This window comes from Mesocricetus auratus, unplaced genomic scaffold (genome assembly GCF_017639785.1).
Source record: "Mesocricetus auratus isolate SY011 unplaced genomic scaffold, BCM_Maur_2.0 Super-Scaffold_100707, whole genome shotgun sequence".
Classification (NCBI taxonomy): Eukaryota; Metazoa; Chordata; class Mammalia; order Rodentia; family Cricetidae; genus Mesocricetus; species Mesocricetus auratus.
In genome coordinates this window covers 828,197-972,375 of record NW_024429269.1, presented here as the reverse complement: position 1 = coordinate 972,375, position 144,179 = coordinate 828,197, and positions in this window count along the sequence as shown.

Below are 144,179 nucleotides of genomic sequence, written 5' to 3'. Positions count from 1 at the left end.
ATTGATACAAGCTCTAGATGCACGCTTTTGTATTTAAAGATTTTAAAACAATTAGGTATGTGCACATGAACACAGGTGCTCACCATGGGGGCCAGAGGAGATGGAGTTACAGGCAGTTATGAACTATCTGACATGTGTGCTAGAAACTCAAGTTGGGTGTGGTGAGGAGAGTGTAGACAAACCAATAAAGCTAATAGATCTTGCGGGATAATCTTTTTGTACACTGTGAATATGTGCCCTTCAGATTGGTTTAATAAAAAGCTGAATGGCCAGTAGCTGGGCAGGATTTTCAGGCACAGAGGATTCTGGGAAGAAGAAGGGCAGAGATGCCAGGAACACAGAGCAAGCAGGATGACCACTACAAAGTAAAAGCAACCAAAGCAAGTAAAACAATAAGGGTTAATTTAAGTTATAAGAGCTAGTTAGAAACAAGCCTAAACAATCAGCCAAACTTTCGTAATTAATAATAAATCTCCATTCATTTTTTGTGAGCTGGCTGCCCAAAGAAAAATCCATTTACAAATAAAGATTTGGCAAGAATATTGGGTAAAAGAAAAATGTACAAAATTCATGATAGACAAGATAACAACACAGAAAATGCTGATTATAAATGGTTGAGTCATAGAAATTGGGGGTCACAGGCAAACGAGGGCAGTAAACAAACACATCTGCTGACTCTGAGGCAATAGTTTGTGACGGGTTTGGTGAGTATGTGCCAATAGGAAAAGAGGGCTGGTGAGATGGCTCACTGGTTAAGAGTACATAGTGCAAACTGGGCAACGGTGCAAGCCGGGCAATGGTGGCACACGCCTTTAATCCCAGCACTCGGGAGGCAGAGGCAGGTGGATCTCTGTGAGTTCAAGGCCAGCCTGGACAGGTTCCAAAACTCACAGAGAAACCCTGCCAGGAAAAACAGCAACAACAAAAACACGGAGGAGAAGAAGAAGAAGAAGAAGAAGAAGAAGAAGAAGAAGAAGAAGAAGAAGAAGAAGAAGAAGAAGAGGAAGAGGAAGAGGAAGAGGAAGAGGAAGAGGAAGAGGAAGAGGAAGAGGAAGAGGAAGAGGAAGAGGAAGAGGAGGAGGAGGAGGAAGAAGAAGAAGGAGAAAGAGAGAGAGAGAAAGAGAGAGAGAGAAAGAGAGAGAGAGAGAGAGAGAGAGAGAGAGAGAGAGAGAATATAGTGCCATTAGTGCCTTTGCAAAGGATCCACGTTCAGTTCTAAGTACTCACGTCTCTTGGGGATGTTCATAATTCCTTGCACCTCTAGCTTCAGGGCATCAGATCCCCTCCTCTGGTACCTACATATATTGTGCACATGTGCAGCATTCAGTCACACAGACCCAATCACATAAATAAAAAAATCTTTAAGAACAAATGAATCAAATAGAGTTGAAAAAGGGGAGTTCAGTTAATAACGCACACAATTATTTTTTAAATGATAATAATAGAGAACTCTCCCAGAAGACATTTTGAAAGTATCAATAAAACTAAAAGTTTATAGTTTGGCACTCAGGAGGCAGAGACAGGAGATCTCTGAGTTCAAGCCAGCCTGGTCTATAGAGTGGATTCCAGGACACACAATGCTACATAGTGAGAAATGCTAAAAGAAGGTAAAGAAAAACAAAGCAAATTAAAAGTTTATGATAGAAACACACATCTTAAATTGTAGCATTGTGAAGCCTAAGGACCAACCAAAAGTGGCATTTACAAATTTTTCCAGAACTACAATGAAGCTGGGAGCCAGTGAGGTGACTCCAAGGACAATGGCTTCTGCTGGCAGCTGAACCTGACAGTCTGTGCAATCCCAAAAACACACGTGTTAAAAGAAGAAAACCAACTCCTGCCTACTGTCCTCTGGCTCCACACGTGCTCTAAGATGTTGTTTTGCCTCTAAAGAAATGAGAATCCAGTTGACACCAGACTTAAATCACAGCACCAAAGGCAGATGGCAGTGGAGAAATATTTTCAAAATGTTGAAAGAAATCATCTTGAAGCCTAGAATTTTATATCAACAGCAACATCCTTTTTTATATAAGCATGTAATAAAGCTATTTTATGTACACACAGCCTTGCTGCAAATATCTCTTTGGAAACACTCCTCAGAAAGCATTCCAGCCAGGAACACAGTCAATTCTGCAGTGTTACGTAACATAAATGAAGAACCATAGATGTATCCAATTCCAAATACCACCTGGAATTAAAATTCTAGATTATATATACATTTGACATGCACAAATTCTAATGGCAAAGTTATATAGTCAGAGTTAATGTATACATTCTGATTGATAGAGCTTATACTAATAATTAAGAGAGATATTAACAACCTGTGTTGTTTACCATATTACAGATAAATGTAGAGATAAACTCATTAAGTTAAAGAAAAATACTTATGGTTTTATAGCCTCTCAAAGAATTAAAAATAAAAGGTAATTCTTAATCTTTATTTTTAAGATTTATTTATTCTTATTTTATGTATGTTTGTCTGCATGTGTGTATGTGTATGTACCACTTGCACACAGTACCTGTAAAGGTCAGAAGAGGGTGTTAGATCCAATTGGGACAGGAGTGTGGGTCCTGAGAACCAGATCGGGTCCTCTGCACGAGCAACAAATATAAAGATAAAGCAAAATCTTCATCTTTATAAAATCCTAAAACAAGCATTACATGAAATGTTTCAATGCAATTTTTGGAATTTTATGAACACATCTCTTTTAAGGTCTAAAGTAGAGTGTGCACTTTCTCCACTATTATTGCTTGAAACAGGATTCACTAGAAAATGTTGAAGATAAGAAAGGAAATTAAAATTATCCCTATTTTTTGGCCATCTCTATTGAAAAACTGACAGGCGCTGTTAGAATACGCATGAGACCGTAGTCAGACTCCTTCAGTACTAAGTCAATAGCACCAATTGAAAATGAATTACAGCTGGGTATGGGGGTACATACCTTTAATCTCAGAACTTAGGAAACAAAAACAGGCAGATCTCTGTGAGTTCAAGGTCAGTGCAGTCTTGGTCTACATAGTGAATTCCAGGACAGCCAGCTCTATGTAAACAGACACTATCAAAGGAAAGAAAGAAATAAGAAAGGTTAGAAAGAAAGAGAAAGAGAAAGAGAGGGGGAATAAAGAAATGAAAGAAAAAAGAAGGAAGAAAGAAGAAAATAAATTAGAAAAATAGGTATCATTCTCAACACATTTAGTAAAGTATCTAGTAGGACTATGATAACTCAGGAAATAAAAGCAAGAATTGATAATGGAACCATATAAAATTTAAAAGCTTCTGTACAACAAAGTAAACAGTCAGCAGTGAAGTGGCAACCTAAGAATAGGAGATTATCTTGGCTGTATCCATGTAATATAGGACTGATATCTAGAATTTGTAAAGAAAGAAAAAAGTTAACTCCAAACAATGTATTACTCAGTCAATTACTGAGATGAGCTGGGCATGGTGGCATGCAGCTGGAATGCCAGCAGTGAGGAAGCTGAGGCAGGAGGACCTAAGTTTGAGGTTAGTCTGGATTACATAACCAACTTGAGGCCAGTCTGGGCAACGTAACAAGACCATGTCATAATCAACAAGTGTTTAAAAGCTTCAACAGACATTTCTCAAAAGAAATACAAGTGGTCAATAAATATATTTAAAAATGCTTAACTACTTTAGTCATTAGGAAGATGAAAACCAAATGCAGATTGAGAAAAACAAAGAACTGAGGAAGATGTGGGGAAGAAAGAACCTTTATATACGGTGGATGTCTTAGCTACTGTTTTATTGCTGTGAAGAGACACCATGGCCAAGGCAACTCTTACAAAGGAAACCACTGAACTGGAGCCTTGCTTACAATTTTAGACAGTGAGTCCATTATCATCATGATGGGAAACAGGCAGGCATGGTGCAGAAGCAGTAGCTGAGGGCTTTCCATACTGATCTCCAGGCAGGAGGCACACACAGAGAGAGTGACACTGTGCCTGGTGTAGGCTTTTGAAACCTCAAAGCCCGCTCTCAATGACACACCTCCTCCAACAAGATCACACCTCCTAATCCTTCTCAAACAGTTCTACTCCCTGGTAATTAAACATTAAAATATATGCGCCTATAGGGGCTATTCTTATTCAAACCACTATAGTAGATAAGATGGTAAATTATTCTAGCCACTATGGAAATCAGTATGTAAGAGCCTTACAAAAATAAATACAGACCTACTATATGATCTAGCTATACCTTCCTGGACATATACTTGAAAGAAATGGGTTTTCATAGAGTTGAGAAACCTGCATGCACATGCTTATTGTAGTGCTAATCATAATAGCTAAGATAGAGAATCTGCTTAGGGACTTAGTAACAAATAAATGGGCAAAGACATGTGAGATATACATATCATGGAGTAGTTTGGGGGCTATAATGTAGAATGGAAACATGTTGTCGATAGGACAGTGAGTGCAACTGAAAGTCCCTGTGTTAAGTAAACTAAGCTGAATGTAGAGGAGAGACAAACAGGGAAGGCACGGGGGAACAATGATATGGGCAAGGAGGGGAGAACTAGGAGAAAGCAGTAAGAAAGGGGAATTTGAACAACACCTGGTATATGCATGTGTGGAAATGCCACAGAGAAATGTGTTAACATGTACAGGAAATATGAGTTAATAATCTAATGAGAATGCAAACATACAACTGTTGATACTACAAGAGAAAGTAATACAAGTTGCCAAGTAGTAAAAGAAGAAACATAAATGGCTTGTAAAATAAGAAAGCCTTTAGCAACAAGCATTCATAAAGTTTATTTCACCTATGAAGCTAGAAAAGAGGATATGGGGAAGCCAAGCCCATCCTGGCAATCTTAGCACTCTGGAGGTTGAAGAAGAAAGTTGACCATGGCTCAAAGCCAGTGTAGGCTAAGTGATGAGTTCCAGGACATTCTGGGCTATATCACAAGACCCTGTTTCAAAATAACAGCAATAAAAAGATGCGGAGAAATTGAATATTTCAGATAATGATGATGAAATTATGAATTGTTTAAAAACAAAACAAAACAATGACCTAACAAAATAAAAGTCCCTCTGTAAAACCATGGCAGTGTCTCAAGGAAACCCATGAGACTACAGTATTCTAGGTTGCAACAATTCCGTAACAAGAATTTATTGCAACACCCCAAGACAGAAGCTATAGCTCTGGACACAGGGACTTGCAGAGTTCTGAATAATTACAAAATGTTTAAAATAAGCTAGTAGCCAACTGCCAGCAATGATGACATGGGTTATGGAAATGATGGAGGGTACCACAAACACTCCTTTTCATTACTTTTATCATGCCAGCTTGAGGAAGGAGGGTTTTTTTTTAAGCTCATGCTTAAGGGTACAGTCCAACATGGCAGGGAAGGCATGGGATCAGGAGCAGGAGATGGATGTATTGTATCCGCAGTCAGGAGCAGGAGATGGATGGTTACATTGTATACGCAGTCAGGAAACAGAGGGAAAAATACAAATAGTGAATTGATACACAGCTTGCTTTCACCTTTTTCAGTTCAACCCGGGTCTCTCACCCGAATGATGGTTCTACCCACATTCAGGATGGGTCGACCTTGGTTAAACCTCTTTAAGAGATACTCTCATACACATACCCAGAGGTGTGTCTCTTGGGTGATTCCAAATTGACAATCGGGGTGAACCATAATACCATTGAAAGTTAAATTCTATTAAAAGTGCTTAAAACATAAAAATATTCTATAGTTATTCAGAGAAAGAAAGCACATTAGAGCCGGGTGTTGATGGCGCATGCCTTTAATCCCAGCACTCAGGAGGCAGAGGCAGGCGAATCTCTGTGAGTTCGAGGCCAGTCTGGTTTACAGAGTGAGTTCCAGGTCAGTCTCCAAAACAATACTGAGAAACCCTGTCTAGAAAAACAAAAAAAGAAAAAAGAAAGAAAGAAAGCACATTAGAATATTCTGTCTTATGAAACTGCAAAAAAAAAAAGAAAAAAGAAAAAGAAGACAACAGCAAAGCCTAAAAGGATATCTGCCAAAACATTAAAATATTTCTATTACAGAAGGAACCTTATAAATGATTTTATTTCAACTTCATACTTTCCATTACATTGCAAATTTGCTACATGAACATATGCTTTTTTTATGATATAAATATGTAATATGTTAATTTTATAAATTATATTGGAGACATTGAAATATAAATTTATTGTCTACTTCCTCCAATATATTCATATTTAAATATATTCAAGAAAATGTAGTATGAGGAATCATTAATAATTTATACATATGGTGAGCTTGGTGAAGTATAAGGATTTCACTGGGATTCTATTTTCGTTCTTGTCTACTAATTGGCACAGGTGTTCTTGCTGGAACCAACAGTCCTGAACCCCAGCAATGAATCCAGTGGCCCAAACTCTGAGAGTTGTTCAAGCTAACTGAGTTGCTCATCATAATTATACTGGGAAGACGGTGCTGGGAACACTGGATTTCCATATGTCAAGACATAAATTCATACTTAATTCATTCTGGAAAGTTCAGTGTAGTTATCAAAAACCTATTGGTGGGGAGGGGCAAGTCTGTAAAAACAACCAAAGAATCTGGTTCATCTACTCATTCCTTGTCTCCAGTGTTTTTTAAAAATTGTTTATTAAACATGTATAAGATGTCACATGGAGAGGGAGTGAAAACATAAAGAAAAGACAATCTTCATCCAATGGAAGCTTTACATCTTGAATGTGTGATGATTATATATATGTGTGTGTATGCACATGTAAAATTTGTATATATACATATAAAATATATGTACACATATGTATATATACACATATATACTATATACATACAAATAAATACATTTTGGTCCTCTGCCCTCCATACCCAAGAGTATCCCAACAGCAGATTCAACCAATGTAGGAGTTACTAAAAACTAAGAAATAATTTTTAAAAGTAGGGACTGGGGATGTATCTCAGTTGGCAGAGCGCTTGACTAGCAGGCATGAAGTCCTGGAATAATTCCTAATGTTGAATAAACTGGGCACAGTGGTACACACCTGTCATCCCAGCACACAAAGGCAGAGGCAGAGGTATCAGAGATTCCAGGTCATCTTCACATACCTAGTGGTCTGAGGCCAGTGCAGGCTACATGAGATTATCTAGATGGAAACATATAAAGAATGTAGGGTAACAGCAATTTACATGGCATTAGATGGAATGAACAATCTAGAGGCGATACCAAGTACGTGGGAGCATAAAGGGGAGGCCACATACAAGTGATAAAGTACCTTCTCAGACAAGGGATGAACATCTGCAGGCCTTAGTACCCATGGGAAGGGTTTGGCAGCCGACCCCCTGAGGACGCAGGACAACTTCAGTAAGGGATGAGCTTCACACGCGTGAGAACGAATGCAGTGAGACCTGTGCACACAAACAAGACCGAACCTTCAGCGGAGGCACAGGGTCTCTCTGGGACACCTGGAGAAAATGACACTCATTTCACAGCTGCCTTTCTTCATGCTGGCAATGTCATCTGAACCTTCTTTCCCTGCCCTGTTTCTGAATGCCTCCATCAATGATCCCATCTCTACACCCATTTAGTCCATTTTTTCTGTAAATTGTTTAACATATGTCTTTAATAAGAAGCAAAATTTTTCTTTTATAATCCTTTAAAACACAATTTACTACTTACAGAAAAAGTAATGGGCTATATATTCCGGGATTTGTAAAGTCTGGAGGAGTAAAATATATAATGACATATCAAAACAGAGTATTGGTGCATTTAATACACTTGACAACACCTATTTTAAGAATCTTGGGAATTTCAACATCTTGCCACCGTTCACTCATTTTCTATGTCATTGAGTTGAATGCCCCAGCATATTGCCCGTCTCCATATGTTTACTGTGCATTGAACATCAGGTCTAAAAGTGCAACAGAGAACAAAGGGAATGGGCAGGTATAAATCGGGGAGATGTTGGGTCAGTTTGACTCAAATAGGAATAAAGTTTTGAGGGGGGAAAGGCTGTGGCATTGGGTTTTGAATGTGGGGGACCCAGGGAGATCGAACTCAGACAGATCTGAGGCCTCCACTTCCTGGTCCCAGCCTCCCTTCATACATTCTAGTCTCAGTGACCTTCACTATGCTCTCCTCACTGTAATGGGCTGAACTCTTTTGAACAGGAGCCAAAAGAAATGCTTCCTTTAAGCCGGGCGGTGGTGGTGCACGCCTTTAATCCCAGCACTCGGGAGGCAGAGGCAGGCGGATCTCTGTGAGTTCGAGGCTGGGCTGGACCAACAGCCTCCAAAACAAAACAGAGAAACCCTGTCTCGTAAAACCAAAAAAAAAAAAAAAAGAAAGAAAGAAAGAAATGCTTCCTTTAGTTATTTCTGCTGGGCATTTGGTCACTGAGGAGAGAAGTAGCTCGCTCAGAGGGAAGCTTATAGTGATACAGTCAAATTTTAAGGAAAGACAGACAACTGTGGAAGTCATAGGACTTGATGATCAGAGCTGGGGCGATGGCTCAGTTGATAACATGCTTCCCAGACAAGCATTATTTACTTAAATCTGGATCCTCAGCATACACACAAAAGCTGGGTGAGACAGCATGCATCTGTAATCCCAGTGTTGCTGGAGCAGCAGGGGAGGGAGGATGGACTGGAGAGATGGGGGTGGATTGGAGAAGGTGGATACCTGGACCTCCTCGGCCAACCAGCCTACCTAGCCCAATAGATAAAAGACCCTGTCTCCAAAAGTAAGTTGGAGAGTCGTCAGGAAAGACATTGGAACATTGATCTCTGACCTTCCAAAAGCAGGACATATGGATCACACACACTTTTACAAACGTGTGCACATACCCACATGAAGATATACATACCCTCCCCGCCAAACACACACACTAGAGGGAATGAAGCGAGAGGTGCTATGTATGGTTTGACTGTCATGCCGCACACATATTCACTTGTGGACAGCTTGGTTCCTGACGATGAAGCTATTGTGATAGGCACTGGCGATGCAGGAGGAGGGGTTAGCTGCAGCAGCCAGCAAATGGAAGCATGTCCTTCAGACCATATCTTGCCCTAGCACCTTCTTAACTTTGCTTGCCCATTGCCCCGAGGTGAATGGCCTCCTCCACGACTCAGCCCACAGCAATGGAACCACTCTGCCATGAATCAAAACCTTTGGAACTACAAGTGCAAACAAACCACTCCTCCTTTAAGCTGTTTTGGTTTCTGTCTTTTTAAATTTATTTCTATTTTGTGTATGGGCTTTTTCTGCATGTTTGTCTGTGTGCCTCATGCATTCAGTGCCTGAGAAGACAAGAAAAGGCCTTCAGATCCCCTGGGACTGGAATTACTGGAGACAGTTGTTAACAGCCATGTGGGTTCTAGGAATTGAACCCAGCTCCTCTGGAAGACCAACCAGTGCTCTTAACCACTAAGCCATGCTTCCAGATACTTTTAAGCTGTTTTAGGAGGTTTATGTCACAAAGAAAGAAAAAAATGACTGGCAAGAGAATTGGAAATACTTCTCTTATTCTAATGTAGAAGTATACTGTGTCCCATCTCAAGCACAAATATGAGCAGTTCTTTGCGATGCCACACTTCAGTGACCATTGAAAGACAGAAGCAAGTCAGCTAATGGGTTGAAGGTAGGTAGAGAGCAGAAACAAGTGGGTAGAGACCTTGCAAGCTAAGGCTAAAGATGACCCACATAGGATATGTTGTATTGGAACTAGAATAATAAGCAGAGCCCAGTTCTAAGACCTGGCCCAAGAGCTGAAGAGCTAGCAAGGCAGAGAAGCACACCTCCCATGCTTTCCCGCTGTCAGGCTGTTTCCACTGACCGGCCTAGCACGGAACCCTGAAGGCCCATGAGCTCAACTGTTAACTAACACATCCTCGGTTTTAACGCACAGTGTACTACTGGGCTAGAACTGGAATAGGCAGTCAGAGATGTGTAATAATACTTATCACACACTGAAATGACCTCCCAAGAATTGCTGGGTTTATTTTCCCCCTTGTATTCCTATGGCTCAGCGACAATCAAGCAATGCAGATATGGTTTTTAATATTGAAACAAAACAAGAACAAAGCAGTTGGGATGGGGAGGGAAAGGAGGAGGTTTAAGAACACTGCTAGTTTATAAAGATCTGGAAATCTAAACTTTTGCTTTTTTTTCAGGTTCAACAATCAGGAGCTAAAATAATCTGAGTTCCCATATTCCTGATGAGGGTCCTTCTGGAAGCCCTGGGTGGGCATTCTCCCCGTATCACTTATTGCTTGTCTCGTGGTATCTGAACTGGGATCATAAAACCTAGGGAAGGCGGCCAGTTTTTAATATCCAAACCACCAAGTCTAAATCGGGGTTTGTGAGCCTCCAAGGCTTCATTAGAGGGGAGGATAATATCGGCTTAGACCTCACCTCAACCCAGGAGACATCTGAATTCTGATTTATGGTCTAAGCTGCACCGACATAAGCGATCAAGAAGTCTCATGTTCCATTGCTTTTCAAAAGCGTGAAGTAATAGGAAAGGACCAAACTTTGCTCTGCTGCTGACAGAATCACCCATGGGGTCATGGAGGTAGCTGGAGGTCAAAAGAATAGTTCAGGACAAGCTGTATTTTCTTCTCAGATTCGTCACTGAATGACTAAGTGGTCTCACATTTAGATTCCTCCAACTTTCTAAGAGTCTCGGGTGAGAAAGAACGATGTTCCCTGTATTTTGAAGACATGCTTTGTGCTCCTCAACAGAGGGGTGCCCAAGGCCAAGGGGATATGCCTGCCTCAAAGCAGGGAACAGGACACAGGAATGATAGGAACTGGGCATGACATATGTCATGCAAGCTCTTTGGAGGTGACTATCCCTTTCAAAAACTACATTTGTTTTTTTAAGGCTCATTTTAGAAGTTCTGTATTGGGGGAAATTAATAAGACTCCTTGATAAAAGTCAATGTGTTTGAGTGTAAGCAAGATCTTACAGTGTAAAAACTATTTTCACATACACAATCTAATTTTACCAGCTTTCCCGCAAGGAGGCTTCCTCTTTACAGAAGCACATTCAGGCTTAGGGATGACAAGGACATGAATAAAGGGTGCCTTGAGTCCACATCCTGGCTTATGTGGTCTGGTTGACACTGAATACAGCAAACCAAGCCTGAGGATGCCTTTCTAGGATATCAACACAGCATAGTTATGTGGGATTAGGGTTCTGCAAGTCGTTAAGAAAACACAACTCAACCCTATTATTGCACCTGTAAGAAATGCAAAGGCAGATTTTGCATAGCTGGGAAGACGGCTCAGTTGGTAAGTGCCTGGATTTGACATTCAACACCCACGTGAAGGCTTTGTCCTCCACAGTTGTAATCACAGCACTGGGGTGAGGATGGGCCTGGAGACAGGGTGGTCCCTGACCAACCAGATTAACCTGGTAGACATGTAAGCCCCAGGTCTCCAGGAAAGACTCCACCTCAAAGAGTAAGGTGGGGTTGGAGAAACAGCTCAGCCATTAAGAACACTTGTGTACCTATGTGGATGAAAGTTCAAACCCCATCTCATACAGAACAAACCAGACATCCTGTGAATGCTCATAACAGCTCCCAATGACTTGATGCCCCATTTTGGCCTCCACATGTGGCATGTACAGGTACACACATTGGCACTTACATGTGGACACACACACACACACACACACACACACGCGTTAATTAAGTTAATTAATTCTTTAAAAATCCTAAGGTGAGCCACCCCTGAGGAATGACACCTCAGGTTTTCCTTTGACTTCCTCACATGTGTATGCATGTTACACTGATGTACACACATCGGCATGCACGCACATATAAAAACACACATACATACGAGATTTTACTGGCACCAAGTCACTACACAGTACATAAGAGAAGAATATAGTCATTTGGAGAACTGTCGACTATATTTCCTTGATTTTTGTTTTGTTTGGTTTTTGAGGCAGGGGTTTCTCTGTGTAGCCCTGGCTGTCCTGAACCAGGATGACTTTGAACTCAGAGATTCACCTGCCTCTGCTTCTTGAAAGTTGGTATTAAAGGCATGCACCACCACTGAGCCACTGGTCCAGAATTTTCATACCGTTCTACTTTTATCATTTATTTCACAGTCTTAGAACTGAGGCCCAAGGAGACAATGTGTCCAGCTTGGATCCCACGCACCATTTTTTTCCAATCACTTTCAGTGACGTGCCTTGGGGTAAAGGTCCCACTGATTTTGTAATGTCAAAGAAAGTGAGTTGTCCTACATAAGCCTTGTCCCTTAGGCATCAGTTGGCCTTCTAGAGGATGGATTCTGTGGATCCTTCTTTAGTATTCAATCCAATTCAATTTCAGAATGAGCACGTGCAGCAAACGGAAATCTTTACCACATTTGGAACCTCTCATTCCTGGCATGGCCTTCCATCCTGTGGCTCCCAAAGTGTTTAAGATGCAATGACCCCACAATTTTCTGCTGTTTAGAACCATCTTGGGACCTGGTCCAGCTGAAACCCTCATCTGTGGAAAGAAACAAGAAAAGTTGATTTTGCCAGCAGTGCACACGACTTTGCAAACAAGTGGGCTTCTTTTTCAGATCAATTAAATTTGTGTTCAATAAAAATCGCACCAGAGATGAAAGGCCTGGGAAAGGGAGTTATTGATGACATGTTGGTGACACCTGGGGCGAGGCTTTCCTTGTTGAACTTGATTAAAAATCATTTCCAAATCTGAAGGTCCACAGAGCCGTGTCATTTGCCACCGTCCCCATCTGCCTGCTCCCCTCCCTGTCCACCACCTCTCCAGCCTTACTGGAGATGCTTTGCAAGGGTCAGCGTATTTAACTCTAAGACTGCCTGTGCCTGGCATGGGCCAGGGCACCACCGCTAAAAGTGATAATTGATCAATGTTTTTCTTTTTCTTGTCAAGTTAAGGGGAAAAAAAGTCAGGACACTTGATTTAACTAACATTGTAGTGGGATGAGGTCTTCAAGCTAAATGTTATTTTTCAGCTTGGAAAACCGTATTGGCTTTCTCATCTCATAGATGCTACTTAACCTCCTAGAGCCTCCATTTGTCAGTTGTAAAATGGAGATACTGGTGTTTGTGTCATCCAGCACTGCTCATAAGACAATAATCTCACAACCACAGATAGAATGTTGCAGCCACCCACATCAGCTTCAGATAACCTAACGGTCAAACATGAGCTTATAATATCCCCAGATTATTCACACTTTCCAGAAAACATGTAGAAATAAGAATTTCAAAAAATGTTGTAGATTTGGTTGTATTGGGAGGGGATTAATATGCATGTCTGTGACAATGGCCTCACTCTGTCAGTCTCTGATATAAACCCTCATAGTGAATGTGGTGGCACACCCACAGCAGCCCAGAACTTAGGCTGAGATAGAAGGATGGGGAGTTTTAGGATAGCCTGGGCAACATAAGGGGTTCAAAGCTAGTCTGGCCTCTATAGTTGTCTCAAAACAACGAAGGAAACGGAAACACCACTGAAACCAAAACCAAAAGCAAACAAAATATTCAAAGGCAAAAGTAGAAGAGATGTGTTGGAATCCTCACTCTGCCCATCTGTGTAACTCCAAGGAAGTGTCTACTTGAGTCTCCACCCAGTTTCCTTATCTGGAAAATGTATGTGATGATTCCTTCCTTAAAGGGCAAGCCACAGTTTCATGCCAGGTCAACACAGGGCTGCAATCGTTTTCATTCATGGTTGTCAGCACTGGGGGGAGGCTCGGTTTACTCATCAAAAATCACAGTAAAGAGACAGGAGACATTAACGTGACCCAGGTTCCTTTAAAAACAAAAACAGGTGCTTCCTCAGACCGTCAACACTCATGAAAACTGGATTGTTTCCCAGGTACATTCTCCTGAAAAGTCCCATTATGCACTTGCCTTGGTCATATGTTGCACTTCCATTGATCGTCTGTGATCGTCACCTTCATGCTATTGGATGGTCCTACAGGAAAGATAGGCACTGGCATTTACCTTCTGTTCTATGTGAGGCACTGTGTTAGTTACTTTAGCATATGTCAATTATGTCCCTTGCTTCTTCTGAACACTCTATGAAGGAGTAATGAACTAGGCCACCATGTTTAACACCCAAGGTCTGAGGAAACTGAGGCATGCAGATAGTAAATGAACTGCTGATAGGAAAGAGCAAAGCTTTCAAATGGAGGAGGGCAAGCAGCTTTCAAAGTCTAGGCTTGCCGCTGTAACACACTGTAAGGCAGTGTGTTAGGAGAAGCAAAGATATGAAAGTTCTAGTAAGAATAATTCTGCTCTCTGACTTACTAGTCCCTTTTTAGCTAGTATCTTCCAACTTCTTGAGAAAAATAAAAATCAGAATATCTTTTAGGTGACTGTGAGAAATATCCTTGGCTGCATGGGACAGCTGCTCATTTTTCTTGAACATGCTATCTGGAAAATGCTGCCTACTTTTCCCCTTCCTTCCTTCCTTCCTTCCTTCCTTCCTTCCTTCCTTTCTTCTTTCCTCCATTCCTTACTTATTTCTGAAATTACTTCCTCACTCCCTTCCTCTTTTCTCTCCTTTTCCCTTACTAACCTCCCCCTCTCCTAATTTGTTTCATGATATCTTTCCTCCCTCCCTCCCTGACTCCTAGCCTCCTTTCTTCCTTCCTAATTAGCTCCCCTACTTCTTCCCATCCTCCCTCTCCCCTCCCCCTTCTCTCCCTTCCTTCCTTCCTTCCTTCCTCCCTCCCTTCCTTCTTTCCTTCCTTCCTTCCTTGCCCCCTCTCCCTGACTTCCTCCTTCTTTCCTTCCTCCATCTTCTCTCTCCTTCCCTCCCTTCATTTTCTTCCCTCTTTTCTCCCCACTTTCTCTTTTATATCTTTCTTCTTTCCCATTTAAATGGCACCATAAACCTAATACATACATTATACAAAGAGAAAACCAGAAGCATATTTGTGAGAACACATTCCTATTGACCAGGGGGAAGACACCATGCTTTCCTAAACTATCAAAGCTTCTACTGATGGAGTGTGAAACCTTCAGCCCAGCACGGCGCCAGGTTCATCCTGTAAACATATGCTCACAAGCACACATGTCAGATGCACCCTCCAGGGTATGAGTCTGTCCAAAACTTGTAAGAGAAAGAACATTCACGAGAAGCATGTATAGTTGTCTCATTTAAATGTTTACCCCTTCCAAGGAATCTTTCAAGATAGGGACTCTTATTGTCATTTTACATATTATACAAAATCTAATAAACCTCCCCTTACAAAAGTCTCAATAAGCAGGACTAATTTGAATTGTGTCTTCGGATGGTTTAAAATGAACACACCTAGAATGTCAGTTGCCTTCCCTATCAACCTGACAGAGCTCCTGGCTGAAGCTGCCTGAGGGAGAGCACACTCACTTGAGACATGCAGCTGCAGAAGGCTCAGACGGAGAAGGCAAAGTGCAGAGAGAGACTCAGTCCCTGGAGTAAGAAGGGGAGGCAGCTACTGTTCACACAAGCATGGACAAGGAGACACACAGAATCAGCCAGAGCCAGAGGCCAGGGTAGCCATCAAAGCCACACCAATCCCTCCATGCTTGACGGCCTCCCAGGACAGCCTTACCAATAGAGGACCACATGGTCTGTGGGGACATCTCACATTAAGCCACAGTACCTGTCACATGCCTGCGATGAACACATGGCCTCCTCTCTCACAACTGAACCACAGGTAGGGTTAGTCCCTCTATCTTTAACCCTCCAAAGATTAGGTTTGGGCAGGCTGAGTAATAGTTTTAAAGCTACGCACCTAGTTAGAATTGGGGACAGTTTTAACCTAGGCCTATAGGACTCTAACTGCATGACTTTCAAGGTCCCAGTGAGTCCCCTGCCAGAGAGCAGCCACACCAGGGTTAGCACATATGGACCAGCAGTGGGTGTGAGACCAGGTCAACCCTTAGGGTTCGCCTTTTTGGAATTTGTGTCAACCAAGAAGAAAATGGAGACTGCGGTTGGTATGGTATGTTTGGAAAAATAAGCTTTTAGAATTGAAGAGAGGAAGGAGGAGGAGGAGGAGGAGGAGGAGGAGGAGGAGGAGGAGGAGGAGAAGAAGAAGAAGAAGAAGAAGAAGAAGAAGAAGAAGAAGAAGAAGAAGAAGAAGAAGAAGAAGAAGAAGAAGAAGAAGAAGAAGAAATCACCAATGGACAAAGGAGAAAAATGGAAGGTTTCCATGGTACAGCTGGGATGGTTTAGACACAGTCAAGATGAGCAGAAAAACAAGCAGTTACAGCTATAGGAATTTATCCCCTGGAAGCTCTCTGAAATAAAAGAACAGGAACAAAAGAAAGGACCCACAGAGGACGGAGGGTCAGCTCTTTGACAGGCACTGAAGGGTCTCTCAGATGGGAAAGGTACTTCTGGAAGTAACTTTTAAATGATATCTTTAAAGCAAATGAAGAAAAAGAATTCAAAATTGAATTACAGTATAATAAAGCCAGCAGATCACAGCCACATCTGCCTCAGTTGTGCCCATACCTGTGGTTGTTATTCCAGATTCAGGGTTTCTGGGTTTCGGTTGACTTGGATGACAGAGCCCTGGCAGCCCTACACAGCACTATGGGAGCCTAGGTAGAATTCCCAAAGCTGCTGCCAGCCTTGAGGTGTCTGGCTGATGCTAAACTATTTTTGTGAGAGAAAACAGATGAATAGAAGCAAAAGGATATAGAAGCATGGGGCAGGTGGCAGGAAAGATGTCCGAATGACGGAAAAGAGAGGAAGTGTGTAAAGTGCATCTGTACGTACATATGGCTGAAACTGGAGTTGGGTTAGAAATTACTCCGAAGCTAATTAGTGCTCAGAGAGAATCCCTTTGTCACAGGCTTGATCTAAGCACTTTATCTCCGTGAACAATGGGGGCCTGGCTGTGCTGCCTTAGGCTAGATGGCCTGAGCCATCTGGGGCTGTTTTCCAGCACCTGAACCCAGGGGGAGCCTCTCTGCATGGGACCCACACCCCCATGGAAACGCCTCTGCTGCCCCAGGCCCCTGCCAGTCAGGAGCCTGGATCTTAGCACCAGGAACAAGACGTCCCTGGAAATAACCTGAAGTCACTATCTTAGATGCTTTCCTCTCTTTGCCTTTTCCCTTCTTCATATTCTTCTTCCTTTATTTTTAAAGCTGTGAAACTGTAGCGGTTATTACAGCGTTGGTCTTTGAGGGAGGGAAAAAAGAAATTACTGCAGGGTGGGACTGCTTACAACTGAGCTGAACAAAGACAGGGCAAGCAGCTGCAGATGAGAAATACAGAGAAGAAAGAGCAGGGAGGCAAATTTTGTTTCGGCTCACGGTGTTGGAGGATTCAGTCCATGGTGGGTTGGCCCCATTGTTTTGGGGCAAATAGTGAGGGAGAGCATGGTGGCCAAAGTTTGTGGCAGGGGAAACTGTTCATTTCATGGCCACCAGGAAATAAAGAGAGAAAGAAAGGAACATAGTCCCACAGTCTTCTTCCAGGGTGTGTCCACAATGATTTAACTTCCTCCCACTGGGCCCACCCCTTAGTACCCGTACCTACCTCAATAGTACTGTGGTCTGGTGACTAAACCTCAACACCTGGGCTTTAGGAGACATGCAGTCAAAGCCAAGCAAGCAGTGAGCATTTGCTTGCTACTCGTCCCTTTCTGTGAACTAGGTACTTGGCACACGTTAACTATCTTTCTCTCCTCAGTGCTGGGAGTCCGGTCCTCTTTTACGTTTACCTCGAAGGCCAGTTATGTAGCATAACTGCCTGCAGCCAACCAACTTGTAAGACTGAAGTTGAATTCACATCAAGAATTCTAGGCTGATTTTCTTAATCAATATAGTTTGTAACTGTCCTCTAAACATCTATTCTTATACCCACAGAAAGTGTAGCTCTCAGCCCCTTTTCAAAGACACTTCCTTTTGCCATAGACAAAGACCCACAAAAGTCTGTAACTGGTCAAAAGCAGAGCACAAGCTACCATGGGGTTCCCAGTTGTTATATCTACAATGCAACCCCTACATGTAAGGCTCAGAGAACATCAGCAATGAAGGTGTGGGAAGATGATGAGACCCAAAAGACCAGAATACTTTTATATGTGACAGAGACACCTCATTCATGAAAAGTCAACAATATGGATGCCTGAACAAGACCTGCATAATGACCATGCCAATCAGCACGCCAGTGGGGATGGGAAAAATTTATAAGGACACACCCCTGGGTGAAGAGTTGCGGGCACTGGCATCTGAAAGTTGGAGAATAAGTTTTTCCTGGGACAATACCACCAATAGGTTATCTAGTCCCAAATAGTCAGCCCTAAACATAAGTACACAGAAGGAACACCAAATGGTCTCAGTTGGATATCTATATCCATATATATACCCATATATATAGTTATGCAATACTAATAATTATAGAAGAGGTAATTGATCTAAGAGGGAGTAGGGGAGTGAGGGGAGAGGGAAGGAGAAAATGATAAGTGCAGTTTATTAATTATGGAATCTCAAAAAAATTAAAATCCATATTCAAAAATCATGTGGCTAGAAAGATGGCTTAAGCAGGTAAGACAGCAAGCTTCCTAGACAAGCATGAGGACCTGAATTCAAATCCCCAACACCCACACATGCCTGCAACCCCAGCACTATGTGGTGCAGAGACAGGAGGATCACTGGGACTTAATAGCCACTAGCTCAGCACCAGGCTCTGTGAGAGATCCTGGGATGAGGATGTCTCCCTCTGGCTGCTGCATGGAGGCACAGGTACACACACCTGCACACTTGTGTGTGCATGCAGCACACATACACTCACACATATACACACAAAGAATTCTTCCTTGCGTCTTTTAAGAGATATTTTTAGAAGAAATTAATATGTGAGAAAAGACTTTGTACTTTGGTTTAATTTTAATTATGTGCATAACATAGAATCTCAAATAGTACCTCCAGGCTTCAGATGAAACCCAATGCTTCTCCCTTAAGACAGCTCCAATTCCCACACCCCACAAGCAGCTATTCCCAATTATTTAGTTGTTGCTGTTACGCACCTTGTATTTCAAGATGAAAAGTCTGCATAGCTTTTCTCAACTTTTCAGTTTCGTGGGTTTCCAATTCTGGAATGTAAAAGGTTTTATGTGCAATAGTTTCCTAGCCTCAACATATAATGATTAAGCGATATGCAGTCAAATCAATATGTGAAGATATTCACAAAGTCATGTAGACTGGTCACATTCTACTTCCGGTAACAATGCTCCTCGCCTCCTTCTTGGAGTTCATTTCTGTCCCATTTTATTTGTTCAGCTTTCCATGAATCATTTACAAATTAAGTCTCTATTCTCTACCTGACTTATAAATGTCCACTTAATATAATCAAACATATCCATTATGTTCATATTTAATTTTTCATGAAAATATCCTACTTAATATAACATATTTGTTAACTCTGAGAACTTCACGTGTGCATATAAAATATTTTGGTCATACACACATGCTCTTTTCCTAGTCCTCCCAGATCCACCTTCCACCTACTTCTCCCAACTTCATCTTCTCCTTTTTTTATAACCTTTTGGAAATATCTTGATACTGGGCTACTTCCTGCTTCTCTCTAGGAAAATCTTTCTAGATATTCTTCCCAGACACAGTTTGGATAAATCTCTTCACATGATGCCAAGACCTCTTTAATTCTACACTTTCTGGACCTTGCATTCTTTGTTATTTATCCTGGAAGCAGGACTCAAACAGCTTTCTAAGAGGGAGATTGACAAATACAACTCCTCTGAAAAGGTACACAGTCTACCATTAAAAATAAATTCCAGGTTGCAAATGACTTTACCTAAAAAAAAGTCTTAGAACTATTTTCTGCCTTTATATTCTCTTCAGATTGTGCTAATGTTGTATTTCTAGTGTTTAACCAACATTAATTATTTCCATTATCTTATCTTAATTTCTAATAGTTGTGTTTTAATCTATAAACACACGCACATTTAATATATCCCCACTTTATGGTGAACTATTTCTTTTGAAGAACAATCCTTTTATTGCGTGTTGATATTTTCTTCTGTTTTCTGCCTTGCCTCAGCTTCCTCTGGACAACATTTTTCTTTTTGCAGATTCTTTTCTACCTTGTTTTTAATGACTTTATCATCACTTGAATTAGACTTCAGAGATGGCTGGGTGACATAAATTCAGTGAGTTCATTTCATCTTGTTCAATTAAGAGTTCAGCAGTGGCATTTCAAATCAGTGAGGAAACCTATATAACTCAGTAAGTGTCATGGAGGTAGTTATGAAACAAATTTGGATTGCTATGTAACATTTATCAAAAATAAATGTTTTAGTATGAAAAACTAAAAAATTCAAACACGTATTATTTCAGTCTCATGATTGGGAAGATAGTTTAAGGATGCTATGTAATAGAAAACACAGAAAGGGGAGTTAGTAGATTGGAACTTTAAAACTATAAAATTTCTAAATGACAAATTAAAACAACATACAAGCAATTAGACATTTGCTTCTAATATGTACAATCAACATGGGATTCGTAAACTCAAAACACAAGAAACTGCAATGAATGGCACAGAAAAAGAACCAGTTAGACTTGGAGCAGAGGAGTATAGCCTAACAGTCCCACAACCAGCGAGTCTGAGAAACAGGGAGGACTCTAAGAGAGATATGCATGGTACCCTGGAGAAGGGGAATGGGACAGGATTGGGAGCATGGGGGGAGGGTGGGGGGAGTGGGGATAAAAAGAGGGGGAGAACAGGAGGGGAGAGGAGGACATGAGGAAGCAGGAAGTTTGAGGGAGCCATTATAGGTTTGAGGAGAGATCTGGCACTAGTGAGATTTACAGAGATCTACAAGGATGACACCAACTGGAAATCAGCCCTTCCCTGATAATGAGATTGATGATTACTTTATATGCCATCCTAGAGCCTTCATCCAGTGACTGATGGAAGCAGAGGCAGACACCCACAGCTAAACATGGAACTGGACTCCTGGAATCCAGTTACAGAGGGGAGGAGTGATGAGCAAAGGGGTCAAGATGGGGCTGGTGAAACCCACAGAGACAGCTGACCTGAACAAGGGGGATCTCATAGATCCCAGAGTGATGGCTGAGAGGCCAGCATGGCCTCTGAACATGGGTATCAGTAAGGAGGCCTCAGCATTCTATAGGGCCTCAGGTAGTAGATCAGTATTTATCCCTGGTGTACAAATGGACTTTGGAAGCCCATTCCACATGGAGAGATACTCTCTCAACCTAAACACTGCCCCTGATGATATGACAGACTTTGGAGATCCCCCATGGATAGCCTCACCTTTCCTGGGCAGGGCAGGGGGAATGGGGTGGGAGGCTGGGGACCTGGGGGGGCGGGAGAGGAGGTGAGGGAGATGGAGCTGGGATTAACATGTGAAGCAAGCTTGTTTCTAATTTAAATTAAAAAAGAACCAGATTCTAAAATAGGCAAAAAAATGACAGAGTGGCTCATAAAAAGAAACTATAAATGATAAATGAATGATTACAGATATTACAACCCATACTTTCGTATTGACACACATAGTTTTGTCCTAAGGGCTGGTAATTTTTGCCTGAAGGGCAATGTCAACAGCTGACACAACACAAGATAATGAGTATCTTCAGGCAAATGCATTTGGCTCAGCTTCCTGCAGAGCAAAATGCCAGTCTGTCTTGTAATGGAAACTTAGCATAACAATCTATTGAACTTTAAAGGTTTAATTCCAATTTTCGGAAATTTTGTGTGTGCTAAGATTTTCATTGCAAAATTATTAATGGAGATATTGGTTATAATAGTAAAGCATGAGTAATTGCAAGGTGATAAGACATAGTCTTTTTCTTTCCTTATTAATTTTTTTGGTGGTGTTGGTGGCGAAACTCAGGGCATTGTACATGCTTGGCAGGCATTTCTAGCCCTAAGATCTTCCCAGACCACTAATCTTTCTTCTTCTTTATTATTATTATTTTTTATGTGCATTGGTGTTTTGCCTTCATGTATGTCTGTGTGAGGGTGTCAGATCTGGGAGTTATAGACAATTGTGAGTTGTCATGTGGGTGTAGGGAATTGAATCTGGTTGTTCTGCAAGAATAGTCAGTGATCTTAACTGCTGAGCCATCTCTCCAGCGTAGTCTTTAGTCTTTTAAGAACAATATTGTAATTGAACACTTTTTTGCCATAGGAATATTGGTTATACAGTGTAAATGAAATTAATAGAACTACTTTTTTTCTATGAAGCACAAAACCACTCTGTTGGGAATAAAAGTGCCCATGTGCACTGCGAAAATGTGTTGTCTGTTGTTACTACTGTGACAAAACACCCCACAGAAACATCTTATGGAGGGAGGGAGGATTTGTTTCCGCTCACAGTTTTGGAAACCAGCAGTCCACCACAACAGGGAAAACACAGTGGAAAGAGCAGACAGAGGAGCTCTTCAGATACTGAAGGCTCACAAACCAGCAAACTCAGACCTGAAGAGGGACTGGGCTACAGCCCTCAAAGACCCTGCTCTGGAAGCCTACATCCACCAGCAAGGCCATATTTCTCAACCATTACCCTCACTCAAAAGAGAGCCAGGGGCTGTGAATCAAGCACTTAAACACATGAGCTCCAACAGAGGACATTGCTAGAATGTTCTAGAAAGAAGCTCATGGAACTCCACAGATAGGTTCTCGCTGGATTAAGGGATGCTTATCTTTCTTTAATTTATCATTGCTTTTGGAATTTCTCTAAAATGTGCATATTTCTCTCTTAATTAGCAGAGAAACAACATTTTTTATTAAAAATATAATTTCTCTAAAATAGCACAACAGTATAAAATACTTAGGAATAAGCTGAAGAAGAAATATAAAGAACGTTTGTGAACAAATTTTAGAGGAAGGATACATGAAAGATTTAGGTCAGGATTCCATTGAGAAATACATGACTATATGGGAAGTCACAGTTTTTAAAATGATCCTTTATAGCACATTCTTTTGTCTATTCATATTGAAATGGTTTTTATTTCTTGTTTTTCAATGAAATCCCTGGGAACATTGAGATGTGGGAAGAATTCACAAACTCAGTGGGAAATGTGTATGTATATTGTCTTTTTAGAGAACTTCTTCAAAAACTTAATAAAAGCTCCAAACTTAGACTGGCATGATACACAGGCTTCTAATCCTAACTGTTGGCAGCCTGACGGACAAGAGATATGAGTTCAAGGTCATTCTTAACTACATAGCAAGTTTTTAGGCCAGTCTGTGATACATGAGTACCTGTGTATTTGTTGTTTTATTTTGCTGGGATAAACCACTATGCTCGAGATAACTTAGAGAAGGAAGGGTTTATTTGAGCTTACATTTCCAGAGGATAAGAGTCTACCACCATCATAGTGGGTGAGCATGGCAGCAGGCAGATCTGGTGGCAGAAACAGCAAACTGAGAGTTCCCATCTTGAACCAGAAGCAGGAAACCAAGAAAGCGAACTGGGAATGGTATGTGGTATTTGAAGCCTCAAAACATGTCTCCAAAAGCCACACTTCCTCCATAAGCCTTCCTAAGCAGCACTGACAACTGGGTACCAAGTACTCAGGTACCCAAGAATATCAGGGATGTCTTATTCAAGCTGCCACTTCCCACTTCCCCATAGTTAGTACATCATAAGGCAAAAGTGCATTTAGTCTAATATTGAGGAAGATTAACCTACACAGGACAGGGATGTCATAAGATATTTTATTAGGGAGAAATAACTTACATGAGAAGCCAAGAACCCAAGGTCAGTGCTCAGCTGCTCCCCGAGACCCAACCGGAACCTCAAGAGAGAGGGAATCCCCTTCCTATCAGCTCTTTATCCCCTACACCTTCTATGTACCTGTGACCACGCCCAAACGGGTATGGTCAGTGCTACATGTACCTAAGATCTCTCCCCACAATTCCCTTTTTAGTCTAAAGAAAAGGGGCATGGTCAGCGCTACAGGTACGTAAGATCTCTCCCTACAGTCTAACTTCTAAAGTTCCCATAGTCTTCCTGTCTCAACACTGTCCAAAGTCTCTTCTGAGACTTAAGATAATCTCTTAACTGTAATCCATTGAAAAACCAAAATGCAAATTACATATTTCCAACATACAATGGCACAGAATATACATTATTATTCCAAAAGGCATTAATGGGGCATACTAAGGAAATACTAGATAAAAGTATGTCCAAAACCCAGTAGGGCTTATTCCTTACCTTGTAGTTCCATGACTGGTGTCAAAGAGTTTAGGTGGCTCTACCCTTGCAGTTTTGACTTCTGCCTCTTTCTTGGGCTGTTTCCACTTCCTGTGTTCAGTTCTCCCTGGAAGATATCACATGGCCCTGGTATCGTCAACATTTTGGGTTCTCCAACAAAACCCAGGGTGCATTTCCATAGCTTTGCACAGTGGTTTCTCAAGGCCTTTTGCCCTCTCTCTCAGGGCTTTTCTCCTCTCAGGGATTCCTCCACACATTGCATGGTCCCAGTGACTCTCTGAAACCATGGAAGAAGATTCCAAGATCCCTTTACTCTTCTATCCTTCATGACTCTAAGGCCAGCACCACAAGGATGACACTGCCAAGTCTGACTGCCACCTGGGGAGGGAGCCTGATCCTCTTGAACCACATTAGTGGTACATTTTGCTTGTTGGTTTTAAGGAGCAGAAAAGGTTTTTTTCTTTCACAATTTGGAAGCCTAGTAGGGTGGGATATGCCCCTTCCCTTCATTCCAATTCAGAGAAGGCCTCCCTCAGCCTGGTAATGCCCCGATTACCTGATAGAGTCAGGCAAATACCACCCCCATTCCCCGATTACCTGATAGAGTCAGGCAAATACCACTGTGTTTGGTGGGGCTGTGAAACCAAGTCCTCCTGCAGGGCACACTGATCCCATTCATAGTGATAGAAAGTGAACCATCCTCACCTACCTTTGGTCACTGGCAATGCAATCCCACATCCAAAAAGGTTAGGGCCTGGTGGGAAGCTGGTGGATCCTGTGGAGTTAGGTTATACCTGAATGGTCCAGACTAGGACAGCATGTTTACTATCCAAAATGATAGTGCAAAAATTTGCACCTAGAGTCATCCAGCTCATCCACCCAAACCAACTCATCTTGGTATTACCAGAACACAAGCACCCTAAGGTAGCAAACCTCCAAATTCTAATTTCCCTTTTCCCAAGAATTCCAATACCAAAACACCAGGAATTGGTGACCTCAAAGATAAAGGTACAAGAGGCAGCAGAAGCCACCCCCACAGTGTTTGGGATGTGAGAAAGAGTGTATCAGTTCCTTAGCCATTCGCAACCAGATATAGGTCAAGACTGCTGACTGTGTCTAGTCTCCAAGCCCCCATATTATGTTGGAATTGGAACTAATCAAATAAGCTCTACTTCCAACCCTAACAACTGTAAATGGGACCAACCTAAGCTCACCCTGGGGAACCTCCAAGGGAAGGTTATCTTGTCACCAAGATACCTCTTAGATAGTTCTCCCTATGCAAATTCCTGCAGCCATACATAGCAGACTAACCCCAGAAATGGCGGCCGAATGTATTTCCAGGATCCCGAGACTACTTGGCTTGCTTGTACTAATGGCTTAACCAAGTGTGCTTCTTCTGAATTGTTTGCACTGGAGGAGACCCCACTCTTTTCATCCTCTTGTGTGTCATAACCCAGGGGTTCAACTTTAACAGAGAAGGGGACAGGGCCCACTTAAATCTAGATATTGGGCTTTTCTCTGAGCGGTGACCCATCCCTATTCTTATGGAGATAGGTGTCTCAGGCTCCATTGCAGTCACGACTTCAGCCCTAGTTGTGAGTCTTTTTTTTTTTAGAAGTTTTTTTTTATTATTTTAATTTTAAATAGCTTGTTTTTCATGTCAATCCCAGTTCCCTCCCCCTCCCCTTCTCCCGCACCCCCCCACCATACCCCCATCCTCCCACCCTATTGCCAATTCCTTCCACATAGGGGATATCTAGAGTCTGTCATTTCACTCAGGGCAGGGTCCAGGCACTCCCCTAAGAGTCCAGGCAGAGAGAGCATCCCTCTTTGTGTTATGGACACACGATGTCTGTATTCCAGGGATAAACACTGATCCACTGCTCAGGGCCCCATAGGTTGCCCAGGCCTCCTCACTGACTCTCACATTCAGGGGGTCTGGATTGGTCCCATGCTGGCCTCCCAGCTGTCGATCTGGGTCCAAGAGCTCTCTCCCCTGTTCAGATCAGCTGTCTCTGCTGGTTTTACCAGCCCATTCTTTGCCAATTTGCTCATCGCTCCTCTCTCTGTTGCTGGGTTCCTTGGGTTCAGTTCAGTGTTTAACTGTGGGTGTTTGCTTCTGCTTCCATCAGTCACTGGATGAAGGCTGCAGGATGGTTATAGACATCAAGTTCATTATCAGGAATGGGCATTCGAGGTGGTCTCTCCACTATTGCTTAGCTTGCCAATTGGTGTCATTCCTTTAGATCACTAGAGGTCACAATGGTGCCTGATCTGTGTTCTAACCTATGATTCCCTTTTCCCCTATCCTATCCCCCCCAGTCAACCTTCCTGTTCCTCCACGACCTACTCTCTCTTCCACTTCTCCCCCTCTCTATTTCCCAGCTCCCACCCCCCCACTCCTCGCCGTGTTCCCCATCTGTTCAGAGGATCTTGCCTCATTTCTCTTCTCTTGGGTACCATGCATATCTTTTAGGTTCTTTCCTGTTTCCCAGACTCTCTGTCAGTGGAAGTGCAGACTGGCCCTATCCTGATCTAGTTGTGAGTCTTAAACACTTTAAGGAACTCCATGCTCAAGGAGACACAGACCTGGGTATCTAGAAGATTCTGCTTCTAGTCTGGAAACCCAATTAGATTCCTTAGCCAAGGTTGTTCTTCAAAATCACAGAGGACTGGACCTCTTTTTTATGAGACAAGGAGGTCTTTCTATGCTCTGGGGGAAACTTGCTGCTTTTACACCCACCAGTCAGGGGTAATTTGAGAAAGTTTAGCCATGGTCAAAAAATAACCTTCAGGAAGGAAAAAAAGATGTCAAGAATCTAACAACTGGGTCCAATCCTGATCCCTCTGGTTAACTATTCTACTCATGGCCATGGCTGGACCACTAATTCTTTTGCTCCTAACTCGCCATAGGACCCTGCTAGTTCACCTACCTATTTAGCTATGTAAAACAGAGGCTAAATTCTGCTAAACCACTGGTGCCAAGGAGACAATTTAATCCCCTGCTTCGAGATGAGCCCCTGATTTGATTCATGTCAGTAGAACCAGTGAGGAATGTAACAGGCCCCCAGACCCTAGTAGACCCCAAGATCTTACCATTACTGACACCATATTGGAGGCACCATTCTGACCTTGGAATCCAAAATGGGAACAAAGACCTAATCCATCAGAGACCAACTCCATAGCTCCAGGATCTGGGAAAGTGCCTAAATGTACTAACCTTGCTTTGTGGCTTCTGTAGCTTTGCTTCTCACTGACAGTTCTTGCTAACTGAAGTGTGTCACCCAAGATGTGACTTTTGTGCATAAAAAGCAAAGAACAGTGAGGCTCAGAGCTCCATGGTTTAGGCTAGTTCCCTGCATAGCCTGCTGGCCAGTGAATACAAACTTCCTATTGACTTTAAGAGTCCAAATGTTCCTTTAATCCTAGCACTTGGGGGGCAGAGACACGTGAATCTCTGTGAATTTGAGAACTGTCAGGTCTACAAAGCAGTTCCAAGACAGAGAAACCCTGTCTCGGACAACAAAACAAACAAAAAAAAGAGTTCAAATGTTCTCCGAAGGAGTTACCTCACAACACAACATTCACTTTCAAAAATGCATATCAAACAAAAACAAATTGTTCTCCTTCAGAGGTTAGGATTTTTACGATTAAGTGGAAGACTCTTAACTATTGACATTTTTCACAAAAAAAAAATCTATGCGGGGCCAGAGAGATGCCTCAGCAATTAAGAGCATGTGTTGCTGTTGCAGAGGAACCAGGTTTTGATCCCAGCTCCACATGGTGGTTTACAACCATCTATAACTCCAGTTACAGGGCCTCTGATATCCTCTTCTGACCTCCATGGGCACCAGGCATATATGTAGGCAAATACATGTACGAGATAAAATAAAACTTTTTTTTTAAGTGTTCTCCTACGGAGAGGGAATCCCAGCAGCAACTATGGATATCGCAAAGGAGTATCAGTCACCAAGGCTTTAGAAGAACAGATGTCTTCTTAATGTTCCATGCTTACTATCTGCTAGTGAATGATCCATATTTAGTACTACTAGTCCAGGTTTGCGCATTTTGTACCACGACTAGGGTCAGGTATTACAAACTACAGAGTGGTATATGGTACAAAACCGACCAAATAGAGTAACTTTCTCTATTTGGAACTAGGAAGCAGCCATATTTGCAGACACCCTGCAAGTCATGAGACAATTGTTTGCACTGTGGAGAGAAATTCAGAATGGTCCCTACCAGTGGCAGCTCCTTGGAAAGACCTGGTGATGTAGAAGTTACTGCCTAAAGACCAAGATGACATCTCTCTATTGACTTGAAGAAGACAGTATAGAGTTAGTTCAAGAACAAGAACATAAACTTAAAATAAAAATAAATAAGTGAATGAGATGCTTCGAAGGGACACTATTTCTTAGGCACATGTGCTAAAGTGGTAGGAACTGAGGTCGATGGAGATGCAGAGTTGAAACTGCAGATTTAAACACAGGAATAACGTTCCCTTGGTCAGGATCAAGGCATGACACTTACAACGAAGGGTGGGGGTATAGTACTGACTGGTCACTAGGCTCTCACTTCCTCCATCGGGGAGAAAATGCCCAAGAGGAAAAGAAAGAGCGAGAGAAAGATCTTCTAACGGTATGTTATTCAGCTTTTATGCAGAAATGATGCTTCATAGCTATGAAAAGAAAATTCTAACCCTGGAATCTTACAAATTTTACAAAGAAAGGAAGGAAGCAAGCAGGAAGGAGAGGAGTAAGGAAGAAATCAGGCAGGAGGAAAAGAAACAGGGGAGGGAGGAAAGGAAGGAAGGAGGCATGGAAATGTAATGCATGCAGCCTGTGCTTGGGCTACAATGCATACAGCAGTCTTTTCTTTTGTGCAGAGAGCAATAGGTGCCCTGCTGACACATGGTCTGTGAGTTCTCAGCTAACAGTCATCCCGGGCCAGGATGACTCACCTGGAAAAGTGAGTTTATAGCTAAAGGGGTATTGGTGGCACCCACAGCCTACTCCCTACCTACTCCCCTGCCTCATTCCTGGGAATCAGAAAGCCAAGCTGCAGGCTTGTGCAGTGAATCCATCCCTATCTTTAGAAAGGGTCAGGTGGGTCCTGGCTTCCTTTCTTCAGAATCCCTGCCACACCCACACTGTCTCTGGTAACCTGAAAACACTCCTTAGAACCCCGGTCACACTGTGGTCTATCTGTCTGTCTGTCCATGGCATGAATAACTTTTCTAATGAACTCCTCACTCCCCAAAAATCTGTCTCAGTGTCCCTCTTGAACCCTCCCCACCAGACAAAAACCTTTAGGAAACGAGCAATTTACCACATGCTAGGAATCGATAGCAGATTGCCTCAGATAGATTAACTCATACTGACATTTTACCAAAACAAACAAAAACCCTGTAAGTTTGGTCATTTTTGTCTTTTCTATTGCTTAGGTGAGAAATGGCATCCACTGCTATGCCTAAGTTCACACTGCTTCCAAAGTGTGACATGGGACTTAAGCTGGGCCTATGTGACTTTGGAAGCAGGGTTCATTTTATTTCATGATGATGCAGAGTTATGAGGCCAGAGATGAGACTGTAGCCTAGGGTTATGTGGAAACACAGGACTTCACACAGGAAGCAAGATCGGACCTGAGCCTTGTAAAGGAGTCTGATATAATCAGGTAACAACCAATGAGGAATTCATTAGATATGGTGCCTCAACAGAACTTTATAACTTTGGTCAATTTGATTGGATATGAAAAAGGATGCAAAATGAATATCCACCTCCAGAAGTTATAATGATGAACAACAAAATAAACTCAAAGTAGAAAGCCATCATTAATGGAAGATGAGAAACTAATGGAGATGCTCACTCCCTCGAGCAAACAAACAATAAACAAAAATAATCGATAAAGCCAAAAGTCTATCCTTTGAAATAAAAAAATAAAACGGGACGGCAAGGTGAAACTTCAAGAGAATAATAAGGTCTTAGGTAAACGATGTTATAAGTTGCAAAAGAAACAGTCATCATAACGTATTAATATTTAAATTTACATAAATGGGCAAATCCATAGAAAAGTTTACCCAACAAGTACCTTAAGAGGAAATAAAGTGTTTGAAAAACTACACTTATTAAAAACATTTAGGCAATTATTTAAAAAGAAATTACCCACACTAAAAGTACTAAGCCTGCTGGGTTATTTTATAGGAAATTTTTACAAAACATTCAGGGAACACATATGGAGAGGCCATTCTGTCACTACAGGGATAATGCAGAGAAATAGTTCTCATTTTCATTCTTTAAGAACAGCATGATTCTCATTACATATTCTTGTTTGCTTGTTTGTTTTGTGGTGAGTGTTTTTGTTTTTGTTTTTTTTGTGACAGGGTTTCTCTGGGTAGCCCTGGCTGTCCTGGAGCTCTCTGGCCTCGAACTCACAGAGATCTGCCTGCCTCTCTGCCTGCCTCTCTGCCTCCCGGAGTGCTGGGATTCAAGGCGTGTGCCACCACTGCCAGGCTCTATACTCGGTTTAACATGTTTGGAGAAGGAACTATTTCATGTATGACTAGAAACACAGACCTCTCAGGTGGTGGATTTGAGAAATAAATTCAACAGTACAGGTAGACAACTTGTGTGAAACCAATTAGGGCTTAATATAAAAAAGCAAGCAGTTGCAGTGATTTAAGAAACCAGGGTTAGCAAGGTGGTTGAGCAGGCAAAGGCACTTGCTGCCAAGCCTGACAACTAAGTTCTGTTCTGGATCCTACATGATGGAAGAATAGAAATGACTCACAGTCATCCTCGGTTCCCTACACATGGGCACACACATATATGCACGAATGCACGTATACATGCAAAAATAAATAACCTTAAATAAATCACTACATAAGGAAGTTTTAAAATTATATCATCTAAAGATAGATACTAAAAATGTACCCAATGAGATCCAATACCAACATATCATAGACTCTCAGGGAACTAAAATAGAATTTCTTGTAAGCAGATAAATGATTTAACATTTTTAAAGCTCTAGAACAAACATCACCCTAACTTAGAAAGCACTAGAGTTATTTTCTTTAAGATCAATATCTTACTTATGTGTAATATTGAATAAGCTAGCATAGCCTATGTACTGAGGCATATTAAATAAATTACAGAGATTGAAGAGGGAACAAAAACTTACCATTACAGATTGTATTAAATAGTACTAAATAATCTTAGCACTTTTTAAATGACAGAATTGGTTAAAACTAGCTAGTATCTAGGTCAGTGGTTCCCAACCTTCCTAATGCTGTGACCCTTTAATATAGTTCCTCATGTCATGGTGACCCCCCAAGCATAAAATTATTTTCACTGATACTGTAATTTTGCTACTGTTAGGAATCATAACATAAATATCTGTGCTTTCTAATGGTCTTAGGTGATCCCTATGAAAGGGTCATTTGACACCCCCCAAAAAGGGTTCATGATTCACAGGTTGACAACCACTGATATTGATGGTTGAACATATTTTTGTATGTGTTTGTATATATTAATCTAAATCCAAAAGTTACTTGCATTTCTTGACAGTGAGAGCAAACTAGAAAGTATAAGTAAACAGAAAGTAGCTTTTACAATAGCTTCAGAGAGTATAAATAATCAAGGACTAAGACTAAATAACTGTGCAAAATGAGAGATGCTACAAAATAAACAGACTCAGAATGTTTTCCTACACCAAGAGGTTAGCCACAGAAATTACTGCTCCAAGCTGAAGTGTGGATTCAAAACAACCCCAAAAAGCATGACAAGATCGGATTGTAAGGGAGTGGGGGACTTAATAAGATGATGAAATGTATGTTTTAAAAATAAAAAAGCAGAGGGAGACAAACAATATGGATGCTTCTGAGTGAGGATTCTCAGGAGTGAGCATATGCCGTATTGAGACACCAGGACTTATTACAAACCTCTGATCATGAATGCAGTGTGGTGTTATCACAGGAATAGATAAATCGATTACAGAATAGACTAGAAGAACTAGAAATGGATTAGGAAAGAAAGCTGTGGGATGTTTTGTCAATAAAGAGAACTAAGGCTTGTTGAATAGCACTGAGGTCATATGAAGAACCAGTAAGTCAGTGAGAAAAGCACCATGTGACACAAAAGTGAGTGAAAAATATGAATGGGAATTCCAGAACAGAATGTCACTGAACCTCATTAAAGTTCATCATTAGTGATCTAGGGGATGCCAACCAACGCCACCAGGAGAGATCATTAAACATATACTTAGCTGAAAATGCCAAAACCAGTGCCAGAGGGAATGTAAAGTCACACAGTCTCCATACGCTGCTGTGAGAGTTAGCTGACAAATGCATTGTGGGAAAATTGTTTCTATGTGTCTTATAACCAATAACTTTATTCCCCAGCACACCCAAGAGAAAGTCTTGCATATTTACAACATAAACCATATATACTGTTCACAATAACAAAAACTTGAGCTAATTACAAACTCTCTCAACAGGAGGGTAGGTGAATAAATGGTGGTTTGTTCCCACAATGAAGAGCACATTATATGCCTAGAGGTATAAATTACTATAAACAATAGTATAAGTTTCAAAAAAGGCTTCCAAAATTACATTTAGTGTGGTATCATTTCATAAATCACAACCAACAAAAGCTGTACATCTGTGAAGAGATGAACACCACACAAGGATTCTTATGAAGATGCCAGAAAAGGAAAGCCAACGCATAAGCAACAAGGGAGATACGATACCAAGTGGTACACAACCACTTGGGAAGAGACACAGGACTCATTGACTGTATGTGGGTCATATTTCACATCCTGACTTTAATTCATACTTACAGTTTCAGAGATGTTTATTGTAGGATGGAAGCAAATAAACACTGGGCACCAAAGGGATCAATGTTGAGAGGGTATCATAAACTAAAGATGATTATTAGTCTATTTAATCACAAATATGTAAGAACTAGGAAGCTTTATAGGTCTGTGAAATAGCTATAGCCATGAACTTTGAGATGATGGAATGGTTCTGCATCTGAAAAAGTAGCCACTTGCCCACACTAACCACTCACAATGTGACTAGTATGACCAAGAATGCACATTTTCAACTGTGTTTCATGTGAATTCCTTAACTTGGATGTCTAAACAGATGCATAGGATGGACTTCTAATAGGGTAAGAGCATAGTAACATTCAAGGACCAGTAAGAAAATTGGCCTGGCTTAAGTAATGGGAAGTCTCCCAAATATAAAGTTGACCAAAAGCGTAAGGTATTAATCTTGTAGAAAATCCAGAGCACCATTCCAAACAGTGTAGCATTTTCTTTTCTTTCTTCCTACTTTCTTTCTATCAAGAGGAAGTGAAAGCTTTCCAGTACATACACCCAAACTTCCTTCTATCCATTTACCCACCATTTATTCCCATCCATCCGTCCGTCCATCCACCCATCCATTTATCCACCCAACTACTCATCTATCCACCCATCCAGGCACCCACCCATCAACCCATCTACTCATCCATCCATCTACCCATCCATTTATCTACCCACCCACTCACACACTCGTCCATCCATCCATCCATCCATCCACCCACCCACCCATCTATTTATATCCACCCACAAACTCATCCATCCATTATTTATCCATTTATTCATCCGTGTATCCATGTATCCATTCACCCATCCATCCATCCATCCATCCATCCACCCATCCATCCCCATCTACCTTCCCATCATTTAATATTATCCCATTTCAGTAAACAGGCCAGAGTCTTGACAAGCAAACCTGTTTATTATTATCATTATTATTGTTGTTGTTGTTATTTGGGCAGTGACTGCACATTTGAATGCATTTGCCTCCTTTTGTTAATGGTGTCATTCAATCACCGTTTAGTAGCTTCCAAGTGAGCTTAGAAGTGCCAAGGGAATTGCTCACTCCAACCAGGAAATGTGGGGTTTTTAGTTCAAACAGGATTTGAGGGAAGCTGGTAAGCAACAGCTGAGAAGATGAAAGATCAGATCAACGCCTTCCTTTGAAGTACAGACTCCTCAGACTGTGAGAATAACAGTCTTCATTACCGCCAGAACTCCAAGTGGCTGCTCCTGCCACATGCTTTAGGATGTATCATAAAATCCATAAACATATCAACAAGATGCTTTCAAGTGACACAAAACAGCTAGAGTGCCCTATTTGCAGGGACACTGCTGTTTAAAGGCAATTGCTGGATTGCTTCCCATCTGGGACCAAGGCAAGTGCCTTCCGATCTCTCTCTCTCTCTCTCTCTCTCTCTCTCTCTCTCTCTCTCTCTCTCTCTCTCTCTCTCTCTCTCTCTCTCTCTCTCCCTCCCCTTCTTGCTTGCTCCCTCTCACCCAGCCTCAAGTAGAAACTCAGATTTTTAATGTTTCGTGTCTGCCTTCCTTTGAGGGCCAGAAAGAGAAAATGAAGCTTTTCTTGGCTTCTCAACTCTCCTCAGAGATTCAGAGACAAAAAGATTGCTTTGGGAAAATAATAATGCCAAATGAGCATTAAAATAATAAATGGGTTTTCTGGAAATTAGGTTCTCAGAGGTCATGCAATTAAAAGTTAGGAGGAAAACACACCTCAGGCTTGATTGAAGGAGACAACGGAGAGCCAGGGCAAATATTTCCACCACACTTAAAGTTCCATTCAGGCTTTTAAGTGTGGGAGCAAGTTGATTAATCTATTTGCATACTCGCAGGATTTGATAACAAGCCAGAATGCGGCATAATTTCATAGGCTCTGATTATTAACAATAATGTAGAGTGTGATTATAGCGCCAAGTATCCAGAGGTCGCAGCAGGCCACCAGGAGGACATGAGTCAGCAAGGCAATGTTATTTGAAAATTGACCAACATTGGCTCTTTCCCACCTGAGATGAATAGATGCCTGTCATTCCCCTGACTGTGGATCTATCAGACTCTGTCATCTCAGTCAAAATTAGGGAGCTTATTCTGACAGACCATCTTCATGTGGACTGCAAGTTAAGTACAGGATCCCTGGCAACAGAGTGAGTGTATTCATGGTTCTGTCAGTGAGATTCTTTACAATATTAGTGACTTTTCCCATCACTGCAGCAAAATGCCTGAGAAAAGCAACTTATGGAAGGAAGGGTTTGTCTTGGCTCACAGTCTGAGGGGCCTAGTCCATCACAGCAGGGAAGGCACAACTGCAGGGGCATGGAGTAGATAGATAGTCACAGTGTTTGCAGTGGAAGCAGACAGAGATGAGTTTTCCCACCATGATGAGCTCAATCTAGAGTCTCTCACAGAGGTTTACCTGCCTAGGGAATGATGTTACCCCCAATGAACTGAGTCTTCCTACAACAATCTACAATCAAGGCAACTCCCTATAAGACCACAGGCCAAGCTTATCTAGAAAATTCTTTGTTAATATTCTCTTCCCAGGTCATGCCTTTGGGAGCCAAATTCTGTCAGTTCCTCAATAAGCATCTCAGCTCTGATTTATCATTATGTTCCCTAGTCCTAGCCCCTCTTACATTATATGTAGACTACTGTCATTTGCCTATAACTGGCCATCTGATTCCTTCTTCCCATCCATTAGATATTTCTTCACATAGTAACCCCCTATAGACATGGCATTAGAAGGTGGAAACTTTTAGAAGTCATTGGGTCATTAGGGTGGAGCCTACACCATGGGATAAGTCTAGTGTCCTTATAAAAAGACCCATGAGAGATTTCTCATCCCTCCTATCATGTGGGAACCAAGTAGGGGTCATTATTTGCCCAGCAGGAAACAAGCCCCCATAAGGCACAGAATAGTTTGGTCCTTGGTCTTAGACTTCCCAGATCCATAATTGTGAGGAATGAACTTCTGTTTATGAATTGCTGGATAGAAACACAAAGTCATATGAGCCAATTTGTGTTTAGACAAAATATCATATAAATACATGGTATGAGCCAGTTAAAACATGGCTAACATTGGATATCTGGGGAAGGAACACTACAAATCAGCACAAGATGGCTGACACTGGGTGTTCAAATGACCCAAAAGCAAATGGTGATATAATCTGCTATACATGCAGAATGCCATTTTTGAGGTCAGAGGCATGACCCTTGGCCAGCCTACCTATGTGTTTGCCTGTAGGCCCATGCCCTAGCCTCCTTGTGGCCTTGCACCAGGCTATATGTGTGTTTATGCCCATCTGTGTACAGCCTGGTTGTGAAGGTGCATACCTGTGCCCCTGATTAGTGTCCTGTGTGATGGCAAATGAAGTGTGTTTTATCCTCCAGTCGCTCTCCAGTTGTTAGCCTTCCAGCCACCTGAGACCCTCCTACATCCCTGGCTTTGGAGTTTCGACCTCCCAACTATTCATTAATACCTACTTTAAGTATTTGGTCATAATAGCCCTGATAGATGAAAATAACCTATAAATACATTAACTTCATCCCATTTATATCATCCCAAAACTGTCAGTGGCTCACAGGAGGATAATGTCTTGATGATTTTGTGAATCAAGTGGGATGTTTTCAACTATGAGAAATAAAAATTCAGCTGTTCCTGAGCAAGGAAATTCCAGGTTCACATAAGAGGAAACCCAGACCCAGGATGAGGTGGGTGTCTCAGAGATACTAGGGTTCTAGTTCTTTTTTTTTAATGTTATCTTATTTTATGCACATTGGCGTTTTGCCTTCATGTGTGTCTGTGTGCGGGTGTTAATTTTCCCTGGAACTGGAGTTACTGACAGCTGTGAGCTGCTATGTGGGTGCTTGGAATTGAACCAGGGTCCTCTGGAAGAGCAGTCAGTGCTCTTAACCTGGAGCCGTCTCTCCAGCCCCCTGGCTCTAGTTCTTTCTATCTCTCCATTCCTGGTTAAAACTCTTGGTTATTAACAATGTTGATTAGCAAACTAAAGTTTCTGAGAGATTTTTTAAGAACGTGTGGTTAAAATATTAATCATTTTATAACAAATGTATGCATTGTAATATACATATATGAAATAAGTTAATGTGTGACCAATAAAATTATAAGTAGGAAATAGTTTATTAATAATTAATCAATTATTAAACTGTTAGAATTTGTATTTCTGAGTCAAGTTTATCTCTGGTTATTGTTCTTTCTACACAACTGTTATTGCCTTCTTTTTAGAAAATGTTGATGCAAGCTAAACCCTTCATTTTGTATATCAGACTAATGAGTCCCAGATGAGTCTAGACACTAGACACTAGTGATTTATACAAGATCACACAGTAACTGTCATGGAGTAGAAAGAGATCTAGAATTCAGTTTGAGAACTGTTTCTTTCATGTAACCAGGCATTTGAATGTAGATAGTCAAAAAACATTTGGAATATCAATGTCTTCATGTGTGAGGTGAGGACTACGTTGCCTCCATCTCCGTGTTCTTATGGCTGCGGTCATAATTAATCTATAATTTATACAGATGCATTTTTATTGCATGTGGGGCACTAGGGTTACCCTCTGGACTACTACCCCAGTGATCAATGTCTTCCCTCATCCTGGCTTCCAAGCTCTTCCTTCTGTTGGTCCAGTCAGTTATGGCACCTTATCAGCTGTATGCCATTTCATACCTGTGTGGCTGTACTGTTTTCAAGATAGATAATGTACCTTACACTTTCTCCACAGCTCCAAGCACAATGAGCTGTATGTAAAAAGTGCCTGGAAAGCAGTGAATTGAATTTTTTTCTAAAGCCACTTGAAAAATGGTGTTCAGTATATAGAAAGCAAAAATTTTAGAAAGGCACTAATTCCTAAGACAGAACTCTAGACTATACAGCACACCAAAACAGATTTATTCAGGCAAAGGAGTTTCTAAGAAAATGAGATAAATTTTTAAACACTTTTTATTATATATTTAAATTAGAAACAAGCTTGCTTCCCATGTCAGTCCCAGTTCCCTGTCTCTCCCTTCCACGCCCACTCCCCCACTCCCCCCCGCACCAGCCGCCAGCAGCCTCCACCCCCCCACCCAATCCCCACTCCATTCCCCGGGGAGGATAAGGCCCTCCATGGGGGATCTCCATAGTCTGTCATTTCATTCTGGGGAGGGCCCAGGCCCCCCACAAGTGTCCAGATTGAAAGAGCATCCCTCATTGTGGGTTGGGCACCCAAAGTCCATTTTAGTGCCAGAGATAAATACTGATCTACTACCCAGAGCCCCATAGATTGCCTAGGTCTCCTCACTGACACCCACATTCAGGGGCTCTGCATCAGTCCCATGCTGGCCTCTCAGCCATCAGTCTGGGGTCCAAGAGAAAATGAGATAATCTATAAGTTTAACCTTTGGAGGGAAGGCATAAGAGTGGAGGGGGATTTTTTTTTGTTCTCTATGAAAATTTCTAATTGTATTTTATGAGAAGTCTTTGCAACGTGAACCCTCTATATATAGCTCCAAAATACTTTAAGCAAATATGCATGAGCATGTATATGTTCTATAAAAGACTCGTGTTGAAAGCTATAAATCCCAGGAGGACTGGAAAATATTGAGTTTTCTTGCTTCCTTGGGAAAACATGAGAAAATGTCTATTTACCTCAATTAGGGAACTGAAAACAGACCAAAGAAACAATTTTGCCCAAGTCTCTCATCAAGAACTGGTGAGTTTATTGTGATTATTTACAGGGACATGGGTGACACACAGGTGGCTGCATCACTAAAATCTGCTCCTACTATGGATGGCTCATGAGAACTGCATTCCCAGAAGTCCCTGCACAATTTACAGGCATCTCAGCAATCCTCCCTCTTTATGAAATCTTTGGAGGGGTCTTGTAAACCTTGCAAGCCTAGCAGCTTTCTGAGACCTGTAAGTTTTGTTTGCTTTGTGAGCCTTCTACGTTTCCTTCCAGTTTGGGGAAAATAGTGCAAAACAATAACAAAGGGGCCAGAGGAATAAAAGGATTTGAAGAGAATATAAAATCAATGTTTATGGACCTGGGGACACAGGTCTATGGTACAGTATTCACCAGTATTGCCAGGCTGGGTCTAAAAACACTATTTAGTCCATCTAAGTGTTGCTCTTACGCATGTATGAGTCACATTGTGTTTGGTCAGGATCCATGATCCCAAACACCCGAAGTCTATCTTGTCCCTCTTGGCACTTAGAAATGATCTAAAGATATATGAATAAAGAACAGTACTACTCTAGTTACTACTTTATCTGAACAGCAATATACTGCCTTTGTGTGGGTAGAGTGGAGATCACCTACCTTCTTCAAGGTCAAGGGGACTATCAGTTTTTTTTGTTTTTTTTTACTTCTAGATGACATGCAATTCAGCTTGGTCTCCACGACCACCAGATTCCTGGAGTTCCCAACAGTGCATAGAACTTGGAATCAGAGAGCAAACCTATTTCTAACATGCCCTAGAAGAACACAAGAGCCTATAGCAGTGATTCTCAACTGGTGGGATCTATGGGGGATCTAATGTCGTGTCACAGAGGTTGCCTGGGATCACTGGAAAACACAGATATTTCCACTGTGATTCATAACAGAAGCAAAATTACAGTAAGAAGCAGCAATGAAAATAGTTTTATGGCCGGGGGTCACCATAACACAAGGAACTGTATTAAAGGGTCACAGCAATAGGAAGGTTGAGAACCACTGTCCTATCTGCTCATGCTTCAAAATGACCAGCCAGTGTATCCAAGTAAGCTTCAACCCATTCTGTCTCTTGCAGTGAATGGTTCTAGTGCCAAAAGAGTCTGAAAGATCCTACCTCCTATATAAGGTGAAGGGAGCTGAGTTCAGCACCCAACATTTTACTGAAATCTGGAAACCGGCACTGAGGATCCTGGGATATCTTTAAAATAGTTACCAAAAAATGTGTCAAGCTAATACAGTATTAACAAAAGACAACACGTTGGTTCAATTTCAGGTTGACTGGCTACATTCAGTGTACGTTTGGTAAGAAAGCTTTAGCGGGAGATGGATCTCAGAAGGAAAGACTGTACAGGCGAAGATACTTAGCCTTAGAGTACCACAGCACAGAAACTGATGGTCACACAGCCAATCAGTGAGCATGCTCAGCCTCCAACCAGGTGTCCTGCTCCTCAGGGTGAGGTTAATAAAGCCAAAAGCAGGCTCTCCTGTTGCATCTGGGGATGTTTATGTTACTCGGCTTCTGAGATATCTCAGCTTACAGTGTTGTGTCAGCCTTCAGACATAGGACATGAAAATGGATTTGTGCAAGTGGTAACCCTGAGATTCCAAGCCTTAGCACCTTTTAAAATGAGCCAGTGACACAGTGCCAGGTAAGATGCAACCTCTGCGAATGAATTAATTAGACTTTTCAAAAAGAGCAAGTAGACACGCTGTGGTGTTTTATTACAGTTTTCTAAGTGGTAATGGAAAAAAATCACTTGATTTCAAATTCTTTTCCCCGAGGTGTAGAAAAAAATGAGGAAGACAGACAGACACACTCACATGCACATACATACTGTGAAAATGAATTGTTACCCTTGTTTGAGAATTTGTGTACTCAGAGTTCCCCAAACTTACTTTGGGAAGTTGAGAGGGATAATAACATTGAGTGGGGAGAGTTCTAGCCATGCCATAGTCGGGAAATGTAAAGTATCATTGGACTGTGCTGTGCTTCCAAAGGCCCGTGGATCAGAGGGTTGAATCGCACTTGCAGAAGGCAATGAACTTGACCCTAGGACTTCCTTCTGGGTAGCCTACCACCTCTTTTTCCATAAGAAGTTCAACCTTGGAAATGTGTGGTGGCTGATCTTGATTGTCAGTTTGATTGGACCGGGAGTCACTTACATTCGTTAGGCACACTTTTGGGTGTGTCTGCCAGAAGACTTTCAGAGATGACTGGCACATAGGACAGCACCTGAGGGAGATAGCCTGAATGTAGTCTTGGGGAACCAATGGAACAAAAAGAAGAGTCGGAGAAAACTCATTAGCTCAGGCTTGCTCTTTGTCCTTCTGTTTCCTGGCTGCCATGAGGTGAGTCGCTTTGCTCCACTACAGGTTCCCAAGAATGCATCCTAATAATCAAGGACCAAAACCTCTGAAACCGTGAGTCAAGAGGAACCTTCTTTTATTTCCTTGTCACAGTAGCCAAAAGGGAGCTAAGAAAGTCAGACCCAAATCTATATATCACATATACCATATATGTATGACCTGAAGGCAATTTCATTTTGTATTTTTAGCACATTGAACCCTGTCACATGAGGTCAGGTGTGGAAGTCTCCACTTGTGGCATCAAATTTTGGAGTATTTCAGGTTTTAAGATCTCAGATGAAGGATGCTAAGTCTTATATCAAGCCTCACAGGTGGGGAAGACAGTCTATCTTTCAGGGGATGAAAGAGTCAGAAATTAGGGCATGGTAGACTGTGTCATGGTGGTCAGGGCAGTATCCTAAAGTGTGTAAGGAATGAGGAAGACAGGATCATAGACGCATGAAGGCATATCCACACAGTCCCAGCCCACAATGTGCTGGGAAACACAGTCAGAGAGGAAAGCACTGGGTACCACCTCACCCAGTCTCTCTCTCTCAGTGCTGCATGCCCCTTCACTTGGACCCCAGAGGGAAGTTAATGTGGGTCCAGAGTCAGAGTCACAATTTGAGTCTTGACTTCATCATGTGACTTTGGACAAGTTATTTACTACTCTCTCTGTGCTTCCCTGACCTCGTGGAGGTGATGATGATAGCCACCTCTTAGTTTTCTCACAAGGACTCAAGATGTCTAGACACAAAGGACCCTTATAATGGAGTGAGAAGTGTTCCTCTATAGGCACAGGTGCTCCTCCACTTACGACAGGGTTACATCCACAATAGAAGATGTCATAATTTGGAAAATCATTAATACACATAGCCTACGGGGCACCAAAGTTAACATGGTACATTTTCAACTATCTGCTATGTCTGCAAGTCAGGTGTCACCAGAACATGTTACATACCAACACCTCAGGGAAAGATAAAAATGCAACATTCAGTTTCTATGGGATGCAAACACTTTTGCACCATTGTGAAGCTGACAATGTCCAAAGGTAACGATAGAAAGTCAAGGGCCGTGTGCATCTGCTTTGGACTGACTGAAGAATTTGTAGAACCTGGCAGACGAGAAGGTCGGTATAAACATTTGTAAGGACTGTACTGGATAGGGAGATTTCAAGGGCACCTCATAGGGCCAAGTCATATGAGTGCACTGTGGTCACATGAACACACACACACACACACACACACACACAGACAAGAAGCCCACATAACACCCCACCCCTCTTTTGCATGGGGGGGGGAGAAGGAAGAAACAGCAGCTCGGATCAGTTGAGCACACCAAAGACACTGCAAAGAAAAAAACAAAACAAAACCTTCTGGAAGTGATTGCATTTATCTGAAAGTAATTAGGTAAAATTTTACTGTGGGCACAAGAGAGAGCTTAGGAGCTAAATCCAGCTCAATTGCTTAGGAAAAAATGTTCTGTTCTGCACAACTGAGTTTGTGACTGCACATTTCATCCCCATGAGCAAAAGCGAGGAAAACGTTCTGTCTTTCTGATTTTCAATCCTGCAATCCTCCTCCCCTGACCTTATGCTCTCACTGTACCTCGCCTCTGCTGCACCCCCAACTGTGTCATGGTAGTGAGCAACGCCCCTCTTTTTGAATCATAAAGCAGACCCAACATCTCTCCCTGTAGTCTAGATCAGCAATGGGCGCTACATGGCATTCAAGAATGGTGGCCTTGAGGTCATCGTTAAACCTCATGCATAAAGAGATCATGATGGTACCAAACTTCATGAAAATGAGAGATGGAAATCAGCTTGCCTTTCCTAGGGACTGGAGCTACATCCACCTTGTAGGGGTTTGTAATGCATAAATGAAGTAACATTTGTAAAGTACCAGAGACTGTTGGCCTCAAGTTCATCGCAGGAATCTTTCCAGGTCACTCTCTTTTGCCTTATTCTTTGAGACAGGGTCTCTCAATCAAACCCAGAGCTCACAGACATAGCTAGTCTAGCTAGCCACTTGGTTCCAGGGATAGACTTACACCTCTCAAGGCGAGAGTATAGGTTGGTTACCATGTCTACCTAGGATTTATGTGGCTCTAGGAATCTGAACTCTAGTTCCCTCACTTGCTTTAACCACCAAGCCCTATATTTCCATTTTAAATAACAGCATAAAAGGCTGGCATGGTGGTGAATAATCATAATCCCTGCAGTCAGGAGACTGAGACAGGAAGAGCCAAGTTCAAGGCTAGCCTGGGTTGTATATTGAGGCTTTGTTTCAAAATAATGGCAAGGATAATAATTAATAAGAACAAAATGGCTGCTCAGGAATACATCATTCCTTTGTAACAGTTATTCCTTTGATTCTAAGATTTCTGATTCTGTAAGATACCTACACTTGTGGAGGTGCATACAGACACCTCTTAGTAAATGAATGTATACTCACCCAGCTTGGCAAGGCTCAGTTGGGGGTATACTAGAAGGTTTTTCCCCAGTAAAACTGATGTGCTTTGGAAGAAGGTCCTGGAAAGATATCAGAAAGCCCATTGTCAAGGGCATTCCACAATTACCTCAGATTTTGGAGACTGTCCTTAACCATCAGTTCTTTTTTAAAATCTCAAGTGATTCCATTGTTCTGGCAAAGTCAGGGCCCTGCACAGCGTTGAACTCCCTGCTTCTCAAAGTGTGGTCTTGGACTCTCAGAGTCACCATTTCCCTGGACGTGCCTGTTGGAAACGCAGGGTCTCTGGCCTGGCTGACATCTTCGAAATCAGAAAGAATCAGCCATGAAACTTGGCCCATGACACAGTGTCTGCCTCTCAGGTTGATATTATGAGGCTCCACAGAGCCCATACACATCAAGAAGTATCCTGGCTGGCAATCAGGAACTTCTCTCTCTGGCCTCAGTTTCCCCTCTGGCAAAACAGAATGCTAGGCTAGACAATCCCAGCTTCGTTCTGAGTAGACACATGTGGCTTCCATCCAACACAGCTTCAGCTTCATATGCGCCTCGGTCCCTCCCCCATCCCCAGCTGGGATCCCCAGGGTGTCCTGCTGAGGAGTCCAACCCAGGAGCGACTGAATCTGGCAAGGGCTAAAAATTAATTCCCTTCAAATCAATAATTTGCAATTAAGCATGGAAGACACTAAAGCCAAGGGGGGCAGGCTTCTGGAAAGAGGACAGCTGAGCACTCCCGGCCTTTGGAAAGGGGGTGGGGCAAGCCCTAGCTCCAAGCAAACAAATGAACATTCAGTTCCATTGTTCAGGAGAAAGCAAGCACGGGGACTAAGTGGTACTTGAAGAGTGAGAAAAAAAGATCAAGAGCTCGTATCAGCAGGAGTCAATGCCAGGAGCTGATTTGCTTTCCACTGGGCTCTTAGCTTATGCTCTTCCTGTGGCTCAGCGTCCCAACACACTACTCCCGGGTGCTCAGATCAGGGCTTCACAGTGTGCTGGCTGCAGACAGTACCCAGCGCGTGAAAGAATTGGAACCCTGCCTGGGTTCCCTCCCCATCCTCAGCAGCAAGTGTCAGACCAGCCTGGGTGAACGCCAGGCGGGCAGTGCCAATGTGCAGTGCAGAGGATAGACGCAGGCAGCCCCACAGAGCCAGGATTGCGCTGTGGTTGATGCTACACAGTGATAGCTTCAATCCAGGGCTCAGAGCCATCCTGTCGGTCTCTAGAGATGAGCGGAGAAATGCTGAAATTCTTGAAACAAAACTGAAGTGTGCTTAATTTGAGAAGTAAATGAGTGTTGTGCAGGGCTGTGGGTGGGGGGCGAGGGTGAAAATGGGGTATGGGTGGGGTGCAGATAGGTATAAAAAACAGTCAAGAAAGCAAGAGGTGCCGCAGGAAATTCAATGCATGGGGATTGGGGAAACAAAACCCAGATCTTTTGCATTTCCCTGAAACCACAATAAAATGAAGATGGGATGCCACTTTTTTCCTCCCATAAAAATTAACAAATGGTTCATCTGTGAGTTGGTGAGGACAGGAATGATAAGACACAGAAATAATATTTATTAAGATCTAGTAGGGGGCTGGGAGATGACTTGCCTTGCAAGCATCGGGGCCTAAGTTTGATCCCCAGAACCCAAGTAAAAAGCTGGGCTGGTGGCATTTGCTCATAACCCCAGCACTGGAAAGACAGACACAGGCAAGTCACTGGGACACGCAGACCAGCCAGTCTAGACCACTGCACAAGCTTCCGGCCAATGGAAGATCCTACGTCAAAAACAAGAGTGAATAGTGCCCGAGGAGCAACACGTGAGGCTGGCAGGAGGCTGACCCAGACTCCTACACTCACAAATGCACACACACACACACACACACACACACACACACACACACACACGTCCCCACTGTTACCAGGGTTGAGGGTTCTACAGGAAGGAGCATTTCCTCTAGTCCTCCTTGCACTTGAAGACTAATTTGAGCATTACCCTTCTTCCCAAGGCAAGAATCTTTTTTTAGGTGATTGCTTGCTCAACTCCAAAATACAAACCAGGGCCTGCTCTTTAAAAAACATTCGTTTAAACACGGATATAAACAACAACAAAAAAACAAGCAAGCAAACAAACAACCCTGTGAGACAGAGCCTCTATTTCAAATCTAGTTAGGAAAGCGAAAGTCACAAGGAAAAAAGAAAACGGCTTAATACAGCAAGTGTGGAGCAGCCAGGACAGCAAAGGAAGGAAGCTAGAGTTAGATGCGGTCCCAGGAGCCATGAACATGGAAGGAACCCTGGAAGAAAGTGGGGGTTGAAAGGCGTGAAAAGCGGGAAGGTTACTCCAACATCGGATGGCAGAGTGGACCTGTTGACTGTATGAAGACCGTCATGCACACTTTTCAATGATGTTATGACAATCGTAAACAGAAATAGAACTGTTGGCTCTGCAGACCTGTGTTTCAAGACTTTTCGGTTGTGAAAGGAATTCTAACCCTAGAATATTCTTTAGCAGGAAATAGAAATACCCAGTCACTCATGAGTTACCTACTCACTTGTTTGCCCTGGATGGAACATGGGAAGGTATCTACACTAGCTTGGCACGTTGCTGAGATATCGGCCTTCTCCAGAAGACATGAACCAGGCTCTTACTATGTGATACAGAGCCCTAGGCTGAGTCTTTGCCCAACGATGATCTCCTAGATCATGGCTACTGCTTTTACGGTTTCCCCAAAGGATTTGCTGAGAAAGCTCCTAGGCATTTTCGTCTAATTAACTGGGGTTGTTTCTTTCCCTGCTCATGGAACCCTGAGGCACCATGACTCACCTTCACATCTGCCCAAATCCAAAGACAGTGGTGTCATAATAGGGAAGAAGAAAGAGAGAGGGGCAAAAGCCACAACACTCTACGTTACAGTCTCACATTTCTTTTCTGAGTTGGGTGGAAAAGAAGATAGGTAAGACCTCTCTAGTTTACTGCCACGTCCCTCTAGAAAAGGAGAGACATTCCGTCTTCAAGGAGAAAGCCTGCTAAGAATCTCTTATACTCCAGAACATTCTATTCTAGAGGAAAGGTTGTCACAGGACACATGAATGTTGTCTTAGCATCCCTACAGTCATGATATGAGATGTTCCAGGTTCAAAGAACGTCTTCTTTCCTTCTCTCACTTTCTCCTCTGGGAAACTCTGGTTTTCTACCTCCTCTCCCCAATGGACACACAGCCCCCATGCTCACCTCCAAAACTCTTTCTTTCTTGACTTGTTTCTGCTTAGACTCCCGTTGTTCCATCACAGGTGTGAAATCTAAGACTCATATTTGAATGTTGACATGAAAACAGAAGCATTCACAAATAAGTTTATTATTGAGACTGTGTGGCCCTGACTAAACTAGGAAAAAGAATTGATAAAAGAGACTTAAGCTGGTTAGTGGAATCCCATATCAGGGCTTTCTGGAGAACTTACTAGTGGTACAGGTCAAAGCAGAATCCCAGTATTTCTGCATATACCAACAAAACATAATGTGACTGCTTCCTAACACAGTTCCTTAATGAGATCCAGCCTCTATGATGTCCAATACTCACCTCAAATAATCAACTCCCAGGACATCAAGGAAAATGAGGGTTCTATGCAAATCTTGTTCCCACTACTACCAGGACCCCTTCTGTGACGGAAATCACAAAAACACAGACACGCAGACACACACACACAAACAAATATGCACACTCGCACATGCACGCATACACACACACACACACACACACACACACACACACACCAGCTTCACACAAATTAGATTGAGATGTTTCTGGAAAAACAATCCCTGGTTCTGTTTCCATGGAAGCAATCTCATGTCCCCAGTGGCAACAAATGGCAGGCAGCCGGCGTTAAGGGAGCTCCTGGGGCCGCTGTGGGGCTTCTCCTCTTTGCCAAGCCAGCAGAGTGGGCTATGGGAGAGTGGGAGGCAGGGCTGAGCCTCACCAACAACTCAAACCTCCAGGGAGACAGTGAACCCCAGCTGTGCCCCCTCTTTTGGGGCAAATGTACATCTGGGCATTCTGGGCACAGCTCCAGCCAATCAGCCAGGCTGATCCCCCTTCAGCTTACCACAAAAGGCTGCTCTCTCAGAGCAGATGGCTGTGCTGAGCCCGAGCCTAAGCCAAGATGGAGGCCACCCATGGGGCTTGAGCTGCAAAAACATTTGCTGCTCAGAGCAGATACCCCCTGACTTGCAGGATGCCCCTATCATCCCTCGGCTTCCAGAGTGCCCTAAATGTGGTCCATGCTCTGCTGGTGATACACTGTGTGAGTATCTCACAGAGGAGCATCCCTTAAGAAGTTTTGGTTACATAGTGACTATGCCTATATTAGAAAAACCATGAAGTATGATTCCATGGGTAATTACAACACAGATTAAAACTTAAAGAGGTATTAATGAAATTTCTTCTTTTCTTAAAATTAAATAAATGATAGAGTAGATATTTATAGATACAGACAAAAAATGGAAATATGCCCAAATAGGGCCAATGACATGGTTTCACCATAAAAGTGCTTGCCACCAAATCTGACTGCCTGAGTTCAATCCCCAAGACACACATGGCTAAAGTAAAGAACCTATTTCTGGAAGTTGTCCTAAGACTCCCCCATGTGCTCTATTGTTAGTACACACACACACACACACACACACACACACACACATACACACACACATACACACACAGAGAGAGAGAGAGAATAATAAAGAGAAACCAGTTTTAAAAGAATGAAAAACAGTGAAGAAATAAAATTTGAGAAATCTGTTAAAGCTCTCAGGATCTTCCTTTAGGGCCACACAACTGTCTAAGCAAGAAGAGAAGTTCTGGAGGTGCAAGACAGAAGCTCATGACAGGGAGGAGACCCCACCAAACAAATTCTTCCTTGGGAATAATCAGGGTGCTAAGTTCCCCTTGCCAGTCTTACACAGCCCTCAGTATGATTCTCAGGATTCATACTGAGAGGTCCTTGGAAGCTCCACCAGCGTAGATGCACACCCAGCTAACCTCCAGTTCTAACCGGGGCCACCTACCTAAGTCAGTGTCTGACTTTTCTGTTGCTGTGATAAAAACAACATAAGAAAAAGCAACTTATAGAAGACCGGGTTTATGTGACTTACAGCTCTGGAGAGCTGAAAGTCCATATATCAGAGGGGAGAGCTCACATCTTAAACCACAAACAGGAAGCAGAGATTACACCCTGGAAACAGTACATGGCTTTTGATATCTCAAAATCTGCTCCCAGTGACATATTTTCTCTAGCAAGACCACACTTCCTAAACCAACACAAACAGTATCACCCACTGGAGATGAAGTATTCAGATGCCCACGAATGTGGGACACATCTCATTCAAACCTCTACATTCCACTCCCTAACCCCCATAGTCTCATAGCTATATCATAATGCAAAATGCATTTAGTACATTCTAAAGTCCCCATAGTCTATCACAGTATCAACATTATTTTAAAGTCAGAAATTTCCTCTGAGACTCAAGGCAATCTCTTAACTGTAACCCCTTGTAAAATCAAAATGCAAATTACATACTTCCCATGTACAGTGGCACAGAACATACATTAATATTCTAAAGGGGAGGAATGGGTGACAGTGAGGAAATACTGAACCAAGGCAAGACCAAAACCCATCAGGGCAAACTCCAGGTCCTGAAAGCTGCAAGTCAAAGGACTCATATGCCTCCACCCCTCTAACTTGCTTCCTGCCTCTCTTGGGCTGGTTCCACACTCTGTGTGCAGCTCTCCTTGGAAGACATCTCATGGCTCTGGTACCTCCAGCATCTTGGGGTTGGTGTCTGGGACAACTCAGGCTTCACTGCTGCAGCTTCGCACAGTGGCCTCTTGGGACCTCTTGCCCTCTCAGGGCTTCATGTGGGGACTCCCCTGCCACATGCCTGATCTCAACGGCCCTCTGAAACCACAGAAGAAGATTCTACAACCCCTTCACTCCTGTACCCTTCACGGCTCTAAAGCCAGACCTTTGTGTGTGACACCGCCAAGGTCAGCTCCCAGGTTGACAGAGAGCCTTCCACTACTTGAATCACATTTACAACAGCTTCTGTGTGTCCTTTCTAGGAGCAGAAAATGCCTTAGACCTTTTCCTTTCACAGGTCGGATGCTTAGTGGCTTGGGGTCTTTGCTTTATTACAGTGCAGACCTGGCCTCTCCTTAACCTTAACAACTGCAGCCTTCCATCCGGCACACGCCTTGACCCTTAACCTTGCTAGGTCCCTTTTCCTCTCCAAGCTGTAGGTTTTGTGTTTCTTTCTGACCTAGTTGTTCTTTTTCGCTGCTCTTTTTCATTGTGGATCATGAAAGTGATGACTGACAACCACAGAGCAGAGTCAACATTAAGCTGTCTTGAAATCTCCTCTACCAAAGAAATTACTCCATTACTCTTAAATTTAGTCTCAGGCAAGTTCTTAGGAAAAGGGCAGAAAGCAACCACATCCTTTGCCAAAGTCAGGCCCAGCTCCCAATAGTGTTCCCTCTGACACCTCTTAAACTGGGCCTTCCTGACCCACACTGCTCTCAGTACTGTGGTCTTCCAAGTTCCCACTAGCATGGTACATGAAGCCCTTCTAACAGCAACAAAACTGCTTTTCTAGTCTGAAGTCCTGAAGTCTCCCATATTCCTCCAAGAATATCGTATGGCCAGGTTCTTCGCAGCAATATCCCACTTCTGATACCAAGTTCTGTCTCAGTTACTTTTCTATTGCTGTGACAAAACAACATGACCAAAGCAACTTAGAGAAGAAACAAGATGCACTGGAGGCATGCATCCTTCATCAAGGCCACGCCTCCTAAACCTACCCAAACAGTGTCACCAACTGGTAGCCAAGTATTCAGATGCTCCAGAATATGAGGAACACCCCATTCAAACCACCACAGCCAGTGATCCTGACAAGCCAGACTGCACAAAACACAGGTCCCTGTTGGGCGCTCCCTTGGAGCTAGCTCTATGCAGCCAGTGACCAGCTCCTCTACCTCACACATCACTTCCAAACAGAAATCATCTCCTAGCCATGGCCACACTCCCCAAGGCCTCAACACACCCCAAACACACTGTGACAACAAAAGTAGAAAAGAAACAGATGCCTGTATCCCTCTGTCTGCCTCTACCCGGTGTCATGTAGTTCAAGACAAAACAGGGGGGCCTAATCGTCCACTTTAGTTTCTCTCAAGGCTGAATTTCAGCATGCCAGGGTTCCAGTGATGCACTCCTTATGATTTTTATACTGTCAGTCTCTGTGTGTTCTTACACAGCACAGAGACAGCAAGTTCTCTGGTGCCTCTTCTCCTCCTTCTTGTTTTACAATTTTGGTTTTTTGTTTGTTTGTTTGTTCGTTTGTTTTTTGAGACAAGGTTCCTCTGTGTAGCCATAGCCTTCCTGAAACTCACTCTGTAGACCAGGCTGGCCTCGAACTCACAAAGATCTGCCTGCCTCTGCCTCCAAATGCTGGGATTAAACGTGTACACAACAAACCACCCAGCCAGTGCCTCATCTCACAAGGACACATGTACCCTCATGAGGGCCCCACCTCACAGGCTCAGATAACCATTTCCCAAAGGTTTCAGCTCCAGACACCATCACAATCTGGCGGGGATGGGGGGACAGCACATGAGTGTGAGAGAGGCTACAGCTTCAGTATATGTGCTTTGGGAAAACGCAAATCAAGTCATAGCCAGTGCCTTCCCTGAACATACACAGCCAATAGGAGAGAAAGCAAAGAACTGGACCACCAAGGCCTCCTACATATATTAACAATAAAATCAAAACCACTGGTAATGTGACACGCTGACTATGGAGATTTACTACAGATCCACAGAGTCGCTGTCACTCTTCCCACCGTACACAGCACCCAGGCTGAAACTCCAAGTCTAAATGACCAGGAACTTGAGTGACGGGAACAGCTCTCAGAAGGCAAGTCTCTGAGACTCCAGCTCTTGTTCTATTAAATTGCCTCAGCTGCCTCCCTTCTGTGTTCTCTCTCTCAAGCTCCACTGTGTTTTCTGCTGCCTGCTCAGACCCCTCCCTACTTCCTCTGTGCATGTATTCAGAGGGATCCCCAGAGACCCCATCAACCTGAATCCCTGGAAAAGGCCACTTCCTCCTAACACACCCTGAACATCTGTGAAAACAGTTTCTCCTCAAGCCCACAAATGAACCTCGTAATAAAAACTCACCGTCCAATATAGCCTTAACAAATGTCTTGATGGCATTTTAACTACTGGAGGGACCTGGTGATGGTTCTTCCCTAATTGTTCTGGTAAGGTGCCTGCCTCTGTTGGAGAGGGTGTCTACGGGACAGTGAAACTTTATTTTTCCAGGTCGGACAATTTCTTTGGTCTTCAGCTCTCTAGATTAGACTATGTTGCTGCAATAGATGCTCTGATATCAAGTGGTTAGGTTTACTTCTCACCGTGTATCAGCAGTCTACCCCAGGTTCGGGGGACTTGCCAGGCAGCTAGCCTTGTGGGGTTGACAAAACATCCCAACAGCTTCCATCTGATGACTTCTGTGATTGCCCAAGTTTAGAACAGATCATGGAGAATTGTACAGCAGCTCAAAGCACACTGGCCAAAGCAAGTTGCGGGCCCCCTGTGTTCTGGTGACAGGGGAGATGGAGCCCTAAGAGAAGCCCTCCAGGCTTTCTTTCTGTTTACCTAGTTAGGGGGACAGGGCGCTGCCAGCTAAGGGGCTTAGGAGAAAGAGCTCTGGCTTAGGAGATGGGGTGTGAGAGCTTGAGGGCTTGGGACATTGTAGAAGCCACCCCACCTAAGTGACAGGGTAAGAAGAGCACCACTAGTGCAGACCTCACAATGCTTGCAGTGGACAGTTTACATATCAGTGAGTGCACTGCTCTGCTTTCAAAAGCTACTCTTTCGAGTCTTGTGGCTATGTGCAAGGCAAGGAATAAAACAGGAAGAGAACCTAAAAACCAAGTCAGTTTAGGCACTGAGTCCCTATTCCAGTTCTCCCATCCTCCATAAAATTATTTAAGCGAACCAACTTTACTGTAGTGCTGGGATCTTTTTTTAAGACTAGTGGAAGTGATTTTTATTTTACAGTATGTGTTTGTTTTGCCTTTTGACCTGGCATCTTGCTTTGCAGACCAAGCTGGGTCTAACTTGCAGTGATCTTCCTGCTTCTACCTCCCAAGGGCTGGGGTTGCAGGTAGAAGCCACCACGCATGGCTGAGAAGGACTTCTAATCTCTCCTTAGTGCTTGGCGTCTCTCCTTCTCTTCGCTCCTTCTTTCGAGCTCTTAGCACACTCAAGTCTCCTAGCCTTCAAAGGGCCTTTCTCCAACCTTAAGGTCCTTCATTGCCTCTCCACTGCCCACACACTGAACGTTCATACAGGCTTTACTTTATTCCCCATAAAACTTCCTGCAGACAAGACCACACGCATGCCCAGTCCCCATTCTTCTCTTCTTTCACCATCCACGGCACTCTTCATTTAGCCTATGCTCCCATCATCAATGAAGAAGAATACTGGAAAGCTCACAGGTCTTATTCCTTCTATTTCCACCAGTCTCGCTTCTCTGTCTCCCTGCTGACAGGACTGCTTTCATTTTCACCAGCATTGTTTCTGCTCAGGTTCCATCGGTTGCTTGTATACAACATCTCTGCTTCATTGGCTCGACTACAGATGCTTTCCTCACACAGCCCCTGGACTCACTCCTTCCCCGCTCATGTCCTACTGACCCCACCTGTTACTGGCTCCGGTCCCTGCCTCGCCCACCTCTCTCATCATCTCCCCTCCATCCTCTGCTCCTGCTCTGGCCCAAGGGCCCAGTTCTCTCCAGTGTGTGTTATTCCCTTAGCAGCTTGACAGGTCCTTCTTCATTCAGCTATAATATCTACTTCTGAGGCTTCTAAGAAGAAAATTAATGTATCAATTGAAAGAAAGTCAAGCACCTGGTTATATACTAAATATCGTTCCTTTCCCTGCTCAATGCACTGTCTAGCTGTCTTCCCTAGACTGGCCATCATGCACCTCTGCAGCACTTCAGTTTCTGCGTGGTTTCAAACTCTGGGCCTTATATCCCTGTCAGACTCTCAAACCACTTCTTCATCCCCTATTGGAATGGGTGCTTTGCTGTCCCCCAGATGTGTCTCCCACTGGATTCAGGTGCATTGTCTCCTCTGCCAGGAATCTGTTTCTTCTTTTCATTGCCTGGAAAATGAACCCGCAAACAAATTATCTTTTCTGTATCTGCACATATCAAGTAAGCATTAAATCCCTTTGGCAAGGATTTCCCTACCCGACACTTCTAGCTCAGAATCTCTAGTCAACTTCTCCACACTAGATCTACCTTTATCTCTTCTGGTCAGTTAGTGGCATGACACAGGTAGTGTGACTTTGTCAACTGGATCACCATCAGAAAGACAGATAACATAGAACCATATTCCATCCAGGACAAACAAGGGGTGTCTACCAGAAGGTGAGCATGCTCTAGCCTAATTCTTCCAGATTCCCCTCCCCACTAACTCATTTCTGGTTTGCATGCCACTCCATCCCAGCATTCCAGAAGAAATGATGTCATTTATGGAGGAATGACGGGTGCCCATCGCTAGTGAATGCAATGGCGTTCAGCCATAATGTGCAGCATGCTGATTACGCACTGTCACAAAATTTGTTCTTGTTTGTTTTTTTCAAGTTGGGGGTCTCACTGTATAGCCTGGAACTCACTATGTAGATAGGCTAGCCTTGAACTCACAGAGCTCTGCTTGCCTCTACCTCTACTTCTAAAAAGGTTGAAGTCATATTGCATGACTAAAAACATCCAAAATAAAGTGATTTAAGATTAAAAACAAAACAACTCCAAGGCAGATTATCTTATTGCTCATAGGGCACTAAGATAGCACTTAGTGCAGAAACCATGGACATGAACCCTGCATGTTTAAAACTGCCACAATGAAAGCCGGGCGTTGGTGGCGCACGCCTTTAATCCCAGCACTCGGGAGGCAGAGGCGGGCGGATCTCTGTGAGTTCGAGGCCGGGCTGGACCGACAGCCTCCAAAACAATACAGAGAAATCCTGTCTCGTAAAAACAAAACAAAACAAAAAAACAAAACAAAAAACAAAAACTGCCACAATGAAATGCATTAGTTTGTATGCAAACGTAAACCGTTAACTTGAGGCACTAGAGAGGTGGCTAATAGCATTGGCTTATCTTCTAAAGGACCTGGATATGAGTCCCAGCACCCATATGGCCGTTCACAATCATCTGTAATTCCAGTTCCAGAGGATCTGGCACCCTCTGGACCTTTCAGGCACTGGACACACTTGTGGTACACAAATATACATAAAGGCAAAACACCCATAATCTTACAATAAAATAATAAAATACGCACTAAAAATAACTTGTAAAAGATATTAATTGCAAAAATAACATTTTTAAAAAGAAGAAAATGGCCTGCTGCAATGAACTGGCCCCTTTACCTAAACGTAGCATCATCTCTGGAGTCTATGCTTCCAGGATCTATTTTGTAGACACTTACAGATACTTTCTGATGAAAACAGGGCCGTGCTAAGCAAACCACTTTGCGAAGCAGTGTTCACACTAGCATTAGGAGTGCTCTCACTGGTGGAGAAAATCAACTTTAAACAGGCAACGCCGAAGGAGAGGCCAGGCATCTTATTGAGCAAGCAGGAGCTGGCTTGTCTCCTCCCTTCTCTCTTAGTTCTCCCCCATGCACGAACTTTCCTTAATAATTCAGAGGTCTCTCTGCACCGCAGTCTCTGAGCTCAGGTCTAAACGCATTTTTTTTCTCACTACAATCTTTCCAAGGTACACCTTCGTGCCAATTTTCAAAGGAGTGTTACTTGGGTAACTTTTAGTTGATAGATGATTCCACTATTATGTGGCTTAGAGGTAATTAGCTTAGTAAAATATATTGCCCTATGAAGGGTGGGGGCTCAGTTTGTGGGTTTTCTATTCTCTGTTAGTTCAGCTCTTTTCAAAAATGATGAGGGACATACGGGTGTCCTTGTACGAAGCCCCTGCTCCGTATGGCCCTCCAGTCTCACTTTCTCACTGGTAGAACCATCCTGCTGTGAGGGCTTCTCACTGGATGAATTCCTAATGCGTGATGTAAAAGCTTCTCATTGGCTAGGGCTCAGTGTCTGCTTTCTCCAAACAGTCCAGAGCCTAAAGAGTCTGCCCTCTCCTTTCCGTGCCAGAAGGTTCTGACCTTGAAAGAGAAATGGTTGAAGTCCTCTAAAGTGTCCAGCACCGCACTGATTATTTCTCCAGAAGGGGGTGTGGCCTGGGCAGAGAGCCAGAGTGGGGAGTGATAATGCTAGGTGATAGGCCTATCTCTAACTCTCTGACACACCCTTTCCTCCACCACCTACACTTCCCAAATAATTCATAAGAAGAGCCAATAAAACCTCCCTAAAGTGGCACTGGCTGGAGCCAATAAACTTTCCTTTTGTCTTAAAACCCCCAGTATTTCAAAGGTTACTATCTTATCTCTATCCACCTACAAAGGTATAGGTATTATGTCTATCTACCATCTCAGGGCACAATCACACGTGGTTTTTTTCCCCCATTATGGAATCTCTACGGATTTTTTCCTTGATATTCTGGAGAGATGAGCTACGAGGATGCAGTCGTAGCAGCTGTTGGGGAAATATTGCCTCCTCTTTGTTCTGAATGCTGTTTAAACATTGGCAGGGGGCCTCATTAAAGATGAATCGTTGAATTAGCAAGTAGCATTGTAGCTTGAGGAGGCAGCATGTGCTCCTGTGGTGAAAACAGATTTGCACAAAGGAGGGAGGGTTAGGGGCTGTGGGGGTGGAAGGTGGACAGAGGATGAAAACACAGACACAGAGCAATGTCAAGTACTTTTCAGTGCTCCCTAGCCTGCCCACCACAGTAGGGAAGCACAAGCCATACAGAAAAATGTCCCCAGCAGAGTCCCTGTTTTCTGGGGGCTTAAATGTGCAAGGAGAACCCCTTCATTAGAGGGCAAGTTGGGTTATTAATAACCCTTTTTCTTCCACAGACTGTGCTCAATGAGTGCCCTGTGGCCTCCGGTGATGGAAGCCTTGGGTACCAATAGCCCTTGGGCTTTGGAATGCCATCAGCCTTATTTAGCCACTAACTCTGATCTCACTTCATGCCTTCTGTCACAGAGGCAGCAAAGAGGCACGAACGTTTGCTTGCTTTAAATGTCTTTTCGCAAGTCCTTTCTCATATTCATTCATGTGATTTGGGGTCTAGGGAGATAAAGCAGGCACGGGACCAGGGACCCCTGTGGAATTGAATGGCCCCATTCGGGAGGTATCAGCATGTCTCCTGGGGCTGCATCTTATCACTCAAGTCGGCTGTATTGAGGGTGTGTGCCTGCTCGTGACCCTATTCTTTCTCCTGAGCTCTGATGCGACCAGATTGGGGAAAGAAAGAGAAGAGCCAGCCGAGAGAGGAAAGAATCTGCTGTGATGGAGTCTACTACATGCCAGACACTGTGCTAGGTGAGGACCCAAGTCATATTCATTATCCCCAGCAACAACCCCAGAGGAGTCTTATTCCCATTTCACACGTAAAGAAACCAAGTCTCAGAGAGAAAAGCGTGCCCCAAGTGGCATCGCTGATAAACAGCCCAGACGGAATTCAACCCGCACCTATCTGACTGCAGACCTGAGTCCTGGATCTGCTAACCTTCATGCACATTGGCATACATGGTAGGAGAAAGGATTTGTGTGTGAGAGTCAACAGTCTAAAGTGGGATCCTAAAAGCGTTTTTTCTCCAATTAACTCTTCCTCCAGGGATCTGGCAACATTCCTGGCATGATTCCCCATCAGGAAGTCATCTCCTTTCTTTACTTTAATTCTTGCCCTCCCAGCTCCTGAGGTCACCACCTTTTGGGGCACAAAGGAGGAAAGAGTCAACATCCTAACAACCAGGGCTTGGAGTCACCGAGTCACTGCCTCTTGAGCTGTTCTGCCTGTGAAGGTCATGCTTGCTGCCTGAGGGCTCAAAGCAAGTCTGTCAGCCTGCTCCCGTCCGAGCAGCCTCCCCCGTTCTGTCTTCCCTCGAGAAACCTATGCACTTTGTTTATATACAACTGGGTTACGAACAGCTCCATGGGCGATTTACACCAACCACTGGGTTGAGAATGGTGGACGGAATTCTGCCCTCAGGTAGCGGTCACGTTGTCACACCCCCTTCTCTCAGCATGGGTTTGGGAACAGACACCTTGGGTACAACAAGGATCTCATTATGACAATAGGAACACAGCTATGAGGTAGCTCACACGATTGGTTTTCATCCAGTCTCTTGAGTGATCAGAATAGAGCTAGGGTTGCTGGACTGACAGACAGCAGAGACGCATGAACCAAATGACATTGTGATTCATTCCCAAGCATACACAGGATTGGCTTGTGCTTCTGTGCATGTGTGTTTATGTATGTGTGTGAGATACAAATCATATTAGTTATCCCCAGTAGCAACCCCAGAGGAGTTTAATTCCCATTTTACAAGTAAAGAAACCAAGTCTCAGAGAGGATAGCATGCCCTAAATGACATTGCTGATAAACAGCCCAGACAGAATTCAAACCACATCTGTCTGACTGCAGATCTGAGTTCTGGCTCTGCTAACCTTCATGTATATTGGCATACATGGTAGGAAAAAGGATTTGTGTGTGCGAGTCAACAGTCTAAAGTACAAACCTAAAAGGCTTTCTCTCGGATTAACTCTCCCCCAGGGCTTTGAAGAATTCCTGGATCCTCTCAACACTGTTTCTTTTTTGTTGTGATGTCAGATAGCTCATCTGAGTGACACAATGTACTCTCTTGATCAAAGTTGGCAGGATTCAGTCACCTTTGTCTTTCTGAGCTGTGTGACCTTGGCCAGACCCACAAGCCTCAGTCTCATTTTTTTGACATCTTTAAAATGGGAATATCAACGGTCAATTCTTGATCAGATCAAGAAATGACTAGGATGTTAGTGAAGCATAGCTATGGGGTATTTCAAGAGAAGGTTAACTGACAGAGTTGAGGGAGGGACCTGCCATGAATGTGGGCAGCATCAGGCTGAGGTACTGGGTGAAATAAAGGGGGAAAGGAGAAAGCCAGCATTCCTCTTTCTCTTCTCTTGATCTGCTCAGATGTGAGCAACCACCCTCCTGCCATCATGCCTTCCCTGCCATGCCAGGCTGTTTCCCCTGAAACACGAGCACAAACAGCCTTTCCTGCCGTAAGTTGCTTCAAGCCGGGAAACAGGCTACAGCACCAAAGAAAGCCCACTGATCCACGTGGAGACCTCACAACTCAAGAGTGAGAATGGGTCTGAGATGACCGGTGTGCAAACACGGAATCTCTTACTGTCCTCGCCGTGATAAAGTACCTGACAGAAGCCACGAAAGGGAGGACCTGTTCTGGCTCACGGTACGAGAGCTAGGGTCCACCATGGTGAGAACTCAGAAGCTGGCTCCGTGGCGGTAGAAGTGGGGGACATCAATCTGCTTATTACATGGTGCCAGTCAGGGAGCAGAGAACTTGGGCTAGCACCGGAGCAGGCCACAGCCTCCATGGCCACCCCACATATCTTGTTTGAGTACTTGGTTCCTAACTGGTGGTGCTGTTTTGGGAGGTTGTAGAAACATTAGGAGGCAGGGCATGCTTGAAAGATATTGACAAGCCAGAATGTCAACAGAGAGGGCAACAATCAGGAAGCACTACATATGTGCATATGCACACATATTCATGTATGTGCAGGTACATACATGAAAAATGCATGTGGAGGTCCAAGGACAACCCTGGGTGCCATTACTTAAGTGCCATACATGTTTTTCTTTTTTCATTTCTCTGTCTCTCTGTCTGTCTCTGTCTGTCTGTCTGTCTGTCTGTCTGTCTGTCTGTCTGTCTCTCTCTCTCTCTCGCTCTCTCTCTTTCTGACCTGGAACTCTCTGAGTAGGCTAGGCTGACCAGCCAGCGAGGCAGGCCCAGGGAATCGCCCACCCCCAACTCTCAAGTGTTGGGAATGCTCAGAAAACTCTTTACTCGCCGAGCAACCTCCCCAAACCCCAAGACACATTTTTAAGACTAAAATACATACTTGGAAATTTGACTGTGGTTACAGAGTAGAAATAGGTGATCATTTATTTGCTGCAGGCTAGCTGGTTAGCAGAAGTCGGCAAACATGAAAATGGTCCTCAGTGGAGAACTACTTACTAAACGTGGACCTTGTCCTCTGGTCTCTTCACCTGAAAGCCCTTTGTCTCACCACTGTGTCCAGTTCACTGACTGTTACTTTGAATTGGCTGTGTTTCAACTCGTGCTTGCCCATCTCTTAATTTGTATCAAATACACCGGATTAATGCCTCCTCCACAGGGAGAAAGGAGAAGAAAAGAGCCAGGAGCCTAGAGAGGAGGACCTATAGAGCATCCCTTTTCTTCAAAGGTTGAATACTGCTTAGCTTCATAACCCCAAATGTATGGGGCTGCTACCCTCATCATAGCACACAGAAGGGCCAGCTGGAGCATCCTGGGGCCACACCCATTCCAGCTGCGTGCTTGTTGTTCTGATGAAGGCTGTGTTTCTCATAAACTGACACTGCACGATATCTCCAAACAGACAGACCCTCAGTTAAGGAGGTTTTGTTTCTGACTGTACCACGTGCCTGCCATTCCTGTACTTTCTCAGGTTGGGTTATATAAAAAAAATGTACCAAAAAAAGTACTAGAAACTATTGATTTCTGTTGTGCTAAAGCCCCTGACATCGCAGTGCGATGAAGATATTGCTGTGGACCCTGCGAGCCTCTTCCTGCTTCTCTTCTACTTATGAGGGTCTCTGCGGAAGGTATTAAGGATATTGTAGCTCCCACTCTCTGACTGTGGGATATCAGCAGGGTCTCTCCTGTGTAAAGAGTAATTATCAGCACTGCTGTTACCTCTAGTAAGTGTGTAATTACATGCTCAGTTCTGTGGGCTCTAGGCTGTGCAATTTTAAATTATACAATAATGTCAAATTCTCTCCTGCTCTCTCACGCTTTCTCTCTCTCTCTCTCTCTCTCTCTCTCTCTCTCTCTCTCTCTCTCTCTCTCTCTCTCTCTTTCTCTCTCTCTCTCAAATTGAAACAGGAGGTGGGTTTTTTGTTTTTATTTTTGTTTTTAAACAGAAGGAAGGGAGAAAGTGAGAGCCCCTCCTGACCAGCAAACTTGACAGAAGGAAGGTCACGCTGCCTCTTCATGCCTGGATTTCAACTTGAAGGAGGCTTTGAAACCAAGATGTACTTGGCAGATAGGAAAGGGGAAGAAACGGAGGCAGAAGGGGAGAGCAAAATGAAAACTGTGGGTGGAGGAGGGGGCTCTGAGAGTTCAGAAGAAGGAAGGAAGGTGAGAGTTGGGATGGGGGTGTGGACTGGTAGTGGGGGTGATACAATTCTCAGTAAGGATGAAAGAGCGTGGGCTGGGGTAATCATTCATTCCTAGTCAGGAGGTAGAGCCTGCCTCGGTGTGAGCTATGGGGGGGTGTGCAGGGTAACAGCTCTCAGCTGAGGAAATTAGCCTCAATGTGGTGAACAACTAGCATACAGAGAGCATGGAAAGGGTGGGGTCAGGGAGCTGTCAACCCACCTGCCACCCTGCCACCTGCAGCACTGTGGATGCCCCTCCCAGGGTGGGTGTGTTCCCTTGCTCTGCATAGTGTCTCGCCCACCCCGAACCTATCCCCATCCCGCTCCCCCTCCTGCTTCGGGTGGGTATTCACAGGGATCAAGGACTTCTTCAAGCTCTAGAACCATCCATAGAGTGCTCTTGACCCAGCCCTTGACTTACAGATGTTTGTTTCCCATTCTACTCAGCCCTCCAGCTGTTGGTTCTTCAAGAAGCCTTTAAACTACTGCCCTGAACCTCCCTTTCCCTACCATATCCTGTATCCTCCATTCCCTGCTGTACCCTGAGTAGCCCATTTCCTACAGCACCCTGGAACCTCCATTCCCTGCTGTACCCTGAGTAACTCATTTCCTATCATATCCTGTATCCTCCATTCTTTCCTCCCCCCACCCCAAAGGAAGTTATCCACACTCCAACTCTTGTTCCACAGCGGCACTGCCCCATCGCTGAAGCCTTATATGAGGAGGTCCCTGAATATTCCCTTCTTCCCCTGTCACTCAAGACCTAACCATTACAGGGTTTCAAGGATAACAACAGGATCTTGAGTGCATACATGCGCGACTCCTTTCTCAAACCAGAGAGACAAGGCCAAAGTCACAAAGCTGTTTAGTAACGTACTCACCAGATCACACGTCTTCATGTCTGCAGTCTACCATGCTGTTTGGAGACATTGGAATTCGAAAATGACAATAATTCAAGCAACTAAAAGAGGTTGACCTGCTATCAAAATTCCAATGTTTATCATAATCGTAAAAATCACAGCTTCTAACATCTATTGGATCCTCCCAGTAACCTCTGAGGGTAGTTACTAGAATATCTCACCCACACACATACACAGAGTTGGGAAAACTGGAGTACTGAAAGAAAAAGTAACTTACCCTGCCTCCTCAGTAGAGGCAGGATTTGAACTCAGAACTGCCTGACTACTGTGCCTCCATGTTGAACTTCTCTGCTCAGTGTTTCCCACAGGATACATCCGTCAGTGTTGCTGATGCCTTAGGACAAGTTCATGGCCCTGGGTGATCATCCTTCTCCTGTCTGTCCTGCTTTCTTCAACCACCAAACAGAGTTGAGCATTTCTCTCCTGCACAGTGTCAGATTGCATTTCAGTTTAAGGCAGTGGCCGCTAAACCCTCCTAAATGACAAGGTCTCATTCATCAGCATGGCTAAGGTAAGGCACAGCCTGCCACAAGCCCTCACAGACGTCCCCCTCACAGCTCATCTATAAACCTTCATCCGAGACAAGAAGACTGCCTCAGGAGACCACCAGCAAAAACGGCTCTGGTTCTATGCCGAGTTTCTGAATTCACTCATCACGTTTTGTGGTTCTTTGGGTCCCCACGGTTTCTGTGGAATGTGCTCGAGGTGGGCAACCAGAGCAGGGCAAGTATCAGTTGAGGGCTGTAAATAACCTCCTGTGTTTGAATAGAGGGTTTCATTTCGTGGTATTTTTACTTGTATTATTCCAGCCCATTCCCCTCCAACCCCGAGGAGAGAAGTCTGCTGTTCCTATTCATCTCTCTACTCATGCCCCCACCACAATCTTTAACAGAGAAGAGAAACCAAAATATTTAGTGACTTGATCCGAATCCAAAACGGAATGAAAGCCCGGGCCCCAGAACCTCTGCAAGTGTGGAATATGAGAAATAGTCACCATGGACCTGTGAGGGGAGTTCTGTAGCTTCTTGGGTCTTACCATTTCCATTGTGTACACTGATGGAAAATGATTGATGTGTGGGAGAGGAGACTGATCGTACCCCGCCCCCCGTGGTGAAGATGATGTAATAGACCCCAAGCCCCAAGACAAAGCCTTTTCTACCATTTCCATTGCTCCAACACAGCCTTTAGTCAAGGTCTGGCTTTGAGGACCTCCTGTCATTTTCAGTCCAGGTGAACTTGCCTCCTCTTTCTGTCCCCTGCCACGTCTCTAACTCCAACTCTGTGATATCATGCTTGCTATGCCTTCACAGCCAGAGTCAATCAGTGATCACGTCACATCTAAAATAGGGATAATGAGCTATCTATGCTCATTTAGAATTGTACTGGAGACATGGAAGTAACACCAGAGGGCTGGGAAAACATGTCTGCCCTCAAGAAAGTAGGAGATCCCATGACCACCAGAGAAGAGCATGCATAGTCTTTGGAGACCGAGATATATAATAATCTCATCTCCATCCATGCCCTTCAGGAAGGTGATGACCCCTCGCTGCAGACCTGAGCCTCTAGTCAGGAATCCAGATCCCGAAAGAGTAAAGGGAACCAATAAAGAGACTAGGCAGACCTGAATCAGCAACTCTTCCTCCTGGAGGCATATGTGCTAACAAGTATAGTGACATGCAAATAGACCCTCCATGGGTGCTTGTGATAAATATAAATGCCTGGACTCTACAGGGGCTCTCTCAAAGAGCTCCCTGGTTCTCAGCCCTCCACTGAGATTGCCTTTAGAGATTGCTGGCTGCTCTACTTTTTTTTCCTCCAATGAAGACACCGGAAGTCCAGAGATGTTCAGTCATTTGGCAAGGTCACACAGCTAATTAGCCACTTAGAGCTGGAATGAAAACCCAAGTCTCTTGACTCTTAATCCACTTCTCTTCCCACAATATACTTCTAATTTTTCTTTTGAAAGAGGTTTCAATTAGAAAAGACGTGATCTACGACCAGTCCCAGGATGACCAGTGGATTTTTCTCCTCAACACTGATGGGAGTTTCTGTTCTGAGACTTGTTCACTCTTTAATCTATGATCCTTGTGTTTTATTTTATAAAATTGTGGGGAAGACTTGTTCCAATTACTAATAGGATTGCTTTTCAATACCATTTCAGGGTGCTTTTAGATCCATGGCATTCATGACAGTTTTGTTTTCTCATCTCTAAAAAGATGGAGCAGAGGTGCCGCCATGCACGTTCACCTAGCACATTAACCATGTAGCTGTTGTGTGACTTTCCTGGGAGGACCCAAGCAAACAAACAATTCACCCACCCAAAGGTCACTGGCAACAGACCAAAGAAATGGTTTAATCTTAGACCAGCCTAATGCATCACACCAAGTGATGTGAAACTCTACCTTGCTAGCTCATGTTTTCAGACCTGACGATTACTTTTCTCAGAAATAAGCATTTGGCCACAGCATCTTTCCCTTTGGGGCCTCTCAGTCTCTGTAGAAGAGCTCAGAGGAGCTGCCTTAGGAGCAGTGGCTTCCTTGGTGCCTGTAAACCAACAGAGAGGGCCATCTATTACCAAAGCACATGAAGACATTCAAAGATGGGTCTCAGCCTTGGATCAATATCCTGTCCTGTAGGGATAGTAGACCATGGATGATATGACAGGAAAAGAGGGAATAATGGGATAGAGGTTTAAGTTGGGAGACACATAAGAGGTCAGGGCAGAAGATCGTTGGGGGAAAGGGATAATTAACACTAAGAATGTTTGGGGGGAAAAAGCCACATGAAAACCTATTTTATAAAGTCAGAGGTCCACCCTCCAAAAAAAGAAACCAACAGTGCTGGGAGAGATACCTACTCTCAAATTATTATCAGGGGTGTTCTGAAGGGCCCCCAAACAATATAGCTATTGGCATTACTCTTAGTTGTCCAACCAGACCTTAACAGTAAGACTATGTGGCTCAAGACACCACATACTTAGGCCACAGAGCACAGAGAAAAAAGTTGGTACTGACCAGGAAGCTCCCTCAACACTACTTAGCTTTCATAATACCAGAAGATGGTGTCTTCAACAGCTTTGTTGAGCTGTGAACTCTATGATCTGCAATAATGATCAGTGTGGCAAAATACATCCATGAGTGTAATCGTAACACAAATGGGATGTAACCGACCACTCTGTGATTAGGTTTACAGCCTGCTACATAGGGGGAAACACATGCCTAATACTATTAATCAGTCTAAGAACTCACGAAAGGGAGCTCACAGGCCCCAGAGATAAACCTATACTATTATTATGCTAAAGGGTCATAGTATCAAACTGTCATCTAAGTTCTTAGCTTAGCTCTCATCAAAGAACTTTCTTTTGTGCTGTGGACAGAAGTTAATGCAAAAACTCACAACTGGTCCAAGTCAGTGTCAGTGGAGTGTTCACACACACAAACAGGGCATCTACTTCAAACCTCTTCTTCCCAAGACTCGGTGGCCATCAAAGAAGAGGGAGCAGAAGGACTGTAAGGGAAAGAGGATGGGGAGAAGTGTTTTCTGGACATGACAGGATGGCTACTCTCATGTATTTCCCAGGAGTTGTGGTTGCCAGAGCAAAAGCTATGGGAGATCAAGCCAGCAAATATTCCAGCATGGAGTGGAGAAGAGCTCTGAAGTCCCCACCTCTAACAGAGGAGATACTGACCCTTGATGGCTTCTGAAGGAGAGTCAATTTCTTTAAGGGTATGTCCCCTGGTAGATCAATCATACTCCAGTGGATAGCCAGACAACTGTGAGTATTTAGACTTCATAAATTGAAATCAGTGAGTTATAAAGGAAAAAAAATAAGATCATCAAGTGGGGTGAATATGATCAAAATAATATCACATGCATGTTTAAACAATTCAAAGTTAATAAAATCTTATACCAGAAAAGGACAAGCCTTTTTAGATGTGAACTTCAGCAGGCACATATCAGTAAGTTAGGTCACTGATGTGTTCATTTCTATCAGGTTGCCTTCTACTGTCTTACCAAATCCCACAAGAAACTGAAGAGCAGCATGCTGAAAGACAATTCATGTTCTTCTTTTTTAAGATTTAGTGTGTGTGTGTGTGTGTGTGTGTGTGTGTGTTCTACGAGAGGATATGCACAGAGTATGTACACATAATACAGGTGTCCATGGAGACCAGAAGAAACTATATCCTCTAACTACAGTAAAAGGTAGTCATGAGTCACACAACACATGTGCTGGGAGCTGAGCTCAGGTCTTCCAGAAGATCACTGTGTGCTCTTAACCTCTGAGCTATCTGTCTAGTCCCAAGTCAGATTCTTGGCTACATGCTCCATGGGAACAGTATGTCCCCATCTGTTGTGCAACATGGTCCTAAGCAGACAAGAACAAATGTCTATTTACTCCAGATAAACAACTAACAACAGACCAAAATGTGTGTACCACCAAAGTCCACCTTGGTGAACCAATGAGTTTTACTGGGGTTCCCTACAGGAACGTGGGTGAGGTGTAACTTACAGGAGCACACATGACTCAAAGCAGCTGCATCACAAAAGCCCGCCCCAGAGTGAGTGACACAATGTTCAGGAGCTCCAGAGATTGTAGATTGTAGTATCCTTTCCCAGGAGCTCAGATGGTCTCAGACTTTCAGTTTGCCTGAGGGTGACTCGCAACAATCTTTATTACTTACATACTCCTGGGGAAGGAGGAGCCTAATGTATCTGTTCCATTTCAGGATCTTCCTGGAGTTATCTTGATTTGTTTCTCCTCCCCCTAGATCATCTTGTTGTTTTACTTCCTTGTAAACACCTAGCCCTAAAATAGCCTGTTGTTTCACTTCCCTTTACATCAGTGGTTCTCAACCTTCCTAATGCTGCAAACTTTTAACACAGTTCCTCGTGTAGTGCTGATCCCCCAACCATAAAATTATTTCCATTGCCGCTTCATAACTGTAATTTTGCTACTGTTATGAATCATAATGCAAATATCTGGTATACAGGATATTTGATCCCTATGAAAGGGCTGTTTGACCACAAGGGGTCATCACCCACAAGTTGAGAACTGCTGTTTTACATCCTAGGTCTTAAGAATTTTCCTTGGAGATGGAAGATTTTAACCTTGGAGGAAACTGTTACAAAGCACCAACAGATCTTTGTCTTCAAACGAGTGCCCATTGTGGCACTGCCTACATCAAGAACACTCAAAGTTTACTTAAGGATATGAAGTCGCTGAAATACCTAGTGGCTTGGCGCCATAGGCCTCATATCTTGGGACAGTGTTCTGGATTAAGTTTGAGCTTAAAGGCTCTTGAGATCTGATTAGAGTTAGACATTGAGGATTTGCTCCACGTCTCCATTCCATCAGTCCAGCACTTTCTACTGGAGTGTGTTCTGGGGGAAAGAACACAGTTCAGTGAGATTTTACTGGGAAACTTCCTTGGGATGCAAACTGATTTTATTCACATGCTTTTAAGCTTATTTGGTAAATACTTATTCATCTATTGCTATGTTCCAGGGATTGTTCTAAGTGACGGGCAGACTTTGCTACAGCATCTACAAGTGTCTGAGAAAGACGTGCAAGTGCACACAACTTGAGATACACGGGGGAAGAAAACCATTAAAGGAAAGAGAAGTATCCTGACCAGATTTCCTTCTACGTAGAGCATCACTGGGGGGATGTGGGTCACTGAGAGTAGACCTTGAGGCTCAGAGATGTCACACTTCCTGTTTATGCTGGACCTCTGAGTGTGAATGACCAGCTAGCCTTCTGTTTCTGCCACCATCCCTCCTCTGCCTACTGTCATGTCCTCCCTCCTATGATAGACTTACATGTGCCACCATGCCCATTCCAAGCTACTGGGTATCTCTGCCCTACTTGAGACTGAATCTCTTCTGAGACTGGATCTAACCAATTGGTTGGACTGGCTGACCAACAGACTCAAGAGACTGCCTGTCTCTGCCTCTCTAGCACCAGGGTGTCTCTGCCACCACGCTCAGTTTATATATGGGTGCTGAGGATCCGAACTTGGGTTTCTGTGCTTGCATGGCAGGCACTTTGCCCACTGAGCCCTTGTAAATTAAACCTTGCCATAGTATTTATGTAGAGACAAAATCATCTCAGGGGTTTCGACAGGGATATGAGTCTTGGAGCATATCCCCAGCTGACTGTTGGTAATCTCACTGTCTGCATAGGGAACCTGAACACAGGTGGCTAGGGGCAGAAATGCACTTCCATCCAGACGCCAGCTCTAAATGCCACCCCTACCCTATGGCACTACACCAGAGGCAGTGAGCCACCTGCCTGGGGTAGTGCTTTGCTGCAAAGTTCCATCATACTGAGCCCATCAGGGATACAGACGCCATCCCCACGTTCCCTATTTCTAAGCTAATTCTCAGCAGAGTGAACTACTGTCTGTTGCTCATGAGACACTGTCAAGCTGGCACAATGACTTCCCAGGAGAAATCCAAGGGAGTCCCATTGACTTGTGCATCGAAAGCCGGAGGAGAGAACGTTTCCAGCAACATTCCCAGGGAACAAATCTGTAATTGGGAAAGAAAGAAACAACCAAACTGTTCTCTCAAACCCACGTGCCTGTCATTAAATATCTCCTGGGGGACGAGGGCAGAGAAACCAGGACAGATTTTGGGAAAGGTTGGTTTCATTCTTTTTTATTTCCTCATTATAGAAGTTGGTTCTTTCTAAGTCAGTGGAGAGATACCACTGTTAATTGCCAGTACAGAAACCTGCTCATCCCGGTGCCCCTTCCACATGGCAGCTTCCAAGAACAAGTCAAGGTGAAGAAGGAATTGCACACCAAGAGAAGGAAACGGTTCCCTAGCCTGGACTGTGCTCTTAGGAGGATTCACTGTGGGGCAAAGATACACAGCAAGACTTGCAAACAGATGCTCCTATGTGTTAAAGAGAATGTCAATGCCTCCATCTCTCTCACTACTATATTTTAAAAGGCAGAACAGAGTGAGTAAGGAGGATGGCCACAGCTTTGCCCACGGCCAAAGCTGGGCATGGGACTGCATCAGATCAATAAGGCAAAGGACACGTTGAGAACTCTTTTATCTTAGAAACATTTCTTGGGACTGGAGAGGTTGCTCAGTAGATAAAGTTCTTGCTGCAAAAACATGAGGATTTGGGCTTGATCCCCAGCACCTACAAAAAATGCTGAGCATTTTAGTAGATGTTTGTGATCTCAAGAACTGGGGAAGTAGAGACAGGATGATCCCTGTGTCTCAGTGGTCAGCCAGCCTAGCCAACTTGTTGACATCCAAGGTTGGCAGCTCCTGAGGAATGTCATCTGAAGGTGACCTCTGGTCACCACATACACACATGCACACATACACTCACACATGCTTATTCATACACACACAATCTCCCTCCCTCCCCTCCTTCAATTTCCTTATCTAGGCATAAGGACTCACATTTGTCATCTCCGCTCAAGAGGTAGAGGGAGGAAAGAATGTCAGTTTCAAAGCCAGGGCATGTGAGACTCTGTCTCAAACTCTTCTCTCCTAACAAATAGATAAACAAAACAATCCCACTTCTTTTCCTTAGTCCAACAATTGTTTTCTAGCTTGGACAGAGTTTATATGTGGGGTATTAATTCTTTATATCTTTTTTTGAGACAGAGTTTCTCTGTGTAGCTTTGGAGCCTGTCCTAGAACTCACTCTGTAGACTAGGCTGGCCTCAAACTCACAGAGATCCACCTGCTTCTGTCTCCTGAGTGCAGGAAACTTCTTTATTTCTTAATAAATAACAGTCACTAGTAGAAATTCCCATCAGTTGAGTAAGAAATATATAGCCGTGTAGACAACAGTTCTGATGCATCACCTTTATGGGTTCAGTGGATCACTTTGAAGAAGTCATTCAAGCCACTAACCTCATTATTTTCCATACAAGATGCGGGTTGTTTATTGACCTGCCCTGTATCTGTGGGAGGATTTTTCTGCTGTGCAGAATGCGAAATAGCAACTGCTGTTATTAGGCTCCTACTGCGCTAGCTGCAAAGCAGACTTCATTTCAGTTAACCAACACAAAGGGGATTATTACCAGATAGAGGGAAATAAGGCTTGAACAGTTAATCCATTCACAAGTGCTTTGGACAGGCATAGGGAGTTGTAATAAAATCCAAAACATTTTAAAAATCGTCAGCATCAGGCTGGAAAGATGGCTCAGTGGTTAAGAACACTAGCTGGTCTTCAAGAGGCCCTGAGTTCAATTCCCAGCAACCACATGGTGGCTCACAATCATCTACAATAAGATCTGGTGCCCTCTTCTGGCATGCAGATATACATGCAGGCTGAACATTGTATACATAATAAAAAATTAAATCTTAAAAAAAAAGATGTTTGCTTAAAAAAATCATCAGCATCATTATTAACACTGCCAATGATAGGGTGACCAAACAAATTAGAAGTAAATACCCCCAACTCATCCCAACTCATCCCAATTCACCCCAACTTACCCCAACTCATCCCAACTCATCTCAACTCACCCCAACTCACCCCAACTCATCCCAACTCATCCCAACTCACCCCAACTCAACCCAACTCATCCCAACTCACCTCAACTCAACCCAAGTCATCCCAAGTCATCCCAACTCATCCCAACTCACCCCAACTCATCCCAACTCACCCCAACTCACCCCAACTCACGCCACCTCACCCCAACTCACCTCAACTCACCCCAACTCACCCCAACTCATCCCAACTCACCCCAACTCACCCCAACTCATCCCAACTCACCCCAACTCACCCCAACACATCTCAACTCACCCCAACTCACCTCAACTCACCCCGATTCACCCCAACTCACCACAACTTATCTCAACTCACCCCAACTCATCCCAACTCATCTCAACTCACCCCAACTCACCCCAACTCATCCCAACTCATGCCACCTCACCCCAACTCACCTCAACTCACCCCAACTCACCCCAACTCACCCCAACTCATCCCAACTCACCCCAACTCACCCCAACTCACGCCACCTCACCTCAACTCACCCCAACTCACCCCAAGTCACCCCAACTCACCTCAACTCACCCCAACTTACCCCAACACATCTCAACTCACCCCAACTCACCTCAACTCACCCCGATTCACCCCAACTCACCACAACTTATCTCAACTCACCCCAACTCATCCCAACTCATCTCAACTCACCCCAATTCACCCCAACTCATCCCAACTCACCCCAACTCATCCCAACTCACCCCAACTCATCCCAACTCACCCCAACACACCTCAATTCACCTCAACTCACCCCAATTCACCCCAACTCATCCCAACTCACCCCAACTCATCCCAACTCACCCCAACTCATCCCAACTCACCCCAACACACCTCAATTCACCTCAACTCACCCCGATTCACTCCAACTCATCTCAACTAACCCCAACCCACCCCAACTCACCCCAACACACCTCAATTCACCTCAACTCACCCTGATTCACTCCAACTCATCTCAACTAACCCCAACCCACCCCAACTCACCCCAACTCATCCTAACTCACCCCAACTCATCCCAACTCACCCCAACTCATCCTAACTCACCCCAACTCATCCCAACTCACCCCAACTCATCTCAACTCACCCAAACTCACTCAAATTCTTATCAACTCACCCCAACTCATCCAAACTCTCATCCCAACTCATCCCAATTTAGCTCAACTCATCCCAATTTATTCCACCTCACCCTAATTCATCCATTTTATCCCAATGCATCCCACCTTGGTTCAGTTCATATGCTGGTCCTGCAGATGTCCTAATGTTAGTTAAGAACACATCACAAATATTCTAAGGATCCCGGGAGTGAGAGTAGGAGGAGACATGCCTTATTCACTGATGTCCTGAACATCCCTGCAGAGCCTGGCTCTGGTTCTTGCCCTGGTTCTTTTCTTCCTTATCTTCCTTTTTATTAGCATATATTAGGAGACTGGCTACGTGAACTCAAGGAAATCCTCATGCTTCAACTCTCTTAGTGCTGGAATTTATAAGCATGAGCCACCATGTCTAGCTTTTAAATCTTTCCAAGCCAGGCGGTGGGGGTGCATACCTTTAATATCAGTACTCTAGAGGCAGAATCAGGCAGATCTCTGTGAGTTCAAGGCCATCCTGATCTACAAAACAAGTTTCAGGACAGCCAGAGCTACATAGAGAAACCCCATCTCAAAAAACAAACAATGTTTTTCTAATAAAGCATTCAAGTGCATAAGGTAATTTGGCATGTTGAGGTATTTTAAATACAAATATCAGCCCACTGTGGTGCACAGAGATACTAAGAATTCATGGTTGGTTCCTCTAGGTACCAGTGGCTCACACTCTAGGTACCAGTGACTCCCATGTGAAAGTCCCATGCAAACACTATGGCTTGCTTCAACACCCAAGGGCAGCTAAGCTTTCCTGTGGGCCTCTGACTTGTCCAAGCTTTGGAACTAACAGTGACTCCTTTAAGAATCTTTGGCAAAGCAGGGGACCTCCTTTCTAACCCAAAGCAGATTAGGGTTCAGTGGAAAACCCCATCGTATGGTTACCCAGCCAGTCCACAGCCTGAGGGTCCCATTGGTGGCAGGGCCACTGTCCCCGGCTGCCCTCCTCCACACTCGGCTGCTCCTGCCCCCACTTTGTTGTTAGGTATGCATTTCAGATTTTGAATGGATCTCCTTGTCTGGTGTTAATTGACAGTGAAAACCCGGTTTTCAAAGCCAAGGTCCAAGCGCTGAAGGTAAGTGATCAGAGGAGTGCCCTTGTAATAAATCACAGCGGCACAGGTCACAGTTTGGAGTGTGAATGCAGTGTTCAATAAAGAAACACACTCCACCTTTCAGCTTCGAGCCGACCTGGCTAATTGACCCCATTGTCGTCCCTCCATTAATCATCCTGGCACATGGGGCAAGAGGCAGTTTCACTGCTTAGGCTTGCAGGGAGGAGGGGGACCTCCTCCATGAGGGGGTGGGGAAGGGCAGAGGGGGCAGTTATAATGGAAAAGGAAATCATAGACAATTCTGCCTTAATTAACTCATTGGATTTCCAGGTTGGCCAGCCACACTTTACTCTGCTAAAGGAATGTGGGGAACAATGCAGGGGCCTTCATTAACTTCACACCAGGATGCAGGAGTTTGGGTCTCTAACAAAAGCAGATGTGAGCATCTGTACCCCATCCAGAGAGCCACTCTGCCAGAGGACCAGGGAGTTAGCCTAATGCTCCATCATCATTCAGTGTCATCGATCTCCCCAGACCCTGATTAATAAATTGCAGCACAAGTCTTTTACGGCGGTGACTACAATTTTATTTCGCCTATTAGAGGCACGCCACAAAGTGTCCTATCCACGTGGGACTGGCTCACCTTCCCCTTCAGCTGCCCCCCCCCTTCAGGGCCTGGCCACAACTCTGAGTCTACTTGTCTGGGGTCTCCTCCATGGATCTGTCAAGGCTGCATGATGGAGGTGGAGTGGGGGGTAGTACATGAGTCAGGCCCCCCATTCTGCTAAGTTCATCTTACACTGAGCACGGGGGGGAGGTGAGGGGGGGCACGACACGGGGACAGTAAGAGTGCTTCAGCGGAGGCCGGTCACAGAGGCATCTCAGGACTTGTTTCTTGAATGCAACCCTACAAACGAAACTTAGGCAACTTTGGTATGGTAACATTGCACTACACTAGAGATACACACATGAACATGCACACACACATGCATACACATACACACATAAATGCACACAAATACATAAACATATACAAGTACACACACAGTGTCATTTGCTACTGGCCATCAAATAACTTGGCATCTGCACTGATCCACTTATATTATTTATATTTTCAAAATACAAGATCTGCCCTTTTAGACCAAGCTGCTTCAAATTAGCTCATTTTAAAAGGTCTGTTTTTCCCAATGATTAGTCACTATTATTCAGGAACACGGTAGTTTCACGGTTCATGGGGGTACACAAAGCCCAGAGGGTCAGCAACTTTCATTTTGAGAGAGGGGGGAAAGAGAGAAGGAGGGGGGGAGGGAGAGGAAGAGAGAGAGAGAGAGAGAGAGAGAGAGAGAGAGAGAGAGAAGCCATTGTTCATTTTACACTTGTGCTTCTCCCCGCTGCTTATCTTCTCCGTGTTTCATTACTGTTAATGAACTTAATTGTTTGGTTTCAAAATGCCAGCCCGAGGCATCCCTCTCCAGCCCCCTCAGTGCTGAGATCCGGGTCTTGCTGCTCTCCAAATTAACTTGTAAGCAAATATTTCAAGTGTGTGCCCTTCTCTGACAGACACCTGGAGGGAGAAATTTCAGACCAAAGATGCAGGACGAATTCAGATGGAGTGCTGGGAAGGGCAGAGTGGGCACCTTTAGATCCTCACCTGGTGCGGCTGTAATCCAACCCAAGTTAACTGTATTTACGGCATGTCTACTCTGCGGCCGTCCCTGTGCCGGCTCCTGGGTTCAGGGAGTTGATAAAACACAGTCACTGACCTCCGGCTCCTGGTTTCTGACCAGCACATGAAACAGATCAAGTTTCCTTGGTTTCTCTGTCAGTTATACAACCACAGAGACAGCATCTAAACGCTAAGGCAGCTGGTCTCAGAGAAAATCTCAGTCTTTGGAATCACACAGATGACAACAGACTCTGGACTGTCCGGTTACAGTATGGGCATTAAATAATCTCTTTTGCATTAAATAATCTCAAAATAGTGCAGCAATAGTGGTGCCAACCCTCTTGCATTTCTATGTACGTGAAACTCTACTTCTACCCCAGATGAAGACTGTGTCTCAGACAGGAATTTATTATTATTATCATTATCAACACCATCAGTAACAGGTGTGGGGGGACATGTTTGTGGCGTATGTACTTGTTAGTGTGTACACTGTGCACGTGTGTATGTGTGCATGTAGAAGCCAGATGTCAACATTGTCTTCCATCATTCTCTACCTTATTTTTTGAGACAGAGTCTCTTTCTAAACCTGGACTTCACAGATCCAGCTGGATGACTGACTAATGAGCCTCAGGGACCTTCCTGTGCCCTGTTCCCAGCACTGGGTTAGAAGTGTGCCCCACCATACCTGACTTTCTATGTCAGGCAGGGGGATCTGAACTTCATCATGTGCAGCAAGCGCTTCACCAACAAAGCCATAAGAAGTTTTGAGCCAGGCGGCAGTGGTGGTGCACTCCTTTAATACTAGCACACAGGAGACAGAAGCAGGTGGATCTCCAAGTTCAAGGCCAGCCTGGTCTACAGCCAGGGCTACACAGAGAAGCCCTGTCTCAAAAACCAAACCAAGCCAAAACAACAACAACAAAAAAGAAAGAATTTTTGAATAAATTGTTGCAAATGCTGTTCACCTAAATAAGATAAAAATGTTTTGGAAAGACTCAGATATGTCTTCTCTGCAACTTCTGGATGAGCAATAAACAGGTGTCAGCCTTAGCCTCTGAAGCAAGTGCAGCATCCATTGGCACTCAGAAGCCCTCTGGTGACAGCTCTGCCTTCTCCACTCACACCTGGCCTCCCCGCCTGGCATACGCTATGCTCATCTTGTCCAGGCTCTGCCTTCATTCGGTGTCTTTATCACTCACTTTTGCCCACAGGATTACCTAAAGCGAAAATGGCATACAGCAACAAGAATTAGAGATGACTCTGCTTTCTCATATAAGGCAGAGCAGGGTTCTCCCCAGAAACAGGAACAACGGGACATATAGATGCCACCCCAAGTTACATTAAGGTAGTTTCCCATTAAATGTTTTATAAATTGAAGATAGCCTAAGTTAAAAATGCGCCTGTTAGTACTAGTTGTTTATGCTGTCTCCTTTATTATTTTATTAATTTATTTCCCTCACCTCCCATCTGCTCCTTGGAGAGGGTAAGGCCTCCCCTAGGAAGTCTACTAAGTCTGTCCCATCATCTCATTGAGGCAGGACCAGTAGTACTATTTTATGGAACAGTGTGTCTATCTAACCGACAGGACACGTGGTGGAAAGAGTCTGTCGTCTGCTCTTGGAATGGGCTGCAGATAGAACTGGCATAAGGAGGTTTTGCCCAGTGTTGCAAGAATGTTGCAGAGCACATGAGCAGTCTGGGGAAAGATCAAACTCCAAACTGGAAGTTCCATTTCTACAGAACGCGCACTGTAGAGCCGTAAACATGAGTCAGGCCAGCAGTAAGTGAAGACCATCCGCACACGGATACACACAGGAGGATTCACTGTGGGAACTGCTCGTGCTGAGAAGCAAAGTCCCACCAGGCCCCAAGACTTCAGAACCAGAGGAGTCAGGCTTAGCATTCAGTTTAAAGCCAAAGGGCTCATGGCCGCAGTGACTGAGCCTGGACGGGACAACTGCCCAACTTGAGGAGGATGAACAAACTCACCAGCTTATGCCTCTTGTTCTGTCTGCCCTGTGAGGGATTGAGTGATGCCACCTTCCTTGGGGCAAAGGGTAAGCAGATTTTTTTCACGTGTGTGAGTATTTTTCCTGCATATATATCTGGGCACCACAATCGTGAAGTGTCCACAGAGGCCAGAAGAGGGTGTCAGATCCCTACAGCTGGAATTATAGAAGGTTGTGAGCTACCATGTGGGCACTGGGAATTGAACCTGGGTCTTCTGGAAAGAGCAGCCAGTGTACTTAATCACTGAGCCATCTCTCCAGCTCCAGATGGGCAGATTGTTACTGAGTTACTGATTTAGATACTGATCTCCTCTGAAACACCATCACAGACACACACTCCACAATAACAACTTACCAGCTACATGGGCATTTTTAGCCCAGTCAGGTTGGCATGCACAATGAGCTGTCACAAGTGAACCAAGACTTTGAGAAGTTAAAAGAGTTGCTCGAGTTTGCACAGCTGGTTAGGATTAGTCAGCACCAAGGTTAAAGCTCAGATCTCCTGATACCAAATCTCTCTGCTCCACAAGGTTGCTTATATCCAATTACATTCAGCTTAGTACCTTATTCTATGTTGCACTAAAGCGCCCTCCAGTACTTAAATGTGTTATCATAGCTTTCTCGCTAATCTCCAAGCTTCCGCTGTAATCTCCCCTAATCCAAATCTGCACATCACCGCCCACCCCCGCTGCCCCGATTAAGATGCACAAAGATGGCAAAATAAGATCAGCCTTCTGAACTAGACTCTGAGTTCAACACAGCATCTGAACCCTCAACCCTAATGCGTCTCTGTCGACTTTTCACTAAAGCGCCTGTACAGACACCAAAGGGGGAAAACAAAAGTTAATATGCAAATAAACAGAAAGTCTTCCAGGCAAAATTGTGACAAATCCATGAGGAGGCCTAGGATCTACAGACAAATGGAACTGTGTAAGATACCTCAGGGTAACAAAAAGATTGTTTGGCCAAGCATTGTGGGTCAGGCCTATAGTTACAGCTTTTAGGGAGGTTGAGGCAGTAGGATCGCAATTTAAGTTCAAGGCTAGCATGGACAATTTAGTGAGACCCTGTTTCAAAACACGTTTTGTTTTTGAAGGGCTGCAAATGTAGCTCTGTAGTAGAAGGCTAGTCTATCATGTACCAGGCCCTGGGTTCAATCCCCAGTAGTGTGTGTGTGTGTGTGTGTGTGTGTGTGTGTGTGTGTGTGTATGTGTGTAGTTGAACAGAAAGAAGGAAGACTCCATGGACAGCAGGAGACATACAGAAGGGGGAGGGAGGGAAAGAAGGGGGAAGGGAGAGAGAGAATCCCCCATCCCCCACTAGTGTCATCTGACTCACACTTAGAGTACTGGCTGTCAATCGGGTGGCACTACCTTTTAGTCTTGGCAGCATTCCATTCCCCTCTGTCACATGCTCTGAACCTACATCCATCCTATAACCAGGTAGACACAGCCACTCTGGGAAAATGTCTAGAAAGAAAATGTGGAGCACAGTAACACAGGTTACGATCAGATTGAGTCTTCACCAAAGACTGCGGGTGAGAGCAGAAGAATGATAAGAGCAGGGCAGCTGTGGACTCCACGAGTTCAGAGAAACGTGGGTCCTAGCGTAAGGGACACAGCACAATCATCATAAAGCAGCCCTGACCCTTGCTTTCAGTCCTAGCAAACCGAGTGATATGCCTCAAAGTGTCAACTGATATTAAAGATGATGAGCAATTTGATTAATGTTACAGAGGAGAAAGGAAGAAAAAGCCAAAATGTACTAATCCAGCATGTATTCTGTTCAACTGTATGCGGTGAAAATAAGCACAAAACACAATTGTAACCAGAAATCTTAAAAAATAAATAAACTGTCTGTGCTTGCTTTGGGAAGAAAGATTTACCCAAACTCTCAGATACAAGCATGTATAATATGTGAACGCCTACTTTTAAATCTTGTGTGAGAAATGTACACTAAGAAGGGGAAATCTTTCTGAAAACAACGTATACATGGAAAGTACGGCAAATGTGTTCTTTTAAATCAGGAACAGACGCGACCCCCGCCCCACCGGTTTCGTGAGTGTTTGGAAAAAGGAAAGAGACGAACAAGAAAGGGAAGGAGGAAATGGGAGAAGTGAAGAGGCTAATTAGAGGAGAGTGTAGCTGTGTGTAGGTGTGAAAACGTCACAGTGAAACCCCTTTCTTTGTAAGCGAACCAAAACATCAATAAAAATAAAAGAAGTCTTTGCCCTGTCCAAAAATAATAATAAACTAAAACCAGGATCAGAGTAAACATACATGCAGGAAGCTTTGGTCAGTTCGGTCAAATGCACACTCAGGACCACACGACCACACCCATGCACATATGGCCAGTGCTAATTGAACTCAGGGGGTTATTAATTGGACTTGGATAGTCCCAAGAGGGACTTGAAGGGAGGTAGTGGGTGTGAGCAAATTAAGATACATTGTGTACATGCATGAAATTTTCAAAGAATAAGTAAAACCACTATTTTCTTTAAAAAATCACATTAAAGGGAGGTATAAATCTATAGAGAGGATAGAAAATTGTTCTCTACAGGGAATGTCACCACCCCAGACATCTCCATGATCCGGCTTTACCATGACTGTGTCTAGAAGACTCAGGAAGTGGTTTAGAACGTCTTCAACTTTCGCTTCACTTAAGAATCACTGGGGAAACTTTTTTGAATCACTGATATCTTGGGCAGACCCAAGAAACTCTGAGTAATTGTTTTTGAATAAAGCCTGGCCCTGAGTGTTTTGTGAAAGCTCCCGGGTGTCTTTAATATGGGCCCAAGCCTGAGAACTGCTGGAGTGCAAAAGAAAGAAAATCTAGTGAATAGTCTTTCATGCCACCAGGAAACAGCCACAAAATCTGATGCAAAGGAAACCCAACTAAGACCTACAAGACACAGTGTTCCTACTAATAAAATCACCAAGTGCCATTCTGCTTCTAGATGCATCTCCAGGAGAATTCAAAACAGAGTTCCAGAAATATTTGCATGCATTCTCACAGGAGTGGTAGTCACAATACCAAGAGGACTTCTTCTAAAGGTGTCTTATCTTCCTAAAGATATCTGCTGCTTTTAAGTTAATTTGTTGATACAATTCATTTAATCAAATCTCAAATATATTTCTGTGACTGAATAAAATATTTCCCTAGAATAAACAACTAAATAAAAAACAGGATTATAAGAGGATTAAATTACCCAATATTGGGAAGATACTATGTTATAGAATATGCTAATAGTACAATATGGAAAGACATGCCATTAATACAAAATAGAAAGTTGAGAAACTCACCCTGAAGATACAAGGCTCACACCATTAATCCCAGCACTCAGAAGCAGAGGCAACACATGGAATTCAAGACCAGCCTGGTCTACATAGTGAATACCAGGACAGTCAGAGCTACATAGTGAGACCTTGTCTCAAAAAAACAAACAAGCAAATATATATGGATATGGATTGATGCTTATGGAAGAGCTGAAATATGAATGAATTACTGAATAAACTCCATTTAGACCATTAAATTCAATTAAAGTGAGGTACTCACCTCATATTGTGTATAAAAATTAATCTCAGTTGTTAGAAAAATTTTGAGAAAAAAACTGAAGGTGGGGTTGGGGAGATTCTCGGTGGTTAAAGTCCCTGTCCTACAAATAAGAGCCTGAGTCTGAATCCCAGAACACACATAAAAGTTGGATTCACATCCAACATGTGTCTGTTATCCCAGTGTTCCTCTGGTGAGATGGGATGTGGAGACAGGATAATACCCAGAAGCCTTTGGGGCAACTAGCCTGGTGTACTCAGTATTTGCTGAGCATGGTGCACACGCCTTTAATCCTAGGCTCGGGAGGCAAAGACAGATGAATCTCTGTGATTTCTAGGCCAACATGGTCTACATAGGGAAATCCTGACTCAAATCACACACACACACACACACACACACACACACACACACACACACACACACACTGGCTTGCCTTTAACAAGGTCAAAGGATGCATTCATGCAGATGAACACAGGCACACATAAACACCACATACATCATACATATGCATGTAAATATTTTAAAATGCATAATAGGAGGCTAGAGATTTGTCTCAGCAATTAAAAGCTCTTGCAGAGGAACATGGTTTGGTTCCTGGCACCTACCTACCTTAGGTGACTCCAAACCATTTGTAACTCTAGCTCCAGGAAATACAAATGCCTCTCTTCTGGCCTCCATAGACACCCATACACATATCACACACACCACACACACTCACACACACACTCACATGAGCACGCACATACACACAACATCACCACCACCACAAACAACAACAAAGTTAATTTATTCATTAACATTAAAATAAAATACAAATCTACCCAGCTCACTGATAAACCACTTTTAAAGTGAAGTGAACAAATGGAGGAAGGAATTCCTTAAGAGATCTCAGTCAGATCAAGACAGACAGAGCAGTGGTCGGGGCATCTGTCCTTAGGAAAAGGATGGCATAGCCTTGGGTATAAGGGCTTCCAGGAAGGACAACATCATAAGAGCTCAGGCTGTGCTGGCACATCCTCCACATACCCTGCACAGCTGAGCAACTCTGAAGTCGCTGCACCTTCCGTTCGCAGAGGACTCAGAAACTGCATTGACCATGCAGAGGGTAATCAGCTTTACCACACAGTGGGTTTCTGGGAACAGCACAAAACAAAGACTCTTGAAAGCAAGTGTAAAGTTAACCTAGAGCCTTGTGTGGGTGGGATGACATATGAGGACGGTCTTCTTGGTTAAAAAAAAAAGTTATAAGCTAATCTTACAACATTCTTTAAAACACTGCTCACTGGAAATGGGCTTCCAACATCATTACAACACCACAAGAGAAAATAATCTGTGGTAAGCAATGGTCACAAGCTTAAGAAAGGTGGACATTTGCCATTCCCCCAAAGCCTCAGAAAAAAAAAACTTCTTCCAGCTGAAGAATAACAACCAAATATGTTTTAAATTGTCAAAACGATTAAAGATGGTGTCAACAAAAACCACATTGAAAAAGGAAGGATATTTTTAAAGTGGGTGGATGTGAATAAAGAACAAAACAGAACCTAAAATGTATGTAAAATATAGTCACTGGACTAAAACGTCAAAGACTAAGTCAAGCAGCAAACGGTTCTCTGGTAAAAAGAGCCTAAGACTTTGGGAGCAGGCTCTGAGGCAAGCACTCGGATTGAAGGGTGCAGAAATAGGAAACAGATAATATAAAAAAAGATATGGAAACACAGTATAATGAGAACGTCCAACATCACATTTAGTGGGAGTTCCAAGAATACTGGAGGGAGGATCCAAAAGTAATGGCTAAGGGTTTCCCAGCATGCATTATTTCATACTACATCCATTCACAGAGCCTTAGCATGCTCCTTCACCTACTCTAGAGACAAGGAGGAAAGGAGCAAAGGAAAGGGATAAACATGCTTATGTTCGTGGTCTATATTTGTGAAGAAAAAGATTTTCTGAATGTGTATATAACCATGTGCATGCAGGAACCTGTAGAGACCAGAAGAAGGCATTGCAATCCATGTAGCTGGAGTTACAGACAGCTGTAAGCTACCATGTGACTACTGGGTTGAACCTGGGTCTTCTGCTGAGACATCACTCCAGATCCAGGAAAAGTTTGAAGCACAGTATAATGTGTAATTGTGAATATCTGCTGTGTAACACGCAGTCCCTCAGATCTCAGTGAGTTACAATGCTGTGTTCGTTGTTTATGTCATATGAGAGTTTCAGGTTCCCTGCAGCTCTGCGCCAGACTGTGGGTTAACTGCTGACACCTCACATATTCCAAGGGCAGGCTGAAGGACGAGTCCCACCCAGGACACACTCTTGTAACGACAAAGGGAAAGTGGGAAAGAAAAGCTAGGAGTGGTGGCGTGCACTTGTAATTGCAGTGTTGGGGAGCCAGAGACAGGAGGATCCCTGGGGCTAGCTGGGTAACTAGATTAACCTAGCCAGCAAGTTCCAGGTCAGTGAGAAACCCTGTCTCCAAAAAGCAAGGTGGATAGCCCCAGAGAAACCACAACACAGTTGTCTTCTGTGTACATGCACACTTGCACACATCCAGGAGAAAAACCCAGAAACATCCAAATGTGCATGAGTTGGTGAATGAGCAAATACATAAGGTCTGCCTGTGTAAAAGATTAATGTGCAGCCATAAGATAGTAACAAAGAATGAACCCATAGCAACCCACAGTACAGCGTGGGGGATCCTGAAAACCTCTGACTGAGTGAAAGAAGCTGGCCACTAAAGGACACTTACAATATGATGCCATTTATGTGAAATATTCAGAATAAATGAGTCTACAGAGCCACTAAAGGACATTTGCAGTGTGATATCACTTATGTGAAATATTCAGAGCAAACAAGTCCACAGAGACAGGAAATAGATTAGTGGTTTGCAAAGGCGGAGGAGAACAAAGGAAGATTGATAAAGACAGTGGAGTTTTCCTGGATGATTTAAAACAAAAACAACCTGTTATTAACATGGATGGTGGTAATAGCTGTATCACCCTGAATACACTAAAAACCACTGAATAATCCATACTAAATGGGATAACAGCATAGAGAGTGAATTATATCTCAATAAAGCCACTAGAACATTCCAAGGGCAGCCACTAAAAGAGCAGAAATGAATTATCTGTTTAACTTCTGAGTCAACAGAGGTGAAGAGGCCACTAACTCACTGTTCCTTCCAGGGATGTAAGAGAAGAATAGAGATAGCCAAGAAAGAGCAAATGGGAAATGTTGAAGTGACAGTATGTCCGCTCAGTGTGACACTGACAGTCATCACTGTTCAGAAAACCATCTTCCCTCGCTGAGGCTTCTTGGTGTCAGAAGTCTGCTGCATCCATTTACAGAATGCTGGGGAGAGAGGAGATAGCTGTGGTGGGGCACTGTGGCGTGGACCTCTTTTAGTCTATCACCTTATCAAAAATCAGAAACAGGCTGGTATGATGGTGTATGTCTATAGACCCAACATTCAGGAAGCAAAGGCAGAGGTATCATGCGTTAAAGACCAGCAGAGGCAAAAAACCAAAACTAAACAAACAAACAAAACCTGAAACAGTAAGGTCGTTGTTATTAGCTATTGAATCTAGGCAAGTTCACAGGTCTCTATCTTTTCTGTACCATTTGGTATTTAAGGTATCTCTTGATCAACAGTAACAAGGGCATCAGCAAGATGGAGATAAACTCCCACACACAGAAGATTCTGATGACACACAGCTGAAGGTCTTTAAATGCTCACTTTAGGAAAATAACTCAATTATGCACATGTCTGCTGTCTCTCCAAATCATACACGTATTATGAAATTGCAGTGTTTGATTATACAGCCATGCACCATGCCATGCAATGAGATTTGTTTAAGGGGGTCCCATGCACAAGATGGTTCCAAAATATTATATTGGTTAGCAACATCGCAGTCATTTTAGTTTTCTAAGTGCAGGACATGATGTTTCCAAAGCAACAGAGCCGATCCTCAGAAAATATCACTGTCCTGAAGTGGCGTGTGACTGTATGAACAGACAGGATAAAAAGTCCATTGGTTATACATGAGTTGGGTAGTAAAAACTAATGCAGATAATGTATATGGGTCAGTTTGTAAATATACTTGCTACTGCAGAGTTCAGTCCCCAGATTCCCAATAAAATCAGGAACACGTGTATCTGCAGTCCCAGATCACCCTGGAGAAAGATAGGAGACAGAGACAGGACAATCCTCAGAATCTAGGAGGCCAACTAATGGTGAAAAAACCTTGCCCCAAACAAGATGGAAAGGGAGGACCAACAGTGGAAGGTTGACCTCTGATGCCCACACATGTACCTTGGCACACATGTGCACACACCCATACATGCTAGTGCACATGCACACAATTTTTAAACTAAAATTTTACACCTTTCATGTACACGCATGCACATGTGTGCCAGCCTGCACTAATATGGATGCATACTCATGCACTCAAAATATAGGCACATACTTAGATTCATGCATGCGTGCGTGTGCACACACACAAACACACACATACGCGCGCACACACACACACACACACACTTACACAGAGGAGACTGGAGGCTGCAGTGCCTTCTAGGACTCAGGCTAGTTGAATTCAAAGCCCATAGTACCTTGGAAGGTCAAATTAGCAGTTCTCATTCCAGGGGACAGGCTGCCCAATCTTTTCTGAGGTTTCTTTCCTTCTCCCTCCCTACTAGTCCCTGTTTTCATCAAGCAGAAGGCCTTGAATGCCTTTCCCTGCCAGCTATTCAAGAGGCCATTCCCCCTGGAGCTGGCGACACACAACCTATTAATAAGCAAACAGAATGAACAGGCTCTCTCTCCTCATAGTTAAATTCCTCTGCCACCGATTTCTCAAACACTTCCCTTTAGGGTTTTCCTGTGGAGTCCCATTCATTTAGAGGGAATGTGGAAAATTGTTTAATGTTTCTTGTTGTAAGCAAATGCTGATTCCACGTGGAGAAACAAACACCTCCCCTCTCAGTGGCTTTCCAAGCCCATCTGGTGGCCCTGGCAAAGCTGGAGCGCCGCGATGCACACACATGCCTCCCTTGCTGGAGTGAGGTGACGGGGCGGCAGCGTGCAAATCTCTAATTTCATTCCTGTGCTTCATTTCTGCTTTGCATTTCAGATTTCAGCTAACTGTGCTTCACCTCAGTTTCCCCAATGGGGAAATAGTGACAAGGGTCTGTTGTGTGATAAAACTTTTCCCAGGGAGACACAACACAACACATCTTCTCACCCCAGACAGGGAGCCCACGACAGACTGAAGGATGGATCTTACCAAAGTCCAACTTGGTGAACTGAGTTTTATCGGGGTTACTTATAGGAACGTGAGTGAGAGGTCATTCACAGGAGCTCAAACACAGCTGTATCACCAAAGCCAGCCCCGGCATGAGTGGCAGCTCACTGGAGCACACTGTACAGCCTGTAGGCAGCTCAACAGGTTGGAGAGTGTCCTTTCCAGGTGCCTTGGTTGGTCTAAACCTCTTCCGGGAAGCTCAGCTGGTTTCTACTTCTTCCAGGCAACCCATCTGGTCTCGGTCATCTTTGTAACTTGACTTGTCTGAGAGTGACCCTCAGCCATCTTTACCACTTACTCTGGCAGGGAGGGGTCTAGTGAAGCTGGTCAGTTTCAGGGACTTCCTCAAGCTATTTTGAATTGCATGATCCCATCTTAGTTAGGGTTCCTACTGCTGCAACAAAACACCATGACCAAAAAGCAAGTTGGGGAGGAAAGGATTCATTTGGCTTATACTTCCTCATTGCTGTTCACTGAAGGAAGTCAAACAAGAACTCTAACAGGGCAGGACCCTGGAGGCAGAAGCTGATACAGAGGCCATGGAGAGGAGCTGATTACTGGCTTGCTCTTCATAACTTTCTCAGCCTGCTTTTTTATAGAACCAAAGACCACCAGTCCAGGGGTGGCACCACCCACAATGGGCTTGGCCCTCTCTCATTGATCACTAACTGAGAAAAAAATGTCCTACAGATAGTTCTCATGGCGACATGTCCTTAACTGAGGCTCCTTCCTCTCTGATAACTCTAGCTTGTGTCAAGTTGACACACCAAACCATCCAGTACACCCACCCAGTTCTCACAGAATCAACCTTAATTAAATGCAGTGGGCTACAAGGGAAAGAGGAAAGTAGGAGGAGAGAGGATTCAGTGGGAATTTGAGAGGGCAATTGAGGAGATATGATCAAAACCTACTATGTGTGCATGAGAGAGAGAGAGAGAGAGAGAGAGAGAGAGAGAGAGAGAGAGAGAGAGAGATGAGAGGAGACAGAGATGAACAGGTGGACAGAGAGAGATTGTGAAAGAATAAACACATTTTTAAAATAAACTTTTAAATTAAAAAAATAGAGCCTGGCAATGGTGGTGCATGCCTTTAATCCCAGCACTCAGGAGGCAGAGGCAGGCAGATCTCTGAGTCCAAGGCCAACCTGGCTTACAAAGTGAGTTCCAAGACAGTCAAGGCTGTTACAAAGAGAAACCCTGTCTCAAAAACAGCCCCCCAATCCAAAAACAAAATGAAGGAAGTTCAAAAAAAAGAGAGAGAGAATGCCTTCCTTTAATATTTCAGTTTTGAACTGCTCCCATTGTCCTGCATTTTCTCAGTTTGGTTGGAGACCAGAAAACAGTGCTGAAAATTTCTTCCACCAGAGTGAAGGGAAGTGAATTTGATTTTTAATGTTCTTATTTTTATTTTATGATCAGTGGTATTTTACCTGTGTGTGTGCCTGTGTGAGGGTGTCAGAAGCTCTGGAACTGGAGTCACAGACAGTTGTGAACTGCCATATGTGTGCTGGGAATTGAACCTGGGTCCTCTGGAAGAGCAGCCAGTGCTCTTAACCACTGAGCCATCTTTCCAGCTCCCTGAGGAAGCGATTCTAACCAGAAGAAAGAATTACATGCCAAAATTACGTGCCAATAGTATTGAGTGCATTCTGTCTTCTCATCTTGATCTTTACTTTAATGATTTGTTTCCAGAATAAAGTCAATGATCACACAAATGGCACAATTTGGCTTGTTTAAGGGTGGCAACTCCCACCGAGAGTTTCAACAGGTCTGCCTCACTGCATGTCATGGCAGCCTGTTTACAGAAAGCCACTGTGGACCGTACAAGCTCTGAAAAGGGCAAGACCTTTGTGAACATTGTGGGCAATGGTGTCTGTGGGGGTAAAGTACAAATGCAACACTAGTATGGCTTCCAGGTTGGGAAGGAGAAGGCTCGTTTTCTTGTGTTTGGAATGGCCTCCTATGAGCAAGTGTAAAATCCTTCTGCAACTACCCTCTCATTTTCCATGTCTTTGTTTTGGTTTCAGTTGGGCCAGAAGGTGCCTTTCTTTCTGGCACCCTCATCAATAACAACACACCTGAGCGTGTCCACCTTGGGGAGATTTATTCAGCAGCACAGCAGGCGACCGGAAGAATGATGACCAGATATGCCTGTGCCATTTCCAACATGTCCGGGACTTGAGGTTCAGTGACTTCCCATAGACAGCATCTTATGCCAAAGCTCCTAGAGTCCTCCTCCACAGGCATCATTTTTGGGAAACATAACTATCATATTTCCTACTTGAAGAAAGCACCAGTTTAATTGATTCCTTGATAGGAGAGGTGACTCTAACTTTATGATCTAATATAAACTATAAAGTAGATTAAACTCCATCACGTTTCATCACAAGGTGTTTTTTTCTGCAGCGATCACGCTGCTCCCTTACACTCTATGTTCCTTCTGCTTTCTCCTCCTCCCCACGCTCCACGCACCTGAACAAGGAAGCATACACAGTCAGACCTCCCTGTGCACAGTGGCCTCTGATCAGGAAAAAAACTGCTTGCTTTCTGAAGTCATGCCATGTATTCGTTTATTTATTTCACGTGTATGGGTGCTTTGTCTGCACTGAAGTCTGTGCATGGTGTGTGTGCCAGCTGCCCACAGAGGCCTCGTGGGTCCTGGGAAAGCAACCCCTGATCATCATTTTTAGTGGCAAGTCTCTTTACCCAGTGAGCCATCTCACCAGCCTGGTGTTCCTAAATTATTGGTTTCATCTCCTTATTAGTTATCAGTCTGTTCAAATTTCCTATTTGTGGTGCTGGAGAGATGGCTCAGAGGTTAAGAGCACTGGCTGACTCCAGAGGTCCTGAGTTCAATACCCAGCACCCCCATGGTGGCTCACAACGGATCTGATACCCTCTTCTGGCACTAAGGTGTCCAAGCAGATGGAGCACTTGTATGCATTAAATAAATAAATAAATAAATCTTTTTATAAATAAATTTCCTGTTTGTGATTCAATCCTTGTAGGGTGTGTTGCTATGAATATATCCCATTTCTTCTAGGTCATCCCGTTCTGACTGGCCTTTTAATCATTTCTCTTGCTGTGGCATTGGTTGTAATGTCTCTTTTATTTCAGGTTTTAGTTATTCAGCTCATCTCTTTTTTTCTAGTTAATTTTGGCAAGAGTATATCAACTTTGTTGATCTTTTCAAAACCTGTTGTTTTGATGATTTTTCTGTTTTCTATTTTATCAACTTACATTCTGATCTTCAGCCCTCCTTCCTTCCAAGAGCTGTAAGTTTAGCTTGTTTTTATAATGGTTCTCTGAGATGTGAAATTTTCAACTAGTTTTCTAGTTCCCTATAAATTATTCTTTTTTATCTTAATTTTTTTAAATTTTATATACCAACCCCAGTTCCCTCTCCCTCCCCTTTTTATCCCTCCCCCTCCTCTCCCTTCCCACCCTCCATTCACTCTTCAGAGTGGGTAAAGCCTTCCTTGGTCAATACATAAAGTCTGTCATACCAAATTGAGGCAGGATCAAGTCCCTCCCCCTGTATCAAGGCTGAGCAAGGTGCTCCACCATAGGAAATGGGCTCCAAAAAGCTAGTTCATGCACTGGGGATAAATAGTGGTCCCACTGCCAGTCCCCCCAAAAGATCAAGCTACATAACTGTTACCCACATTCAGCGGCCTAGTTTGTTCCCATGCAGGTTCCCCAGCTGTCAGTGTATAGGCCATGAACACCAGCTAGCTTGGGTCAGCTATCTCTGTGGTTTTTCCAATCATGGTCTTGACCCCTCCTTGCTTCAACTGAACTCCAGGAGCTCAGTCCAGTGCTTGACTGTGTCATGCATCTGCTTCCATAAGTTACTGGATGTAGGTTCTATGATGACATAAATTATTCTTTGATACATTCGTTGTTGAAGAGTGCATTGTCCAATTTCCATAAACTTATAAATTCTCCAGTTTGTCTTCTAAATTCTCATTTTGTTCCATTGTGACTAGAAAGGATATTTTATCTAACTGCAGTTTTGGGCTTTTTTTTTTTTTTTTAGTTTTTGTTTTTATTTACAGAGACTCTGTATCTTGAAGCCCGGGAACTATCACGCATTCTGCTAATCTTGGGTGGGATATTCTGTGTGTGTTAGTTAGGTGGAATAGATATATGTTGTTGTTTTCCTTTGTTTTGTTTTTGAGATAGTGTCTCAAGTATACCAGGCTGACCTCAAACTCACTATGTGGCCAAGGACGATCTTTAACTTCTGATCCTCCTGCCTCCCTTTCCAAGTCCATTATGGCAGGCGTGTGCCATATTCAATTTTATGCCATGCTGGAAACTGAACTCAGGGCTTCATGCATGTCAAGAAAGCTCTCTAAAAGGTGAGATAATACCCACAGCCCCAGAGTCCTCTTTTTAGATTTATCTTCTCTTTGGTTTATTTTTATTTTATTTATTTTGGTCTTTCAAGACAGGGTTTCTCTGTGTAGTCCTGGCTGTCCTGGAACTCACAGAGATCGCCAACCTCTGCCTCCTGAGTGCCAGGATTAAAGGCTTGCGCCACCATGTCCTGCTCCCATCGGTTCTTTTCTCTGCCATTGAGAGCAAGCAATTAAGTATCTCATTCATCCTGTCCCGCTCTGTCAAGGTGCTTCACGTGCTGAGCTTCCAGTGTTCGCACACAGATATTTGGCATTGACATAGATATAGTATCATATATTCATGATTGTGTAACCCGCTGTCCTAAATAACATCTTCCTTTGTCTATAATGACAACATTGTTACTGAAAATCTACAGAATAGTCCTTCCAGCTCTATTTTGGTAACGATTTGCTTCTGCCACAGCTAAAGCCCCCTAGGTGGTTAGTAAAACCCACTTCCGGTGTGGCTACGAGGTACTTTCTAAGGCAAGTGGATTATGAATACTTTGCTTCAACCCTAGCGATCCAAACCACTGCTGGGTTAAAACTTAGAATTGACTATTGGAAGGCCGTAGAACTATGTAAGACGTAGGTCACTGGAGGGTTTGCCATTGGAGGGTTATCAGGTCCGTCACCCACTCCTCCCTCTGCTGCACGCTCTTGACGCCTCTGCTGCACGCTCTTCACGCCACGCACCTCAGCAGCTCTCATCCACTGGGATGAAGCTGGTAGATCGCAGACCCAAACCTCAGAAACTGTGAGCCCAAATAAATAGTTACTCCTTCTAAATTATTTTTCTCTGTCATTTGTCATAGCAATGAGACTCCCAACATACCATCCTTCCACTGTGTACGCAGTAAACACTTGAGGGGGGCGTGGAATGGCTATCATATTATTTATTTATTTATGTTGAAAACGGTTATTTTTCATACAACATATTCTGATTACAGTTTCCCCTCTCCTTATGCTTCCCAGTTCCTCCCCACCTCCCCTCCAGTCCAGATGTACACGCTTTCTATCTCTCTTTAGAAAACAAGCAGGTTTCTAAAGAATAATAAATTCTTACATATATACATATATAATACGCTTATTTATTTATTCGTTCATTTGTGATTTATTTATTTTACATCCCAGCTGCCGTCTCCCTTCCCTTCTCTCCTCTCAGTCCCTTCCACCACCACCCTCTGTTCCCACGCCTGCAGTAGAATACTACATTCTTACAGAGCGTAGAGTTGGACGCTCGGTGGTTTGAGGCTTTGTTTGCCTGATCCCGGTGATCTGGACTGGGGAGGTCAAACAGTTACTGGTCTGCAAAGGTTTGCTTTCACCGTTCTGCTGTTTTCTCTACCTCTGCAGCATCCCCTCCGCCCTCTTCCTTCTCAGCTCCTTCCCTTTGTGTTCTGTTAACGTTCGTCATCGGGAGCTTTTATTTCACTCTCAATTTCCTTTTATGAATAGGCATACCTCAGAGATATTGATGGTTGAGTTCCAGACCACTGCAATAAAGTGCACATTGCCATAAAGCAAGTCACATGAATTTTTATTTCCTGGCGCAAATAAAAACTATGTTTATACTATGCTGGTAGTTTATTAAGTGTAAAACAGAATTGTGTCTTTAAAAACCATACATGTGCCTTAATTAAAAAAGACTTTACTTCTAGAAATGCCAATGATCATCTGAGTCTTTAGCAAATTGTACTCCATTTTGGTGTTGGAAGATGCTGCCATGGTATTACTGACTGATGGCTAGGCGGGTTCTAGTGGTGACTGAAAGAGAAGCTGTAGCAATTCCTTAAAATAAGACAATGCACAACACACACCTTGGTTTCCAGATGGAGAGAAATCAGTCTTGAACTGACCAGAAGAACCCTCCCTGCTGGCCAGTTTTTATGGTGCTAGAAGGTGCTATTCAGGTTGCTGGGGGAGAAAATGGCATCAACACTCTTCCCCAGTTCTGGACCCGGAGAGCTGCAACACTCACCTGCTGAGCAAGATGTACCTGCTGCTGCAATAATGGCAGGACCGTTTATAGGGTAACCAACCACTCTTTCCATTGTATTTGAGGCTTCCACCACAGGAGAGAATCATGCCTAATCCATGGATAGGGAAGTCATAGGCCTCAGGGGAGAGCCTATTGATGTGACTTTCTAAATATTTATGTTTATATCCATAGATCTGTGCTACTCTCCAGCTTGGTCAGAGACTTGTCTTACTGCAGTGGCTGTGATTAATACAGAGACAGATAATTGTTCAAAGTACTAAGAATAAGCCATTGTAAATGTTCAGCCCTAGATGGGAAATCTTTACCACCACCACCACCCCACCTCCAAAAGGCTCAGGGGACATTGCAGAAGAGGAAGAAGGGAAGTGTGTAAGAACTGGAGGATGGGGAGGAATGCTGTGAAAACTGTCCTTTGGACTACTACTGCGGTGGACTCACAGTAGCTGTGATTACATTGACAAGACCTACATAAAATCAAGACAATTAAAAATTCCAACATGGAGATCAAAGGAGCCCTCATGCTCAACCCCTAATAGAGAAGCTACTGGCCATTATGGGCTGCTGAGGAAGAGCCTTATTTCATCAAGAATGTGTCCACCAGTAGGGTCAGCATGCCCCAATGGATGAGCTCAAGTTCATACAAACAATGTATAACCTGGACCCAGTAGGATATAATGAATGAAGGAAAGACAAAGAGAAGGGGGAGGAAGGGAGGGAGAGAGGGAGAGAGGGAGGGAAGGAAGGAAGGAAGGAAGGAAGGAAGATGAATTTGTGAGGAAAATGTGATAGAGGGACCTAGAGGAGGGATTGGGAGGATATGAGGGGTGGATACAATTAAGATACATTGTATATATGTATGAAAATGTCAAATGACTAATATTGTTTAAAAAAATAATGAAGCTTACCATATCAATGAACCTCTCCAATCATAAAGGATTTTTCTGTGGTGTGCCACACACTAATTTACTCACAGAATTCTTTCAGAATTGGGGCCAATTCTCTCAAGCGCTGTCTCTGCCTTGCCATCTAAGTATGTAATATTCTAAATATTTTGTTGTCATTTCAACAAAGCCCATAGCACTTTCTCTAGGAACAGACTCCTTCTCTACTTTTCCACAAGGAGCAATTAATTCATCAGCCAATAATGCTCTACAATGAGACTACAGCAACAATCTAATCATATTTCCAAGATTCATTTCCAACCCTAGATATCTTCAGTTACCTTCTCAAATGAAGCCTTGAACCCCTCAAAATCATCTAAGAGGGTTGAAATTAACTCTGCCAAACTCTTGTTCTAATTGGTCTTAATGATAAAAACTAAGAGTCAGACATAGGGGTAAATGCTGAAAGATCAGAGAGACGAAGGAGCAGAGCAGCCACAGCCATACCTTACCTTGCGAACTTCCCAGTCAAAATGAGAGCAAGTTCCTATCTCCTCCCACTTTATTTCCCTCTCTCCAAAAAGCCATATCACTTCCTGTCTGTCTCTACAGACCTCCAGACCTCTATGGTTGACTAGTGGCTAGCTCCGCCCTCTGATCTTCAGGCAAGCTTTATTTGTTAGAGTACAAACAAGATATCACCACACTTGTTAATGATGAGGATTATACACCTCCTGCCCCATTGGTTGATTTCCTTTTTGCAGAGTGTTTGTGTATTGTATATGTAAATGTATTTAAACTTGTAAGTGAAATTAAAATGTGTAATTTAATGGTTAGTGTTAATTGTCAACTTGACACCTGGGAATGACCTGAAAAGAGAGTCCCAATGAAGGATTGTCTACATTACATTGTCCTATGGGCATGTCTGTGGAGGATTGTATTAAATACATTAATTGATGTGGGAAGACTCAGCCCACTGTGGGTGGCACCATTTCCTAAGGAGGGGCCCCTGAGCTATGAAAGATGTGGAAAGCAAGCTGAGTACAGCAAGCAAGGTAGCATGACTATGGGTGAGATGTGACCAGCTGTTCCAGGCTCCTGCTTTGACTTACCCACAATAACATTCTGTAACCTGGATTTGTACGCCAATTTTAACCCTTTGTCCCCCAAACTGATTTTTGTCAGAAATGAAACTAGGGCAGCTTGTATATTCTGTTGATATTTCTTTGCAGGTATGGTTGCAAGCCATAACACATGTTAAAATTATAACTGACAATTTAACTTCAATGGCATACAAAAATTTTATACTTACATGCTAGGCCTATTGCTCTATCTTATTACAGTTTACTGTATGTGTGTATAAATTTACCCTCCCTGGAGAGTTTTTTTACTTTTAATTACGTTTATAGGACAGTCTATCATCCATTTCTTTATGCCAAAGGACTTCCTTCTGCATTTATTACTAGGACAGATTTGCAGTAATTAACTCCTTCAGTTTTTGTTTATCTGAAGAAGCCTTAAGTTCTTTATTTTTTAATAATACCTCTGGGTTGGTTTCCAACCCTTGCATGTAACACTCCACCCTCTCTGGCCCCCTACGTTTGTGCTGAGAAACCTAAAGCTTTACCAAAGTTCTCTTTCAGGCAATGAGCTGTTGTTTTCTTGCCTTTTTTAAAACCCATTTTTGCCCTTGAACTTTAACTCTCCGGTTGTAACCTATCTGGATGTGGGTCTCCTATTTTGTTTGCAGTCAAGCTCTTAGACTTCTTGAATTTGTATGCCCATTTTTCCCCTTTCACTTTGAGGAATTTCTGGCCGTTATTTCATCTTTCATCAAATACATCTCTGTGCCTTTCTTACCCTTCTGGAATTTTCCTAATGAATTCACTGAATTTCTCAGCAGCGCTCTCCAAGCTCCTCGGCTCTGTTCAGTCTTTCTTCCCCTTTCCGTTTTCGCCCCTGAAACACAACAAATTCGGTTCATCTGTGTGAAGTTACTTATCTTTCCTCCTTCTGACCCACTCAGATACTGGGACCCTTTCCAGAGACATTCTCAGCTCAGCTATGTTTCTCAAACACAAACTGTGTTTGATTCTTGTCTGTATCTCCCCTATCCCTTTGTTGCTGTTTTCATTTCACTCATACATCCTTCACTCAATTAGATTTAGTCATCTGTGCTCTCTTAATACTGGACATCTATTTTATTATTTTTTCAAAACATCTGTTAGGTGGCTTATACATCAGCATCTCCTCTGGGTCAGGCACTGGAGTTTCATTTCTGTCTTTTCAGTATGCCATGATGCCCTGTTTCTTTGTGTGCCAGATCATGCTGTTGATGGTGATGAGGAGTTTAGACCTGGGTGTTTGGAAAACAAAAATCAAAAACAAACAACCACCGCTCTTGGACTTTACCTTGGCTTCATGCAAAGGGGAAAAAGTCATTCATCACTCAACCAAGACACAGATTCTAATGCTGCTCAAATCTTTTCTAACGAAAGTGTATGTTCTGGGGATGACAAATTCCCTTAGCATATATCTTGAAAGACTTTAGTCTCTTGCTACTGATGGCATCTGCCTATGGAAATGCCATTCCAATGTGCCACTGGGACCAAACTGTTTATAGTGGCTACCAGTCCTGTTGGTCCTGAGTCGGGTAATAAAGATATAGTCCCCAGAATAGATGGAATATAGGACACACAGTCCTGTTTTTGTTTCTGCTCAAAGAAAGGATCCCTGGTAGGGGATGTTTCCTCTGGCGTCACGGTCCTGGGTTAGACAATGTAGAGGTAGGGGGCACAGATGAGTGTGCCAAAGCTATCGTTCCTGCCCCGTATGTGGGATCCCTTCCCGATTTTATATGCTAGAGTGCTGAGACCTCAAGTGATCTCCAGAATTCTAAAGGCGTTCTTCTCTCAGCTCAGTGTCTCTGTGGAAGAAAGTGTTTCATTGTTTAATAGTGAGAATAAAAATGATATTTTCTATTGGAAGTAATTCTCCATTTCATGGATGTCTCCTCACCTTTCACACGCCAAAGCCCTTAACTTGGATTTCTTTCACATTTATTATATCTACCATCATAGTTCATGCTTCATCTCTCTCTCTCTCTCTTCTAGTGTTTTTCAATTTTTATTTTATGAGCATTGGTATTTTGCCTGCATCTATGTCCTTGTGCAGGTGTTGGGTCCCCAGAAACTGAAGTTACACAGACAGCTGTGAGCTGTCATGTGGGTACTGGGAATTGAACCCAGGTCCTCTGGAAAAGCAACAGTGCTCTTAAGTACTGAGCCATCTCTCCAGCCCCATCTCTCTCTCTCTTCTAGATTAAGAGTCACCAGAGAGAGGGAAAGAAAAAGCAAAAGAGTTGTGAGTATGCTTTAATGAATGAATTAATGAAGGGTGAATGAATGACTAAGTGAATGAAATGAAAGGTCTTCAAATAACGAGACAAGAAATGTATGAATTGAAGACAAGGAGTCAAGAATAGGTAAGGCAAGGAGCTAAGGGAAGACCCAGAGAAATCTCACAGAGACTCACAAAGAAGGGGGGGTCCACAATTCTATTTGCATCTGACAAGGCCTGTGAGTGTTGTAATTCACACATTTTTATTTTAATTGACATGGAAATATGAGCACTGCAGCTCTAGAGTGCTTTAAAAATCAAATCTATAGCAAGCAAGTGGTTTGCTGGAAGATTACTCGCCTGGGAAATGCTAAAACCCATCAACATAAAACAATAAACTTATTGGACTTTCACAGATTTACATGAACAACTGCACTCTGACCACCCATCCTTGGAACTGGAGTCCTGTTTTATTTCCTACTTCCTGGTGCTAAGAACTAAGACCCATTTAAGAAATACTGCAAGTGGAAATGAGAGGAAGAAGAAGATGGCCATGGGTTCCTTTGCACGGTTGCCAGGCATCAGTAACTGCCCAGGGTTCAGGGCCACCAAAAGCACATGGGAGCTACCTGACAATGAATGGTTGCCCAGTTCTGACCATTTGCTGTGACTACCCTAAAGTAGCTTGCTAAGCCTTGGGTGGCAGATTTCCTCATAGCTGGAAAGGAATCGATTTGGAGGTGTGGAGCCAGTGGTGATTAAGCTTAACAACGGCATGTCTTGCCATCAGTGGCCAGCACTATCATACTGCTCTCAGGAAGACCTGCGTTATTAGCCTGATGTATGGAAAAGGTGACATAAAACACAGGGAGCAAAAGCAATCACTCCACGTCTGACAAACGCCAGGGACAAAAGAGCAGAGCTGCAAATAAGCACCTTAAGGCTCAGGAACTAATAACACCTCCAAGGGTCTCCCTTGCTGTTATTGTTTCAAATCTGGCTAACATTTGGCCTCTCTTATTAGAACGGAAATGTTACCTGCAGTTGCTATCCCCTTCCATATTTCAAAATATTGTTTTAGAAGCAAGATATGAATACATTAGAGACTTTCGGCTCTTGCAGAGGGAAAGTTCAAATGCAAGAGTCTCTATAATAAAGCCTACCCAGATAATAACAAATGGGGCTGTCAGACTGATTCTCACTTGAGACACCAACTGTAGCTAATATTACTGGATATGCAGATGTTTTCTGTCTCTTTCTCTCAGACTCCCCCCACACACACAAAAAAGGGAGCATTTAACTGGAATAATGATGAATTGGTACTAATATGAAAAGACTCTGCTGCAGTGTGACAAAAACTCAGCAGGTCAAGGTTGGAAGCACACATGAGCAGCGGCGTCCCCACCTCTATGCAGACCGGTCTTGGGAATTTATGAGCTGAACTATTCACTCCATCTGAAGACCACACAGCATTCTTTTCGCAAAGAGAAAATAAGACCCTAGACTGGACTAAAACTTCTGCTGGGAGAGACAAGATCCCCCGTGGTGTCTGAAACACACTCTGTGGTGCTGACACAATAGAAATTAAGGACTTGGTGAAGAATCAAAGTGCTCACACAGTTCTGTCAAGGACTAGAAAATATGAAAGCAGATCCCAACCATTCTTCATCCCCATGCCCCAGCCCACGCTTATGCTCAGCAGGTTTTACCGTCCCTGGACGCACCTCTGGTCCCTCCTGGGACTCCATTCCCAGTCACCTCCACATTTGTTTTCACTTATGCTTCCCCAGCCTCTCACCTCCTTGTGCAGGCACTGGTCTGTGGAGGAATGTAAAGAAAACCTTCACACGGTTTCTTCCCCATAAGGAAGAAAAGGAAAAACGGTGATAGGAGGTAAAGGCAAATTGTCTGATGAGGCTTCTCCCTTAGGAGACGCTACTTCCTGGAAAACACTGGGGAAACCCTTACTAGAGTCGGTTGGCAGCCATCAAGTGCTCTCTGCAGTTCTTAGGACCTGGAGTCTGTAAACGTGGAGACAGCCTTTTATTGCTTCCGAGACTGTACTTCGGACAAACAAGTTAGTTCTGTGGGGAGTGAGGGGGGAGGGGTGGGCAGGGAGAGTTAATTCATCTGAAATTGCATGCTGTGATATCCAGTCACATGACTACATGGAGCCAAGGCTAGGCCTCATTGACTCTGTACCTAGTAAAAATGGAAGTTAGAAACTCCCAGAAAGTGAGCAGAATGCTTACCCATCAGGCTCTGAGTGACTACACACTTTTCCAAAGCAACCATCTGAGCAGCTTGTTGTAGTAGGCAGCCATCAAATTATTCTTATTGTATTATAGAGTTCAACAAGAGACAACCTCTCCTCTTTCTTTGAGTGGAATTTTTTTTAATCAGGATGATAAAGCATAGCTGTTTGCTACACTCAAAGATGACCACATTTCTTCATTAGCAAGTAGGATTTCCTGTGGTAACATTGAAGTCAGCTGAAATGGTGGTTTGTTAGGGTGGGTTCATTGGACAAGAAGCTCTGACTCGGGTACAAAGGTGACGAGAACTGAGGAAAGCATAACTTGTAACTAGTCATACGGCTTTAACCCTCAGAAGCCACCGCTCTTCACCATCTCTGACGGTGCTTCCACACTGAACAGTAGCTAGGATGAGCTTCCAGACTACAAGGTTGCAGAATCAAGTTCGTTACTAAGAGTTCTGCACAGAGGACTTTCCCTTGAGCTCAAGGCTCCCGTTCCTGGCACATCTTCTCTGCTGTCCAGCCCTGGGAAGCTGTGTTTCGTCCTCACTGTTTTGGGTCTTGTGATATCCCAAGTGCTAATGCGGAACTAGTTCTCTCCAGAACCTCCCTGCCTTTCTTTTTCTTCTGGTTAACCTTGAGTTGATTCCTTTTACATGGGGCCGCTTTACACCATCCTATGAAGCAGCTGATAGGTAGCTAAGGCCCCTCTGAGTTTCCTAAAGTCTGCACCATTAGCTTTCACACGGTGCTTCCTGCTAAGACCCAGGCATGCCAAGTCCCTCTGCTACCAAGTAGAGACAGTCATATTACCTTTCTCCCCAGCTATAGCTGGCTCCAGCAGTGCTGTGATTGCCACCATGTCTGGCTGCAGCGTTTGATAGTCATAACCTTGAGCACGCTACTGTGAAGACTAAATGGCACAATTCAAGTGAAATTCTGAGAATGGTGCTTGCTGTGTAATAAGTTCTAAATAAATGTTGGCTGCCGTTACATTTCCTTGAATTTTTGTAGAGGATAAGAAGAAAATTTGTGAAACTACTGTATGAGTCTTGAAAGAATGTAGGGGTTAATATTCGGCTCCTTGAAGGTTTATGCTCCCCACCATGGTGATAATGGACAGAACCTCTGAAACTGTAAGAGATACACCAACCCAATTAAATGTTTTCCTTTTATAAGAGTTGCCATGGGGGGTTGGAGAGATGGCTCACGGGGGTTTGGAGAGATGGCTCAGTGGTTAAGAGCATTGACTGCTCTTCCGGAGAAACAGGGTTCAAATCCCAGCACCCACATGGCAGCTTAAAACTGTCTGTAACTCTGGTTCTAGGGGATCTGCGACACATGCATACCAATGCACATGAAATAAAAATAATAAGTTATTTTTATGAAGTAAAACAAAAAACAACAACAACAGAAAAAGAGTTGTCATGGTCATGGTGTTGCTTCGCTGCAATGGAAACCGTAATTAAGACGAGACTATTTGTCACTGACTCACCTGAGACATCCATCTCACAAATGGTTCCCGGGATGGCTTTGAAGAGAGGATTTCCCAGGACTGAAGAACAGAAAAAGTACTTCTTACTTCCATAAGGTTTTGACCAAATTTACCATGGTCCTCACCTTTGTGGACCTGAACAAGTGCCATTCCTATTCATACTGGGACAAGAGTCAAGACCTCATGAACACAGACCTCAAGCAGCCTAGTGGCAGGTAGGACAATGGTGCCAGCGAGCATGTCTTAATCACTTCCTTGCCCGTGTTCTCTGGTGCTAAAAACATCTTTCCATGCTCCCATTCGCCTCCATATCTCAGTACAACTTACTGGATAGATACTAACTGATTAAAAAAATTAGATTCCACATAAAAAGTGGGTGACTAATGGCACTGCCTTCTTCCCAGAGCATTTGCCCCATAATTGAGCAAGGGCTTGATTTTGTGTGTGACTCTTATCTCCAAATGCAGGCTTCCAACAGCAATCCTCTCAATTATTTACACTGTGTGTTAATAACTATGTGTGGAAGCCCTCAATATCCATGCCTAGAAAAACAACCAGAGCAAAATGCTCACAGGTGGCTGTAGTGTTGACCTGTATAAACGCTTCTCTCTCTCTCTCTCTGGTCCTTCCAGGTTTTCTATAATGTGCAAGGTGCATTCTATCAAAGACGAAAAATGAATGATAACAAAATTGTAGAATTCATGTCGCGGGTTGGTGTGACAAGAAGGCTGAAGGTGAGGCCAGGACAGTGGGTACAGGAGACACTGATTAGAGCTCCACAGCCCCATCACAAGCTCTTTGACAGACCAGCATGGTTTATCAATGGGACAATGGCCCATAGCAAAGTAAAATCCATCCTCAAACAAAACAAAAAAACCTGCTACTTTACAGCTATGTGGGGATGGGTCTTATCTATATCTAAGTTTGGATCAAGTTAACCGTGTGTGTGTGTGTGTGTGTGTGTGTGTGTGTGTGTGTGTGTGAGAGAGAGAGAGAGAGAGACAGAGACAGAGACAGAGACAGAGACAGAGACAGAGACAGGGACAGAGAGACAGAGAGACAGAGAACAGCTATGGGACAGAAGCATTCTTCAAGGCAAGGTCAATACTCTGCAACTCATTTGTCAAAAGACATATGTTCACTGACTTCAGGAAACACCGGTTCTGGTTGAAAAAAGAAAAGACTATTCATTTCCCCCATCTCACCAGGAAAGGTCACTTTAAAACCCATGAGCCAGAAGGAACAGACATGTGTAAACAAGAGACCCAATTGTCTTCCTCTTCCATTAATTTCTGATGTTTATCCTATGAGTAACTCTCAATTCCACAAAGCCCTTAGTATTTATTTCTGAATATCCCAGGGAGTGAAATGAACTCTTTGTTAATTGTCAGATTAAGAAACTGAAGGTTGGGACCTGGAGAGATAGTTCAGAGGCTAAGAGCACTGACTGCTCTTCCACAGACCTGAGTTCAATTCCCAGCAACCACGTGGTGACTCAAAACAAGCTATAATGAGGTCTGATGCCCTCTTCTGGCCTACAGGCAGGCATGCAGGCAGAACACTATATACATAATAAATAAATAAATATTTAAAAAAAGAAAGGAAGGAAGGAAGGAAGAAAGAAAGAAAGAAAGAAAGAAAGAAAGAAAGAAAGAAAGAAAGAAACTGAACTTTGGATTTGGAGTGATTCAGCGGCGAAGGGTGCTAACACCTCTTCCGAAGGACCCTTACTTGATTCCCAGGAGTTACACAGAGAGGCACATAATTACTCCAGCCCCAGGGATTTGGTTCCATCTTCTGGCTTCTGAGAGGACACCTTCCTCTGGCTTCTGTGTGCCCCTGCACATACATGGTATGCACACATGTGCATACCACACTGACATACACACATATGAATAAAAAAATTAAACCAAATCTTAAAAAGAATTAGATTGTTTCCTTTTTCTCTTTTAAAATAAAGAAAAAGGCATGAGGTCCCCAAAGCTTTGAACTTTAGAGGCTATTTGGACATCAGGGTTTAGCACATCTATTTAGTTAGCATTTATTGGACACCTGTCTGTGAAGAGTACCGTAAAAACAATAGTAAGATGGTTAAGACACAATCCTCACCCTCAGCAAACATTTCCTTCCAACAGGGTGACAGTCTGGTGGGACAGCTGGAGAGATGCCAGGGAGAACATGCCCAGGTGAGCTTGGAGACATCTGGGTTCCTAGCCTTTCCTGGTTCAGAAGCATGGGCTGGTTTGCACACAGTAGCTGCCTCATGTCTGCTGTGAACAGAGTTAAGACTCTGCTCTTCTTCGTGGGACTACCACGAGGAGTCAATGAGATGCTGATTGAAGAAAAACTAGGAAAACAGTTTCTCAAGGGCTGGAGAGATGGCTTTGCTATAAAGTGATTGATTTATAAGCATAAAAACCTGAGTTTGACCCCACCAAAAAAAAAACACATAAAAAGGTGATGTATGCACACACCTCTAATCCCAGAACTTGGAGGGCAAAGGCAGGCAGATCTTTATATAACAAGTTCCATGCTATCCAAGGCTACATCGTGGGCATCTGTCTCAAAAAACCAAACGGAACAGCAAAAGAGGAAGGCTGGATGTGGAGATCTCAGAGCTGAAAAGAGAAAGGCAAATTCCTGGGGCTCACTGACCAGACAGCCTTTTCAAACCAGTGCAGTCCAGGCCAGTGAGAGAGACTGTCTCAAAAACACAAGGTAGGCAGGACCTGAAGAACAACAGTTGCCCTCCAGCCTCCACATGCACACAGATGCACCCACCCAAACATGTACACACACACACACACACACACACACACACACACACACACACACACACACACACACGAGACAGAGACAGAAAAAGGCATTACCAAACAATACAAATAAATGCTACCATGTCAAGTCAAAGTCTTTATTTTAAGACTCTTTGAGCTGGGTGATGGTGTTACATGCCTTTAATCCCAGCACTTGGGAGGCAGAGGTAGGCAGATCTCTGTAAGTCTGAGACCAGCCTGGTCTACAGAACTAGTTCCAGGGCAGCCAAGGCTACATAGAGAAACCCTGTCTCAAGAAAAAAAAAAGACTTTTTAAAACCATTGGCAAAGAGTTTTAATTTTTTCTTATGACTGCTGACTTCCACTCTGGGTACATCTGAATGGAAAACAGCTGAGTGCCATGAAGAAGAAGGGGACAAGTGACATTTTACTTGAGAACATTTTCCCTCCTGATAGTGAGTATGTGAAACAACTCGTCTGTGGACCTTGGTTTCTCTTTTTTATCGTGCCTTTCATTTCAAGAGTTAAAGAATTTATAAATCATCTGTTTGGGTCCCTGGAGAAACTTCAACAAGGTGGTTTGAGGAAGAAATTCTTCGTATCGTTTTCTTTTCAATGTCTCTTTCTGGAAACTAAAAGGATTTGGTTCAAGGACATCAGACATCACACTGAAGTATTGACTGTTTACACAACTCAATTTTTTAGGGATGTGGGTAGACTTATTAACTCAGTGGTTTATTGAAATTCCACAAATATTCTATGTCATTTTACTCAAATCTACAAATTTGATTGTTTTCTCTGGAAACGTTGGGTTTGCTTTTTCTTAAATAAAATTAAGGATTAGACTACATTAAAGAAATTCCATTTCAACTTTTCCTTTCTTTCTTTCCTTCTTTCTTTCTTTCTTTCTTCTTTGTTTTTTTGAGACAGAGTCTCTCTACATAGCCTTGGCTATCCTGGAACTCACTCTGTAGACCAGGCTGACCTCAAACTCAGAGATCCACCTGCCTCTGCCTCTGCCTCCTAAGTGGTAGGATTATAGTTGTGTGCCTTTGTGCCCAACTTTAACTTCTGTTTTCAACTGCTATAAGTCTTCATTCCTTAAATGGTCCATTCTTTATTTGAACCAACCAAGTGATGCAGCATCATGAAAGCAATAAATGGATCCCTATAGTTTTCATTTGCATGGTGGTCCCTTCTTAACCATGGTTTCAGCTACCACGGTCAACTACAGTCTGAAAATACTAAGTAGAAGATCCCAGAAACAAGTAATACATATGTTTTAAATTGTAGGCATTGTGAGAACTTAATAAATCTCACACCATTCTTTTTCCTCCTGCCTGGGTTGTGAGGGATCTCTATTATACGTTTGCATGCTTTATATACTACTTGACTGTCAATCATCTATCAGTTGTCTGGGCTACCATATTGACTGTTCATGATGCCATGTCTGTATTCAAGTAACCTTTATTTTACTGGCCACAAAACCAGTGGTACAAAGGGGTCACCAGATAATGAAATGCATAAGGATATGAGTCATTGTGGGGCAAGGGTGGGCATACAGAAAAGGCCAAAGACAGATACAGAGATTGACACTATATGCTATCTCAAGCATCCACTGAAGAACTCAGAACAGACCCCCCCAAGGATATGAAAGATGATTGCATTCTTCAGCAGAGGATAACAGACCCAACCTTTGACTCTCGTCTCTCCTTTTCATGGTCTTCACATTATAGGGCAGAAAAGTCCCCCTAACCACTAACTGCTATATTCCCCATTAGACACTTTCATACCTCTATGCACCAACTTTATGTTCTCCGCCTGTTCTCTGCCTACTCCACCACAAAACCCTTTAGCAGGCCAAGGATGTGGCACCAATGCCTTCCCCACTGGGTCCCTGTCCTTCATCAGTGCCCTCATCACTCTCCCTTTGTAATCCTTCTTGCCTTCTGCCTAATTTAATCGTGTGTGTGTGTGTGTGTGTGTGTGTGTGTATGTGTGTGTGTGTGTGTGTGTGTGTGTGTGGCCACAGTGGCGTGTCCTTCTGAAGATGTAGCCCATGTCTTCACCTTGCTAAGCAGGTAGAACCCTGGAGGTCATTCCTGTTCCACTTTTCTTTGACTCAGAGGTGACTCCATCCTTAAAAAGAGAAACTTTTCCATCAACGGTTAAGGAAAGTCATTACTTTGAATGAGTGAGGCAAGGGCATCATACGTTCAAGAAATGTGTTAAAGGGGGACAGGGAGTGAATGGAGAGAATGGTAAGAAATCCTGTTGTTTCTAGGGTTCAAGTCTCTATGACCCCATCATCACGGCACATAAGACCCTGAACCTGCCTGATGCAAGTCAGAGTGGAGAGTCATGGGTACACAACCATCTGGCTAGTCCACTGAGGCTGCCAGACAAACCAGTGAGAAAGAACCAGAAGAGCTAACTTTGGGGAAGTGAGCAAGCTGGATCTACCCTCTCAAAGGAGCTACTCTGGCCTGTGCCCATATTCAACAGTGGCACCGTGTGGCAGCGAGGAGTAACCGCAGGGCAAGGACAGTGGCAGCCAATGGACAACCTGTAGACCGTAGACAACAGGAGGAATTTACTGGAGGAATTTTGGATGGTTCTGCAGAGAGAGAGAAAAAAAAGGATTCTTAAGAGGATGATGCTGGCCTTCTGATGAAGTCGGTGGGAGTTGGGGAGAAAAAGAGAGGGACAGAATTAAATCAGAGAAGCTAACTGATTGTGGTAGAGTACTGAATCTATCTATGATGCTGGTGGCTCCCGCAGGACAGAGCCCATTTTCATCTTGGTGCTTGGAGTGCATCAAGACACTGAGTCAAGTGCATTAAGTGAGAAAAACAGTTAATTTTGCACTTATTTGAAGACAATAGATCCTAGAGAACCACTATCAGTAAGGGCTGTCCCCAAATGTTATTCACTTGACCTGGAACATGGGTAGCTGTTTTTTCATTCCTTGGATGACCACAACATCAAAATGTTATCTATTTGGCTTACAGGGTTATTTTCCATGAAGGGCTAGCATCTAACCTTGTTACATTCTTTGGTGTTTACAAAGGATATAATTGCCATGTTCTGAAGACCTCCTTCTGGGTCATCCCTGACCTGCTAAAGTTCCGAAGCACTTGTCCAGTCAGACCACCTTCAGTCTGGTCCTCAACACCTTGTGACCTTGAATCCAGCACCCAACTCAGCAACAGAAGTTCACTCTTCAGAAAATACAGTGATACAGTGCGTAAATCCACATCCTTCCCAAGGGTTAACCTCCACCCAGGATGGAGTAGTTTTAGATCATAATCCCTCCTTTACCCTGCATTTTGTACACTTGAGCATCAACTGATGACCTCAGTCTCAGGCAAATCCATTTTCTAGAAGATTTGAGGAGTGGGGCTTGAATGGAGAATGTATCGCCATCCCCTCTTGCATGATAAATAGCTGTTATGGTCATTTATCGTTCCCACATTCCAAAGTCTAAAACTGCTTCACAGATGTTCTGTAGCCCGGCTTCCTAACATCTGCTCAAGGAAGCCTGGGTGCACCGTTACCAGCTCCATTTTGCAGATGAGAATAGTTACAGGAGGCCCAAGGGGCACTGACTTGACATTTTTAGGGTGTTGTGATTATACTTTATTAGCCTTTACTCATGGCACGCAGGAGCAGAGGTAAGCGGTGTGTCAGTGTCCAGCACAAGTCATTCTATAAAGTCAGAAAGCACTGGAAACAGTACCCAAGAGTTAAGGACTTCCTAGATCAAGTTGCATTCATTATTTTCCTACGTGAAGTGGTGTGCACATAATCACAGATACATAGATATGCCCAGAAAGTCCAGAATGTAAAAGCACCCATGGTTGTACAAGCCTAGACAATACAGTTGCATGATTTTTTTTCTTTTTCTTTTTGGTACAGGAGCAAAGCAGCCCACTCTACCTCCCTGGTTTCTTGGGATGCTGATCTCCATCCAGGGTGCTGCCTGAAAGACATGGTCCCTTCGGAGGGCCCATTTGTCATCTGGGCCCCTCACATCTCTAAGGACTATGAAGTAGGACTATACTCTTGCTACATATTATTGGAGTCTATCCAACTAGGAATCAGGACGGGGAGGTGGGGGAGGGTGATATAACATTATGCTGGGATTCCATATCAACACTTCAAAGATAGTTAGACTTTCTTTTCCCCCCCCCTCTCTCTAAATGAAGTCTATTACCTTGAGGTATCTCCTGAGATATGGTTGCCTGCTGTCTGCATGAGCACTGAGGACTCAAAATGCCGGGTTTGGGCTGCACTGTGCAGATGGTTGGAAAACCACATTAACCTGTGTCCCAGGGTGGAACAGCCAAGTGCCCTGAGAGCATTGGGGGAAGACCCTGTTTCTAATTATTTCCCTCTGCCTTCCTCCTTGAGGTGCTGCTTAGTACTCACACTGCACACCAACTGGAGAAGCGTTTCCAAGGAGGCTCTACTCCCCTACATCACAAACCTGTCCAGTCCAGACCGCCTCCGCAAGGTGGACCCTCTCATATCCACAGGGGAAGGCAGACGGCCCCACCTCCGCAGACTGGAGGAAATCCCCAGGCACTTGGTCACTCTTCTATTACTCTGACTTTAGATGTCACATCAGACTTCAGCAGGACAATAAAGCCTGAGTCTGTGCCACTACTTTCTAAGTGTCAGTGACGGTCTGGAATTGAAGAAGCCATTTACTTTTCCCTAGAGTTATCACTTGCTGTTAGAGTTTGAATGCCAAATACCACCTGCACCACACACCCCCGCCCCAGACCTATGGATTAAAAGCTGGTGTCACTGAGAAGTGTAGAACCATTAGGAGAAAGACTGTAGGAAGAGGTTCTTTGCTCACTGGGAGTGTGCTCTTGAAGGAGACTGTGAAGCCATAGCCGCTCCTCTTCGTGTTTCTTAGAAATGAGGTGTGTGGTTTGCATCACCACACAGACGCCACCACTGCTGTCTCAAGGGGCCCCCTCAGCCATGGACCCAGACCTCTAACACCTTTTCTCAATAAGCTTGTTATCTGGCATTTTCTAATAGTGACAGAAAGCTGACTAAGACACCTGCCTTCAGGCTGTGTGTCACTATGTGAGTGAGAGTTCTTATTGCTAACCCACAATCTGAACAAGAGTCTTAACCTATATTTAGACACCTTTCGCATGACATGAAAACACTGTGTTCCTTCACTCGAGGGTCCAGCTGGGCATCATTACAGGGCTGTTCTTTGAACCATATCCCACAATGTACTGTTTTTATAAAGTTGTAAATGCAAACTCTTAAAGACTAGTCTCAGCCGGGCGTTGGTGGCACACGCCTTTAATCCCAGCACTTGGGAGGCAGAGGCAGGTGGATCTCTGTGAGTTCGAGGCCAGGCTGGACTGACAGCCTCCAAAATACAGAGAAACCCTGTCTCGTAAAAAACAACAACAACAACAAAAAGACTAGCCTCAGTTCCATTGTTTTCTTAACCATTTATGGTGATTTAATTGACTCTTTATCCCCTTTAGTTTTCATTCAAATGTTTCTCTTCCTAAGTCATCTTAAAATCTTCTGTTCTGTTTAAGAGCACTGACTGTTCTTCCAGAGGACCCGGGTTCAATTCCAAGCATCCACGTGGCAGCTCACAACTCCAGTTCCAGGGGACCTGATACCGTCACACCAATGCACATAAGATAAAGTTAAATAAGCTATTAAAATACATAAAAGATAAAAGAATTTTTAAAAGTCTTCTCTTCCATTTCGTGGTTTTCTTGAGAATGCCATCCATGATTGCTATATGATATACATTTCCCCTCCCTCTCTATCACTCCCTATCCACCACTCCCTCTCCCCTCCATCGTGACCCCGCCCCCTACAGAATGCTATCTTCTGATCAGTTGGGGGGGCAGGAAGGCATCATGCTTCTTCAAAGTACACTGAGGGGCTATTTATTTTCAGCCTTGTTTCTACCTCCCCTCCATCGTCCGAATGTGGATTCTGCTCCCCACTCTCTGATGGTGTCAGTCTGGTTTAACCCTAGGAACAGGCTGAGTATTCCTCCATGGGGAGTGCTGGGTCTTGCTAGCAAGGAATTTTGCTACCTGGCCTGTGTTTGGCCTTACCAAAGTCTCCCGTCATTTCTTGGTAATCAAGAGGAAACGGTTTTCTGCTCTCAAATGGAACAGGATTTTTAAAGGAAGCCAACAATGGTTTCATCACTGCACCCTGAAGCACACATTTCAGAAAAATTGCCTCTTGTTCTTTGTGAGTTGCAAAACAAATACCAGAGGTCAAGTGCTTAATTTTCTGGCAATCTTAACACCCAGATCCTGTTGTCCAGGACTTACTCACAAGGCTTTGGGTGAGGGGGAGACTATCTAATTTGGAACCTATAAGTAGGCAGCTTTGGCTTCTCGTGACAATCTGTTAAGAAACTTTCTATGCTACTTTAAAAAAAAAACAAAAGCAGTTTAATGAACATGCTTGTATGCCTGATGAGAAAAACTTTTCTATTCCACAGTTCCCAACGGGAATCCCCTTCCATCATATTCATACTGAGCCAATTCATGTCATATGGGATCACTAAATGATGCCTACCATCCCTGACAGCCCTTCTCATCATACCATAGTCCCTTAATATTACCTCTGGTTGTCCAGTGGGGCACACAAGCAAAGTTTTAGGTCTTCAGTAACATGAAGACTCTAGTTTTCCTAAGATGCATATGAGTGCTTGGAAATAATTTCCTGGAACTTCCTCATGACAATGTTTGGCATTTTGGTAACATTAAACAAGCAAAGGTCTCCATGTAGCCTCAATATGTTGTCTGGCATTTTACAGTAAAGCAAAGAGGTGTATATTGTGGTGATATGTTGTTTATGCTTTAATAAAACTTGCCTGGGGATCAGCTAGCCACAGAGGCCAGGCAGTGGTGGTACACACCTTTAATATTAGGACTCAGGAGATAGAGGCAGATGGATCTCTGTAAGTTCAAGGCCACCCTGAGCTACACAAGAGTAAATCAGTCTAAAAGAGAAACAGAGCTCACGCCTTTAATCCCAACACTAGAGAGATATACAAGGAAGAAACAAAGGGTCTCATGGGGATTCAGTTTCCAGCCACATGGAAGACCAGATCTCTATCTCAGCCTTGGTAGAAGTAAGAGCTACTGGCTGGCTGCTTTGCTTCTCTGATCTTCAGGTTGAACATCATTATCTATCTCTGGGTTTTTATTAATCATACTACAGTATATGGAATCATTCTGTGGGAGATATTATCCTGGGGAAACATTGTTTGCCTAGGGGCTTGTGATAGAGACGTAGTTGGTTCTGTCCACAAAGCTGGTTAACTAAGAGCTGATGATATTCCCCACTGGTTAGCAGGTTAGTGCGTTGGCTGTCTTTTCCACCCCAGCCTCCAGGAGCAAGAAAGAAAGGAAGTAGAAAGAAAGCTGGAGACAAAAGTAGCTGCCATGGAGGGCTGAGCCTTGACCCCAGGAGTCCCCGGTAAGAGATGGGAAAAGCTGTCCACGGGACAAGTTCCAATCCTCCCTAAAGAACCTCAGCATTTGCCCAGAGGGCCCAGGAGATCCCACTGTTCAAATGTGATCCTATTTCTGGTTGTAGACAAAAATGACATAAGAGATGAGAAAAAGGCAGAGAGAAAGGCAGGGAAAGAAACAGAAAGGGCACACCTGCGGGGACCCAAGACTGAAAGATTCCCTGAAGTCTGCACCCTGTGTGCCCTTCACCTCCCACAATGCACGTCTTCAAGAGCAGAAGCACACAGAACAAGACTGTCTGCTTTAGACGCCTCCTATTATCTGAGAGGCTGCAAGGCACTCTGGAGGCAGCATGCCCTGTCCTCATCTCCACCAGATCCTTTGTCTTTTAGCTCTTAGTTTTCTTCACTACCCCTGCCTTTGACATTAAGTTCTCCAAAAGCAAGAGAGAACCCTGCAAAGACAAGGAAGGAAACCCTTCCCCAACTTTGGTATACCACAGATCCTGAAGAGCCATGATGTCATTAACCTTCCACCACCTCTGAGAGTTAAGGGATGCATGATACTGGCATCTCCCATTTTATAGCCAGCGCGACGGAGGTGAACCTGAGTTTAGAGACCCTTCCAACAGAAGTCAATAAACAAGTGAGAAACACACACCCCCTCTGGCTCTCCCTGTTCACGTCCAATAGACGCATTTACTGTCAAACGCTTGCTTTGTTTCCCTCTAATCCCCTCACCATTAACATGGGAGCCTGGAGTATGTTGGCTTCTTAACAGCTCACAGGACCACAACCATTGGGAACCATAGGAAGTAGCACAAGGGACTATGGGAGGTCAGGGAGCATGAGAGGTCAATGACAACTGCCCAGCAGGCAGCTGAATGCACTGACTCTCCTCCTGTCCTACCGCCCAGCACACCAGATCTCCAGTCTGAGGTGGTCTGGTTGATCTTTACTTAGGGTCTATTGTCTAGGATCAGTTTCTAGTCCCAGTGAGGGAGGAATTAGCTCCCAAGGTTGCAAGTATCCCTCGGTTTTGCACTGGGCAAAGTCTCCCAAGCTTCTTTTATCCCTGTCTCCTACAATCCAAGTTCCTAGGCAAAGCTAAGGCCTAATCCAGAACAGAAAATAAAAAGATAGGATTTGATATAGATAAACCTGTCTTCAGACCTGTCCTTCATTCCCTGTGGCTTTAGAACTTGAAGGTGTGCCATGGTGCTTCTGTAAAAGTCCTCTTTCCCACCTTACGTGGGAAGGACAATATCTGGTACATAAGATAGCTCCAGGGGATGGAGCCTGGAACATTCTGAACAGCTCTGACACGTGCTGACACAGACTGGGCAAGCATGGCTCCTTCCTGCTTTCCACAATTAGTTCAAGTGTCAGTAGTGCAAGCTTGATCCAAAGTTCGTCTTGTTCTTTCTCCAGCTGTAACTAGTTGCCAACTAATGGTATTCTGCAAGATAAGATAATGTCACCTTAAAAAAGAAGGAAGAGGAGAAACTGGGGAGAGAGTGGGAAAGGACGAGAGGGAAAGAAAGAGAGGGAGTTGGGAGGGACGATGTATGGAAAGATTAAAGGAAAGAAGGTGTTCACAACAGCCCAGCTATAGAAGTAACCCAGGTGCCCATCAAGAAATAAATTCACAAAGAAAATGTATGTATGGGCCTGCAGAGATGGCACAACAGTTAAGAGCACCGGATGTTCTTCCAAAGGACCTGGGTTCGATTCCCAGCACCCACACAATAGTAGCTCACACCTATCTGTAACTCCAATCCCAAGGGATCAAATGCCCTCCTCTGGCCTCTGAGGACACCGGGCGCATACAGATATATGTGTAGGCAAGACATCCATGCACATAAAATAATAAAAATAAATAAACTAAAAAAGAATATATAATACACACACACACACACACACACACACACACACACACACACAATGAAGTTTCATTCAGCCACAAACTAGTTGGATAGAACTGGAGATCATTGTGTTAAACAGAACAAGTCAGAAAAACACTGTACATTTTCTGCTACATGCAGCATCTATATTTAAACAACAACAAGAGGATGCAGAAATAGAAAGGGAGCTGCTTGGGGAGAGGAAGAAACCCATAGGAAGGGAGACTGGGAGATGGTAATGGAGGGGTGAATATGACCAGAGTTCATGATATGCATACATGAAGTACTATAATGAGGCTCGTTGTTTCATATAGCTGATATGGCATAATAACATGAATGGGGAGGGAAGAGCGAAGGTGAGAAGGGAGGAGGGAAGATGACTACTAACATCTCGCTCTCGAGCAGTACGGCATGCTAAGAGAGGGTATGGAGTTAAAAACTATCCATTTGGAAATCTCGTTCCCAAATATATGCTACCTCCTAGTCTCTCTTCAACCCCTGTATCTTTTAAGTGAGTTTATAATCAGAGCACCTGCCTCATGGGATTATTCTGAGGATCCAATGTAATAATGGTCACAAAGGTATCTAATACACAAGGTCTGGCCCTTGACAAATGCAACTAAATAAATAAATAAATAAATATCACTATAAAACAAGAAAAAAACCAATTGAATTTAAGTGTCAGTTCTAAGATTATTCACCCAAGCCCTCCTAGGGAGTCTAACTCAGTTTCCTCCTCTGAACTAATCAGGAAGTCTGTACCAGCCCAAGGTGTGACGCAGAGCATTTCCTGGAGGGCTGAGAAAGCTTCGCTGTACAGTTGCAATATTAAGTTGTTCTTATTAGAATAAGCTCCCGAACTGCATGGGGACAGAATCAAATCCAATCCGTCTTCAGCAGGGCAAGCAGCAATTGGACCGTTCCCCAGCAAGAGCAATACATAATTCAGCAATGTGGAAATGCCAGTGTCCTTCTGATCTTTCTCTTCCAGCAGCAACTCCTGATCATAGTTTCCAAAGCCATAGTAGAATACACTCTCTGAAAGTGAGGCAGAAACACCTTCCGTATACTGGAAAGGCAGGGGCATTGTAACAATGTTTTGCCCTACCAACAGTCCCTTAGCGATCTTTTCCTTGACCTGAGTGCCTTTAGTGTTGGGTCTACAACGTGTAAACCTCATTACTAGAAGGACTCTTAAAGCTCTCAGAATCCTCTTTACCTTGGAAACAGTTCTCTGACTGTGTCAGGCATCTTTTTTTCATTAAATTGTCACAACTGCCCTCTAAGTTGGTGGTATTATCCTCACTTCATGGGTAAGGCCAAGTAGCTTATCCCACATCATGTTGCTAATAGGTGGCATTCATGAAATTGAACCTTGGCAGGATGCTCCTCATTCCACAGCGGATGCTGCTAGAGTGCAGACCTCTAGTCAGCTAGGGGCCCATTTCACTCCAAATATTTCCTCATACTTTCTACAATAACACTAGAATTAGATGTGTCTATTGGATGATTGATAAGGCGAAGTGTGTGTGTGTGTGTGTGTGTGTGTGTGTGTGTGTGTGTGTGTGTGTTCAAGAGTAGATCAGAAGTCAACCCCAGGGGTCATTCCTTAAGACACTGTCGATCTTGTTTCTTCGCCTCTCATTGGCCTACACCTCACCAGGTTGGTTCCACTGACCGGCCAGTGAAGCCAGGGATCCTCCTGTCTCTACCCCCACAGTGCTGCGAGTACAGGCTCCTGCTGCCATTACTGACTTTGTATGCACTGGAGGTAAAAGCTCAGGTCCTCACTTTATGAAGCAAGCACTTTCCTGACGGGTCCATCTCTCCTGCATCTGTTAACAAAAGGGATGGAAGCCAGGATTTAGAGACGATAGTGTGGCAGTGATTCCAGTCAGAACCTAAACTTCCTTTGTCATCATTATCGAAGTAGTTACCTTCTCTGTAGACCAGAATGATATGGGTTTCCCACTTATGGCAATGCCATAAAAACTTAAAGCACATATATTTCAGTTTTAAGAAGACAGTAAGTTAATCTATGCATGAGATGTATGAAGTATAGTTGTACTTTACTGCGCCGAAGACTGTGACGGCTGGGTCAGTGAAATGGTCCGGCTGGGAAAGGTGCCTGCCTGACAGGCCTGCTACTTGAATCTGAGCTCTAGATCCCACAGTGGGAGGAAAGAACCCACTCTCAGAGTTGCCCTCTTACCGCCACACTCGTGCCTTGACATGCATGCATGCATGTTCACTCACCTGCTCAGCTGCACACACACACACACACACACACACACACAAATTATTGCATACAAGTAATCTAAACAAGTCAACAGGCAGGCTGTGGCTTTCGAGGTTGGTTGAGAGAAAGTTCTCTCTTTAAAAAAAAAAGTTGTTTAAGTTGTAAATGAAGGTTGAGAATCACAGCTAATGGTCTGTGAGGACAGACAGAAGTTCACAGAAGTGGCCCAAGGAACTAGAAAGAAGCCCCAGAGGAAGCTGGGAGGTTTAAGCCACTGCTAGCTGGGTTCCTAAGAGCTGAGCTTCTGGTCATGTGACTACAGGAGAGGAAAAACCAAAGAGAGCTCTAGTTACCTGCAAACCTCCTGGGATAGGAGCAGCCTCAGGTGCCTGAGGAGAGTGAAGGGAAGTAGGGAAGATGAAAGGCCTGGATAAATATAAAGGCCCGGAGGCTGGGTTTCAGACAAGCTCTACGTGAAGGCAATAAACAGGCAGAGAGAATGCCCTGGGCTCCATGGGGAGAGCACTGAATCAGGAGTCAAGAGACTTTCCTTTGGTTCTGACTCTGCTGTCTGTGTGGCCAGGACAAGACTCTTCCTGGGATTCAACCTTCTCACCTTAAAATGTCCCTTCCAGGTACCCGTACTATGTTCTTTAATACAGACATTAGCAAAATTTCCTCTTTGGTTTAACAGAAACACAGTTTCAAAGGGACAATATGTTTTTCTTCAACATACCCTCTCCTGTCATAAACCTCCCCCTGAGGAGAGCTCTCTCTCTCTCTCTCTCTCTCTCTCTCTCTCTCTCTCTCTCTCTCTCTCTCTCTCTCTCTCTCTCTCTCTCACACACACACACACACACACACACACACACACACAAGAACTCACGCACACTCGTGTGCACATACAGAATCATATCTAGAATAGTAATCATTTGACTGTTAATATAATCACAGGCAAATGTTGGCTATAAATACGAAGCGCTAACGGGGTCAGGGTCTCTGGTGAACACTGAGGAATGTGCCTTGTAGGTGGTACAGGGAGCCCCTTTTCCCGGGAAGTGCAGGGAAATTAACCACCGGTCCACCTCTGAGGCTCACAAACACCACGACCTCCTCCCACCCAGATCTATAAGTCCCACTTCCCTGCTGTGGAATTCACCCAGCCTTTTGGCTGAGTTCTCTGGCTTTCAATGTGCGTCTCAGTGCTTCTCTCTGGAGAAGGTCCAAAGGCTGAAAGGCCAGGCCTGAATTATTATTGTCTTGGTAACGTGAAGCGAAGCAAGATCTTATGAGATTCACCCAGGAAGGTCTCGGTGTGTGTAAGGTGATGCTGGGTGTTGAAGCGACTTAGTGGAAAGGAGGAGCATAAACAAACTGTTGCCTGTGCATAGGAGAGTAAAAAGGCCTGTGGTCTCAGATGCTTGTGGTCCAGCTTACAAGGACTGGCTGCGGTGATGGGAACACAGAAACAAAAAACACGGGACAGAAAGGCCTCTGTGTGCGCCGACTCCATGCTGAACTGGGCGTGTACACACTTGCCTTACTTCCTAACTGAGTCGCTGCAATCTTTTAACATGGCAATTACACTGGATTATAAATCATCCAGCAATGAATGACAGCGTACTGGAGGGGCTGTGGACATGGCTCATGGTAAGAGCGCGTGCTGTGAAAGCCTGAGGACCTGAGTTCAAATCCCCAGCATCTGCATAAAAATGTTGAGATGGCTGCCTGTGCATGAGGGAGGCAGAAACTAGTGGGTCCCAAAAGCTCAATGGTTAGCCAGCCTAGCCTAAATGGTGAGAGACAATGCCATGTTCTGGTCTCCACAGCATGCTAACAGGTTCAGACACTCATACATTCACACACATACAACACATGTCCACACAATAAACAAATAAATGATAACTAAAGGATACTGGAGGGTACGAGCAAGCTACATGTGACTACTATACAATTTTAAAGAAGGCGGCCCAGATTTTGATATTTAAGGTGTCCTGGAATTGATCTACCTTGTATACTGAAGGACAGCTGGGTAACTGGGCTCAAAAACATAGAACACCATTGTCATTTAAGACAGCCTGTCCTTGCACTGCCCTACCCCAATTCATCCTAGGCCTCAGGCAACGTTCTCTTTCCAGAACACAAATTTGAGCTCATGCTTCTTCTAGCGCGCCAGCTCTACCCACGGAACAGGCCTGCATTCTTCACTGTGATGTCAAAGGTTGAAGTTTTGTGTCACTCCCCTTCCTCTCTGGTCTTTTGTGTGTGCCCTGAAGTATGCACTGTCATCAAAGTGTTGGGGGCCACAGGATCATTCCTTTCCCAGGGAGCCTCTCTCTCTTGGGCATCTATCTCTGGGAGTCTCTGGGCCTGGACCATTTACACAAGCAGTCCAGAAGTTGAGGACTGCCCACCCTTCACGTTTTAGCTTTAGACCTCGCCACTGGAACCTCTCTCCTGTCCCCATAGCTTCCTGACTGTGGCACTGCAGTGTTCTGTAGCTATGTGATGTCTATTCAACTGGCTGTGGCCATCATTGTCATCCAGTGCCAATGTGGTCAGGAGCCACAATTGTCTTAATTAACATCACAATCCCTTTTCTAGCACAATGCATATTGCAAGCGCCCCTTTGGTCTGGCTGAATGAGTGAAGCTGTACTATGGGTAGTTGGAGAAAATGAGGATTAATAAGGACCACAATGCAAAACACTGAAAGGAGATCATGAGGAGGAGGTCCTACTTGATCTCGGGTGAGTGGGACTTTGAAAGGGGCAGAACAGATTAAATTATGGTCAGTGGTAAAGGTATAAAGGAACCATAATAAACCCATGGATGTTTAACAAATGGTATGTATACTAATGAGTAAATTAATTAAGAAGCTAGAAATGAGTAAATGAATGGCTTTCTTGATGAAATGTATAACGAATGACAGGAACTAAAAGCATTTTTCTAAAACTATAAATAGTTTATACCAACACCCCCGAGCATATGGTAATTGAGTATGCTCGGGAGTGTGGGATGATGATTGACAAGTCACAAATAGCCCTTCTTTCTCTGTGTCCCATGTCATTTCAAGCTTCCTCCTACCCTACCTTCACCTGGATGCTTTGCTATTATTTTTCAGAAGGCCTGAGAGATGATCAATAGAAAAGCCAATTGCAACACAATCATAAGGACCTGAATTTGGGTCCCCGGAATCTACCTTAACACCAGGCAGGCATGGTGGCTGTCTGTAAACCCAGATCTCAGGAGGATCCTTGAGGCAAGCTAGCTCGCTAAACTAGCTGATGAGGGAGTTCTGGGTTCAGAGTGTCTGCCTAAATAATGAGAGTGATCCAGGAAGACACACCAGCTTCGAGCCTCTATACACACAGTCTCACGTACCTGCACAAACACATGTACCCACATATGGGCATGCATACACACACATCCTGTCATACCACACACACATGTGCCAATAAAAACATCCAGGGATCTAAATCAGGTGAGGTGACACATGCTCGTAATCCCAGCGTGTGAGAGGTAAAGGAAAGAGTATCAGGGCTTCCGGGCCAGCCTGGGCTACATGAGAGCTTGACCAAAATAAAAAGGTGCAGGGATCTAGGACACTGTCTCCTAATGGCTTCCAGATTTTATATTTGCTCTTTTCTCCCCATGCTTTTCGCCTGAACACAGGAAGCATCTTGCCACAATGAACATATCCAGTACCAAACAGACTGACAGTTACAAAGCAGGCTCTGAACCAGCCCTCAGATGGGATAGCTGCTGAGCACTGCCCTCTTCTCGAATGTTGTGGATTAGCCTGGAATTTTTTTCATTTGTAATTCTCCTGACTTGAAATCCTGATTAATAGGGGACACAGAGCCCTGTTAAGAAAAAATTCAATACATTATGCTCCAGTCTAATCTATCCTAGGCAGCTCTGTTGCAAAGCCACATTGCAGCATTCACACGGCCTCTCTCCTCTGGGGCTTGAGGGGCCAGGGAAGGAAGACGTAGGGGGAAAGAAATTCTGCTTCCTGGCAGCTCCTCAGTAGTAACTCCAGTTCCTTCCCTCTACATGCCTATGTGAGCACACACACATGCACACAGGCATGCACACACATGTACACATGGATGCACACATACACACATGCATGCACACACACATATATACACATGTACACACACACATACAAGAAAGCATACATAGCTTCCTGAAACTATTGGATAATATACAGATTTGAGAAAAATGAAATTTCCTTCATTTTAATTTCACCCCAAGTGCCTTGGGTTTCAGTATAACTTCCCCCCAACAAGAAACGGTAGTTTATTTTGCCTCCTTCTGTCATTTAATTTCATTTTATTCTGACAAGATCTCACTATATAGCTGTGAATGTCCTGGAACTCCCCATATAGGTTAAGTTGGCCTTCGACTCACAGTCGGGCTCCCAAAGCGCTGAGATGAAACACCAATTGTTTCAGACTGAGAGTGGGAAAGCTCTGTGCACAGCTGGGTGTAGATAACGTTTCTTTAAGCAAAGGAAGGGCAAGAGATGACATCAAGATGATCCCGAGCCTGCGTGGAGCTGACCAAGTGGCTAGCACTGGATTTGACTTCCACCTCGGTCAGCCATGGCACCAGCTACCCCAGCTTCCATGAGATGAGATGCTAACGGACAATTCCAGAAAACCTTCTAACATGTAAGTTGGAAATTCAGAAGGAACCTGAATTCCAGCTCACAGTTGCCAAGAAACTCTATATGATGCAGGTGCAGGGTGGTTTTTTTTTTCTTCCTCTTTTAAATTCAGACTCATTAAAATATGTATTTTGCAAGGGGATTAAATTCAAACATCTGGGAAAGGGAAGAGAAAGTCTACAACTCTGAAACATTTCTTTATTTGGCTTCAGACTTTGATTGTTTCATTTCTTTTAAGTTGGGGACCAGAGGCTGCTGGCTGGTGAGATGACAGAAGGGGCATGGAGAGGGCTAGAAAATGACTTGGAAGGGTCCCGGACTTCATCAGCAGCTGTAATTGTGGGAAAAGAACCTGAAGATGCCAAACAACAGGAAATTACCAGAAGAATCTGTCAGCACAATCAGCTGCTATTTTCATTGTTCTTTGGCAAATTTATACGCAGTCGGGAGCACCTGGGCTGGCCTGGAGCCCAGGTTTGACTAATTGCCAGGGGAGAGGAGTCGTCATTTGTCTTCGGAGGGGTTTCCTCCATTCGCTCCTCAAAACATGTGGTTTCGCTTTTCCCCTCTCTCCGCAGGAAATGGCAGGACAGTGAGACGCAAAATAAATGAGTTCACTTCCAAGAGGTTGCCTCCTAAGAGGCCACTCCAAAAATAACTGTCTTGTGAGAGGTTGTTAATAACCAAGGTTCTATATGCTGTCCTCAGAAAACAGCGTTCCAAAGGCACGGTGATTTCCACCCCCGCCAGCTTCCCTGGCAAAACACAGTGTACATTAAAAATAAAAGCATGAAAGATGAGAGAAGAAATCAAGCCCGGTGTCTTCTGGAGGTGGGGAACGTCACTCCTCATAGGCTTGCAACTCTTGTCCATAGAACAAGACTGTCCCCAAAGTCAGCTCTCCAGGGAGTGAAGGGTTCAACTGGGACAGCGAATCCCAGCCTCCTCAGCTCCTGCCCGATGCCCATCGCTGATTTCCCTGTCTTAATCTCAACTTATTAACTTTCCAGTGGACAGCCAGGAGGTTCCCAGAAGCCCTGGGCGAGACCCACGCCCACTTGTTGCGCTGTTGCTTGTTGCGTGGCATAGAGTTGGTGTTAGATCGGAAAGGGTTGAATGAACGGTTCTGAAGCGGCTGCACTAATCTTAATCTGGCAAGTTAACTTGGCTGCTCAGAGCTGGGTGCAGATCATTTGAAATGTCTTAAACTTCCAGAGATCTCCTTTTTACAAGAACCACCTGCCAGAAGGTCAACCTTCTCTAACTTTGCTCCATTTTTTATAGGTTAACATATCAATGAACGTACACTCACACGCAAGCATGCGCGCACGCACACACATGTACACACACACACACACCTCGACTTCACACCCCCTCCCATCATTTAAGCAATAGCTCTAGCCAAGATACTCTCCTTGAGCAGTAAAGTAGCAAAGTCATGTTTTATATCCTTTCCTGCAACCAATAGAGCTTTCTAACTTAATTGCCTAGTATTTGCAACGTGCTGATTGGGACATGTCACAGTGACAGTATGTTTCATATTGAAATGTACATCCGCCTTTGGTATATTTTCACCTGCGCTGCGTTTTGCCTCTCTGGTGATTTAGGGGTTCTGGCAACATGTCAACAAAGCGTCGACTGCTTTTTCTTTCTTCCCTTCTCTCTTTTTAAAGCATCTAGAGCGCCCGGCACATCATAACTACCTTCGACAAAGCCAGAAACATTTGGGTTTGATTTGGTTTCTGTCGCAGACCCCTTTCTCAAAGTTGAGCTGAGCTGTAATTCTAAACTGACCCACCTTCCCCCTCGCAAAGGTGAAAAAATGTTATGGAGCGTTTTACAACCCACAGCCCATCATTTATGCCGAAACTCTGGGAGAATTCAGTCTTGGCTTATTTTCCCTAAATCAGAGATGTTTTGACATGTTTATTTGTTTAATTTGTTTATTTTGACTAGCTCTGATTATAATTGGCAGCAGTGGGTAGAATTAACATTAGGCAGTGTCTTAGACTTGTCTGTTACAATAACACGGAAGGAATGTGAAGAGAAATCTACCCAGTGCCTAACAATAGCAAGCAGGCAGGGAAGTAAGTACATGGGGTTTCTTTCATGGCAAGAATTGCAACCCCAGCTTCCAATTTTTACTTTTAAAATTGAATACTGAGAACTGCACAAATTACATTCAATTTTTTTCTTTTATTCAACAAAATTGCCCCTCTAGTAGCATTCTTGCATGAAAGTTACTAAAAATAATTTTTTAAAAAATCTGTTTAACCCTGGGATTTGTTTTCTGGGATTTTTGTTGTTCTGTGGCTCTTTAGAAAGAAAATCTCAGCAACTGTTCAAAAATTTTGTGGTGATGTCAGAATGATCACACCATATCCAATGTCATTGTGTGGTTGAAAAATACACTTTCTGAATTCTTTGTCTAAAAATGCCCAAACAGTGAGAATCACATAGAGAGCACAGGAGCTTGTTTTACTCTGGCAAGTTCTGCCCTGATTTGCCATGACAATGGCTGCATCCTGCTAACTTGCATCTCTCTGCTTCCAAAGGTCCACATAAAGTCTGGTTCATGGGAATGATCTATACCCCACGTACGAGAAGCATATAATCCACTCTGGGGAGTAGGGGGATCTGTATACATTGCCCAGACAAATCATATGGCAGTAGGTGGCTGTGTTCCTTCCAGCATCCTCATATACTTATTCCAAATCAGTGGGGAGACACATTCACCCCAGCCCCTGTCCTCAGGTTGAAGTTTGTGTATGCTATGAGGTGCGCTGGAGAGGGGCTCCAACTACAGCTCCTATAAGGAATCCATTCATAAACATATTCTACTGCCAATTATGCTGAGAACACAAATATTCCTTGCTCACATTTATTATCCCATAAATATTTGCCCTCCGCTCGCAGCATGGCTAATTGCTGTGTGCAATCCTGACTCTGAATACCGTATGCGCTGCACTCTGACGAGGGCCAAGTTCAAGTTGCCATATCTATGCCAAGCAGCTCAGAGGTCCCCTGCTATGGAATATGTGCTTGGAGAAGCTTGGAGTCTCTAGACAATTGTCCTTCAGCTTCTGGTGGGTTTTTTTGTTGTTGTTTGTTTTTGTTTTTGTGTGCTAGCAGTGGAGCTCCAGCGCTTCCCAACTCCTGTCTTTGACATCTTGGTAAGCCTGGGAATGAAAAGCCAGTCCCATCAAGGAGAGTCAGTCGGATCTCCAGACCTGTAATAAGCTACGAGACAGGAAGGTTTACTACGCAACATTCATTTACTGCTTAATTCAAAGCACGGCCATGTCTGTCCCCTGAGCACAGGGCTAATTGGGACTTTACCATAGACAAGGCCCTGTGTTGTTTCTGTCAACATCTTGGGAGAACTAGCAGGACATAAAGATAAAGAATACAGCCTTACATCCAACATCCAACGTCTGGGGCAGGGCTGGGAGAGTCTTCTTTTTTTGCAGTCTGAGAAGGGGGCTGGGGTGGTGGGGGAGACCTGTGACAAGAATGACAAAAGGAGGTCACTTTCTCCTTTCTTCCTTTAATTTACTGCCCTCAGACCTGTAACCCGCATTTATGGAATGGAACGCCCGAGAGCTGCCTCTGACTCCCACCCTGCCCCCCCCTTACTGTGTCACTTTCAATTAAACACTTGCTTGAAGTTTTCTTCATATTCTCCAGTAGTCGCAGTACCCAAATGACGCTGGGCTCCTCCGAAGACCAATGTGTCCTACTGTCAACTAGATATTATTTTTATCCCTTCCTACTAAAAGAAGACCTTAAATTGTTCATATGAACTAGGCTAGCTTTCTTTCTCTTTTGGTTAAACTCAGTAATGAAGCATGGGCCAAAAGTGTTTCCAAGCTCCTTAGATATAGAGGTTACATAAATACAAAGCAATATTATTGAAATGAAACTTCTTCAGGGCGTTTGCCAAGGGACCTGGTGTTAGGAATATTTTACATGAGAAGATTAAATGAAGAAGCGTCTAATGAAGTCTTGCTGCTGGCAGCTCCATCAGGACCCATTCAGGGTCCCACTGGAGAACGTGGTGATTTAGAAGAACAACCACACAGTGGCTAGCTTGAAGAAGAGTCTGAGAACCATTTTACTGCCTGCCAACACTGTTCTGTGGCTCCAGACATTCCCCAAACTCGCTGCACTAAAAATGATCAAAAAAGGAGTTCAAGAATCCTTCAAGATGAGGGTACCTTAAATGTATTTAAGTTAGGAAAATGACTCCTTCAGATCAACCACCAGGTAAAACCCTCTGGCTTTGAGAAACCAGATCCCATTGTTTAAGAAGAAATTCTTGAGCTGTGGCTACACTTCAGCCCTTAGAGTGCGCGCCTAGCAAGCACAGTGGCCTGGGTTTGACCTCCAGTCCTGCATTAAAAATCAGGCATGGTGGTGCACGTCTGGAATCCCAGCGCTCTGGAGGCAGAAGCAAACAGTCAGAAGTTCAAGGTTATCCTCAACTACATAGTGAGTAACAGCCACCCTGGATACATGAGACCCTGTCTCAAAAATAGGGGGAGAGAAGGGTGAGGAGGAGAAGGGAGAGATGGGGAAGCGGAAAGAAGGGAAAGAGAAGGAGAAATTCTGGTAGTGTGTTGCCTAGTCTCTTATATGCTGGAAATAACTCCAGGAAAAGGGCAGGAGTGATGGTGACCAGGATCAAGTCAAGAGTTTGCTGCAGTCCTAGGAAGGTGGAATGGGGCTACAATTCTGCCACTCCATCTTGCTGCCCTAGAATCTCCGCACACACACTGCCAAAGATGAGAAGAGATATCCCCACATGTCTCTGACATTGCACTGGGGTGCTGCTTTAAAAAGGAAGGTGAAGAATAATGATGATGCTAAAAAGGAAACATAGGTATTTACTAAAGCAGCTTACAGATATGGTATCCCGTAAAATACATCCAAAATAATAGTTGAGCTGATGTGTGAAACAAACACTAGATTCAGAGACACGAAGGCTTTCTTTTAGCACCTTACAGGTGACTGTGGTAGTGTCACCTTGTGCTTTCTGAAGTAGTGTCACTTGGAGAATAGGAAATGTGAGTAGAGCCCTCCTGACCGGGTGCTTGCTTCATGGGACAAACAGGTGTGGTGATGCTTGGGCATGTACTGTGTCCCATACCAGTGTAGAGTGTTCTCTTTGCTGCGTTTTGAAGCAAAAGCTCAAATCTCTCACTGGCCAAGTGAGAAGCTGAGAAAGGGCTCCGAAGCAGCTCGCCTTCCTGATGCTGCCATCCAGGAACTGTTTTCAGCTGCAATAAATGAGTGCAGAATGTCTTTAAATATACAAGCAGTTTCTTATTTAATCCAGAGATAGCCCTGAATTCTGTCATCTCTCCTGAGAAGTCCCCTCCCTTGTCTTTGCAATATGCTCTTGGCCCAGAAGTCTCTTCTTTTGTTTGGCCTATTATATAAGGTTATATAAATAGGAACTGATGATAGTTGGTTTGATGTGAACTTGCACTCAAGTCAAAAGACATCCCCTGAGAAGGCCTGATCAGTTCTGACTTCTTCGGACCTCCCAGCTCTGCCTTCTGCAGGCTCCCACTGCAGCATCCAGGAGCCCCGTCTTTTTTTCTCTTGATTCTCCATGTGCCCCTCTACAGGCCATGCAGGCTCTGCACTGACCTGGACTCCCTGGGGAGCCTCAGGCTACAGGCACTGAGGGTCAGTGGCTGACACTAGGTGAGGTGGTTTTGGGATGCCAGGGAAGCCCGTGCAGTCCTGCTCCAGGTCTCAGCTAAGCAGAGAAAAGAGGAGGGATTTGGGGACTTTCTGGGTCTCCAAAGGGAGGCTTCTCGGGCAACACACCAATCAGCCATGAGGATCCCCTCTCCCAAGCCAGCCTAAGGCCCACTAAACTTATCAGTGTTCAGTCTGGCTCTGCCTATGCCCTGCACTCAATCAGGGACGTGAGTGAACTTAAGCAGGGAGCACAAAGATGGCCCCAGACATGAGGCTCTGGGCTTCCAATCAGCATGGGAGACTTTCACCATGACTTCCTGCCATTATCCCACCCCATCTCTTTCCTCTCCTTTTCTGGTGTTCTCATTCCCCAGCGTTCTCTTTCCCCTTCTCTCCCACATGACAGGCAAGCTTACAACAGCGGCTCTTTGCAGAGTGAACTCAAAGCAAGGCGTTGCTGGGTCTTGGGATTTGCAGTATGGCTACCAGAGAAGCCCTGTGTTCTGGTCTCTCTGCTTTGCCCCACAGCTCCTCGCCAATTGTTTTGGCCTTTGAGCAGTGTCAACAGTTGAGTCCTGGGAAAGCATTAACTTCCCCCAGGAGGCGGTGTTCAGTGTGTTTGGCAGGTTTCTCCTTCCATGTGCAGAAAGCTGTGTGAGCACCTTTGTTTATTGCTTTCAGTGCCCGGTCCAGTCAATGTTCTACTATCTTCTTAATGGTCAATGACTTGCTCAGAGCATGAGGCAGCTCATGGTGAAATCTGACCGAAGCCAAGTCTTTCTGTTGAGTTCAATTTCATACCCAACTAGTGTGGCTACTTGGTTCTCAAAAACAAAAAGGAAAACAAAAAAAAATCAATGTTATTTACCGAGAGCAACATATCTGATTTTTTAAAAAGAAGAAGAAATTTAGCATTGCAGTTTCCTTGGGAAACATGTGACAGTACAGTCATTCTTCGGTATCCATGGGAACTGGTCCTAGGAACCCCAGACACCCAACCTGTTGATGCTGAAATCCCTTCCACAAAATGGTGTGGTATAACCTCCATGTAGCTTAAATCATCACCCAACACACTGCAAATGTTATGCAAGTAAGCAATTGTGATTCTATGTTCTTTAGGCAAGCATGACAAGGGGAAAAAAAACTGTATCTTCTGCTGGCTGGACACAAGGATATGGAACTCATGAATACGGTGTACCAGCCATGAATACCAAGCTTGCTTTCCTAATAAATGAAAATACAAATGTGGCTGAAGTTGAATGAGAAAGTATTTGAGGGTGGAAAAAGAGAACTGAGGCAAGAATCAAGTTCTTCTTGGATCAAAATTCTTAGTATTGTTCCACTAGGAGAGCAAGCTGTGAAGATATTCTGACTACAGAGACCAAGGCATAGATGGCTCTCTGTTGCCATCCAGTGGACCAACGCTGTATGACAGTGAAATTCTTGGCGGAGAGGATCCAGCGCATCGAATCCAATTTGCATAAAATCATGCCATCTCCTCTAAAAAAATCACTAAGCCTCCAGAACACATCCCCCTCTGGCCCTCCCACCTCCCTAATTAGCTGCCTTTGGTTGTCTTTGAGATAAAGGGATCTTGGCTGCCCTCTTCTTGTTGACTGAAAAATTCAGTGCTCAAAAAGAACAGCTTTTGTGGTACTTGGGCCAAACCTACAGTTCCCTAATTGGTTTAAAAGATGGGGAAGCAGAGTGTGGAAAGAGAATAAACGTGAACCAAAGAGCGGGAGGGAGTACACAGTGCTGGCGTCGGGTTATGTGCCAAATGGTAAATAAACCCTTTTTATAGGCTCATTTGGCCGGTGCTGCAGAGGCTTTCCTAATTGAGGGAGGAAGCAGACTAAAGGGCAGTCTTAAGTGACACTCAGTTCTTCCTGAGGAATTCTAGGGTCTGTGGTTGATCTGTAAGGAGATAACAGGGATTCTCCTGTGCCCTTGAAGTCTGGGGGCTAGTTAACCAGGAGGAAGCATTTAGATCTAATTATCCTGGAATTCTCCTCAAACACACACTAGGTTTTCCTTCAGTGGGCCTGTGTCTGGGATTCTTGCCCTGATCAACTGAAACAAGACCAGCGGTCATGTCGGTCACAAGTGGTCAGATGTCAATGACACAGACCAAATGGGGAGTCCAGGACAGACTGTAAACCTCTGGGCCAGATTGTATGGTTCAAGTATCTTTAAAGCTGGGGTTTGCCATCCAGGAAAAGTTAAATGTGCTATCAAATGTCTCATATGTCAAAACTGAACATATCAGAGCATCAATGAGCTAACCAATAAGAGGGCACCTTTTGCAAACTCTGCCCTCTGCACAGCTCCTCGTGTAACACCGCACACGGGTGTTCTTCCTGTATGATCCGAGTGCTCACTGTGACTCACTGAAGGGAAGCCACATAAAAACCAGGGAATAGAAGCAAGCGAAGAGATGCCCTCTTCCTCAGCACAAGTCCAGGTCCCTTTACAACAATCAGGACAGCTAGGACAAGACTGGAGATAGCATTGCTTCTCAAACCATGTTCGTATATATTAAACATTGTGGATGCTTTGTCATTTCACTTATCACTTAGTGATAAGGAATGTTAACAGATATTAAATATTAGTTAGCAATTCATCTTTATTTTAACTCAGTTCTTCCACTTTGGGGCTCTGCACCAATGTATTTGAGGAGCATCCAGGGATTGCAAGATAAGCTATTTATTTTAAATCACTACCATTGACAAATGCTTATCTGTAGGAATGAGAATGTGCTCATTTCTGTTCTACTAGAGCAAAACAAAACTGGGGGAAGTGATGCATGCCTCTAAATCCCAGTGCTTGGGAGGGGCAGACAGGATGAGGAGCTGGAGATCATTCTCAGCTACTAAGCAAGTTCAAGGCCTGCCTAGGTTGTATAAGTTCCTGTCTTTAAGAAAGGAAAAAAAGAAAGTCCTATACTAATAAGACAAGAATAAATACCATATATGTGTATCTGTAGATAATGATAACCATATATATGTTTAACATCAGATTTTTTTACATAGTAGTGGTTTCTATTTTCTTCTACTGGCTAAAAACACATACAAATCCTTGGAGTTTATCATGGACTGAATTATCTCTCTGCAAAGTTCTAGCCCTCAGTACTCAGACCATAACTACATGGAGAAAGAAAGGAGGGTCTAAGGATTAAGAGAGGCTGGTCAGGGGTCCTGGTCCCATGTGAGTGGTATCTCTATAAGAAGCGATTAGTAGGGACAGGAGAGATGGTTCAGTGGTTAAGGGCACTGACTGCTCTTCCACAGGTCCTGAGTTCAATTCCCAGCAACCACATGGTAGTTCACAGCCATCTGTAATGAGATCTGGTGACCTCTTCTAGCATGCATGCATACATACAGAACACTGTATACATAACAAAATAAATAAATCTTTAAAAAAGAAGCGATTAGTACATAGAGACATAAAGATATGGACACATGAAGACCGGGAAGGGAAGGTGGCCGCTACAAGTCAAATCCTAAGTCTTCCAGAGAAAGCAATCCTGCCTGGTATCAGACTCCCAGTCTCCAGAACACAGGAACACAAACGTCATCATTGGAAGCTGCCTGGTGTGTGGTGTTTTGTTGTTACATCCCAAGTGACTGAATACAAAGTTAAGACCAGTGAGAGCTGAAATTTCTCACCATACCACATTGTACCTGTCTAGCCTTAATTTTGTTGTTGTTGGTGGTGGTGGTTTTGTTTTTAGTAGCTTATTAAGATATTCACATAGCACAGAACTTGCCTGCTATGGGTGTGTAATTTAATGATTTCGGTACATTTACAGAGCATTGGACAATCATGACCACAATACCATAAAGTCTTGAGAAAGACATTTAAACCTCTCTGGACCTCAGCTTCTTTGTGAAATGTGGAAATACTTTCCACATGCATTTGTTTTGGTGACTGTAGGATGTAGCAGAAGTCATATGGCATGTGTTTGTGTCCTTTCTGTATCGTTCTTAGGCCACAGAGTTCTTGAGACTAATGATAAATCTCAAATCTTTAATGAACAGATACATGACTTTCCAGGCAACACTCCAGTCTTTGCAAAACTTGACACGAGCCCTACCCCACCACCACCAACACCTTCCTACTCTCTGCTGCATCCCTAAGGTTTCAGAATTAGCTTTAGGCCCCACTTAACCTTTTTTTCACCATGACAGATGGCTTCCATGATCCAGTTTCCTATCATGCTTGTCCTGTGTAATCCCCACCCCTTAAATGTGTTGGCTGTACCTTGTGGCTTGCTTCTAATAAACAGGACCCTGAATAAGTGACAGGATGCCATTGCTGAGATTAGGTGACAAAAGGCAACAGTTTCTTGTTAGGCATTCTCCCTGGCTCACTCACTTATTTGCTCTGAGGGAAGCCAGCTGCCACATTAGGAACTGTCCTCAAGAGAACCGTGTGGTGAGGTTTCTCACCAGCGGTCACTTGTGTGAGCCTGGCCACAGTCAAGCTATCTGAGGACTGCTGAACCCCAGAACTGTGAGTCCCAGCTTCCTGATCTTGGGGTGATTCATTACACAGCAGTAGGTAACCAGTGCACCCACCTCACACTCCAGAAAGAAAAAAAAAAAAGATTGAAACTAGACTGCCCACGATCTGCACAACTCAGAACCCAGTACATGGTTAATGTTCAAGAAACTCACCAAACTCTGCCTGTCAGGTTTTCCCACCATTTTAGTCTCCTTGGAAGGGCTTACTACATGCCTGAACCTAGAATTCAGTTCATGACCTCAGCTCTTTAATAGGCCAAATGAGTTATGATGCTGTGGATAACCCCAATTTTGCACATCATTAGGATAAAAGCAATGTTCTCTCGTGGGTCTCTGAATCTTAAGTGGAAATGGAAGCTTAGACTAGGTTTGCGTGTGTGTGTGTGTGTGTGTGTGTGAGAGAGAGAGAGAGAGAGAGAGAGAGAGAGAGAGAGAGAGAGACAGACAGACAGACAGAGAGACAGAGAGACAGAGAGAGACAGACAGAGACAGAGACAGAGAGAGAGTTGACATTGGGTATCTTCTTCCATCACTCTCTACCTTTAGGACAGGGTCCTGATGCATGCCAGACTGACACTTCACCCCAGCCAAGTCATTCTCCAGACCTTGAACTTGCACTCTGATCACTTTGATTCATTCTACTCATCTGTGAATCCCTGTCCTCATTTACACAAGAGGTTTCCAGATGATGCTTGTTACGACAGTTATTGAATTTGTCAAGAAGACCAGTTTTCTCCTCTAACTGTGTGTGTGTTATACTGGACTCCTCTGGAAGACTCCATGATGATGCTAGGTTCTGGGTAGATAAGGAACTAACCAGTTATGTCTTAGGGAGGCTAAGGGGAACTGCAGCAACTGTTACAATTTGTGATTGCCAAGATTCTTCCAAGTCCAACACACACAAGGAATCTGCAAGTATAGACACACAGGCCTGTTGATATTAACCTTCACTATCTAGGCCAATGACATGCATTCTAAGATGTAGACTTACTAGTGGGTTTCTCTCCAGTAAATCTGGGGGTTCTAGAAAAGGTGGCATTCCTGATTAGCCTGCCAAGTCTGGGGAGTGTGCGCTATCATGTGAAGATAGGTCCTTTGAGGAAGAAAGTCACACACGGATAAGACAGGAGAGGGACATGCCTGGTGAGGTTGATCGCAGTTCTGAATCCTGAGACTCTGATCCTAACTCAGGAGCCTTGGGAGGGTGAAGTCAGTCAGTGTGCTTCCAGATGCAGGCTTCAGGGGACCCAGGCAAAGCACCTTGAGTGACTCCTGTCACTAGGCACTTGGCTATAGGTCACCAACTTCTTAGGAGCTGGAGAGAGAACTGTTCTGTGGACGATGCTAGTCATATTGTCAACAACAGGGTAACACAGGCCTGGCTTTGTTTTTGTTGATTTGTTTGTTTGTTTGTTTGTTTTACTTTTGTATATGATTGTCTGTACACTACATGCTTGCAGTGCCCATGGAAGAAAAGGGTTTCTGATCCCCTGGAACTGGAATTACAGACAGTTGCAAGTGACCACATGAGTGCTGGGAACTGAAGCAGGGTCCTCTGCAAGAACAAGCATTGTTCCTAACCACTAGACTCTCTCCAGCCCCTAGACTTTTCTCAAGCAAGCCTCTGAAAATCCATTGATAGGATATCTTATATCCAGTGAAGCCACTTGGATTCTGTGTGGGTGGCTGCTGCCTCCTAAGGACAATACAGATCCAGTGTCATAGGTTGGATTGCCATATTGTAGAAGTCAGCTCCAAGAACACTTGCTTCAGTGGCACTGTGCAAGAGGGAAAGCGGGGGCACTGGAAAGGCGCAAAAACTGGAGGGTGCCACCATACTCTCTCACCCAATCTCTACTAGGTGCAAGGGTAAAGTGTCACCTCACATTTGGAGCCATGAGACTCTAACAGCTCCCGTGGGGACAGGAGCCAGTAGCCTTGGCCATGGCCTCATTAGTGCCAAGTTGTAGCCAGCTGAATCAATCATAGAAAGTAACATTTGTCTGTATCACACACGTTTTCCCAGGACACCTGACCCCAGTTTGAAAAGAAAGTTACATTAATAGCAATCATCTGGATTTTGGCTGCATTTGTCCTGTCCTCCTTGCTACAGTCAAATTCCCAACCCCTTACTCCCCAGAACGGAGAGGATTTTGTGATGAACAGAATAAAGCCAATAGTCACTATATGACTAATCCCCTGTCCCCCAACCTTTCTTTTGCTACCCTTTTAATGTTATGAAAGGGGGGTGTTATTCTGTTCTTTAGCGGCCAGCATTGCACAGGAGCGAGGAAAACCTGTAACTCCAAACACACACTTCCAGAAACTCCCTGATGTTGTGAGTGCACACATCAGCACACAGGCATGCATGTGTCTGTGTGCATACTATGCATACATCCTACAGACACACTCTGCCAGCAAAGCAGCGTGTTGGGCCTGGAAATGGTTCAGTGAGTAAAGACAGGTGCTTGCAACCAAACCAGACAACGTGAGTTTGATCCCCAGAATCCCTGTGAAGATAGAAAAAAAAAGAGAGAACCAACTCCACAGGGCTGTCCTCTGACCTCCACATGTACACACTAATAACAAATAAAATTTAAAAGGGCAGTGTGTTATACCCCAACTCTTTATAGAAGATATTTCATCCCAAGTGCCTTTTCCTTTCTTTTGACTGCCCAAGAATGTGAACCCATGGTGCTGATGGGAATCGAGTCTTTACGACAACTCCAGCACTATCCTCTAGACCCGACCTTGCCTTCCTCCACCACCCCTCTACTGCCGCAGTATTCTCCTTTCACCTGCCAAACAAACATTCTTCCCCTTCCAGGCAGCAGAACCCTCCTTGGGGTTCCACAGTCAATCATACAAAAAGCTTACGTTTCACTTTGAAGCTACAGCTCTGCTCACACGGTTCCTAATTTTGCATAGCCTAATGGCTAGTACCACTTGGGCCACTGAATCTAGTGATGTGTAGAAAAGTAGAGTCTTGCTGCAGGTTACCCTATAGGGGTGTTCATGGAAGACTCACTCTAGCTCAGGGTACAATGCAGTGGAAGTGAATATGATAGGGGATGTTCCTAGAGAGGCTGGAGAGATGCTCAGTCATGTGTCTGCCATGCCAAACATGAAGAGCTGAGCTTAATTAATATCCAATACACATTTGAAAGACCAGCATCTGTAATTCCAGTGTTGGACCGCACAAGGAGGCCAGCCAGTCTAGTTGAATATTCAAGCTCTGGGTTCAGTGAGAGACATGGTCTCAAAACATAAGTTGAAGGTCCAGCAGGATGACTCGGGGTAAAGGCACTTGTCATGCAAGCCTGACAACCTGGGTTTGATCCCCAGAACCCACTTGAAGGTGGAAGAAGAAGTGATGTCACAAAGTTGTCCTCTGGTGTCCACATATGCCCAGCAACACACACACACAATCATGTGCACATTCACAAAAATAATAACTAATAAAATAAAAAAATAAGGTGGACAATAATAGAGGAAGACACCCAACATCAACCTATGGCCACACACACACACACACACACACACACAAGAATTAGAAGGAAAAACTGAATTCCCTTCTCTGTTCTATTGTAGATCTCTGAGTGTATCATTAAAATATAAAGAAAATGGAGTGACAGTAAAAGAGATAGTAGGCGGGGCTCATACAGTCCACTGATTAGGTTTACTAGGGACTCCAGAAGGATCTTGACAATTTGGCAACTTTTTAGAGTCAAGTTCAAATCTTAGGTCCTGACGCTGCCTTGTCCTCTGGCCCTGTGGTCAGGGACTTTCATATACCTTATTCCATTTGATCTCCATAATTAATCTTGGCTAGCTATGATCCAGGAGACAAAACATACTGCTTTCCTTTTTCTTCTTCGAGTGTTCAGCGTAAAAAAATTACAGTAGAGATTCGTTTAAAATATAATTAATATTTTGAGGCATAGCATATGTTTTTTCTACCATCTTTTTCTGTGCATATATAAGTTATAACACTGTAAGTTTGAAGGTACCTTTCTTCTTAGCAAGAAAAACAAATTTTTTCATAATATGAAATATGTTCCTTTCCGTAATAAGCCATGTTGTACGAAGTTTAATGACACGTCATACACCGTGATGTGTTTGACCAACTATCTGTTGTAGGAGACAAAAAATGTTTCCAACTTTTAGTTATCAGAAGAATGCTTTGATCAGCACTGTGACAGCAAAGTCTCTGTGCATCTTCATGATTGGTCTTCTTGGATTGATAACTACAAGTCAAATTTCTGGTCACAGCACATGTAAAATTTTAATGCTTTTCTTCTCATTGCCAAATAGCACTCTAGAAAAGTTATAGCAACTTGCAAAACCACAAATGATATAAAAAAATTACTCATTTCCCTGTGACACTGCCAGAATTTTTATCTTGGACAGTTTTTTGAATGAAAAATTAGTTTTTATTTTTTTAATGTGCAATTATTTTTACATTTATCAAGAAAGTAAAATACATGGATTGTCTGGCTATTTTTATTTTGATTTTGTAAAATATGCCTTTCCTATGTTTTCTATTAAGCTGTCCATCTTTGTCTTGATTTCTTTTTTTTAATGTGTGCATGTGTTTATATGGGCATGTACATGTGTACATGTATGCACATGTGGAGTCCATATGTTGACATCAGGTGTCTTGTTCACTCTCCATCTTACTTTTTGAGATGGGGTCTCTCACTGATTCAGGAGCACACTGACTTGTCTACAGGGGCTGGCCACCGAGACCAGGAATTCTCTTGACTCCACTGTCCGAGAGCTGCCATTACAAACATATACTGTAGCACCTGGCTTTCAGGTAAGTGCTGGAGATGGAACTCATGTCCCTGTGTTTTTATAACAAATACTTTGCCTACTGAGCCATCTATCTCCCCAGCCCCCATTTTCTTCATTTCCAAATGATTCCCCGTTTACCTACTATGGCGGTTTAAATAAGAATAGCCCTCATAGGTTCATATGTGGTCACCAGAAAGTGGAACTGTTTTGAAAGGATTACAAGCATTAGGAGGTATGGCCTTTTGGAGGAGGTGTGTCACTAGAGTTGGGCTTTGAGATTTCAAAAGCTCATATCACCATCCCATTTCTTTCTTTCTTTCTCTCACTCACTCTCTCTCTCTCTCTCTCTCTCTCTCTCTCTCTCTCTCTCTCTCTGTCTTACTTGCTGATCAGGATGTAGCTCTCAACTACTTCAACACCACACCTGTCTGCTGCCATTCTCCCACAATGATAACAATGGACTAAGCCTCTATGTGGACTATATAATGGACTATAAGCAAGGCCCCAATTAAATGCTTTCTTTAATAAGAGCTGCTGCCTTGGTCATGGTAAAATATCACAGTAATAGAACAGTGACTAAGATACCTTTAACACAGATACTACAGACATTTGTTTTTAGAAGTTTGATTGAGTCAAATTATTCCATCTTTCATGAGTTTTATACCTTTTCATACACCTATAAAGTCCTTCAAAGATGATCTGAAAATGACTTAATTATTCCCTAGCATTGTAATGGTTTCTCCTCATTTTTCAGCCTTAACTTTGGGTGTGTCTGAAGTAGGAATCTGCCTCTATTCGATGATGGGTGGCTCTGTAATCCATGATTCTCCCATACTTGAAATGCTAACTTCCTTACACAAGGAACCCCTAGTCCAGTCCCCTCTGCTGCAGGAAACTCATTGTTTCTCTACTAAAAGGAGAATTCATCGTCAGTGCTAAGATTTCCTTAAGGCAAGGGGTCAAAATAATAATTAAGCATGGATATCACTGCAGACTTGGATTTTTTTAAAATCAAAGAATATCATTTCACAGGAATCTCTTGTAAAGCACTGGACTTTGACCCAGTGTTTTTGTTGCTGTAAGCCATTAGCAACTAGCGGGGAGGGGAGCTGTTCCTGTTAAAACCCTTGTTTCTGCTTTTATTAACTCTGTGCTGCAGGGAGAACCACGTCGGGAGCATGGCAGCTGGATGGAACAGCAGTGCTGAGCAGCCGTGTGCAGAAGCGGAGGGTAGGACACTGTCCACCGGGACATTCCATCTGCTGCTGCTGCTTACCATGGGAGAATAAGAATCCACTTACACCATTGGGTAGTGTAAATAGGCCTTTGACCCAGCACCAAAGGCTTCTCTACCGCTCACTGCTCTGAATCTGTTTCTGGTCAGCTCCATTGGCTTGAATGAAGCTCTAATGAGGCTAAGGTCATGAGTTCAATACCGGTGTGGTCTAATTACCAATAAGTCAACTGTTTCAGGGTCTTCGCTTGTACTTCCAAACCAAGCCAGCCATTCTGCATATGCTTAGTTTTGCTCACACAGGGGACAAAAGGGGCACCCAGAGATAAATCAGTACAAATCTCTCACCATAGCAGGATGAGCACTCCAGGTCCATCTGTTGACAGGTCAGTGGCAGGCTTGGACCGGAGCTACAAGAGCTCACTCCTACACTGGCATCAGGGCCATGGGCAATTGGCACATGCTCTGCCATCCTGTGATGAGGCTGCCAAGCTCCCCTCTCAGGGGGCTTATTATTCTAATTTAGAGGAGAGAGGAAGAGGAGGAGGGGCCCAACTGTTTACAGGGATGTTTACAGTTACCAGGGATCTTATGAGAAACTGAATTTAAAAAAAAAAAAACTAAAAGGAGAGGTGACACTCCTTTGAATTTTATCATGCGGTAAATGAAAAGGTGTTAAAAATAACTTAGAGAACCAGTCATAGAAGAAAATAGCCAGTGTCAACACAATTTGTGGTCCTGTTTTTTAGAGAAGTGACATTTTTGTGACTCTTTTAATTCGTTGCACTAACTAAATGAGAAATAAATGCCTGTGAATGGACTAAGAAACATCCAGCAACTCTCACAAACTGATTCTTTTAAATCTTCCTGCAGAAATTTCTGGTCCTGACCCACAGAAGCGTCACTCTTTGAGTGAGTCCTCCTAAGCTAAGAGGTCCCCACCCTGACAGGAGCCCCATGATGAAACTCGACCAGGATGTAAGGAAGCCCCTTCCCAACCACTCTCTCTTCCCACATTCAAGAATTTCCAAATAGCATGCGTTGACCACGCTGTCATTTGGAAAACATCAGGAGAGCAAGCCTTCTGCCCGTCTAACGAGAATGCCGAAGAATGGGGTGCTTCCCTCAGGAACGTACTGTAATTTCTCATGGAAACACTTTGTGAAAAGCCAGCCATATATCGTAGCCCCTGAGTATGAATCCACAGGTCCTTCTAACCACACAAAACAGCTGTGCCCTCCGAGAAAGGTCACCTGCTGCAGTCATGTTTCTTTTTACTTTTAAAGAAACGTCAGACCATGTTTTATGCACTCCTTCTGACAGGGTACTGTTTATTGTATCACCAACTTGCCATACCTTCAGAACGAGGAAACTGCCATTACGCGGAGAGTATATATCTTTCTGACTTGCAGGAAAGATGAAAATTAAGAACGGCCCTTTCTCGGAGTGGCCTAAGTATTCCTTGACAGTCTCCTACAATATTTCAAACATCTCAGATTCATAAAAACCAATGCTTGACTCTCTTAGGCCACTGGAGTTCAGGTTGGAGTGACACAGATCGAAGGGATAGGGCCAGCTCTGCCCTGGGCAGGTGATTTGATCAAGGACTTTAAACCAGCTTGTTTGGTGCCCCCAAGGACGCTAAGGCACATGTAAAGAAATCACAGGACATTAGGTAATAATGGTTAATGTTTAGCAGGTGTCCATCCTATGCTAGGCATGGGACATGCATTATCTCAATTTGTCCTCACATCTATGGAGAAGTCACTCAACAGATCTGTGAGATAGATAAGGAAAATAAGAGAATCGAGGGACTTGTTTTGAGGGGAGGCTACATGGTTGGAAAATGAGGGCATTTTAAGATTCAAAATCTGGGGAATTACTTCAGTCCTTGTAAGCACAAGGACCCAAATTCCATCCCCAGAAGCTATATAAAACAAAACAAAGGGAAACTGAAACACTGGATATAGTGATGGCTGGGGGGAGAACGCTTTAAGCCAGCACCAGGGTTGGGATGTGGGGGGATTCCTGAGACTCACTGATGGCCTAGCCTATTTGTCAAGTTCTAAGCCAGTGAGAGACCCTGTCTCAAAAAAGCAAGTTGGAGACACACACACACACACACACACACACACACACACACACACGGGGGAGGGGGTGCTGCGCGGCACTGGGGTGCTTCAAATCCAAAGTTTTTACTCGAAGCCACATATGTAATTCACACCCATTGATCACATATTGCTCCTCAGTCACTGTGGTTGCAGGCAAGGACAAGTGTCTTTATCGTCCTTACATTCGGACAGTATTGTCTATATTGTTGGAGACAGTCAGTAGCCTCGTTATAGGAACACATGACAACCTGTTTGAAATCAGATCTCTGTGACCTCAAACTCCACACCCCTATGCCATAGTTCTTGACCTGGAGAATTTTCTAGAAGCCAGGAGTAAATGTGAACCATACCCCTGCTTTAATTCCTGATGGTCTAGGATAGCGTTGGGAGGGAGTGGGGATGAAATCACTTGAGAGTTCTGTTTAAAATCCTTGTCAAAGTCTGTTTCAGTGTGTTTTCATACTCTAGGCCTGGTGAAATTTTAGGAATGTCAGGATGTTTCAGCAAATAGTCTAGATCTGGACCAGGCTGATGAGGAACATGTGGCCACTACGGGACACGAAACTCATTTCTGTGAGTTAGTGCAGAGGCTCCTAGATGTTGGGCAGTGTGGCCCCGGCCTCCTGACACTTAGAATTCGATATGCAAGTAGAAGAGGAAATACATGGGGTCAAACCATGTGACAGAGAAGGGGTTCGGGGAGATAGGGGAGAGGAAGCTAAAAAAAAATAAGTATGAGGGGATATGCCATAAAGAATTTCAGAGTGGGCAGGCAATTTTCTTCTGCTTGGAGGGAATTATTAGTATTCAGAACCTGAGGAAAAACTTCAGTCCTAGTGAGTACAAGGGCCCGAATTCCATCCTCAGAAGCCATGCAAAACAAAACAAAAGCTGGAGGTGGTGGTGGTCGCGGGCTTTAATCCAGCACAGAGACAGAGACAGATGGACTTTTTCTCTTCTCGAACCTTCCCCTTCATCCTTTCTCCGCTCTTCTCTGTCCTCCTCGGTACACACAGGGCACCGTGTGGAGAGCAGAGCCTGGATGGAGAGCGTGGAATGATCGATTGCCTTCTCCTCTTCCCTCTGACACTCTGAGTTCAAGTCACTTAACTGTGGTGGGACAACCTTTTTGAACACTGTGAAGATGTGTCTCTGCCAAAGCACCTTCCGATTGGTTTAATAAAGAGCTGACTGCCCAATAGCTAGGCAGGAGAGGATAGGCAGGACTTCCAGGAAGAGATAGGAGCTCTAGGAAGAACAGGGGTGGGAAACACCAGCAACGTGGAGAGCAAGTCAGACAGTTTGGAGGAGAGGCAACAAGCCATGTGGCAGAACGCAGATTAATATAAATGGGTTAATTTAAGCTAGTTGGGCCGGGCGGTGGTGGCATATGCCTTAATCCCAGCACTCGGGAGGCAGAGGCAGGTGGATCTCTGTGAACTCAAGGCCAGCCTGGTCTACAAGAGCTCGTTCCAGGACAGCCTCCAAAGTCACAGAGAAACCCTTACCTAAAAAAAAAAAAAAAAAAAAAAAAAAAAAAAGAGCTAGTCGGGAACAAGCTTAAGCTAAATCCAAGCTTTCATAATTAATAAGAAATCACTGTGTCATTATTTGGGAGCTAGTAGTCCAAAAAAGTCCTACTACATTTAACCTATTTAACCTATGCCTTTCCACTTCTGTTTTCTTTCTCTCTCTCTCTCTCTCTCTCTCTCTCTCTCTCTCTCTCTCTCTCTCTCTCTCTCTCTCTCTCTCTCTCACACACACACACACACACACACACACACACGGTGATATATTATTTATGATTTAATAAAGATTGCCTGAAGTATAAGAAAGCAAAGCCAACCACACTAGTTAGCTGTAGAAGCTAGACAATGGTGGCACACACCTTCAATCCCGGGACTCAGGAGAGAGGCAGGTGATCTCTCTGAGTTCAAGGCCACCGTGGCTTACACAAGAGTGAAGAGTAAAAAAGATCAGTCCTTTGATCCCAGCACTTGCGATCACACACCTCTAACCCCAGTGCTAGGGAGGTGGAGACAGGAGTGATCTGGCTGGGTGGAGAAAGGAGCATAAGGAGGAGGAGACAAGAACTTAGAGCTTTTGCCTCTGAGGATTCATGGGGACAAGATAGCCATTTCAGCTGAGTAGAGGTAAAATCTACTTGCTTGGCTGCTTTGCTTCTCTGATTTTCAGCTTGAAGCTTGAACCCTAATATCTGTCTCTGGGTTTTTATTTTTTATGCTTTACACACACACACACACCAGCATATTTGTATTGGAAGCCAAATGGAACAGTTGTACTTCACCAAAGAGATGTGAGGGACTTAGACTAAAGGGCTGCCACAGTCCCTTTGGGGTCCGAAACGTCACGGCTTTCCCTCCAGCACAACGGCCTGCCTTTCCTTTCTCATCTTCCTTTCCTTCCTTCCCTATGTCTCTCTGACTTGAAAGTAGGGCATGAAGGTGGAGAGGGCAAACACGCATAGGTGTGTGGACTCTCTCTGTGTCTCTCTTTTCTCCCATCTCTCCCCATCTCCCTGCCCCACCCCCAGTTCCTTTTGTGTTTTGAAGCAGGATCTCACCATGCCACCCAGGCTTGAGCTGACTTGGCCTCTAGAGTGCTGGGATTAGAGGTGCATACCATCATAGCCAGTTTCTTGTCTTCCTCACTTAACCTTGTAGCACTTTTGTTTGGCCTGTGGGGGGAGCTGTTTCAGAGGCTAAGGAACCAGCTCTCACCCCTCTCTCACCCATTTCTTGATTCAAGCAAGCACTCTGAGCCTCTCTAAGTGCCAGCATTCTGCCAGGCATGGTGATTACAGGACCATAGGGAATCTCTAACGCTACTTTCTGCTGGTTTGTACACTGCGGCTCTCAAGAGGAACAAAGGTGTCTTTCCAAGGAGCGTTTAAACAAACCACTTGCACATTTTAAAAGTGAAGGTCTCAGGAGCCACAGCAATCAGTCAAAGGGGCATTGTCAGAGATACAAAAACACAAGAGGTTTACACACACGCTGCCCAGTAGTGGTGGCAGCTATGGTGGTGCTCGCCTTTAAACCTAGCACTTGGGAGGCAGAGGCAGGAGGATCTCTGAGTTCAAGGACAGCCTGGTCCACAGAGTGAGTACAGAAAGGACTACATAGAGAAACCCTGTCTCAAAAACACCAAAAAAAAAAAAAAGAGGATTACAAATGGCCCACAAAGCCACTGGTCCATACCAACTCTATGCGTCCAACTGCTTCATCTTCCTCCTAGAAAGAACCACCCAAGTCAGCGCTATCTGGTAGACCTAGCTGGGTTCACAGAAATGTTCAGTATCTGTGATATCCAAAATGGAACCATGTGATGGCTGATAGCTTGAAACACAGTGTGTCTGACACCCTGGCTTTCATAATTCTCTATTCTAAGCATTTGGCTGTAAATAGTCATGTGGAGCTGATGGACATCCCATGGAGCAGTGTAGACAGAGAACATTAGATGCTCATGAGACAACATAAGGCTCTAGAGAGGACAGAGTATGTTCTGTAGACTAGCAGTTGGATGATATCCTATAAGATATTGAGAATGTTGACGGCAATAAAATCCTGAATTATCTTCTTTGTTATATGATGCATGCATGTGTCTGTGTGTGAGTATGTGTGTGCGTGTGTATGTATAGTGTGTATGTTTATGTGTATCTGTGTATGGTGTATGTGTGTATATGTGTGCTGGGCCTAAAAAGGCCCAGACGCAAGGTCTAGTGAAACTTCCTGAGCCTGGCTAGAGTTTGGCTACCTGTCTTTGGCCTGTCACTTCCTTAGGGAGAAGCTCAGCAAAACTGCCTCTGCCCAGATACTGCTAACATGGTAAAATATTGACCCTTACACCTCACTCCATCCTGTGGTTCCCATCTACTTTCTCAACCCTATATAAGTACCTGCCTGATGCAGTAAAGTGAGATCCTGCTTCGACAAGTCTCCCTACTCAGTGTGGTTCTCTCCAGGAACTAGGAGGGGGAGAGTCTGAGTCATCGATACTCTCCATCCTGCTCAGTCCCAGGAAGAGACCAGCTGGACTGGCCCTTCCCCAGCCCTGCCTGCAGGAGGACCCTGTATATGTGTGTGTATGGTATGTGTGTGTGTGTGAGAATGTGTCCGTATATGGTGTGTGTGAATGTATGTGTGTGTGTATCTATGCGTGGTATATGTGTGTGCGTCTGTGTATGTTATGTGTGTGAGTGAGTGCACTGTGTATGCGAGTGTGTATACTATGTGTGTACATACATACATGCCCAGGTATTCAAGTATGTGGATGTCAGAGGACAACCACAGCGTCTGTCTTCACTGTCGACCTTTCTGGTTCACTGATGCGCTGGCCCATGGACTCCCAGGGATTCTCCGTAAGTTCTTCTCTAGCCTTCAGCTCAGAAGAGGAAGAGTCTTATTTAAAAAGGAAGGCAAACATTTATTTTCTTATTTTAGGTATTTTGTCTGCATGTATCTAAGTGTACCATGTGCATGTCTGGTGCCTGCAGAGGTCAGAAGAGGACATCAGATTCCCTGGAGCTGGAGTTACAGGCAGCTGTGAACTGCCATGTGGGTTCTGGGAATTGAACTTGGTCCTCTGGAAAATCAGCCAATTGTTCTTAGCCACTGAGCCATCTCCCCAGCCCCAGAGAGTCCTTTTTAAAGATAGATTACAAGTTTAAAAAAATTAGGAAGCCTTGTGCTTGGTGTTGAATCCTAATCAATCATGGTTAAAAATGGCTTTCGTTTGAATTTTTCCTTTTGTCTTACCTCAAAGTGACGGATCTTCCTGTGGGAAAAGAGAATGGGAACATTCTAAGAGAAGAAGCAAAGTTAGCTGTCTGCTCTCTTGATAAGTTCAAGTTTCCACTTGGGTCATGTAGAAACGAATTGAAATTTTATATATACTTTCTGTTCAACTATGAGAGCAAGAGGAGTCTCAGTGGAGTAGAGAAGGTTATATATGCCTCCGTTTTCAAGAAAGGGTAGAAAGAAAAGATTCTAGGAAGATGAGTGGGGTTAATGATAATCTCTAGAACACTGGCCAAGAGGGCTTTTGAAGAGGGCCAGGAAGATAGCTCAGCCAGTAAAATGATGGGTGCTCAAGGAAGAGGGACTGTCTTAGATCCCCAGAGCCCTAGTCCAGAGCCTGCAATCTCAGCACTGGGGGCAGAGAGAGGAAGCCCTGGGGCTTCCAGGCCAACCAGCCTCACTTAACCAGAGAGCTTGAGGCCAATGAGAAACCTTACCTCAAAATAAACGCAGGAATAATGCAGTTGAGAAGCAACAATAAAGTCTAGATACCTCCACACACATATGTGCACATGTGCTTCCACAAAGCATTGTATAGATAGAGCCTCTCATTGCAGCATCCTGGACAACATTTAGAAACCAAGCTAAATGCTGATGTTGTGAGATGGACTCATAAGCACTTGGAAGGCTGGCCTCGGGGCAATGATTAATCGATGACTGTCAACCTGAGGGGAGGTTTTCACACCATGCCATAGAACTGTCTGTCCTTGGCCTTCTCTACTACACATTTGCCTGGTTTAGCTGAGGACAGTGATGATGTGTTCACTAAATCAGAACATGACAGCAGGGACAGATAACAGATGCAAGGCCCTGAATCTGCTCATATGATCTGAGACAATGGGCTAGCTCTCTTATATTTGCGACTCAAAGAACTTCTCTACTCCACGTAGAGAATTAATTTCAGCTCCTTGAAAGAATCAAGCAACGGTGCAGGAAGTCGTCATGGAACTCTGCTCTCAGGATATGGCTGGGTCACTGCCACCTTAATCAGAGCAGCTGTGACTGCCCACGCTCACAAGACTTGGCCTCTGAAGTTCCCTCAAACAAAAAAAGGAGTAGGGAGGGTCAGGAGATCTAGAATGTAAACCACTCACTCCCTGCTGAGCTGTATATAACCCTGTCACACTACATGTAGTCTTGGGAGATACAAAAGTACGGAGAAAGATTAGTGGGGACTAAGTATCCCATCCCCCAGGAGGCTGTCACCCCTTGTGGCATGAGAAATTTCAGTGACACGGCTATTTGGTGTCATCATGTTCCTGAGGAAAGCCCTGTGAACTCACTGTCTTACCAAGCTGCATCTTTGGTCCATCACTGGTGCTTATCTGGGGAGGGAAGACATTTATTCACGACTCTACAGGAGAAGGTAGCACAACTAAAGTGATAAAAAAAAATCCACAGCATGGTCACACAAACCTGTAATACCAACACCTCAAGGCAGAAGCATTGGGAGCTTAGAAAGTCCAAAGTCATCTTATCTACACTGGGAGTTCCAGGCCAGCTAGAGCTACACAGTGAGATCCTGTCCTCAAAACCAACACACCGAAAAGCAGCTACCACCATTTCCCATGATCAGAGCACAGAAACAATTTGGTTTCTGGTCCTAATTTGTCCTGCTCTGTGGTCGGTATAACATGCACGTTCTTATCGTATCTCACTTTGTTATGTCCCTCCACTCTTGTTAGGACAGACCAGAATGACTGCCCAGTCCTCTTCGTGGTCCTCCATTTTCCCAGAAGTCTCTGAATCTTACCAATAGTTATACCCACAGTACTTAGCTTTCTTCCTGCTTAGGCAATTCTTCTGTTTGCCTTGGAGGAAACCGGAGAACCTTTTGTTCCTGTCTGGAAGGTCTTGGTTTGTTGTGGCAGTGTCCAACACATTCTGTATGATCTCTGATGGCATCTGTGACTCTAAGACCCCTGTGAGGTAAGACAGCATTTGAAGAGTTCAAAACCCTGTAATACAGACACTCAATGAGAAGTCCCCTATGTTCAGCTTAGGATGAACAGGAAATTCATGAAATCTTGGGCTCCGACATTTGGGACAGTGAATCTCTCATTGTATTAGTTACTTTTCTGTTGTTGGGATAAAACACCATGACCAAGGCAACTTACAGAAGGAAGGGTTTATATGGCTTACAGTTGCCGAGGGAGAAGAGTCCATCATGACCGGGAAGCATGGCAGCCAACAGCAGGCATGTGGCCAGAACAGGATGCGGAAAGCTCTCATCTTCAACTACAAGCACAAAGCAGAGACAGTGAAGTGGAAGTGGGTGAGGCTATTTTACTCTCAACCCCACCCGCCACTCCACCCTGCTACCAAGGTTGTATATCCTCCAGCAAGGCTGCAACTCCTGAAACTCCACAAACAGCATCAT